The following is a 136,397-nucleotide window of genomic DNA, read 5'->3' as shown; positions in this document are numbered from 1 at the left end:
CCTACCTCTCGGGCAGGAAGCTCCCGGGCCAGTCCTGGGTGGCCAGGCCTCCAGGGAAGCCAGGCTGGTCGTTTGCGTGGCCAGTGAACCCGGCGGGTGGCCCCGGTGGGGGTGGGATCGGACTACCTTCAGGAGGCCTGGGGAGGGGCGGCCACCTGCACACACAGCCCCGTGGCCCCCCAGCCTCGGGCGGAGGGCGGGCCGGCAGAGGGGCGGAGCGGAGGGCGGGCCCCTCCCCTGACACTCTATCCCTCCCCCGGCTGTTTGCTCCAGGCGGCTGGCTCCTGGGACTGCCCTCACCTGCCTGGACCAGAAGGCCGGGCCAGCAGGGGCCTGACACAGGGGGCGGGTCTGCGGCGGGCCAGGGTGGGCTGAGTCCCTGTGGGTACAGGCTTCCCGTCGGGCTGATGGAGTTCTCCGAGGAGACAGAGGGGGCATAGCGTGACATGGAGGGTGGATTAAATGCCCCTTAAAAGGGGTAAATCTATCATCGGGTCCCCACCCCCAAAAGTCCACTGGAAACGTTCCTGTGTTTGTTTGCTGGAGGAGGGGAGGAGGGACCAGGGTGAGTGAGAAAGGCGGGCTGGGCCTGCGGGGTCAGCCCTGGGCCGGGGTCGGAGGGGGGTGCCCACCCGCCTGGCCTCAGAGGGGGCGGCGGGGGCGCCTTGGCAGGCATCAGCACGGGTGCCTGCCTGCACAGTCTGTTCTTGGTGACGCCCAGCCTCCCCCAGGCCCTGGGTCAAGGGGTCAGGCTCCTTCCAGAGGCGGGAGTCGTTGGGGGACGTGACCGGGGTCCCCCAGGGGTATGGGGGGCCCGGGGAGAGGCCGCCAGCCCCTGCACCTGCATGTGTCCACCCACACGGTCGCCCCAGGGAGCCCCTAGACACTCCCTGAGGTCCTGGTCCTAACGCAGGGAAAGCCCTGGACCACCCCTCCCCCAGGCCCCCTGCAGGCCGCCTCGTCCTGCATCCCGAATGTCACCTCCTCTCCCGTCACCTCCTTCAATTCCACAGGCGTCAGGATCCCTGTGCCCTGCCCAGCCCATGCCCGGGCCGTGGGGAGCCAGCGCCCTGCCCGTGGGCTCCCACACCGCTGCGGCCTGTGGCTTCTCCCGCCGCCGCGAGCTCCCGCGGGCCCCCAGCCCCACCGGCCCCCGGCGCAGTGGCCGCACGTTATAAGCCTGGGCGCCCGCCCGTCCTGCGGCTTCCTGATCAGGTCACCCCAGCAGCCGCCTCGGCCCTGCCTCCTGCCGGGACCCCAGCCTCCTCAGAGACCCCTTCACCTCGCCGCCTCTGCTTTCTTGTCTGCAGAGGTGAGTCTGGGCTCTGCCAGCCCTTCCCCGGGGTGCTGTGTGCAGACTGTAGTCCCTGCCCCACCCAATCCCTCCTTGAGCCCCAGACCGCAGACCCCAGACCGCAGAGCAGGGCCATGTGCCCGGCGCGGCAGCCGGGGGCCCTGGGGGCCCCCGGGGGGGGGAGGTCAGGCGTGGCTTCTCCAGTTTAGAGGGAAGGGCCAGCTATGCCAAGCCCGCGCATGACTGGCGAAGGGTCCCGGCTCTAGGGAGGCGAGGGCTTCAGCACCCTGGTCCTGGGGAGGGCCAGGGTGAGGCCGACCCTTCGGCCACCATGGGACCCTCCAGCCAAAGGAGGCCCTACTGCTGTCGCAGCCACGCTTCCCCGGGAGAGGTGGCCGGTCCGGCTGGGCCTGCTCGCCCGCCCGGGGCTGGACACTGACCGAGTCCGTCTCGGGACAAACCTGCCCGTCCAGAAGCCGAGGCCCCTGACTGCAGGTCACCTGACAGGTGACGGGGCCCCAGGCGGCTCCTGGCCAGGCTGCAGGAGGCTGGGATGCCGCGGCCCGTCACAGACCTCAGCGCCCTCGTCCTGACGCCTGTCCCTCACCTCAGTGACCTGATGCCCGGGGCTCTTGGCCTGCGTAGGGCACCAAACCGTCCTCCAGGCGTCCCTACCGAGCCAGCCCCTTTCTAGGCCAGCCTGCCGCCTGGGGACATCTCTGGGGGCACGCGGTGGGCAGACTCTCCCCTACCACTCTCCTTGCATGCAGGCCCTTCCCCTGCTGAGAGCCACCCACCCTGGGCTGGCCTGCCAGGGTCCTTTGACACTCCCCGGGCCCTTGCTGACGGTGCCCACGGGCGGCAAACAGACTCACCCCTGGGCTGTGGCTGCTGCCCGCAGAATGCCCGCTGACTCAGCCAACACCTGCACGGCCTGGGCCGGGAGCCTGGTCAGGCCCCCCAGAATGCCTCTGCAGCCCGTGGGGGATGAGTCCCAGCCTGGCCGCCCACCAGCCTGGGGACCCCGAGCCTCTCCTCCACTCCCTCTGGGCCTCAGCGGGGCGGGGGCTGAGGGTCCTTCCAGTTCTAGTTTGGGGGCAGTTTTGGAAGCGTGGCCTCCCCCTGTCCAAGGTGCCAGCTCCTTGCCTGGGCGGGACCCTGGGCCTGAAGCCGGGGGTGCAGGGCACCCGTCAGAGGCAGGCCCGGGACCTGCGGGCCCCTCCCTGCGTCTGTGGCCTCGGCTGACTGTGGCCTCTCCCGGCCCTGGTTTCCGCGGGTGATGGATGGCCGTGTGCGGCAGGGCAGCCCTGGTCAGCGCGGGACTCGGGAGGCTCTGCCGGCTCCTCCCAAAGGCGGCCTCGGCTGCCGCCGCCGGGGGCTGGGCGTGGGGTCCCGCCAGCGAGTGCACGTGGGTGGCCTTCTGCTGCCCGGTCACCAAGCCAACCAGGCCTGCCCCGCGGCCACCCACACGGGGCCGTCTCCTTGCATCCCGTGCTCTTTCCTGCCCGTGCCCAGGCCTGCTGCCCCGGTCCCCGGGAGAGCCTGTGCCTGCCGGGGGCCTGTCCGTACCTGCCCGTTACCCAAGAGCAGACCGGCAGCCCTGGCTGCCTGCCTGGGGGCACTCTTCCCGGTGGCGCTGGGGCAGGGGTGCTGACCTGGGCCTGGCCTGAGGCCCTTTTTGGTCACCTGGTGGCACCCGGGGGCCTGGCAGGGGGCATGGCCTCAGGGGTGGGGACGGGCTGGGGATGGAGCCGCTGTGGAGCTCAGAATCTCAGGGTGTGGGCATTTCTCTCCAGGGGTGTGCAGGGCCCAGCCTGGACACATCTGTCTCCTGGGTGTGCAGGCGCACACACTCACACGTGCACACACGCGCACACGCGCGCACACACACACACACACAGCTCACCTCCCTGGTAACGCCCTCGGCCGTCAGGCCGGGCCCCTGAAGCAGGTCTGATGAAGGCCTCCAGGCCCGAGGGGGTGGCTGAGCTGTCCGGCACCACCGCCAGACCTCCAGGCCTCTGCCGTGCCTTCTCCCGGCGGCCTGGGTCAGTCCGATACGCCTGCTGCTGGGAAAGCGCTGGCCTTGCCCCAGACCCAGGAGACGCCTCCCTGCCACCCGCCCCAGCCACCCTGCCAGGCCGGCCCTACCTGCCCGGGTAGCCCAGCTACGCCCTCCGCTGTGCCCTGCCCAGGGTTGGGACCAGCCATCCTTCCTACCCACCCACCACCTGCCTATCACGTCTCCGACCCCAGGGCGTGGTCCTGCTGGACCAGGGAGCGCTGTGGCTCTGGGTCCTGCATCTGCCCGGCCCGTCTGTGTGGCCGGGGGTCTGAGGTCCACTTCACGTGTGGTGAGGGTTGAGTGGGGTGACGTGGCGTCTGCCACACCCGGAGCACCCCGACCCAGCCCTCCTCCCTTCACGCTGTTCCATCTTCCTGTCTTTGTCCCTTCTGCCCTCAACTGCCCCACATCAGGGAGCCGCGCCTTCCAGGGCTCCGGCACCTCCCACGTCTCGCAGTCCATGCGGAATGTACCATCCTGATGTCCCTGGTCCCCACAGGAGGCCGGGCCTGCCCCCTGCTCTGCATCTGTGACTGTGAGAGCCGATGGCACAGTCACTGTCCACGTCACTCAGCCAGCTCTGAGCTCATGGATCCGGCCATCACCCTTGTCCCCTGCCCAGCGCCCCCTCCTGATTTCCAGTTTCGCTCCAAGGTGCTAAACAAAACAGCCAACACCAGCTTATCCAGCTGAGCCCGCGGCCGCTGCCTCACTCCGCGGGTTGCCTGTCGTAATTGGTTCAGGTGGATCCAGGGCTCTGTCAAACCCCGGACAAGCTGCTTGGATGGATAACCTAGGGCAGCCGCCCTCCTGGCCTCTCTTGACTGCCAAGGGACCCACTCGGCCTTGACTCTGAGCCAGAGCTACAGGCCTGTGTCCACTTAGGAAAAGGCGGCGAGCAGGAGGGGAACGTGGGCTTCTCTGCTTGCAACTCAGCAGCAGGAATGTCCACCCCACACTGCGTGTCCATTCCACACCACACTGCGTGTCCACCCCACACTACATGTCCATCCCACACCACACCGCGTGTCCACCCCACACTGCATGTCCATCCCACACCATACCGCGTGTCCAGCCCACACTGCATTAGTCCAAGGGCATGGCCTTGAACAAGGGCACTTCCTGCGCCTGTCGGTGTTGCAGGGGCTGGCACATCGGCCCCACGTGCGTTATTCACATTCGGCCATAAATTGCTGGGAGTTGTAATTACAGTTTGATCGCTGGGTAAAGCACCATATGCAGCCTTTCCATCCAAAGGAATAACAATTTCCACGAAGCCGACAGCCCTGCCTGCGGAAACCGTGGCTTTATGGATCTCTTTATTGGAGCATGTATCTCTCCTCCTGAATTATAGCAGCTGCGAGCAGAGCACCGCGGAAAGCAAGGGCCAAGCGCCTTCTCACGAGCCACTCATCTTGATTTACAAGGCAGAGCAGAGCAGCGAGGTGGTGGCTTCAGCGACAGAAGTCTTTGCTCTCGATAGCCACCAGACAGCTTCGGGCAGCTGTACGTACCACTCCGGACAGTGCTAGGGACCCTGCTTTCAGTCATACATCAGCCGTCCCCCCACATTCCAGGCGGGCAGCCGTGGGACAGCACAGATAACAGGGGCTCAAGTGTATTTGTATCCTGGGGCCAGTCCCCTGGGGGTCTGAGCAACTCGCCCCGTCCTGCTGAGCCTCCATTTCCTCCACTGTCCACCTGCCTCTTAACAGCAGTCACGAGGGCTCGGTCGGACGGTGGGGGCGCCGCCAGGGCCTGGTGCGCAGGACGCCTCCGCGCGAGGCTGCACCAGAGCTCTGCACGCAGAGCAGGGACATCCGCCTGCATGTCGATGAGGATGGCCTGTCCCTTAGAAAGGGGACCAAGGAGTGTCAGCAAGGGGCTGGGGCCGGGTAAACAGTGTGGAAAAGTCAAAGTTGCTAAGTCACGTCCAACTCTGCGACCCCATGGACTGTAGCCCGCCAGGCTCCTCTTTCCATGGAATTCTCCAGGCAAGAATCCTGGAGTGGGTAGCTCTTCCCTTCTCCAGGGGATCTTCCCAACCCAGCGATCAAACTCAGGTCTCCTGCACTGCAGGCAGATTCTTGACCAGCTGAGCTACCAGGGAAGACAGTGTGGCCCATCCAAGGAGTACCAGTGAGGGGCCTGGGGCAGGGTGACTAGCGTGGCCTCAGGGCCCTCCGCTTGCTTCAAACCCCAGCCCTGCCGCTTGGTGGCAGCGTGCCCCTGTTTCAACTGCCGTGTAGGTGAGAGCAGTGACCTTGTGGGGTGGGCGGGAGGATAACGTGTTAACAGGATTGAAGGGTGAGCCCAGGGCTCACCGACAGGCAGCATGAGCCAGACCTCTCGTACATTTAGGGGCCGAGTCAGAAAACCAAAGCTGCAAATCTGGAGTTAGCCCCAGGCTGGAGCCTGACCCAAGGTTCAGGTTCCCGGCTGGTTGAGCGGGAAAAGCGTGTTTCCAGACTCGTCTGATGCTTAGATAACAAGCGCGCTGATTACAGGCTGATACAGATCGAGGCGGCTCTGTGCGCCCAGCCAGGCGCGAGTTCTCCAGGAGTACCACCCCCCCATCATTCCCAGGTCCTGCCGCCCTCCCCAACATATCTCCTCTACTCCAGTATCTGTGTCCCCACACCTGCTGTGACCTGGGTCGCCCCTCGGGTCTGCACACACAGGTGGGCAGGCCTTTCCCTTCTCTGGTTTGTCAGCTGGTTTCTGGCCTTTAAAGCGTCTGTGCAGGCCCCCCAAGTGCACACGCCAGGTGGGGTCTTCTCAGGAGAAAGGCCGGGGCTGAGCGCGAGCAGCAGGGAGGCGGGACCCGGGGCCCCCAGCCAGATGTGGCCGCCGAAGAGCCCTGTGTCTCCCGGCGTGGATCTGCTTGTTTTCCCGGGTGGGGGCCTGGCTCCCAGGTGCCTCAAGCTCCCCACACAGGGGCATCTGCACCCGCTCCGGAAGTCTGGTGGACCCTCGTATGACTGCCTGGCTCTCCTGACACGGGTCACCGGGTCACCCCGCAGCTGCTGGGTGCCTGCGGGCTTACCCGACGGTCCTGAGGGGCCGTGACAGTGCGTCCCCGGGGTCCCTGGCATCTGCTGAGGGACGAGCCTTTGAACACGGCTGTCCCCTGTCCCGTGCTCAGCAACCTCACTGAATCCTTCTCAGGTTAGACCAGCAGCGTGGTCTCGACACTACCGGTCCTCGGCAGCCCCTCACGTCCCAGTCTGCGCTTCTGCCTCCCGGCCGTTCTCACAAGCACCCGCGCCTGTGGGGGGATACTCCTCTACCCCTCGCCTTTAAGCACACAGCTCTGGAGGCTAGCGTGCCAGCCCACCGCGAGGATGCGAGCGGCATCTGGGCAACGGAAGACTCAGAAAAGCCACAGGAAGAGAAGCAGGATGAGGAAGGGGCAGAGTCAGCTCCTGGAGCCATCTCACCATGTAAACCTCAGATCGAGCTTTTGCCAAATAGGTTTTCCTCGCCCTGGCCGTTCACTGCAGTAAACATATGCTGTGTGCCTGACATTTCTCAGCATTGTTAAGAATGGTAAGGTATTTGGGGATATGCATTTATTTTTAATAATAAAAAAAAAATTCCCCCCAACATTTAAGGGCCTTGACTCATTCCGTCAATTCTCACACAGGTACAGCTGTCTGGACCTGGGGAGGACTCACAACGTTCTCAGGACACGTTTCCTGTCCTCCCTCCACAGGGGACGTCAGCCTCCAAACCAAGATCAGCCTGAGGAGTTTGTGCTTCTTCTAGCTTCAAGGGCCACAGCCAGAGAGCTCCTCCTCCTAACTCAAGGAGGACCTTCAGATCCTTGCGTCCCTCGGGACGGCGGGGTGGCCGCTGCAGGCTCACCACACCTGGCACGTCTGGATCACCTCCCTCAGGGCCTTCACCACCTCCATGTTCCTGTCCTTCACGGCCAGGGCGAGGAGAACGGCTCTGTTTCCAGCTTCTTGAGACACAAATGCCACCAGGTTCCTTGCAAAGACATGGACGAGAGGCTGATAAAGGGCAAGAGGAGAAAACCGCTTTAACGGAAAGAAACCTTTTTCTTAATGCCTTCTCCCAGTACCTCTCAGGAGCCCAGGCCAGCTTCCCACTCCATTAAATCATCACCTGGCCAGTGGGGAGCGACAGTGATTCAGATTTAACAAGACCCTCTGGACACTCAGTCATAAACACACTGCTTGGGAGCATCATTAGACGTGTTTCCTTAGTGCTTTCCGGCTCCTGCCTCTCCTGGTTATCTCTACTCTGGGAAGGGCCGTGAGAGTCCACAGAGGGAAAGCCTGTCAGACCTCACAGATGATCTTTCCAGAACGGGGCAGGACAGGCACTCATAACCATAAGGCACTATGATGGGGTCACACTGTGGCACAGGCTTGCATTACAAAATCAATGCCTCTGCGTGTCTGTCTGATAAAATGCTGATGAGCTGCACGTAGCAGGTGGACACCCTCCAATTATCTGGGAGGCCCGGAACAATGCTGCCTTGGGCCATGGTGGGGGGGTGGGAGGGGACAGGAGGTGTGCTTGCCTACCAGATGCTCCACATCCTGACAAAGTACGGACTGGGAGCCCTTCCCAACCACATTACCTCATCCTTCCCAAGGAGGACTTTAGTGGTCAGCACAGGCTTGCCGATGTCACTAGTCACACTGCTGGGTTCCAGGGAGACCAGGGTACCCATCTTCCCCAACTGGGTCACCACTACCAGGATGTGACTGCTGAAGGCTGTGCAGACCACCTGAGTGGGGACTCCACACACCACTGCAGTCTTCTGTTTGGATGTCACCAATGGTTTACCTTCCATAGCTGAGTCTGCTCAAAGGCACCTTTCATTTATGTTAAGAAAAAACGAAAATAAGTAAATCGATCAATGGCAGACAGCCTGGGAGCTCCAGAATAAACACTATTTGGCATTAAAAGAGAAACACAAGTTGACCCATTCAAAAGCCTGTGTCTGTTCGCCCACACAGGCTTTATTCGCCCGGAACTTTCTGGATTCACTCAGACACACAGAGGTACACAGGCTGAATGTCAAAGTACGCTTCTGCCTGTGGAGGCAGACGAGGGCTCGTCTTCCCCGCCCGGGGGCCCCACCCCACCCCGAGGGCCCTCCCTGAGTCCCGGCGGCCCGCCCTCGCAGGGGGAGTAGGCGCCGCAAGTTCGGAAACCCGGCAGAGCGGCAGGCCGGGCCTCCGCCGCCCCTCCGGCCCGCCCACTAATCGTTTTCTGCGTTTGGGGAAGCCGTCAGTCCCACAGAAGCAGCAGCACCCCGACTAAAGTGCGGGGAAGAGGACGGCGGGGGCCTGCCGGCGCCCGCGGGGGCGCCCAGCCTCTCCGCCCGGCGCCAGCCCCGCGGAACACCCACCTAGCCCGCCACCCGCCATGCCGCCCGCGCTCACCGCGCCGCGCCCGGAAGTGACGCATGCAGGCGCCGCGGCCCCGCCCTGCGAGCGCCGAGCCCTCCCGCTCGCTCCGCGCACTCCAGCTCGCTCCGCGCCCCCGCCGGAAGTGCAGCCTGAGGGGCTTCCGGTTCCAGCGGCAGTCTAGGGCCTCTGCCCTGTGGGTTCCGTGCTTCCGGGCAGGGAGGGTTGGGCGCCATGTTTGCGTAAAGAGGCTGCAGCACCACCCCGTGGGCCTCTGGCCCTTGGTCCTCAGGCGAGGGGCGTCTGACTTCTCCAGAAGGGCGTCCTCGCGCCCTCCTGAGGGAGACCCTGCAGCTCTGTGGTTGAGGAAGCTCAGAAACGGGGTTTCTGGCCCCTTGGCCATAGGCTCCAGTACCCTCAAGGAAGCACGGGTTGCTGAGAGAAAAGCAGGGCCGGCCGCCACTTTAAGCGCCGAAAACATTCCAGTCAGGACCGTTGTCTAAGGGCGCAAGAGACCTCAGTGTGGGACCCTCCGGGTTCATCCCAAATGCCTGTTGACTGGAAAAAAACACACGACCTAAAAGTCGGAGAAAACTTGTCCAAAAGTTGGACAAAACTGAGGACTTAAGCCCAGGACGCAGCATCTCAGATAACTGACGGACTGGCCCGAAGAGGTACGGGAGGAGCCAGGGTTTGCAGGGGTTTTTACAACAAAGATCGGGTAGTCCGAAAGTCAGCACAGTGCGTAATAAAGGAAAACCGGGTATCTAGGAATTCAGCGCTTTCCTACGTTCCTTTGATGTGCATGTTAGCTTCCTGGGGCCAGCGCGGTTTCTCACCCTCAGGGTGCACCGTCGGGCAGCTGTGATGTGATGGCTTGTAGGTTGCAACATCCTTTGCTTACTGGTACATCAGGTGACATTTTTCATTTAGAACAACAGGAACCAGTGGGGATTTACAGCCAAGGTTCTGGATAGGGTCAGTGGGTGGAAAATTACTAAGAGGAAAGGGGGTTGAGGGGTTTCTAGGTAGGAAAACCTAGCAGAATTCCTGCTGGAGGCAGGCCAGGGTGGCCTCAGACCACCTGGGGGACGGTGGGGGATGAGAAACTGGTTGGACATTGGCTGTTACCAGACATGCAGGATTCGGGGAGCAGTTCTTACTAAGACTGGAAAATGTAGAGACATAACAGAAGTCCCAAAGTGAGTGCCTAGCTGGGAAAGAGTTAAGAGGGACTTCCCTGGTGGTGCAGTGGATAAGACGGTGCTCCCAGGGCAGGGTTCCATTCCTCGCCAGGGGACTAGAGCCCACATGCTGCAGCTAAGCCCAAGTGCTGCAAGGAAGACCCAGCGCAGCCAAAATTAAATAAATAAAATATGGAATAGAATTTTTAAAAAAATAGTTCAGGGAGTACAGTCTGGTCTAGGAGAGAATCTTTGTCAGTATGCTCTGCCTGGTAGTAACAAAAGTCTTTTAAAAAAAATAATCTTTTGGGGGCTTTCCGGGGGCCTCAGTGGTAAAGAATCTGCCTGACAGTGCAGGAGACAGGTTCAATTCGTGGTCTGGAAAGAGTCCACCTCCTGAGGGGCAGCTCCGCCTGTGCACAACTTCTTAGCCTGGGCTCTGAAACCCACAAGGAGAGAAGCCGCCACAATGAGACTCAGCCCAGCACCACAGCTAGAGCGTATCCTCCGCTCGCCGCAGCTAGCGAGAAGCCTTCGCAGCGACGAAGACCCACACAGCAAAACACACATCTTTGAAAGTCACTGAGTCTTCAGAAAACCTCTTCTGGCTGTACCACATGGCATGTGGGATCTTAGTTCCCTGACCAGGGATGGAACCCACGTCACCTGCATTGGAAGTGCGGAGTCTTAACCACTGGAGCTCTAGGGAACTCCCTGAGGCCTTTGCACTCCTTTAGGTGGTACCAGGAGCCTCTGCCCTCAAAAGCCCTTCTGGGCTAGCCTTCCGCGGCCAAGGGGATGACAACAGCTGACATTTATTTGGCACTTGGTGTGTGCCAGAGTTGTGCAAAGTGCTTTCCTGTAGTAACGTATTTAATCTTAACCCCACTAAGTGGACACATTATCGTCCCTGTTGTATAGACAGTATGTTCAGAACTTGCCCAAGGTCACAAAGCTGATAAGGGTGGGATCTGGGCTTCCGAACTTTACCCTTGATTACTGGTCTCACGATGCACACGCCCAGGTGAAGGGCAAGAGCAGGGGCAGTGCTGTCCTGCAGCAGGATAATTTCTGGTCCCCCCAGGGGTCTGAGAGCAACCCCACCACCACCACTGCGCACATCTCTCTGAGCTGAAGTGGTGTTGGCAGAGGAGGGGTCATGTGCTGTCCCTGCAGTAATCAGAGCCTTGAGCCTCTCCGTGAAGAGACGAACACCCCCTCAGAAGCCTTTCCGGCTTCCTGACAGGCCTGTGGAGGCAGATTCCCCGGCCTGGTCTGTCCACATCACTTAACCCTTTAGGAAGCCCTGTTGTCATGTCCAACTCTCTGCTAGTCCATGGACTGTAGCCCACTAGACTTCTCAGTCCATGGGATTTCCCAGGCAAGAATACTGCTGTGAGTTGTCATTTCCTCCTCCAGGGGATCTTCCTGACCCAGAGATTGAAACTGTGTCTTCTACTTTAGCAGGCAGATTCTTTACCACTGAACCACCTAGGAAATGTTGGCACCCTCCTATCCTTAACTGCTTTTTCTCAGGGTTTAAGAACTCCGTGCACAATCCGGGTTATGTCAGATGAAGCATGCTCCTTGCACAGTGATTTCTGGCGGCATGAAAGAAAAAGGAATGTCTGCAAAACGTGATCAAGATAGACATAAAAGTCAAGAGAAACCTTGTATTTTGAGTTTTTTTGCAGCCAGTTCACCGAGGGGAAGATAAGGAGTTTCGTGGTTCTGATATTCAAAAGAAGCAGCATACAGTTTCTCAGGAGGATCTAGGTTTTCGTGACTCTAAACTTAAACACCCGTCCATCCACACATGCCTCAAAAGCCAATTGCCAATGTATTGCCGTGTGAAACCTGTAAAAGTAGGTTCATTTACTTTTATTTACCAATTCATGCATTCTCTCTCTGTAGGCAAATAGGTACAAGAAATCTGACCTCTCCCGAAGAAACCCCACCCAAAACAAAACAAAACCCCCCAAGTCGGGAATAAGCTTATCTCTTTTATTAAAGAGATGCTGAAGAACAAAGTAGATAGTTTTTTAAAGATTCTTTTTGATGACCGTTTTTTAAGTCTCTGTTGAATTTGTTGTTATATTGCTTCTGTTTTATGTCTTGGGTTTTTGGCTGTGAGGCTTGTGGGACCTTAGCTTCCTGACCAGGGATGGAACCCACAGCCCCTGTGTTGGAAGGTGAACTCTGTTTTTCACTGGACTGCCAGGGAAGTCCCCAAACTGGATAATGTTTTTATGATGGGGTTCTTTGGTTTAGATCTTTGGTAAAGACTGAGTATGAAGGACACAGGAGGTGAGATGCAGTCCCAGACTGAGGTGATGGCCGTCGGGGCTTGGGGGCTTCCTGGTGGGCTGAGTGGGGGTGTGAGCAGAATTTACAATATTGGAGCACGTCATCACCGCCTGCCCCCGACTACTTGAGTGCAAGATGAGACTCGAACTGGAAAGAAAGATCCCTTAAGTGAATTCACTAAAAAGGGGAGTGACATAGTAATGATGTCAATGGTGGGGCAAAAGAATTTGAGAATTTATCTTGAAAAAAAAAAGGAGGGGGAGTATTTTGAATTTGTCTTGTATTCAAGGGAATGTAGGTTCTTAATGCAATGATAAGTTGTAGAACCAATGAAGAATTAATCAGGTGTTGTTTTGGCAGGTCATAATTTTTCCAACAAAGTGTATGTTAGCTCTCCACGTTCTCCTTCACATCGTGTATGATTTTCTCAGCTCTGTCATGAAAAGGGTCAGTTGTGCTGAGATGTATAAGCTCACCATCCATTTCCCCAGGAGCCTCTCCTAGCCCCTTGCTGTTCACGTCGCTCACAGTGGGAGCCCCAGCATGACACCAGCTTTGTCAGTTTCCTGGTCCTCAGTTGCACAGTCAGGCCCTCCCACACTTGCCAATGGCTTTGGGCCAGGTATGAACATCCCTCAGCAATTTTTTTATGGACTTTCTGAAATTTTGCATGTTTTGCAGGATTTACAATCTGACTTGATCTGCACCGCACTTCCACAGCCTCACAACATGATTCCCAGGGCGTTCAGTGTTGGGGGGGTGTGTGTGTGAGAGAGACAGAGAAAGAGGCGGAGAGAAGTAGATTCTGGAGCTACACAGTGAGGGACGCCTGAGCGGAGCCCAATTATGCAAATAGTCAATTCATTCATGAAACTCCTTGTGTTATGACAATGTCTGTTTTTCTCTGCAGCCTCCTGACTGCAGGCCCCCAGGCGGCCAAAACCTGGACCAGCAGGACTTCGGGTATCACAGTCTTGGAGCATGTAAGGCATTGCCAGGGTTTGCCTCCGTCTTGCAGAGGCAACATCCCTCTAAATTTTTATGAGACACAGCAGTTAGTGGAACCACTTTACTTATTTATTTGGCTGCACCTCCTGGCTTTCGGGATCTCACTTCCCTGACCAGCAGTTGAACATGGGCCGCAGCAGTGAAAACACAGTCCTAACCACTGGACCACCAGGGAAGTCCCAGAACCACTTTATTTGTATAAATGATGCTTGCTCTCACTTCTCTTGGCCAGTCTGGGTCGCAGCCATTGGAGATTACATTTGTAATGCAGGCCTGAGACAGCCATCAGATACAGATATTTTATTACATTTAGATCATAGATAGCTTCGAGTGAGTGAGAAAGCTGCATCCATTCAGATTTTTTCAAGTGTAGGTGGCAGACACAGATGTGAAACCATCTTCTGCCCAAAAGGAGAACAGACGGGTTTGTACAGAGAAGACCAGAGCTCTGACATCTCCCTCTGCCTCTCAGCTCTGCAGGTGCATGGGCTGTCCCGGTGCTGTGGTGAAACCACCAGCCTCCACACCTCAGCAGCTTCCCTTTCCTTGGGTCCCCAGTGCAACTCCCATGACTGAATCTCCTTAGACCATCCTGGGTCACGTGCCTGTTCTTGACTCAGTCACTGTTTTTACAAAAAGTTAATGTCAGGAATTCCCTGGCTGTCCAGTGATTAGGACTCGGAGCTTTCACTGCTGTGGGTTCAGTCCCTGGTCGCGGAACTAAGATCCTGCGAGCCTTGTGGCTCGGTCATAAAAAGAAAAGAAACAATTAACACAAAAGCGTTAACCCATGTATCTAGGACTTTAAAAAATACTTCTAAATAATATATGTCAAAGAAGAGGTTGCAAGTGGGAATGACAGAATATTTAGGACTTCCTACTGGAAACCACTCATTCACTTTCCGCTTCTATGGTTCAGCCTGTCCTGGGCATTTCCTGCAGGTGGGCTGACACTCTGCGGCCTCTCGTGTCCGACCTCCGTCCCTCAGCCTTTGAGACCCAGCTGTGCTCTGCCTCTGTCAGTGCTTTATCCCTCTTGGAGAAACCCGTTCTTGCTCGTTCAACAATTGGCGGGATTAAATGACATACCACTTGCAGAAGGGCCTCCTTTAGGGCCTGGCCCACACGAGGCTCTTACAGAGTCCCCTTCCCCTCACGAGTCATGGAGTTTCCCTGGCAGTGCCCTGCGCACAGGCCCTCGTGTGGTCCGTGACGCCAGCCTCTCCATGCGCCAAGCTTTGGCAGCAGCAGAAAGACCAGGAGAGGCTCAGTCCCTGACTCCCCTCGATGCCGGGTCTGGTATCAGAGTGGCGTCCTAGGGACCGTTGGGGCCGTGAGGGCCTGATGCCACGGCCCCCTCTCCGGAGAAAGGCTGTGATGACGCAGAGGCCGCGCCTTGCTGAAACAGGACGTGCGTTCAGAAGCGGGCATGAGAGCTGTGGGGGCCGAGAGGGCAGCGTGGCGACCAGGGTCAGCCTCAGGGTATCTGCAGACCTCTGTGCACTCGGCAGCCCCGCGGCCAAGGAGGCGGCGCCTTCGTGCCTGCGGACCCCGGCTGTCACCCCAGCCTGCCGCTGCTCTTTGTCTGCCCTTGGCAGGCTGCAGCCTGGTCTCAAGGCGTGGCTGCGAGCCCGGCAGTCACCTGTGTGGTGTGGAGTGCCCCTGCTCGGCGGTTCCAGAGAGCCGTGCGTAAGGAGCAGCACGGAAACGAAGCAGTTCCAGCCAGCCGGCTCTGTGACCCAGAAGCGACCCTTTCGCTGCACCCAGTTGCCTGGGGAAAGACGGTGACCGTTGTCTTTTTACGAACTAGGCTTGTCTACGTTGAGGGAGGGAACAGGATGTAAGATTAAAGGCGGCCCATGAGAGTCACGCGCGTTTCATCACAGAGACGAACCCCGGGGCGCCTGAGATTCTAACTTCTCCTGAGGGAAGCAAACACCGTTAAGACCGGGCCCAGTTTATGAGGGTCCCGGGCATGTTTCTCTTGAAATGGCGTAAATCCGCTTCCCAGAGAGCATGCAAAGACCCATTTCCGAGACGCCTGCCACCCTGGCCAGGCGTGGAAGCAGCGCTTTCCCGTGGAGGCTGGTGCTGTCTCTCCGGCCAGGTGCCCTCTCCACGGCCCAGCGGTGCCCCCAGCTGTGGAGCTTTATGTCAGCAGGAGTATTTTTATTTAACGTCACATGGTAAACACAAAGAAAATTCTCTGTTTTCTGACCTAATTTCAGCAGGGCATAGAATTAAGTTTAGCTTGTCACCTTGTTTTCTGCCGAACTTGGTCAGGTTTCAGTATTTTTGTTCTTGAAGCGAAGCTTCCTGCCCTCATTAAAGATATTGAAGACTTCCTTGTACTCATATCTTGCACTATTTGTTCAGTTCTTTAATAAATGAAACCCTAATCCAAGTGCAATTTCTGAAAGCCTTTCTTTCAATATTTTAAGAAGTTATTTCCCCTGATGAGAAGCCGTCTTGTTGCCCCGTGTTGAGCTGAACGACAGAGCCTGCCAGGCTGGTTATCGGTCGTCCTCCCCTCTCTTACGGGGAGAGGACAGAAAGCCAGCATACGGCTTTGATAAAGGTCGGCCAAGTTGGGTTGTATTCTAGTTGGTGTGTGAGACAGGGGTCCAGGGTAGTGGGTGGGAGTGGGGAGGGGGTAGGATGAAGCGGAAGGATGAAGCCCTGCCCCTGGGCCCCGGCACTAACTTCTGATGACCATGGAACGCCCTTCCGTGCTCTGGGCCTCAGTTTCCTCATCTGTAAAATGGGCAAACTGACTGGGTGGCCTCCAGGTGCCTCTGATCCATCCTCTGAGCTCCAGGCCTGTGATGGGGACAGGGCCGGGCAGGGGTGGGGGAACCTGGTGTAGGTCTCGTCCAAGCAGGGAGGGCGTGGGGCTCTCTGGGGAGGCCAGAGGCAGGCTTGCCTTTCTGAAGGCCCGTTCCGCATCTGCACACTGGGCTGGGGGCCTGTACCCCGCAGAGGGTCTGGGAAGGCAGCCTGGGCACAACACGTGGACTGTCTGACCACCGGAAATGTCGGGCCTTCCGTTGGAGGTGGTGAGCACTCTCCCTCCGGAGGTGTTGAGGCTGGGCGGTCACTGGGGTTGTGCCAGGGTGTCTGCGCTGACGGGACTGGACTCAGAAAGAGTTTGAAGGCTTTTCCGAATCCAACGTCTGCGGTTCTGTGAGTCAGGGTGGGCTGATGACCACAAGAGATGTGGCTACTAGAGCGTCTCCAGCAAGACAGACAGCTGACCTCCGCAGGGACCCGCTGTGCCACGTGCTGGCGGGAACGCGGAGCAGCTGGGGCGCCCTGCACTGCTGCTGGGGGTGCTGACAGGGCGGGCACCTTGAAAGCGGTGTGGCTCTTCTCACGGCGGCGAAGACGCACCTGCCACGCAACTGCCTACACGTTGATGTTTACCCGGGCGACACGAACGTCATTTCATACCAACACCTGCACACAGGCGTTCTCAGGGACCAGAAACTGAATTCCAGCAGGTGGACAGATGACAAGCTGTGTCCATCTGCGGACGGAGCACTGCTCTCTGATGGGAAGGAGGGAGTTATCGGGGCTTTTGATGGCGGGGATGGATCCCAAGAACAGAACCAGGAAGGAAGCCCAGCAGGGAAGGCAGTGTGCTCTGAGTCAACTCGGGTGATATTCTGGAAAAGGCAGGATCCTGTGTGGGTCCGCGGTTGCCGGGCGGGAGTGAGGGGCAGGTTCGGATGCCGACGGGGGACGCCGGGGGCTGACGGATCTGCCGTGTCCTGAGTGTGCTGGTGACTGAGCACTCGTCTACACTCTGGGAACTGTGTGTTGGGAGTGAATCCTAAGCTTTGTAAATTAAAGAAGGGCAAGGAAATGATTCAGGCGAAGAGCAGACAGAAGCAGTAGGAAACTCCCACCCCCGCCCAAGGCAGTCACTGCCTTTAAACGGGGGCCCGTCACACCCATCGGGATGGCTGGTGTATACACAGATGTGGAGAGACCAAGCGTCGGCCGGGGTGTGGGGGAACTGGGCGCTGTTCGTGGGGGGCTGTAAATGCTGCGGTCGCTGTGCAAAACCATGTGGCGGTTCCTCAAAACATTGAATTATGATGTGATCAAACTGTTCCACTTCTTTTTGCCCAGAAGAACTGAAAGCAGGGCCCTGAAGCGATATGTCAACATGCACACCCGCGTTCACCGCGGTACGTTCCCTGTAGCCAGAAGGTGGAAGCGACCCAAGTGTCCATGGACAGGCAAACAGATGAACACCATGTGGTCCGTCCCTACCGTGGGAAATCATCCAGCCTTCAAATCCGTGCATCCACCTGTGTGTCCATCCATCACACATACATACATAGTACATACTCAGTACATTCATCCCTGCATTCTCTCCATGTGTCCATCTCTCCATCCATCCAGGCGTGAAATGTTTGCTTGCTCACTCAGCCAGTGGGCACCCTCTGCAGGGAGCTGGTCTCAGGGCCCCCCAGATGCCCACCACCTCACTGCAGATAAGAGACCAATGATGAGCAAACAGCTGCAGGTCAAGGCAGCGTCAGGTAAAAGCAGAAGCCCCACCCCAACAAAGGCAGCTGGCGAGACGTTCAAAGGAGGCTGAAAGCGCAGTGGGAACACTCCTCTAGGAAAACAACTCTGAAACAGAAGGAGACGGACCTATATGCAACGAGATCCTGAGACACAGGGTCCGCTGTCTGTTGAAAGCCTTTTCCTTCACGACGCTGGCCTTCTGGGGTGGTGGGGGTAAAGAATTAGGTGGGACTTTCAGTTTCCACGGCCACGCGTTTCTGTACCGTTTGAATCTGTAGCATGTTTCAGAAGAGAAGTTCAAAGGGGAGAGAAGGAGATGTACTCCTGGCTATCAGCGGGTGTTGTACCGGGCAGACGCACCCAGAGCCCCAGGTGCACCCAGGCTGGGGTCTGAGTAGGATCTGGGAGGGAGGAGCCGGGCAGGGAGTCCCTGCGTTACCAGCGAACACCCCTGGGGGGCAGCAGAGGCCACAGAACTGTCTCAGCATGTGGAGCAGGGACCGGCCAACCCCAGTGTGGGCAGAGGCCCTGTCTGCCTCCTCCCCTCAGGCCCTTCCACCTCATCAGCCGTCCTGCGTCTTCCCAGAGGCCAGAGGCCAGTTCTGCTCTCTGCCTTGCTGTCTCTCCTGCACCCACCCTTCCTCCCACTCCAGCCCACCCTCCCCCTCTCTGCCTCTCTCCCCATCCAGAGAGCCACTTGATGACAGAGCTCTTTGTCCCTCAGAGGTGTCAGCAGCTGCCATTTACGTCACCTGCTGAGCCTGTCCTGAGGCCTGGACCCTGTTGCAGGGCCAGCAGGAAGCTCAGGTCCAGCACTGGCCCTGGGAGACCATGGGGTGAGCCCCGTGTGGGCATTGCCCTGGGCCCCAGGAAGCACCACTGGATGAGACCGTCGCGGCTGTGCTGAAACAGCGTGGGTCCCCGCTGGCCTCTGGGCCCCACTTTCGCTAAGATTGGCCTCAGGTTTAGCTTTGCACTTCCTGGTGCCGCTGAGAGAAGGGGAAAAGGTCAGGCATCCAGGTGCCTCCCCCTCTGTCCGCGGTCAGAGGCGTGGGCTGCGCAGACTCCGTGGGGAGGACTGTCCTCTCCAGACTTTTTGCAGGGGCCACGGGGTCCGAGCTGCACCTTGCTGGGATGTGGCCTCGAAGTGTCACTCAGACAGGACTGGACGGCTGGGGAACGGAGAACAAGGACCAGCCTCCCCCGGGGCTCAGCCTTGGGGCCCTGGGGGCCGTGACTTTCCCTGAATAAACAGCAGGACTCTTAGAGCTGGTTTTCATTCTTTTAAAAAATTAAGGCTAGGAGAAGGCAATGGCACCCCACTCCAGTACACTTGCCTGGAAAATCCCATGGACAGAGGAGCCTGGTAGGCTGCAGTCCATCGGGTCGCCAAAAAAAAAAAATTAAGGCTTGATGTCCATGCGGGGGATGCCCTTGGCGTGCCATCCTGAGCTCTGACAAACACATGTCGCCCTGTAACCATGACCACGTGCCCCACCCCCAGCTCCCCCGGCCCCCCGGCCCCCATGACCCCTGGGCTCGTCTCTGTCCCCGCAGTTTCGCCTTTTCCGAGACATCACCTGGAGGAGGAAACGGCAACCCACTCCAGTGTTCCTGCCTGGAGAATCCCATGGACAGAGGCGCCTGGCGGGCTACAGCCCACGAGGTTGCAGAGTCAGACTCAGCTGAGCGACTGAACAATGAAGCAGCCACCGGAGCAGAACCACGCGGCACGTGCTGGCAGGGCTGCTGGGGACGGTGAGCCGTGCGGACACGCGTGGGTAAGCGCTTGCACCTGTGTGCCCCTGCGTGCGTGCAGCTGTGTCTCTGGTCCCTCCTGGGGTGTTGGCGGCCCCGCCCGCCCTCTGCCCCCTGCCCAGCTCACCGCCTCTGCAGGGGTGAGCCCCTGAAGGGACACTTAGTCCTCCTTCCCCTTGTATTCAGGCTCCTCGCCGCCCGCCCCCCACAGGGGCCTGGCCGCTCCCGGCCGCGGCAGGCACTTCTGTAGAGACGCATGGGTGACCCTGGGAAAGGAGGCCGTGGGGGACCCCGTGGGCGCGGCTCCCGGAGGGGCCTCATGCTCCTGCGGCCCGTGTCTGTCCTCGTCTCGCCAGCGGGGGCAAGCGGGCCGTGCCGCGCCTCCGTCCTGGCGCTTGGCACATGGCTGTCGGGCCAACCCTCCAGCACGACCGGTCAGACTTCCCGTGTGCGGGGGCACGCGGTGGGGGCTTCACATCCGCCCAGGTACAGCTCTGCTGGGCCCTCTGGCAGTCAGTCAGCCGCCGCCCGCGAGTCCCCTGCTGCCCCCGCCACGCACTCTGGGGGGTGAACACTGGTCCTGAGCACCGCTGCCCGAGCCCTTCCCCCCCCAAACGAGCGAGGAGGCGGCCATGTCCTGCGGGGAACAGCAGGCTTCACCCAGCGTGGCTGGAGACAGGAACCTTCTCTGCAGACTGCCGTGGTTGTCTACACATGGGCCTTGCGTGGCCTCGGGCCTGTCGAGGGGCTTCTTCACCCGCCGTGTATCTGGGGGAGACCCCAGCACCCCTGCATGGGGCTGGGGGCTGGAGACTCACTCTGGGGCTCGGCCTGGTACAGCAGAGGTGCCCGGGGTCTGGATGCAGCGTGCACCGTGGCGCTGTGGGGTGTGGGGTGAGGGCTGGGGTGGAGCTGCCCCCTGCCCGCCTCCCCGACACCGCACTCGGCTCCACCAGCGGGAGGTGCCTTCTCCTGCACCCGAAGGCCTCCCAGCTCCCGCCTGTCCCCCGCCGCCGTGCGTCTGCTGTCCCTCGGCAGCCCCCAGGGCTGTGGTCCCCGAGAGCCTGCACTCCGGGAGCAGAGCGGCCTGAAGCCAGAGAAGTGAACACGGGGGATTTGGCTTAAACTCATTACACCCCACGACCCCGCCTGCCCATGATCCCAGCCTGCACGCCCAGCCTTGTAATCTCGTCCGGCCTGGGGATAATTTGTTTAGCTGTGCTGATCAGTTGAAGGTTGATTCAATTGCACTGGTGTTATTTATTTGTGCCCGGATTTGCTAAGTGTCATTGGAGGTGCATGAGGTCTTCATCACGGTGGCGAGGTGGCTTCGTCAGGGTGACGGCCCCTCCTGCCCACCTCCCCACCCCCTCCCCTGATCCGAGCACCAGGGGCTCTTCCTGCCCAGGGCGGGCGTGGCTGCCTTGGGGGGCTGATGCCCAGGTGCTGCCTGGCTTGTGGGGCGGATGCTCTGCGGGGTCCAGACTGGGGTTCTGATTCTTGCTCTCTTGCAAGAACCACCTGCAGTTCCGCTTATGAAAACGCCAGTTCTGAGTGAGTTCGGGCGACCTGCTCGCCTGCACTTCGCCCCCAAGTGTGTGTGTGTGTGCTCAGTCCTGTCTGTCTCTTCGCGACCCCAAGGGCTGTAGCCCACCAGGCTCCTCTGTCCACGCATTTCCCAGCAAGAAGACTGGAGGGGGCTGCCATGTCCTTCTCCAGGGGATCTTCCCGACCCAGGGATCCAACCCGGGTCTGCCACATCGCCTGCATTGCAGGAGGATGGTTTACCACCCAGCCACCTGGAGAGCCTCTGAGGGGCCCGCTATCCCCTTTTAGCCGCCCCCCCGCCTTGCATAAGGACCCCAGGAGAACCCTAAAGGCACCCCCTCCCAGCCTTGGATTCCCGCTCCTCACACGGGGGGCACCCACTTTCCCTCTTGCTGCACCCCGCCCCGGGGTGGGCTGCACAGTCCGTGCGCCCCCGTGGCTGTGCCCGTGGACACCGAGGTCACAGGGAGGGCAGGTGGGGCCAGCGGCTGGCACGCTGCCCAGAGCTGGGCTCACTCCCTGGGCAGCTGGGGATGACGGATGGCCCTGCGGTGCCTGCCCAGGGCGAGCAGCACTGGCAGCTCGCTGCGTTCCTGGCCCAGGGTCAGACGCCCGGCCGGCTCCTCCTGCCCCTCCTGTGTCCTCCCAGCCCACCTCACCGTGACTCGCATGGGGTGCGGTCAGGCGGGCGGGGGGCCCCTCCCCCGTGATGGTGCACGGGGTCACCCCAGGGCTGCCCATCCCGGCCGGCAGGCTCTCCGGCCCAGAGCAGGTGCAGCGAGGACAACAGGAGCGTTCTGGGTGGAGCGGAGGGCCCGGGGCAGGGGCCGTAGCGACCACAGCCGGGGAGATGGGCACGGGGTGGGGGTGCCCCCAGAGACTGCCTGGAGGGCTGCCCATCATTCCCGTCTCTGCTGCAGAAGCCAGGGCAGGGCGGGGTGGGGAGGGGCGTGGGGGCAAAGATCCCTCCCACGTTCCCCACCCAGGAGGCACCCAGGACCAGCTTGGCCTTCCATCCCTTCTGGGGAGGAAGCAGGGCGGAGCCGAGTTGCCCCCTAGGCAGCGCTGCCTCAGCCAATAGGCTCTGTTCTAAGAGCTCGGAGGGTCTCAGAGACTCAGGCTGACCCCTCAGCTGAACCTGGAGGAATCTCAGGCTCAGAGAGGGAAGGCGGCGCCTGCAAAGTCACACGGCACACCGGGGGCCCCGCAGGGACCCCTGTAAGGGGCATGAGGAAGACGCTGGCAATGACCCAGAAGCCAAGCCCTCCATCCACAGACATCGATTTTTCCAGGCCCAGAGAGGTTAGGTGACTTGTTCAAGGGTGCACAGCTGCCCCACTGAAGAGCTGATGGCAGACCTGTCTGCTTCTGCCCCCATCCTCAGACCTCCCTGTGCAAGACAGGCGTCAGGGCGGCCCTGGGAAGGACTCGGGGATACCCCCGGAAGCCCACCCCTGGAGGAGAGCCTGAGAAGTGTGGCCGTCGGGAGGTGCACCCAGCATGGGCGTCGGGGGTGAGGCAGGGGAGGGGCGGCCGTCGAGGGCCGGGCATCATGCAGGCCCCCTGGGGGCGGCTGTGGCCCCCTCTGCTGCAGGGCCCCGGGCAAAGCCGTGGGGCACCCCTCAGAGCCAGCGCCCTCCTGCAGGCGAGGGGGCGTGTCGTCAGGCGCTGGGGAACCTCTGTGTCCTGGACCGTCCCCTCCTGACACTGGGGTCTCGTGGTCCTCACATCACAGATGGAGAAACAGGCTCAGAGAGTCCTGGCCGGCTCAGAGCCCAGAGGCCCACAGCAGGAGGCCCTCCTTCCTTCTCCCCAGCTGGGCGCCCTCATTGAGCTCCTGTGCGGCCGTGCATCACCACCATCATTGCCTCGAAGACCTCATGTGAGCCCCGAGGGAAGCGTGTTTCTGACTCACCGGAATGCCCCCGATGTCCCCGTGCTCTGGGCACAGTGAGAGGGTCAGTCACATCTGGGTCAGTATCTGGACTGTCTGTCCTACTGCGTGTTCCAGTTACCCGTGCTGTGTAGCAAACCATGTAACAACACTTACCGTCACTTGAGACTCTGGGGGTGAAGAATCTGGGCTGGGCTCAGCTGGGTGGTGGTTCTGCTCTACGTGATGCTGCCCAGGGTCCACCTGGGGCACTCAGCCCGGGAGGGGCTGGTCTGGTGGGTCCCAGACAGAGTCACTCACGCCTGGCACTGTGACAGGGATGGCTGGACGGCTGGGCTCAGCTGGGATTGTCCACTGGGGTTCCCCCCTGTGGCCTCTCCAGAGGAGCTGGACTTCACATGTGACAGCCCAGGGCCCCCCGAGCCGGTGTCCTGGAGGCAGTAGTTTGCCAATGTCTTTGGGCTGGACCAGAAGCCAGCAGCACGGCGCCATCGCCTGTTCTCTCTCTGTTGATTGTGGCAAAACACTCAAAATGCAGTGGGGCTTCCCAGGTGGCCCTAGTGGTGAAGAACCCGCCTGCCAGTACAGGAGACACAAGGGACGCGGGTTCTGTTCCCTGTTCGGGAAGATCCCTTGGAGGAGGTCATGGCAACCCACCCCAGTGTTCTCGCCTAGAGAATCCCTTGGACAGAGGAGCCTGGTGAGCTACAGTCCATGGGATCGCAAGAGTCAGACACGTCTGAAGTGACTTAGCACTCACACACATAGAACACCGTAGTTATTACACCATTTTAACCATTTGTAAACGTCAATTCAGCAACACTGAAGGTACTTACAACGTTGTGTAACCATCACCACCCGTACTTGAAACATTTTCATCGCTTGGAACAACAATTCCATCCCCGTTAAATACTGACTCCCCCTCATCCTCCCCCAGGCCCTGGTTCTCAGCCTCTACTGTCTGTCTCTATGAATTTGACTCCAGCGGGGGACCCCTCTAAATGGAATCACACAGTCTTTGTCCTCTTGTTACTGGCTAACTTCACCGAGCATATCGTCTTCCAGGTTCATACATCTTGTAGCAGGTGTCAGTATCTCCTTCCTCTTTTAAAGTCGAATCGTATCCCATTGTGTGGATGGACCACATTTTATTATCCATTCATCCACGGATGGTCACTGGAGGTTGTTCCACGTTTTGGCTTCAGTGAATAATGGTGCTGTGATCGTAGGTGTACAAGTATCTGAGTCCCCAGGCTGTTTTGTTTTTTTGGGGGAGGGTGCCGTGCCATGCGGCCCGCAAGATTTAGTTCCTCAGCTGGGGATTGAAGGTGCGCCCTCAGCAGTGAAAGAACAGTGTGGGAACCATAGGGATGCCAGGGACCCCTGCATGCTCTTTTTAAAAAATGTTAATGAATTGATTTCACGTTGGCTGTGCTGCGTCTTACCGCTGCAGGGCTTTCTCTGGTTGTGACCGGCAGGGGCTGCTCTCTGGCTGTGGTGTCCAGGCCCCCCACTGCCGTGGCTTCTTTTCTGCAGAGCACGGGTCCAGGGCACACAGGCTTCAGCACCTGTGGCTTTCGGGCTTAGCTGCCCCGAGGCACGTGGAATCTTCCTGGGCCAGGGATTGAACCTGTGTCCTGTGCAGGGCAGGTGGATTCTTATCCACTGACCACCAGGGAAGTCCCCCCATATACCCTCGATAAGCACCACGGAACCCGCAGAGTCTGGGAGGGCGTGCGGGCTCCGTGTCGGCAGGAGGGCAAGGCTCGCAGGGTCCTTGGTGCCCCCGGCCGTGCTCGCAGAGAGGGGCCCCCTGGGTGCTTTGGGTCACGTGGTGTCAGGAGGCAGCAGCAGGGACGGTCAGAGTGGAGGAAAGGGAGCGGGGGGCCCGGGGCCTGGGGTCTGGGAGGGCGGGTGGGAGGCAGAGGTGGCCTGAGAGGTGAGGGCTACGGCTGAGGCCTCTGGGGAGGGTGGGCCCATGGTCACAGGTCACAGAGGGTCTGGGTGTGAGGCTGGGCTCCGCCCCCCAGGAGCTTTGTGACCTGAGTCTCAAACGTCCTCCTGAGAAGATGGGGGTTGGGGGGGAAAGCACTGCCACCCTCGAAGGACGTGGGGAGAGTTCAGTGGGGCCTCTTGCCCGGCTCCCAGCCGCCCAGGTGACGAGAGGGCTGTAGACGCAGGTCCCAGGGTTGTGCCCCCCAGGGTCAGAGTCAGGAGCGCTGGGGGTGGGGGCTTCCCAGAGCACCAGGCGGAGCCGGGCTGCTGGCTCCCTGCGGTGTAGCAGCGCCTGCCCGCCTGACCGGCGCCCCCAGGGCCGCCCTCTGGAGGCTGCGGCGCTGGGTGGCTGCCTTCCTGGGCCCCTACCCTCGGAAGGCTGGGCCAGCTTCCTTACTGGGACGGGGCCGCTGGGGCGAGCCTTTCAGGGGCTTCTCAGGGCAAACTCGGGAACGTGGACCTTCACCCCTGCAGCATTCCAGCGGTCAGATGTGTCCCGGGCCTGGCCCAGACCCAGGGGAGGGCAACAGCCTGCCTCTGGGGGCGAGGAGACCCCACAGCTGCGGGGGGCCGGCCCGGGGCCCTTGACTGCGGGGTACAGGGGCCCGAGGCAGCAGCACCAGGAGCGTCCAGCAGGCACCCAGCGTGTGCTTGTCACAGACGTGTGTGCGATGAATAGGCCGACTGGGCGGGCCCTGCCGGCCGGCAGTGGGCGCCGGGGAGGGTGTGAGGCTGAGGGGGGCACCTTGCCAGGGTCGCGCCCGCCAACGCCTCCCCTCGCCCTCCCCGCGGGCCTCCCCCCTCCCCACCTCCCCCCCAGCCAGCCTCTCCTTGCACATCAGCCAAATTCCAATTCCCCCAAGGCTGCCTCATCAAATATTCCTTCTTTCTCATCACCATAATTTTTCATTTGTAGGTTAAGCTGCACCTGGGTTCTCAGAAACCCACTCGCTGCCCTGCAACGTGCCAACTTCTCAGACGTCTCCTCCTCCTCCTCCTCCGCGTCTTTCCTTCTGGAGGAGGAGCCGGGCCGTGGAGGGCGGGGGGCCCCGGGGCGATCTGTAGGACTTTGCCTGGAAACGGTGGACCTTGGGCCCTGCTGTCAGCTGGGAAGGAGCCCTTCCTGATCCGTCTGCCCATCCTTCCCAGGCACCGTGGACTAGACGGGTTAGTCAGGCTTGACCGTTTTTCCAGCACCTTCCACGCGCCGGGCACTCTTTACTGGACCCGCTGAGATTATCTTGTGAACACTGAACGCCACATGCCCTGGTGGTCCCCCTCTCGTCCCCGCAGAGCCGAGGCTCGGGAAGGCTGCGGCCAGCCCAGCTCACCTGGACGGTAGCGAGCAGAGCTGGGGTTGGAGCCCAGGCCTCTGGGGTCTCAGTTTGGTCAGGAGGAGGCACGTGGTTAGGACACCAGGGCAGGGGCCGGCACAGGCGCGGCGGGAGGCGGGGGGCGCGGGGCGGGGTGGCTGGACATGCTGTGGGCCAGAGCACAGGCCGGGGCTGGGCCGTCCTGGGCAGCCTGTCCGAGCCCCGAGCCCCGAGCCCCGGTCTGGCGGTGGGGGCGGCTCTGCTCGCTGGCACTGTCTCGGGGGAATCTCTGTCGGCCCTCTGCTGGGGGGCGAAGGCAGAGCCCCGCCCGCAGCTCCTCATCCAGGATGCCCGCCCCCGAGCAGGCCCGAGTCCTGGGGGGTGGACGCAGAGACACGGACGTGCCTCTGTCCCTCGACAGGAAGCAGCTCCCGCTTCCCGCACACCCTGAGGGGCTGGGTGGTGTGTTTTTAGCCCATTACACGGATTATTATTCCATTAGTGAAGTCACACAGTGGGGACTGCAGGACTCATCTCCAAAAGGCCTTGAGAGCATTGATCACTAAAAATTAATTAAAGCATTCTAATCTTTAAGTGCCTCTAGGCTGCAATATTCCCTTCCTGTGTCAGCTGAGAGAAACACAGCCCTGGTTACGGGAAGCTCCTGGCGGCCGGGTGGGGGGTGGGAACCGTGCAAAGGCAGCCGGGCAGAAACCAGACGCTGAGATGGGGGAGCAGGGGGCGGCCGTCCCCCTGCCGCCTGTGCGGGGGTGGGGCCGCCTCCTGGGCTGAGGTCCCCGGCCCTCCTGGGAGGAGGCCACTTGCCGACCTTGAGGGCGTCCCTCTGCTTCCAGTGAGTCCCCGGGGGGATGTGAGGAGGAGCAGGCATGACTCTCAATGATCCCCCACCCCAAGCCCCGCGTTCTCATCGGTTTCTCAGTCTCCGAGACCCTTTCCCACCCTGACTCCCCAGATCCGAGAGAAGCTTCCAGCACTCTGTGGCCTTGCCAGGCTGACTCTCGGGTGTAAACGTCACACCAGCCAGAAGGTTGAACTAATAATGAAGGTTCTCCAGGTTCATTATGTTCCCGGCTTTCTCTCCCCGCGGGAGCCCTGGACGTCAGATGAGACGGTTTGGGAAGCAGAGCGGCCTGGCCGAGGGCTGTCCTCGGGGTGGGCCGCGGCGGGTTCAGCGGGCATCAGATGCAAAGGGCAGGTGTGCTGGGGGGACCCGGGCACCTTCGGCCTGGGCACCGTGTGCCCAGTGTGTGGATGTGTGTGCGCACGGCGTGTGTGGCCTCCACAGCCCCGACTTCAGAAAGCCAGGGCTGTCCAGGCTCCCAGGGCCTCGGGGGTGCCCAGGGACGGGCATGCCTGGCCGCATGTCCAGGACGCGAGGGTAAATCCAGCTTCCTCGTTAACTTACCGGGGGTGGTCATGCCTGGTCTTGGGACTGCTGGGAGGACGTCGATGAGGCGGGGGTTTGCCGGCCCCCGGGTCGCAGGGCACGGTCCTGGTTAACGCTGACTTAGCAGAGTGTGGGCGTCAGGGCCCCCTCAGCCAGGCCTCCGGCTGGTCCAGCAGCTGGGCTAGTGGCAGGGCTGGAGCGGACGTCTGGTGAGCAGGAGGCCAGGGCTGAGGGTCTCCCGCGGGAGGCAGAGCGGGCGGTGCTGGCTCAGGGCTGCAGAGGGGGCTCTGAGGAGGGCAGCGCCGCTCTGGCGGTCACTGGGGGCCGCTTGTGTCTGGCTAGTGGGCGAGCGGGTAGGAATCCGGGGAGTCGCGATCGGGAAGGAGGCTGGGGACGATGCTGGAAAGGCCACGACACCAGAGCCCAGTCAGGAGCTGGGGACCAGGGCCTCGGGTAACGTGCCTCAGCGCTGCGTTGGAGGGAGTCATCCAGCCTCCAGTCCTGGCCTGGCCTCCAGGAGCTGGGCGGCCTCGGGCCAGCCAGTCTCTGAAGGCAGTGTCCTTGCAGGCGCGCTCTGAACTCTGCACTGCTCCGGGGTCAGCAGTTCCGGGGGTCGAGCCCCAGCCCGGCCGCCTGGCCCAGCGGGAGCACAGTGCGTCCGGGTCCTTCGTGTCTCTGTTTTTTAGAGAGAGCTTGAAAGTGAAAGAGTTAGCTGCTCAGCTGTGTCCGACTCTTTAGACTATAGCCTGCCAGGCTCCTCTGTTCTTGGGATTCTCCATGCAAGAATAATGGAGTAGGCAGCCTTTCCCTCCTCCAGGGGATCTTCCCGGCCCAGGGATCAAACCCAGGTCTCCTGCTTTGCAGGCAGATTCTTTACCATCTGAGCCACCAGGGAAGTCCAAAACGAGAGTTTATTTTTATTTATTTATTTGGCTGCACTGAGTCTTGATTATGTGCGGCATGCAAACCCTTTAGTTGCGGAACGTGGGATCTAGTCCCCCGCTGAGGGGTCGAACCCGAGCCGCCTGCATTGGAAGCGTGGCGCCTTAGCCACTGGATCACCAGGGGAGTCTTGGGATAGTTAGTGTCTGACCATTGACCCGCTTAAGGAGTGAGGCTTCTTCCAGGGCGAGGGAGTGTGGGTGGGCAGGGCTGTCTTCAAGGAGCTTGCCTCTTCGCTGCAGGAACGGACACTCAACAAGCAGCCCCAGTCTCAGGCGCTCAGGGCTGTGATGGGGAGAGAGGCCCCCCAGACAGGGGGCGGGGTTCTCAGGCAAAGTTCTGTGAGGGGCTCTCCCAGCGTCTCACAGTGAAGGTGGGCAGAGCCCTGGGGGGAGGGGCCAGCACTCACGTAGGCCTGGGAGCGGGTGCGCTCAGAGCGGGAGCCGATGGTGCCGGTGAGCGTGATGCTGCTGAACCCTAGCGTGAGGATGCTGGCGGCGATGGTGACCAGCGTAGCAGGGACAGGAAGCGGCCTGATGACGGAGGCGGAGATGGAGGCCCCTGGTGATGCTCCCGGTGGAGCCGGTGATGCTGACGGTGACATTCATGGCGACGATGACTCAACCGTCGCAGAGCCTCCTCCACCCCGGCCAGGGGTCCGGCTCAGCTGACAGGACTGGAACAGGAGTGCTGGCTCGTCGGGAACCGGCTGACTTTTCTTAGGTCTGAGCTTTGCTCTCTGAGCCCCCTGCCTTTCCCGCGGCCCCATGCGGACTGCAGGCCCTGGGATCCTCCCGTCTGCCTCCACACAGGGCTTTGGTCTGTGCCGTGTCCCATCCAGGGGAAGGACCATCCAGGCTTTGGTGCCCCTTGGCCGCATCCCAGGTCCTCCGCAGACGGCCTCTCCCAGTCTGGATGGCTGGGGGAGCTGAGGTTCCATCTTGGAAGGGCTGGCCACCTCTCGCTGAGTAGCCCTTATTGTGAGGTGACAGCTGGCAGCTGCCGGACCACTGTCTCCAAGGCTGGAGGCTGTCTTATCAGGCAGGACTGACCCCCCTCCCCCCAGCTCCCCCCAACCCTCCTCCTGGACCAGCCGCATCTTCCTTAAGAGCAAGTGATTGTGATTTGAAACTAAGCTCACTTCGGAGGTTCTAGAAATCCAGAGAACCTCCCTCCAGGCGGTCCCTGCAGGGACGGCAGGCAGCCACGGCGCGGTTTTGTTAGAAGTGAACCAATCTGTGAGCATCTGCCCCTAGCTGGCCCCCAGCCCGAGCGGACACCGATCGCAGAGACTGAGGAGCGGGCTGACAGCACGGGACAAAGCCGCCTCCTCGGGGCTGCGGCCCGCGCTCCTCCTGCTGCCTGGCCTTCTCCAGGCCCTCCAGACGTGTCCCTGTCCTGCCCTGGCCCCCTCCCTCACATCCTGCCGGGCACTCAGCGGGTACCAGCGGGTCTCCAACCTCTCCAGCTTCTGAGCCCAGATGCTCAGCGGGGGCCCAGCCCCCTCCCCACCCCTGAGTTCCAGCCGCGCGAGCTCCCCTCAGTCCTGCTCACACTCCAAACAATCTTATCTCCACAGTCCCCGGACATCTGCTGTCTCTGGGCTTGAGCCCCGAGCCTCGAGGTTCCCGGAGGGGCAGAGGGAGGATGCCCCCCAACCCCGAACAGGCGGGGAGGCGTCGTCCCAGGGCGTGGAGCCAGCTCTCGGCAAGGGGGGAGGTTGGGAGGACCAGGCCTGTGAGCGAGAGCATTCTCTTGGTTCTCTGGATGCCCAGCAGGCATTTCTAGGGCCAGGGCGGGCAGTGATGTCCTTGGGTCCTGCCGGGGTGTGGGGGCGAGAGGACCCGTGTGGGGGACACTAAGGGGGTTGCTGGTCCTGGTGATGGCAGAGAGGCAGGGAGCTGGGGAGGGGGCCGGGGGTAGCCAGGGCCTGCGGTGTCCGAGGGGCTTAGGTGGCATCCGACCTGGGCGTGGGCTGCCGCTCTGGCGCCACGTGGGGAGACCGAGGCCCTTCTGCTGTGTCCTGCCCGCTTCCCAGGACACAGACGGGGAGCAGCCAGCAAGAGGGGCCACACAGGGTCCTGGCCCCCCGAGCCCTGCATGTGCGTCCCCAGAGGCGGGGTGGAGGGGCCGCAGCCTGCAGGGTGTCGTGACCGGGGCGAACGGCCTTGAGAGAGGATGGTGAAGAGCCGCCCGCGTGACCGCGGCAGCAGCCGCGTGGACGCCGGCCCTCCCCGAGGACGTGCCCGCGCAACCCGCGACAGTCACGAGCTTGGCAAGCGGCTCCCAGCTTTTAATTTGTGGGGAAGCGACCTTTTATATTTCAGATCACATGAAGTTAATTTGCACTCCAAGTTCAAGAGAGCTTCTGAGAAGGTACAAATGTGATTTCTTAACAGCTGTTCCTGTAGGACTCAACATGACAGAGATGATGAGAAGTGAGGATTCATCTTTAGAGACAGAAAGAGACACTCCCTCCCCAGGCCGGCCCCGGAGGGCGGCCACCAGGAGTGAGAAGCCCGTGGGAGTGTGGGAGCCGACTGCTGACCTCGCGTCATGCCCCGACCCGCAGCTGTCCTGCTGCTGCTTGAACCACCGGCGACGGGGAGCTCGCTGTCCCTAGGGCCGCCGCGTCTGACGCCGCCCAGCTTGGCTGTGGGAAGGTCTTGCAAGTGTTAGGTCAAACCTGCTTCTGCTGATGGTGCTCTGCCCTCTGAAGATGCACAGATAACCTCCCTTCCTCCTCCTCCTGCCCTTCTGGTGTCTGAAGGTGGTCAGCTCATCCTGCCCTTCTGCTGACCACCTCCGATTCCTTAACGGCGTGTCCTCAGCTGGCATCCGGGTCTGCCCACCTTGTCCCTGAGGATGTTCCGATCCACCCAAGTCCCTACAATCAGGCGCTCAGAACCAAACAGAACATGCTTTTTTTTTTTTTTTCTGCCAAAGTCCCTGTCACCTTCCTGCCTCGGGACACCACACCTCCAGCCGGACGGCTGAGGGTCACACTGGGCATGACCTTCAAGGCGCTGCTGGCCCGCCCGGTCAGCATCCAGGGAGAAGCTGCGCGGGGCAATTCCACGCCAGTCACCGTGGGCGGTCAGGCAGGGAGGCAGCCACAGGGGCGGCGGGTCTAGTCTGAGGGCCGAGCTGACGCTGATGAGGGCTGTGGCCTTAGGGTGAACCTGGCCATCACGCTGTCATCCCTGCTGTCCCCCGAGGCCCACCTGGGCCCTGATGACTGGCCCCGGGCTGGTCACCTGACTTAAGCCAGACCAATCAGACTGGGAGTCGGGATAGTGGGTCAGTCCCTGCAGAAGCCATGGGGAAGCTCTGTTCCCACGGGGTCTGGGGCATCTGATGTCTGTCTGCAGAGATGGGCTGGGGGGTGGGGGGCCACGTGGACAGAGGAGTAAAAGGGGACACAGATGCAGAGAGGTGGGCACACGTGTCACCTGCCTCCCCCATCCACGTAGACCCAGAAGGTCCCGAGGGAAGGGCTGGTGCTGGGTATCCAGCCCCAGGACTCAGCTCCAGTTCTGACCTGAGCCCCTCCTGGAGGCAGGATTCTCCGACGTCCTCTGCCTCGTGGGAAGGCACCAGCCTCTCAGGCCCACCCTCTTTGCTGCCGGGCGGTTGGGGGGGGCGGGGGCGGGCCAGCAGGCCGTTGCCCGAGGTCCCTGGTGGCTGCGCGGTTTTGCTCCTTTTGTGATTTGCTCCTGCCACCCTTGGGGACAGTTCCTGGCTTCTGGGTCTGTACCTGCCCAGGTGTGGAGCCCGCTGCCAGTCAGGGCCGGCTGAGGCCTGGAATCGGGGAGAGTGTCCAGGCTGAGCAGATGCTTCTCTGCTTGGCCGAGAGTGGTTGAGACCAGCCTGGGCTCAGTCTTGCCTGGGCCCTGCTTGAGCCGGAGCCTCTGGTCTCCCGCTGCAGAACGGGGGACGGTTATGTCCCCCACCTCCTCCCAGGCCAGCTGTGACGGCTCTAGGTAGGACGCTGGCATGGAGCCTGTCCTGGGGAAGGCTGCCTGCAAGGTGGCGCCTTGGGGTGCGGGGCACAGGGGTGCTGGCTGAGGGCCTCCGGATGGGCCTCCCCACTCCCAGCCGCTGCCTGCCCGCCCCCACCCCCCAGCCTCGTCCTCAGCGTGTGTTAGAGTGGAATTGTGTCCCCTCCAAACTCGTGGAGTCTGGAGTCCTAGCAGCTCAGGCTGCAACTGTAGTGGAGATGGGTCTTTAAAGGGTGAACTGAGGTAAAATGCGGTCACGTGTGTGGCTCCTAATCCAGTCTGACAGGTGTCCTAATAAGGAGATTAGGACACAGAGGCACAGAGGGACGACCACGTGGGGCCTGGGAGAAGACGGCCATCTGCACACCCAGCAGAGAGGCCTGGGGAGGCGCGCGCCCAGCCCACGCCCAGCTCTGCGGCTCCCAGAGCTGACGGGAAATAGGCGTCTGCCGCTTCCCCCGCCCGGGCGGACGTCTGTCTGCAGCTGCGCTGGCCCCTGAGGCCGTCAGAGGCCTGTCCAGGTGGAAGGAGGGGTCACAGCTGACCCCACCCCTTGATGGGGGAAGGTTCTGGAAGAGCAGGTGGCCCTGGAATGTCATTCATTGGTGGGGAAGTCCATGTGCTCCAGTGACGCTCGAGGGCAGTCCAGGATGGGGTTCAGGCAGGAAGCGCCGGAGGGGCGGGCCGTGAGGGGGCCGACCACATAGACGCGGCAAGGCAGCTGCGTGGAGCAGGGCGTGGGGGGGCGAACAGTGATGGTTAAGGAGTGGCCCAGCCAGGGCCCAGCGTGCAGCCCCTGGGAGCACAGCCCTGCGGCCTGGGAGGCAGGAGGTGCCCCAAGACAGCCGGGAGACCCAGGACGGCCCAGCATCCCGGCCCCACCCCCGGCCCTTCTGTCCCCCACCCACCCCCCTAGGTCTGCGGGCATCACGGTTTGTGGGCCGCGCTGGGCCGCGTCTCAGTGGGTTTTATTCCTCTCATTATTCTGTTTAACAGGCTGTTACAGCCTCTCAGACAGCGTGGGGAGGTGTCGTCATGGGAGAGGCTGGAAGACAGTGACTTCGGCCAAGGCAGGGCTCCAAGGAGGTCCGGGGTGGGCGGGGTCTCCTCCAGGGCCCACCCGAGCGCAGGTGGGCTTGACCAGCCTGAGCCAAGCCTGGCCTCAGGACTGCAAAACCAAGACTTCTCCCCTCATTTCTCTGTTCCCTCTTCTCCCCGGCCCCCTTGGGTCACCTCATTTCATTCATTCGTTCACTCACTCATCCATGAAAAGTCCCACTGGTGCCAGCAGACACAGAAATGAATGGGTCTCCAGCCACCCCTAGACACAGCACAGCGCCTACCCTGAAGGCCCACTCTTGTTTCCTATCTTTCATCCTCAGAATCGCTTCCTTTTCAGGGAGTCCAGCTGTTCCGATGGTTAAACACAAAATTAGCCTGTGACCCCGCAATTCCACTCCTTGGTATTCGCCCACGAGAAAGGGAAGCATGTTCCCAGGAAAATCGGCACAAAATGTTCACAGAGCATATTAACAACAGCCAAAAGGTGAAAAGAACCCCAGTGTCCATCAGCTGATGAACAGATGATGAGATGTGGTCTATTCACACGGGGGAATATTATTATTCATGAGGGGGAATATTATTCAGCAAAAAAAAAAAAAAGGACAGGCTTCTCATATGTGCTTCTGCCTGGGTGAATCTGAAAACAGGATGCTCAGTGAAAAACACTTGTCACACCAAAGCCCCAGAGTGTGTGATTCCATTTACGTGAAACCTGGTCAGCAGGGCTGGGAAAAGGGGACTGGGGGCTGAGGGGTGCAGTGTTGTTTTCTGGGGTGAAGACAATGTTCTAAAATTGACCTTTCGTGGTGGGTGCAGACTTCTGTGCAGGTACTGAAACCTCCAGCTCATGCCTCCGAGCGGGTGATCTGCCTGTGAGTCTTGTCTCAGCAACGCTGTGGAGCATCACCGTGCGTCTCTTCACAGGGGTGTCCAGGGGGCTCACGGTTTTCTGTGAAATAGTTAAAATAGTGCCTGACATATGCTAAATGCTCAATAAATGTGAGCTATTTAAAAATCATACACCCCTTTTAAGGTCTTGAAGTTGCGTGTCCCCCCAAAAGCCTGCTCGGCCTGGATAGGCCTGCGCCAGCCCCCCACGTCCATGACACTCACCCCTTGATTTTTTTTTTTCTCTTTTGATTGATTTATTTTTGACGGCGCTGGGTCTTCGGGGCTGTGTAAGGGTTTTCTCTGGCTGCGGGGCGTGGGTTTGTCACTGCAGTGGCTGGCTTCTGGTTGCGGACCGCGGGCTCCAGGGCGAGTGGGCTTCAGGAGTCACGGCGCACGGGCTTAGCTGCTCCGTGGCTTGTGGAATCTCCCCAGACCAGGGCTTGAACTCGTGTCCCTGTGCTGGCAGGTGGGTCCTTATCCAGTGTATGCCACTAGGGGGGGTCCCCTTGTATTTCTTTTAACATCCAGGCCTCACAGCCAGCTCCTCGGTCTGTGGTTTCAGCATCACCTTGCAGGGGCCCGGCGTGGCCTCCTCCCACCCTCCCCAGCGCCCCACAGCACCCACACTCTCGGGCCACGTGGCCTGTGTGGGGTTGGCCCCTCCCTGCTCTCACCCACTCACTGGCCTCAGACCCCAGTGCCCCTGATCTTCTCACGTGGATGCGGCCAGCAGCCGGCCCCAAACGCACGCACGCGCTTTGGGCTCTCCCCAGGTCGTGCCTGGTCCCCGAGAGGTCGTTTGGGCAGACAGGTGCCCGCGACACTGGCGCTGTGTCCCGCTTCTGGGACCCCGGCTGGAGGCAGCCTCCAGGAAGCTCGTGGATTTCTGACCCAGAGGACAGGCTGGCAAATCCATGGGGGTGAACATTTGCAGATATCATTAAACTGACAGAATGGCTAATAATTTAGATGATATTAAAACCATCCAACTTTGTCTGAGTAAATTAGAAGAATAAAATGAGATTTATTAAGGGCAAAGCCAGAGCACTCCAGCAAGAGAAAGAGTCAGAAATAGAAAAGGCAGGGTTTGGAGCAGTGTTACATGAAGGACCAGGGGGTGGTGTCTGATGAGAAATGACAAGTTAATCACAGTAATGAGCCCCTGACCCTCCCCCGTCTCCCCGGGGGCCCAGAGCTGCCGGGCTTTGGCTGAGTCCCCCGCCCAGCTCTGAGGGCAGAGGGGGCAGCATCTGGGCCTAGTCTGGCAGCTACCCTGGGCCCAGCCCTGGAGCTGGAGCCTCTCCCAGAACTCCTGTTCCCAGGAGAGGCCAGAGACCCAGCCAGATGAGCAGCCCCTTGGGGCGTTGCATTTATTGAGCACCTACTGTGTGCCAGGCAGGGCTGAAAGACTCTAGAAATACAGTGTTGAGCGCTCAGTTGTGCTGGGCGCCTTCCAGACAGGGTTCAGTACGTGCTGCAACAATCCTCTAAGTCAGGTGTGGTCCCTCCTACTTTATGGGTGAAGAGCCAGGCTCAGGATCAGCAACTTGCCCAAGGTCACACAGCCAGCAGGGGGCAGAGCCTGGATTCTGGATGCCACGGTCCTCCCAGCTGTCTCACAAGCGTGTGGAACACCTACTGCACACGATTGGAGGGTGTGGGGTGGGCCCGGCTCCCTCCCCCAGGTGGTGTGGCCCAGGGGCAGAGAAGCGTGGGCCAAAGAGAGACCCTGGCCAGACGGCCATGTGGGGGTCCCCCATGGCGGGGAGGTTTTGGGGGGCTCTCTCATGGGAGAGGGCAGGGCTGGGGAGAAGTCTTGAGAAGCTCCACCTTCTGCTGGGCAGGTCGGTGATGGCCTGGGGCCCAGAGCCAAGGGGAGGGAGGGCATCTACATAGAGAAGGTGGTCGACCAGCTCTCCCGCGTGCCATGTTCCTGCTCAGATGGGGCATGCCTGCCCACTCACCCCCCGTCTCAGGATGAGGGCCTCTGGGAGGACAGGGGAGCCTGCTGTGAGTGGGCAGCAGGCCAGCTGAACCGCCTGAGTTCTGAGCAAGCTCACCGGGCAGCTCAGGGGGCCCCAGGCTGAGTCTCCCCAGCGTGGTGGTGGCCCACCCTGGGTCCCAGGGCACAGCCCTGTTCTGCAGGCCTGGTCCCAGCACACAGACGTGGCTCCGGGCTTCCTCACGGACACTGTGTGCCGGGCTGTCCTGATTGATTGATTGGTCATCCAGAGCCAGCTGGGCACGTGCGGCCAGCCTGGACACCCCAAGGTGAGGGACGGGGAGCCTAGACCCCTCACACACCCCTGGGCCTTCCACAGGCCTGGCCCTGCAATGAGTGTGGCCCACCGCCAGCTGGGGGAGAGGCTGGGCCCGCAGCGACGTTATGCCCGTGTGCGTTTGTGGAAAGGGAGGCTCAGACCAGGGTAGGGAGCTGTGTGTGTGCCGAGGACGCCAGGGGAAGTGGCGGCCCCGTGGGTGGGGCCCGGCGGTGCGCTGGTTGGTTTTCTCTGCACACTTCACAAGGCCCCGTCAGACTGGCTGAGGCTGGCCCGGAGAGCGGAGAGGCAGTGCTGCTGCTGAGGGAGAGCAGAGACCCCCCAGCACCCCAGGATTCGCCCAGCCTCCCAGGGTGGGCATCTGTGTGGGAACAGGCCTGGGCTTCCCCTGGGAGCCACAGGGAACAGCCGTCTGGGGCCCGGCTGTCCGAGGCCAAGGAGCCGGGGTGGGGTCTGCCGGCCGAGGCTCCGGGAGGGGCGGGGTGGGGACGGGCCGTGGCGCAGAGCTGCCCGAGGCGCTCTAATGATGCCTCGTGTCAGAGCCGGGCCTCGGCGCTCAGCGTCCTTGGCAGCCCCACGCCAATTAAGGGTGAGCTGAGTGTATCGTTAGTTCTCAGGTCGTCAGGATTCCAATTAGGGGCGTCTTAGATCCGCTCAGGCGGTTCTGCCACTCGTGCGGGCTGGAGAAGCTGGGCTGGGTGAGGGGGTGCTCCTGCACGCTGACAAGCTGCAACGGGGCTTTGCCCGGCAGGCGGCTGGCTTAGGTTAAATCGGCACAGAGAGGCCTGAGTGCCAGGGCCTTGGTTTCCTGACCGGTCAGTGTGAGTGTCCTTCTCATGGAGGCGGGGAGTGGGCCAGACAGATTGGATGTCCACTGGGAGACAGTTCAAATGTCACATTCCCAGCAGACCTTGCCCTGAGGCCATCTGGTCTACCCCTTCACTGACAACAGGAGAAACGGCTGCTAGAGGTGGACCTGATCCAGACTCCGAGGCGGCTGCACCCCCCTCCATCATCCCAGCCGAGTCGCCATGCGTTGGGCCCCTCTTATGATGACGAGACCACTCCTGCTCCCATCAGGGCCTATCTCCTGTGTCCACCGAGGTTCTTCTTGTTTCTTTGCTGCACCGCCTTCACTGCGGCATGTTGGATCGAGTTCCCTGACCAGGAACTGAACCCCAGCCTCCTGCGCTGGAAGCACCAAGTCTTAGCCACTGGACCACCAGGGAAGTCCCTCCACTGGGGTTCTTCATTTGGAAGGAGGGGATTTCAGCTCGAATGGCCAGAGCAGCCTTGTGAAGGCCACGTACCCATCTGGAGGAAGAGCTTCCCAGGCAGAAGAAATCGCGAGTGCAAAGGCCCCGGGGTGGATCAGAAACACAGCCCGTGTGCCCACTGGACCACGAGGAGCCCCCTGGCCAAGGGGGAAGGGACGTGAGAGGCTGTGGGTGAGGGGGGCTGAGCGGCTGGGGGGGCGGGGTTGGACGAGATCTGTGCTGTTGGTGGGAGGGATGTGAGGAGCTTCTGTGAGGAGCTAAGCCGGGGGGTGTGATCTGTGCTCTGAAGGATGGAGCTGCCTCCTTGCTGGGGAGCGAAAGTGGGGAACACCTGGGGATTCTGGGTGTGGCGTCTGGCTGGAGGTGGGGGGATGGGGCTCTTGAACTTGCTCCTGGCCTCAGCAGGGGTAGTGCTGGGAAGTGGATATGATCAAAAGTTTTGGCCTGAGCCCCTCCAGAGAATGAGGTGTCTGTTTGGACATGTCCCGTTTGAGCAGGTGGCTTCCCTGGAGGCTCAGAGGCTAAAGCGTCTGCTTGCAACGCGGGACACCCGGGTTCCATCCCTGGGTCGGGAAGCTCCCCTGGAGAAGGGAATGGCAACCCACTCCAGTACTCTTGCCTGGAAAGTCCCAGGGACAGAGGAGCCTGGTGGGCTACAGTCCACGGGGTCGCAAAGAGTAGGACACGACTGAGCGCCTTCACTTCACTTCACTTAGGGCAAGGGCTGGGAGAGGCTGGGCTGGAGCTGAGGGGCAGCGGAGCCCCGCCCGCGAGCAGGAGATCCAGCCCGGGGGGCGGGGGCAGTGGTGGGCCCTGAGTTTGGACCCAGGCTCTGTTCCCCCTGTGCCCTGAATGGGCCTCATGGGGGCCCCATGTTCTCCTGGAGCCTCAGTTTTCTCATCTGTGAAATGGGCACACTCTGCAGGCCACCTCGGCCTGCCCACTGGATGTCCCCCTCTCGTTGGGTGTGGCTCCCTCGCTGGTCAGCTCCTCCCGCCTGTGGGTGGCTTCCGCAGGGCAGGTGCCAGAGACCCTTCTTTGCTGGGCATGTGGGTGCTGCCCCAGTTCCCCCTCCTCCTGCTGTTTCTGTCTCCCCAGTTCAGACGAGCCTGGTGGAAGGGCTTCAGAGCCCACGCTGATATCCGACCTCCGGGGTCACTCCCCTGGGACCACCTCTTGTTTGACTTGCTCTGGTTGAGGACGTGTCTCAGGGCCTGTGACCTGTGACTCCTCTCCCGGGTCCCACCCTCACCAGACCTTGGGCGGCTTGAGGTTGCTGCTACTCTGCTGCTTCCAGGGTCAGGAGGGTCTCGATTAAGCAGGGGTGTTGCTGGCCCTGGGGAGGCCAGGTAGTGAGCGTGATGGAAAACCAGGTCGGGTACAGATGGTCCTGGAGGGGGGACGGGGGCCTGGTCCGAGGTGAGAAGCCCTCTCCTCACTATGGGGCTGGAGCAGAGATGGAGTACCACTGACCTGGGAGTGGAGGTCAGGCCGCTCTCGGAACGATTAGGAACATTCTCCGCTGGCCGAGAGGCACGGGCGCCTCTGAACCAGCACCCGGGCCGAGCAGCCATGACGTTCCGATACACGCCCTTTTCTCGGACCTTTCTTCGCTCGGCTCGGTCCCACCGTGTCTCCGTGTATTTACTACGCGTGCTTACATCCGTGCAGCCCACAGGGTCAGTGTTTGAACCTGATATAAATAGTACCCGGAGTCCCTGACACTCAGCATCGGTCTTCCGCTCTGTCTGACCCTCCCGAGGCTCGTCTGAGTCAGTCCACGGCTGGTTCACGATTGCCTGTTTATGTTAGCTGTGGTCCAGGGCTCCTGTGTGAACGTCATTCACTCATGCCCCTCTGCGCACACACGGTGCTCTTGCCATGTTTTCCTGTCGCACCTGTCGCACGCCGGTCCCGCACACGCCAGCGCGGAGCTCAGCCGTGTGGCCAGGAGTTCAGCGGCTGGGGCCTGGGCAGGCGCGAGCAGCTCCAGCAGGGTCCCGGACGGCTCCTGAGATGCCGGCACCCTCTGCCCTGCCCTCGCTGGGAGAGTCTCCCGTGCTCCAGAGCCTCACCAACGCTCCCGTCTGCAGAACCTGAATTTCTGCCCACCTGGTGGTTCTGAAGTGGGGTCTCGCTGAGGCTTCATCCTGCGTGTCCTGGTGATGGTGGTGCCCGTGGGAGAGCCGGCCACCTGACTCCCTCTCCTGGGGCCCCTGCTCCCGCCCCCGCCAGCTCCCCGGTTGTCCTTCTCTCTTCACTGTTGTGCAGGAGTGCAGGGGTCCTCCGTGTAGCCTGGGTGTTAATCCCCCGCTGGTGACGCGGGCTGTAAACGTCGCCTCTGCGTCTGGTGGCCTTACTGCTGTGTTAATGGCGTGCTCTGTCACACGGAGTTTTCTCATTCTGCTCTGGGTGGATTCATCCGTCTTTCCCTTGGTGATTGGTGCCTTTTGCTTGTTTAAGGAACCTTTCTCCGCCCAAGGATGGTAAAAGAACGTTAGCCCTGCACACTCGGGTCTGTGACCTTCGGGGACGCACCTCACGCTGACATGAGGCGGGGCCGCACCGGGCGGTGTCCACCCAGGGGACCGACTCCCCAGGTCCCCGCACTGCTCGACCATCTGCCCCTCTGCCCCGTGTGATGACCCCTCCTTGTGATCCACGGGCTGGTCTGTGTTCCTGGAAGCCCCGAGGGAGGGAACAGTGGATGGGAGACAGGGAAGGAGGGCTTAGGGAGCAAGGAGGCCGCCTGCGATGGAGGCAGCTGGGACGGACGCTGTGGGAGGTGGGGGGTTCCTGGGGGGGGGCTCTGGGGAGGCCGGACAGTTACGTGGGACCAGACGCCACAGGGCCTAGGGTGGCTTGGCAGCCCTGTGAGGACGGGGCCGCTCCCGAAGGTCGGGGGCAATGTCTGGGGGCAGCTGGCCTTGAGGGCAGATGCCCCCGCCCACCCACACCCACACCCACACCCACACCCCCACACATGGAAGAACTCAGGCCCTGGTCTGCGGGGGAGGAGGAGGCGGCCCACGTTCCCGCTGCAGGGAGCAGCGCCTCAAGGCCGACCTTCAGCTGAGTTACAGACGCTCGTAAATCTCCTTTGCTCACACCTCAGCTTGGGGCCAGCGTCTGCATCTCATCCCCTCTCCCGGGGGCCACGTGCTCTCCCAGAGCCTGGGATTAAGTACCGAGAAAGATGGGGGACCCCTGGACCAGCTGGAGGGGGTGGGGCCCCAGACTGCCTGTCTCCCCGCTGCAGTCCTGGGCTTGAAGTTGGATCTGGAGCCGGAGAGCTTTGGCTGAGAGCTGGGGAGCAGGCAGGGGAGATGATGGGACCCCAGGTCTCGGACTCTGGGCTAAGCTGTGGCTGGGGAGAGGCAAACGGCAGCCCCAGCGCCCAGCGGCTGGCGGAGACCAGGCGGGCACAGAGCGCAGAGGGCCCCCTGTGCGGCCCTCAAGGCCACCTCCAGGCCCTGGTTCCTCCCGCCCATCGCCAGGGAGATTAGGTGTGAGGCGGCCCGACTGCCCTCTGAGGCCGCTGAGCCCCTGGCATTAGGCGTCTCCTTCTGACCTTGAGAGGATTTGGCGCGGCGTCTGGGCTGGCCAGGTGGGAGAGGGTGGGCCAGCGCTGGGTCAGCCCCCGAGTCACTGCTCCACACGCCCTTTGAGCACAGGCCCCAGACAAGGGCTTCCTCTGAAAAGTGCAGTAGTTAAACAGATAATCACAATCAGCCGCCAAGATTTAAACTGGAGAGGTTTTACATTCAAATCTGATTTCTAGCTTTTTTTTTAGGAAACATAAACTGAAGGCCAGGTAACTCTGGGCTCTGCTGGGGCTTCGCTCAGACCCTCCAGGTCCCAGCCCCCTCGAGGGAGAAACCGCCAAAGCCCCGCCCCCCTGCCCCCAGACCCCGGCCCTGCTCACTCGTCCCGCCCCCCACCCTGGGCCATGGCCCTGCTCACTCGTTCCGCCCCCCACCCTGGGCCATGGCCCTGCCTCTCCCGCAGTTCCTTCTGCTTCCAGGCGGGCTGCTGCCCCAGGGCCTTTGCACTTGCCGCTGCTCCTACCTTCCTCTCCACCTGCTCACACCCGCCTCACTGGGGTCTTCACTGTCACGTCATCCCCTTCCCCTCTATCTGGGATTGCTGTCCCCCACTCCTGTCTCCCTCCCCTCTGCTCCTTCACCCGCTGATACGTGGGGTTGAGGGCTGACTGGTGGCTTCTCCGCGGGGTCTGGGCTTTCTTGCAGTGCGGGTGCCGGGCAGCATCTGGAGAGAGTGCCTGGGGCAAGCGGTGTCCTGCTCATGGCCTAGCCCAGGATACGTGCATATGGGCTTCTCCTCTGCACATTTTGGGCTGGTGGAGTCATGGGTCCCTGTCCAGACCCAAGAGGAGGGAGCTCAGAGTCCTGACCACCACCTAGGACCAGGCCCATGGCCAGTTTCAGTAAATGCAGTCAAGCGCGTCTTAGACCCGTGGTGCTCAGTGACATGTTGACCTGCCTGCTGGGGCCCCTCAGGCCAGAGCTCCCTCTTGCTGTGACCTGCCAGATGCCTGAGCTACCGTGCCCAACTTTAGGGACCCCCCCCAGTCCTTCCCCACTTCTCAGGCCTTCCGCATGCCAGGTCCTTCCTGTCGTCTCTTTGCAGTCAGCCCCCCAGCTTTCCCACTTCTCAGCACCCCCTTTGTTTTTGAGTTTCTTGTTTGTTTGTTTACATGTGGGTATCCAAATGTTCCAATATCATTGGGTGAAATGATTGTCCTTTCTCTTCTAAGTTGCTTTTGTCAAAAATTAGTTGTTTATGTCTGTTTCTGGATTCTATTCTGTGTCTGTTTGTCCACATTATACCAATACCTCACTGTCTTAATCACTGTAGTTTTATAATCCGTCTTGAAATCAGGTCATGTTAGTGCTCCAACTTTGTGCTTTTTCAATCACTTTGCCTCTTCTAGGTCTTTTGCATTCCACATGAATCTTACAAGTAGCCTGTCAATTTCTGAAGACAAAACCAAACCAGACCCGGTGCGGACTTGGGCCTGTGGTCGCTGGCAGTGGTTAAGGCTCATGCTGCCTCCCCCCTGCAGGCCGACCCGGAGCTCCTCCTGCCTCCCCTGGTGTGGTCCCTCCGCACTGCGTCCACTCCCTGGACCTACTTGCTCACGTTTCTTGACCCCCACACAGAGACCCCAGCCCTCTTACATCACCCGTGGTGTTTCCTGGTGGGGGAATCATCACATTCTCCACCATCCACAGAGTCTATTGGAGCTGAGTACATGGAAGAGTTTTTCCTAAGGTTTTGATATTTCCAGACAAGTTCATTACATTATGTACTAAAATTATTAGGATGCTAGTGGGGTGAGTGCCTAATGCTGTGAGTTCCCGTCCACCTACTCATCCGTCTGCCCACCCATTTTTCACCTCCATTGATCCATCCCCCATCTTTTATCTACTTATGTATTCATCCACTTATTTTTCATCCTTTACTCATATATCCTTCCCACCCATCTTTGCATCTGTCCGTCTACCCCCCCATTCTTCATCTGTTCACCCATCCTCCTTCCCATCCATCCATCCATGCATCCACACCCCATCTTTGTCTGTTTACATATTCATCCACTCTTATTTATCCTTAACCCATCCATCCTCCCCACCCATCCTCCCATGCATCCATCCTCCCACCCACCCCTCACCCACATCCTTCCCTCTCCCACCCACCTTCACGTTCCCCCAGCCCTCCCTTCCTGATCACACACTCTGCTGGACACTGAGGCTCAGACCTAGTGTCCAGGACCTAAGTTTCTCTCTCTTTAAACAAGCAGGTTGAGTGAACTGATTTTCCCAGGCCCTCCACACTCTATTTTTCTTTGATTCCTATATAAGCATAGCCAAAACTGGAAGCTGAAAGGTTTGCATTATTCCCACAAGAAGGGTGAGGAGCTGGGCCAAGTGAGGGAGGGGGTTTCATGCCCACTGTCTCAGGGACAGTCACAGATGGCCGCTTGCCCCGTTTGAGCCGAGACCCCAGGAACACAGGTCGCCATCCCAGGGCAGGCACGGTGGGTGTGCCTCAGACGGCCGCTCTTGGCTGCAGGTGGCATTACCTGGGCATCCAGGGGTGCCCCACACTGTCCGGTGGGAGCCTCCAGGTGCCCCGAGGAGGCAGTGGCTGAGCACAGAGGACCCGAGAGGCATGCAGAGGGGGCTGCTCGAGCCTGAGGGGCAGGGCAGGGGTCTGGGGAAGCCTCAGGTTTATATTTTTAAATAATTTTATGTGTGTATTTGTGGCTGTGCTGGGACTTCACTGCCGTGCATGGGCTTTCTCTAGTTGTGGCAAGCAGGGGCTACATTCTAGAGGCGGTGTGAGGGCTGCTCATTGCAGTGCTCCTCTTGCTGCCAAGGAGGGGCTCTGGGGCACATAGGCTCAGTACTTGTGGCCTGTGGGCTCAGTAGTTGCAGGTCCCGGGCCCTAGAGCGCAGGCTCAGTACTTGTGGCCTGTGGGCTCAGTTGCTCCACTGCACGTGAGATCCTCCTGGACCAGGGATCAAACCTGTGTCTCCTGCACTAGCAGGTGGATCCTTTACCACTGAGCAACGAAGCCTCCGGTTTATTTCACCCCGGGGTGGAGGTCAAGGCCCGTGGGCCTAAAGCTTCGGAGCTGACGTCATCAGTGACCGGAAGCCCTGTTCGGCCACCGTGCCCTCTGCCTCTGCCCGTGCACGCCCAGGGCTGTTTGCACCGAACCAGGTCTCCCTGGCCAGGTGGGGGGAGGGCTCCCAGTTGGAGGAAACGCTAGGGCCGGGGGCCGGGGGGAGGTAGCTGACCCCCGTCCCGTCCACCGTGGCTCCACCTGCCCCCCAGCAGCCTGGGCCCACTTGTGACACCATACACTCTGGAGTTAATAACAGAGGCTTTTTATCTTTTCCGCAGTTTTCTTGTTGCTCTGTGGCCTCTGCCCGTTGAATTGGGGCCCCGGCTGCCTCAGGGGGGAGGCAGACACAACCAAGAACAAGGAAATCAATTGACTTTCTGGATGAATTTTTAAAAACGCACAGCAGAGGCAATATTCTGAAAGCGCAGAGGATTTCTTTTGCAAGAGCAGGGCTTTTCGAGAAAGGAAGCGTTTTTGAGTGAGAACACAGACTTTATTGCATAAGCCACAGATGGGGGAAACTGTGTGAGGGCTTTTTCCTGCTGAAGGGGGCAATAACTGGACAGGGGAAGGCAGAGAAGGGAGACCCGAGCCCCCCTCCCGGCCCCTGCCTGGGTGAAGCCGCGTGGAGGCGGCTGGTGGGAAATTGGGCGAGTCTGGGGACTCTCAGGGCGTGAGGCCTGTGCTTGCTTGCGCCTTCATGGGGAAGCTCCTGCCTGACACCGTCACCGGGGGCTCCTGGGCTGGGGGAGGTCCCGTCCACTACTTGGGCAAAGATGTGTATTGTTATTGCTGTCATTATTTTTGGTTCACAAAACAAATGTGTTGTGTATTTGCTATCTCTTGCTGCATAACAAATCTGCCCCAGATTTAGTGAAGGACAAGGACACATGTCGCCTCCATAATTTCAGGAGTGAGTCATCTGGGGGTCACTCAGCTGGGTGGGTCCAGCTCAGGGCCTCTCCCGGGGCTGCATCTGGAGGCTTGACCGGGGCGGGAGCGCCCGTCCATGTGGCTTAGGGTTGGTGCTGGCTGGTGGCTGGGGCTCCGGGTCCCCCACGCGGCCCCTGCGCTGGCTGTTCTGTGTCCTCACGGGCCAGCGGCTTGCCTCCTAAAGCCAGTGACCCGGGAGGGTGAGGAGGGAAGTCTAACACCTCCTGGTCCATTCAGCGCAGGAAGAGACAGCAGCGGGCGTGGGTACTGGGAGGGGAGCGTCCTCCGAGGCTGCGGCGAGCTAAGGCCTCCTGGATTCCAAAGCGCTCCGCACACACGCACAGTAGCTCGTAGCCCCTCCCTGAGATGTTCCGGTTTTCCTGCGAAGGGACTGGGGTGGGGGGCGGCCTTGAGAGTCGATCTGGTCTTACTGGGCCCCGAGCTGGGTCTCCAGAGTTCATGGGGCCAAGGAAGCCATCTTGGAGGAGCGGTCCAACCCCAGCCCCGAAGAGCAAGGCCGCAGGTCGGAAGGAGGGGTCGGGTGTGGGTCAGCGAGGAGCAGAGAGGGCAGAGCACTGAGAAGGGGCAGGGCCATGCAGAGGGTCTGGGACGTCCGGCGGAGCTGTCGGCAAGCAGGAGCCTCGGGCCCCCGCGCCCCCGCCTCGGCATCCTCAGGCCCAGCCCAGGGCCTGGCCCCAGACGGTCCGTGGGTTCGGGGGCCCCCCAGGTTTTGGGTAGGCAGCTCCTGTGGGGGAGGCCTGGAGGCAGGGAGGCCCGGTGGAGGCTGAGAAGCCCGCTGGCCTGGCGGGTAACCCTGGTGCTGGGCCTGCCTCGCCGTGGCCACCTGTGTGATTCGGGGTCCCCTCCGCTCCTGAGCCATCCGTGAACCACAGTAGACGCCATCTGGAGGTCTGACCAGCCTGGGGGATCCGTGTTCCAGTCTGACCTTGGGGCCGAGGCAGGGCCTGTGAGGCGAGGGGCTTGGTGGCCGCGAGGAGCCTGTGCTCAGCGCCCCGGGCCCCCCGGCGTGCCAGGCTCCTTGTTCCCGGGCAGGGCTCCTCTCCCAAGGCCACCTCCTGCTGCTCCGCGGACTCTGCCAGCCTCTGCTTCCCAGCTTTCCCGGGACTCCTCACTCCCAAACGCTGCGTCCACAGGGCTCGCTCTTGCTCTCCCGAGCAGCAGAGCCTCGCCTGGGGCCAGACCCCCGGCCACAAGACGGGCGCCACCACTCAGCGGCGGGGGCACCCCCCTGGGCCAGCGCTGCACCCCCACCCCAGCTGCTAGCAGGGGCCAGATGCCACCTTGGCTGAGATTCTGAGGCCAGAGAGCTGAGCTGGCAGCCGGTCACCCCGACCCCTCCTCCCTCCCCCTCGCCCCACCCCACCCTGGACTCACCCCCGCCCCCCCCCGGGAAATGGAAATGCGAGACGCTTCAAGCCTCACTCTCCTCACCGTTAACATGGGCACAACCCAGTAACTGTTGATCTAGTCCACTTATTTTACAGTCTGTGCCTTTTCTGTCACGTTTGAGAAATCTCTGCCAAACCCAAGGTCCCTACGATTTTCCCCCATGAAAAGGCAGACGGCAGACCTGGAGGAAATGCTTGTGTTCAGAATGTCTCAAGATCTTTCATAACCCAGTGACAGGAAGACTCTGAGCCCACATTTTGTTTTTTTTTGGCCATGCTGGGTCTTGTCTGCTGCGCGTGGACTTTCTTTAGCTGTGGCAAGCGGGGGCTGCTCCCCAGTTGCAGAGCGGGGGTTGCTCCTTGCAGTGAATTCTCTCATTGCGGAGTGCAGGCTCTAGGGCGCGCGGGCTCGGTAGTCGTGGCGCGTGGGCTTAGTTGCCTCGTGGCAGGTGGGATCTTCCTGGACCAGATGTCAAACCCGTGTGCCCTGCATTGGCAGGTGGATTCTTAAGCACTGGGCCCCGTGGGAAGCCTGAGCTCACTTTTTAATCGCAGCACGCCAGGCCTCCCGGTCCTTCACCATCTCCCGCAGTTTGCTCCAACTCATGTCTGTCGAGTCGGTGATGCCATCCAACCTTCTCATCTTCTGCCACTCTCTTCTCCTTCTGCCTTCAGTCTTTCCCAGCATCAGGGTCTTTTCCAATGAGTCAGCTCTTTGCATCATGTGGCCAAAGTATTGGAGCTTCAGCTTCAGCATCAGTCCTTCCAATGGGTATTCAGGGTTCATTTCCTTTAAGATTGACTGGTTTAATCGCCTTGCTGTGCGAGGGACTCTCAAGATTCCTCTCCAACACCACAGTTCGAAGGCATCAATTCTTCAGCACTCAGCTTTCTTTAGGGTCCAGCTCTCACATCCATACATGACTACTGGAAAAACCATAGGTTTGACTGTGTGAACCTTTCTCAGCAAAGTGATGTCTCTGCTTTTTAATGTGCTGTCTAGGTTGTCATAGCTTTCCTTCCAAGGAGCAAGCGTCTCTCAATTTCATGGCTGCAGTCACCATCTGCAGTGATTTTGGTGGTTAGGAAAATGCAAATGAGAACCACAGTGCAATACTTTCTCATGCCTCCTAGAAAGGCAAAGTGGAAAAGACCGACCGCGGCAGGCGCGGGTGAGGACACGGTGCAGCGGACGTGGGGTGGGCGGCACTTTGGGAAGTCTGGCGGTTTCTTAAGAAGTTCAATGCACACCTGCTCTAAAGACCCAGCTGCTCCGCTCCTAGGTTCTCACACACGCCGTCCCAGAAAGGCAGTGCAGGGATGCTCCCAGCAGCTCCTGTGACCGGCAGACCGAGTGCCCCTCCCTGGGCTGTTGGGAGGATCGACTCTGCTGCTGGACGCTGTTACCTGGGGAGCTGCCCAGGTGGTGCTAGTGGTGAAGAACCCGCCTGCCAATGCAGGGGACGTAACAGACACGAGTTCGATCCCTGGGTCGGGACGATCCCCTGGAGAAGGACACAGTGACCCTCTCCAGTACTCTTGCCTGGAGAATCCCATGCACAGAGGGGCCTGGCGGGCTGCAGTCCCTGGGGTCAGAGGGTCAGACAGGACTGAGCGCACACGCTGACTTGGGCCTGCACCTGGGAAGCCCTGAATCTGTCTCCTTGTTTTGTCTTCATCTCGTCCGACTGAGAGAGCAGGTGGGGAAGCTGAGCCCTGGAGAGGGCGGGGTGTTGGCTGGGATCAGCCGAAGGCCAACGCCAACGCCAGAGCCGGCAGCCAGGCCTCTTACTGTGGCCAGTGGACGCCCGGCTCCCCTTCTGCCTCCGTCTTGGTGGGGCCTCCATGTCATGGGCACACGAGTGTCTCCAAGCTTCCTCTCGGCTGGACGGCAGCAGCCCGGCCCATGCAGACAGAGCAAGGACCCATCCCTGACCCGCCCAGCTAATAAGCTCCCCATTAAGCCCTAATGGGCAGCACCCGCCCGAGAGCCCTTGCCGATCCGGGCTAAATTAATCCAAAAAGAGCCTCATCTGATGTGAGGCCAGCTCTTCCGGGCAGCCTTGACAGGTGCAGAGGAGAGGGAAGCGGACGGAGGCAGAGCTGTGAGCGTCAGCTTTGAAAATCAGTCCTCAGTCCCGAGTGGGGACAGGAGGGAGGAGAGGCAGCCCAGAGCCGCTGGGCCTGGGGTGAGGGCGGGACACGGGGCCGAGCCGGGCGCTGGGCGCAGCTTGGAGCCCCCGAGCCCCGTCCGGCTCCCATCCGGAGGTTCTGTCTCCCTGTCACGGAGCGCCCCGGACTCGGGGCTGAAGTGCAGTCGTTTCTTCTGCTTAGTCAGGGCCCCGTGCAGGCTGCATGCTGGGCTCTGCTGCCCGAGACGCTGGGGGGGCAGCACCCACCCCCCGGAGGAAGGGACCTCGCTTGAGAAGGTGCCGTGGGGGGCGGTCTGCGGGCAGGACAGGGTGTCTGTGCCCCCAGGACGGACCTGGGGGCCATCGCGTTGCTGTTTGTGACCGGCGTCACTCCCTCAGGCTGCCCGTGGGGGCCGTCCAGACACCACCCCTCAGCAGGGGAGCCGAGGGGCTGCCAGGGCCGTGGGCGGGAAGGAAGGGAGGTGACTGTCCTCAGAGTGCACCTGCGTGGACCCCCACGCTGCAGACTCACCCCGCCCAGAGCCCCCAGGATGCCAGCTCTGCCAACGTCCTGCCCGTGGCCTCTGAGGGCGAATCGGGTTGAGAACCCGGCTTCAGCTCTCCACGCCTGCAAAGGCCAGGGGCTTGCTGACCTGGAGAGCCTGAGGAAGGGGGCCCAGCAGCCCAGGGGGCCTGGGCTGGAGGGGGCTCTGCTCAGCTGACCGAGGAGAACCTTTACCTCTAAGGTCTGACTGCCCTTGCGTTAACAGGCCCTCCGCCGCCCCCATTCACCTGGTCCTCGAGTTGGGGGCCTGGGCTGGGCGATGCCGGGAAGCAGAGCAACATGCCCAAGCACTTGTGCTCCCAGCTCCGAGTCACGAGTGTCGTGTGCTATCCCCACACCTGCCCTGGGGCCTCCCCAAAACATCAGGGCCCCCAGGACCCGGCTTCTCCCCGAGGCTCGGCGCGGGCAGCGGACGGGCCCATCACAGACACCTCCCGGCCGTGCAGCTGGCCCGCACCGGTCGCCCGGCTGTCACCAGCCTCAGAGGGACAGGTCCTGGCTTGGTTGGGGCTAGAGCTGCCAGCAGGGGGCTCCTTGGCCGTCGGGGCGGGGGACGCACAGCCTGGCAAAGTGTGGGCTCTGCAGGCGTGCGGACTGGCTGCAGTCCTGAGTACCCGGGGAGAGCGGGGCAGGCCGGGCAGGGCCTGGGGCATCTGATGGCCACGACCCCACCCTAGCCTCCACCCGGAGGTCACCCCAGGACTGGAGCCCTGCTGTGGGGGCACCTCCCCTGGGCCCCAGGCACGTGGCGGCTCCCCTTTCCCCTACCTCCCTCCCCTACAGGGAGGGCCTGCCACCACAAGGCCCCGGGGAGTAAGATGACGACAGCCACCCACAAGTTCCGGGGGAGCCCCAAGTGATGCGTGTTGGTGGGGACCCCAGACTCCCTCCTGGGGAGAAGAGGAGCCCAGGGTCCCTCAGCCGAGCCCCTCTGTACCAGGCCGACATGGGCCCATCAAAGTCTCCAAGTTAACAAGTTCAGGCCTGATGATTATTAACTAGATTCACAAAGTTGATGAAAAAAATCAGGATATAAATAAATATTCCTGGAGATATTCCACCCCCTGCAGGCATGAACTTTGAATAATTGGAGAGAATTATGCTGAGGACTAATCAGAACTTTTTTTTTTCTTTTGCTAATTACCTCTGGGTTTCATCAGTGTCAGAGTCTAATCAACTCCAGACATCTTAATCGACCCTTGGGAAACGTTAGGGCGGGGAGGGCTTGGTGTCACAGGGAGGGGGAAGGGGCGCTGGGCGTGCGGGGGTCCTGGCTGCAGAGCTGCCCGGCCAGGCGGGGGGCGGGGCGGGAGTGCGGGCGGCTCCCTGCGTTTCTGGGTCAGGTGCACGCCGCCCAGCATGGGGGCCGCCCCGGGGGGCCCCCAGTCCTGGGGGGAGGTGGGTGGGTCATGGTGAGGCCTGGGGGCAGCTCAGGATTCTGGCCGTCTCTGGCTGGAAGGAAGATTTGCTCCCCTTGACCCTCCAAAAGAAGACCATTTGCGTCTGTTGAAAAATTGCTCCAGCACCTGGGAGCAGAGGCCTGGGCCCCCAGTGGCTGACGGCCTGATCACAGTTCTCATCCTGAACGCAGGGACTCCGGAGCTGTGGCAGCCGGGCCTGCGCGGCCGCTCAGCCCCTGAGGGGACGCCCACCCCTCAGCCTCTCAGCCCCGGAGCAGGGCGCCCACCCCACCCCCAGCCTCTCTCTGTCGCTGGGGCTGCTTCTGGCCCCTTCCTCCTCACGTCCTCGCTCCCCAAACCCAGGAGCCTTTAACCAGTTTCAGAGGGAAAACTCATCCAAATGGAAATTCAGCTCAACATGGGGACCTTCTCCAGGGTCCTGTCTGGAGAGTCCCGTGGACAGAGGAGCCTGGCGGGTCACACAGAGTCGGGCACGCCATGCTGGGCATGGCACAGCACGTCCTCAGGAAACCAGAGCCCCCCCGAAACCCCCAGGCACGCACGCCCCCTTCCTGCTCCCTCCCTTGCCAGGCTCCTGGGAGACGCCCCCATCAGGTCAGGTCAGGTCAGGTCAGGTCAGGTCGGGGTCTTTAGGCCCATGCTGCTGCAGGGAGCAGGCTGGATGGACCGCCCCCGCCCGTCCCTGCAGCCAAAGCCCGCAGACCCCACAGGCCAGCAGGGGGATGGCCCCTCGGAGCTGGGTCCCTGGAGATGACCGCCATGGGAGTCCCCGACCCCGCAAGGGCCCTGGACTCAGGGTCCTGCACCCTCAGCAGGGGGCCGTCGTAGACCCAGCACGACTGAGGCGGGGTGTCTGTCGGCCCCTCTCCTCTTCGGGACCCGCGAGGGTCATGGCTCCCCCAGCAGGCAGGTGCTGGCCGTGGTGATGGGTGGACATTTTGTCCTGTTCTCACAGCCCCGGAACGGCTGGCTTTGCCCGCATTTCCTGAAGGTGCCCCGGGCTGTGGCTCCAGGGAAGCCCACCCCTCACCCCGTGTCGGCCTGGACCCGGCCCCTGATCCCGACCGTCCCTCTGGCAGCTGACAGGGGGCAATGAGGGTGGGAGCCGACCCGGGAGCATCACAGCTGGGGCCACTCCCTCCCCTGCAGGCCCAGGGGCACGGCCTCTCCCGGCTCTGACCCGGGGGCTCCGAAGCGGGCTCGCTCCTTTTCCTCCCGAACTTTCCTAAATGGGGGCTGGGGGCTGGGGCACAGGGGCTTTGTAGGGAAAGCACCCTGGGGGCCCTGGCTTTGCAGATGGGCACGCGGGGAGGATGCGCTGAGTGGTGTCTGGGAGGCCCCGGGGTGGGGGGAGGACGGCGGTACCCGGGGGCGCCGGGAGGGCAGGGTCCCGGGGGTGGGGTCTGAGCCGGGTCCTCGGTCTCCACCTCTGGCTCGCTCCTGGCCTCTCCAGGCCTGGCCGCCGCCTCCTGTCTTCCCGTCTCTCCCACCGACCTCGCAGGGCTCCCAGCTGTGCCGGTGGCCCAGGGCCCCTGTGGGCACAGGGCGGGGCTGGCTGGGCCCCCCCACTGCCTGTCCCTCCTGGTGCTGCCCAAGCAGCTGCCCCCGCAGCCCCTCCCCACCCCCGTCAGGAGGCTGGTGGTCCGACCGCTGCCTCCCTCTCCTGGGGTCCCGAGGATTAGACACACACAGACACCCCTGAGTCTGAGCCCTGGCCACCCCCATCCTTCCTGCCTCCCTGCCTCCTCAGCCAGACCTTGCAAGTTGATCATTTCCTTTTCTTTCTTCCTTTTTAAAAAATATTTATTTATCTGGCTGCGCCTGGTCTTAGCTGACCTTCCTGGCGCCACGCGGGATCTCTTGTGGCTGCGCCTGGCCCTCTTGTGTGGCCCTCGGGCTCGGGAGCACGGGGGCTCGGTAGTTGCGGCAGCTGAGAACTCAGTTGCTCCGTGGCAGGTGGGATCTTACTTCCCCGACCAGGATCGAACCCGCGTCGCTGGCGTTGCAAGGTGGGGTCTTAACCACCGCACCCCCAGGGAGGTTCCCACACGGGATCTTTGATCTTTGTCGGCATCTTCGGTTGTGCTGCATGCTCTTCACTTGGGCCTGTGGGCTCTAGTTCCCTGACCTGGGATCAGATCCGGGCCCCTGCTTTGGGAACGAAGAGTCTTAGCCTCTGAGCCACCAGGGAAGTCCCTCAAGTGGATTATTTCTGATCCTGCCAAAGACAGGGTAGATGACCACTGACCTGAGAGATTCCTTTCTTGTCTTTAGACAAGTCAGGGGTTGGCACCCCAGTGACATGGGAGAGGGGCCCAAGGAAAGCCGCCTGGTGGACAGGGCACCAGACGCTCCAGGGCTAGTCGTGGACGAACAGGGGACCCCGCCCTGGCTCTGGCACTACGCACAGCCCACTCTGCACGTCCAGGAGGGACGTGTGTGCTGGGGAACTCTCCCCGGGGGAGTGGTTGACACAGGATTCAAACCCAGATTGGATCCCCAGCCCACACTCCCGGGGAGGGGCAGAGGCGGGCTGGGGGGTGTTCTGTGGCCCGGCTGCTCGGCCGGAGGTGGTGGGAGACAGAACGGCCTCCCCGACTCCTCCACGGGGGAGCCTGGATCTGGGGGTCTGGGCACTGATTGGTCCCCACGCCCCCGTCCGGATCCTGGATTCCTGTGTGGCTCTGGGACCAGCCTGCTGTCTCTGGGCCTGTTTCCCGTCTCCCATCCAGACTGGGTTCCACGCGCCCCAGGCCCAGACACCGTGTAACGGGTTGGGCAGGGCCACCAGAGGCTGACCCCGCCCTCACAGGGACCCTGGCTCCCGCTGGGCCCACAGCAGGCCTGGCCTCCCTGTCCAAGCAGGACCATCCATCACGGCTCCGTGATGGATTGTCTGTCCCTCCTCCTGCCGCCGTGCCTGCTATTTCGGCTGCAGAATAATGTTTATCACTTCACACTACATGACACCCTCCCTCCCCTCCTTCCTTCCCTGCAGCCGCCAGCAGATATCGGAAGATTTTCTTGGGCTATTTTCATGATTTTAATTTTCCATCCCCCTTCTCCTCTCTTCCCCCTTATTACATTTTGGGCTCTTTTTGGGCTTCTGGAATGAGCCTACATTTTCCTGGTGATATTTTTTAATAAAAACCATCATTTATGATTATTTTTCTTCCCCACGAACTGTCAGCCTCCTCCCTGGATTTCCTAACAACACGGCATCCTGCCTTCTCAGTCACCACGCAGATGGGTGTGCGCACCCGCCCTGACAGGTCCGGGGTTTGCTCCAGAGGCCCCCCCCTTGGCCTGGGGGCCCTCCCGTCCCCCTGCCCTGCCCCACCTCAACCCAGCCCTGGTCTCCCGAGTCTTATCGTTTCCTGAAGTGAGTATCACCCGCAGCTTTCTCAGACCCGACTGTCAGGAGGGACTGAGGTCAGAGAGGAGGTGGGGCTGCCTCCCGGCTCCTGACAGCTCAGGACGACCAAGGACACTGGTCCTCCACTGAGATTCCCATCTGACCGCAGGCTGTGCCTGGTGAGACGCGGGCTGGTCCGTGACACCCTCCAGCACGGCCTGGGACGGGGCCCTTCCTCTGAGACTCGGTTTCTCCCCTTTAACATACAGAGACATTCATTCAACAGCTACAAATTGAAGGCCTACTGTGTGCGGGAAGAACCACGTGCCTGTCCTGGCGTAGGAACCAGCCCAGATGGCATCTTCCTGGTGGCCAGACCCCACACCCACAGAATCGCGGAACAGAGCCCTGGGCCGTCCCAGGTTTCGCCGTGTGACCTCTGGCAAGGTGTTGCCGCTCTCTGGGCCGCCCTCGCTTTCCTTCCCTGGACTCCCTCCGCCCCTGACGTGGATTCTGACCTCATCAGCCCCCAGGGGGTCCTGTTTCCAGCAGCTGCAGCCTCCTCCCAGCTCCTCCTGGCTGCTGGCCAGTTACCCAGACCAGCCAGACCAGCCTGAGGCTCCCGGCTGCTCTGCCCTCACCAGCTGTGCCCAGGAGCCCACGTCCATGGCAGGGAGTGGCCACATGGCCCTCCCATCCTGGCCAGGCCCTCGCTAGCCCTGGCTCCTTGGTGACCTTTGCAGAGGGGCTCTGTTGGGTCCTGTGGCAGATGGGCTCAAAGCCCAGGACCGCTGTCTCGGTTCTGGGCAAGTGAGTGGTGGGTTCTTCCTCCCAGCCCTGTGTCTCCCTTATCAGTGGTAGAGATGTTTTATGAATATTCATGGGACTCATGAATATTCACGCTGGTAATGCCGCGCTCCCCCACACCCCTCGCCCTTGGGCCCCTCCACAGCTTTCCAGGCTCCTGCACCCTCTCCTCCCCTCAACCTCTGCCTGCGGGCGGCCTCACCTTCATAGCAGGGAGGCCTGGACCCCTCGTCCTGGAAACCTGGGTGGGGAAGAGCCCTGACCTGGCGCCCAGGGGTCCACACTCCCGCCTCCACTCTGACCCCACTCCCCACAAAAGGGCTGGACTCCCCAGGCCTCAGTTTCCATTCTGACCTCCAGGGGCCCTGAGGGTCGGCTGGGCTGAGGGCACCAGAACAAACATGCCGTCTCTGGTTCCACTCTCCGGGCGAGCGCTCCATTGTGTGGGGACAAAGCTGGGGGCTCGGGTTCTCCGGGGCCAAGCCAGGGGGCCTCAGGTTACCCAGGCAGTAACCAGAGCGGCCTGGGGTCCGGTGTTGTGGGCCCACGGCCAGAGCCTGCTCACCTAGCTGTCCCTCGGGACGGGCGAGGCACAGGTGGGCGCTCACTTTCTGGGGTTGAGGGGGCTGGCTGACGGGACAGCAAGTTCTGGAGGGTGAAGAGCTGCTGAGGCAACTCCGATCCTCCAGCCGAGTTCAGTCCCCAGGTCCACGGGCGGATCCGAGAGTTTACCCCCTAGATGAGGTCTACCTCGGAAGCTTCACTGTCCCAGTGCCATCCAGACACGGAGGGAAACAGGGCAAGAGTGTTAGAGATACCGCTGAGAACTCGGCTCTGGAAGCCGGGGGCGGGGCGGGCAGGGGCAGGGTGAGCCCGGACCCCCCCGACCCGGCTCTCTGGCTGGGGGACTGGCCGCAGGGAGTCGGGCTCCCGGGTCGCCGCGTGCCCTCGGGCAGCAGCACCCCAGGGTCCGTCTCCGCCTCTCCCTCTGCGTTCAAGGCCAAGCTGCCCTTGCCCGCTGTGGGACAGCCCCACTCTGAGGGCATTTGGCCATTTGTCCCAGCAGGACCCACCGTGGGGAGCCATGACACGCATGACCCACCACAGAGCCGAACTCCTCGGGCTTCCGAGAGGCCAAATGCTGCCTCAATGCCCTGCCCACGGCCCCAGGGTGCTCAGGGCGAGCTGCCCGCCCACACCAGCCCTCCAGGGGCTCCTCTCTGGGTAGTGTCACGCGTGCCGACCCTAATCCTAACCCTGACCCGTCTCGCCGAGGCTCCCTCTTTGCCGGTCTGACTCTCGCTGGGCTGCAGGGCCTGGGCATCTGAGGTTCCCAGCCCTGTCTCCTGCTGATGGGCCTGCCCCCCAGACAAGAGGTAAGCCTCAGCCTGCAGGCCGTTTCCAGGGGTGAGGGGTCTCCAGCAGGAGCAGAAGAGCAGCCAGAAATGTCAAGAAGAATAAACCCTGACCAGCACTTCTGGAGAATTCCAAGACCCTAGGCCCCCTCGGTCTGTTGGTCACCAACCAGACTCCATGGATGGCGGCCTCCTTTGCACTTGAGCGAGCTGAAGGCTCTGGGGACCCTGTGCTCTCAGCGCACAGTGACCACTGTCCTGGGGCCCTGCCTGCTCCCTGCGGCAGCGTGGAGGCGGAGGCCCGGGGCCGTAGTGTGCCCGCCCAAGGTCACACCGAACGCACGTGGGGCCAAGTGGACGATGGGCACTGGGCGCTGGCCCCGGGGGTCTCGCTCAGGCCGGCCCGCGTGAGCACCGCGGCTGAGACCGAGCCCACTTCATGCTGTTTGCCTGAATTTGTCTGACTCTGTCTTCCCACGGGAGCCACCCCGCCACCGCGACATCTGTGGGGACGCGGCCGAGGAATGCCTAATGAGGGCCCGTGTGGCCGCGCCGCGGAGCGCAGGCCGCACAGATGGCCCATCATCGCCCGTTTTTATTAATCACTGCCTCCGCGTGATACGATTGGCTCACGTGCCCCGGGCTCCTTGGACGCGCCATGGGCCCAGCTATTCTGGAAGAAGAAACGGGCCTTCATTTGCATCAATGCCGTTGCCTCCCTGCTTGCTTTGAGCCCCAGACACCGCTGGCTCCGCTCAGCCCCTGGGGTGCTGGGCTGGGCGAGGAGCAGTGGGCCTGCAGCTGCCACCCGCCCAAGGGGTTGGGGGCATCTGGGGGGGCTTGGAGGGGTCTGTGCAGGGCAGGCCCAGAGGGCCTGGGGGACCCCAGCATGGGGTGTGGGCGGGCAAGGAGACGCCAGGACCCCAGGGGCCCAGCCCAGGGCTGAGGCCTCCTGGAAGGCCCTCCCTGCTGGCCTCAAGCCTGCAGGCCCGACGGGGCTTGGAAGGAGAGTGTCTTTCATCCCCACCCTCAGACGTGGGCACCTGGCCTTGTGAGGGCCTTGGGACCCGCGGACCCCTGGCACCGTGAGAAGCCGCGGGTGTTTGAATGCAGCTCCACAGCCTCCCTCCCGTGTGCAGAGGCTCCAGACCCCAGCTGGGGGCTCCCTCAGGCTCGGGGGGTCCCACAGCCCAGCACGGCCTCTGGCTGGCAGGGGTGTCGGCTAAGACCCCCGTCCCTGGGCCTCACAGACTCGCCTGCGAGGCGGGGGCACGTCCTCCTGGAGGGCGGGCAGCGGAGGGCGGCCTGTGGCTCTGCTGACGCTGCCGGCCCACCTCCGCCCTGGGCAGGTCCCTCGTTGCCCGCAGCCTCCGCGAGCAGCGATCGTGTCCTGCGGGACCCCCAAGAGAAAGGAAAGAAAGTGCACTGGGGCAGGGACCCCCCATGCCAGACAGTCCTGCGAGGGGCTGCTGACGCTGGACAACAACCGCGGCCCCAGGCTCCGTGGGTCATCTCCCCGTGGCCAGGACACCGCGTCCCCTCGGGCTTGTGTGCGGCCTATTAGCCCGGGAGACAATGGAACGTGAAGCACAAGGTGTCCCGTCAATGAAAAGATGCCGCAGAGGCTTTTTGTATCTTGTTTCTGTCGCGCCGGGCCAGAGCCTTATCTGCTGCCCCCTTGACAGTCACTCATAAAGCTGGGTCCCTGCCCCGCTGGCGTCCATCCCAGCCTGTCCAGGGTTGCTCCCCGTAAACCCGCAGAGCCCAGACCCTCGAGAGGTCAGCCCCAGGGGGCACTGGTGGCTGCAGTCAGGAGAGCTGGGGCCGCCTTTGCAGAGATGTGGGGGAGGCGAGGATGTTGGGGTGCAGGTCAAGTCAGAGGGGGCAGGCAGGGCTGGGCCACAGGCTGAGCAGAGGCCAGGAGGACTTGGATGTGGGCCCACCACAGGCTGCCCCGAGATGGCTCGAGGGGCAGGACGGGGTGCTCAGCCCTTGTCAAGACAGAGCCGGGTGGGACTGTAGGTAAATAGAAAGCCAGCAGCTGCCAGGGCTGTGTGGTAGTGAGCTCCCCGACACCGGGGGAAATCAAGCACATCCTGGGTCAGGAAGCTTGAGTGGGAGAAGAAAGGCCAGTATCACCAGGGTGGGGGGTGTCCTTATCAAAAGTAATTGAGGGGAGCCGTGTCCTGGAAAGAAGCAGGGGAGGAACTATCTCCCACACCAGTCAGCGCCTTGATGGTGGCCCAGGGGCTGGGCAGCCTGGTGGGCTCCTGGGGGCAGTTGTGGACTCCAGCTGTGGACTCACCCCACAGAGTCATCGCCACTGACCCAGAGGCAAGGGCAGAGGAGGGCGGCTGTGAGGGGCCCTGGACACTCGCTGGCACGCCTATGACCCGCGGAGCAGGCCAGAGGGAGGGCGGCTGGCCAGGAGGAGGCCCTGGCCTCCTTCCCGGGGAAACGCGATCGATCGCTCCTGCGGCAGAGCGCCTCCTGCCCGAGCCTCCCGCTTGGGCCTGGACTGCCGTCCCCGCGGGGCTCGGAGTGCAGCCTGGCCGTGCGGGGCCTCTGGGGGAGGAGGGCAGCCGACACCGCAGAGGGGACGGGTCGGTCGTGCGTGGATACTGTGGGGGGCAGGGTGGGCTCTGTGCCCTGGGCCCTCCTGCCTCCCCCTCCCCTGGGGTCCCACCCCCCAGCCCCAGCCCACCAGGTCAGTTCAAAGCCCTTGAGGGGCACGGGGCTCGGGGGCCCCCTCAACGTGCTCCGTATCCAGAAGCCAGGGCCTCCAGACCAGGTGGCCAGCAGTCACGGGCACCAAACCCGCCCAGGACACCCAGCCGGGCTTGAAGGACAGAGGGCCGGACAGGCCAGCCAGGGTGTGGGAGGGCAGGCCGGGCAGAGGCACTGGTGAGGCCAGGCCTTGAGGGGAGGGGGACCAGCACGCGCTCCCCCCCCCCACCCCGGGCCCGCCCTCCCGGGATTCTGAGCACGTATGCCCCCGGGCTGGGCCGCAGCAGGTCCCTGGGGAGAAGGGTGAGGAGGGGTCCCCGCCAGGCGGGCTGCAGGACTGCGTGCTGATGGCTTGCCTGCAGCTCAGCCCTGAAGCACTGCCTGCGTGCGACCGGGTCAGGCTGGTCCTGACCCCGGGGGTCACGTGGGAAGAGGGGGCGGGCCGGCGCTGCGGCCTCTTCTGTCACGTGTTTGGAGGCCACAGGCCCACGTCTGCCTGTGGCCTCTGAGCGCCTTGTCTCGGGGTCTCCGGGGGGAGCCGGGGGGACCCCACGGGGCGTGAGGCAGAAAGCCTCTACCAGTCTTGACACCCTGGGTCTCTCCTTCCAGGAAGGAAATCCTGGTGGCTGATACCATTTTTAAGAAATCAGATACCTCTCAATCCACTTCGACGCTTCTGCATGTCACCTTTGCTATTTTCTGGCCGAGTCCTTCAACAAGCAGGATGAACCTGGGAGGGTCAAGTGGCCGGGGCTGGCGCTGTGGTCCCGGCCTCTCATGATGCGGGAGGGGGTGCGGGGCCCTTGGGGACAGTGAGGGGTGGTTCTCCCAGCCCCACCTCTGAGGCCCCGGGAAAGGTGGCCCCTTAGTTCCCGGCTCCTGGGCCTGACACAGGTGTGGGGCCTGCTCTGCCCGTCTGTCCTTCTGTCCCTCCTGCCGGCATCCAGGCTGCAAACGTCGGTTGGTCATGGATGGTGGCCCCGTGCTGGGTCTGGCAGGGACACAGACCTGACATCTCAGTGTCTCTGAGGGCAGGCTGCCTTGGAGGGGCCCGAGCCCCACTGTCTCTCCTGCACCCCCACACATCACAATCCACATCCCTAACCGTCAAGAGGGATGATTCTGGGGGGAAAGAAACCACCATCGTTCTGCCAGCTCTTTCTTCTAAGCACATGTACATTGTTGCTTTGCAAAACTGGATTGAATTTATTACTATGCGATTTATAATCTGTTGATTTCTCCACCTAACAGCACGTCATGTGATTTAGCCCAGACTCAAGACACCAGCAAAGACATGTGTTTCTGCAACCTCTGGCTTCCGAGGGGGTGGCATCACCCTCCTTTCCTCTGATCGGCGTGCATCTGGAAGACGGCCCTGAGGATCAGGTGGGGAACGCAGGTGCAAGCAGTGGTCACACAGGTGAGCAGGTGAGAGGCCAGAGCGGAGGCAGTGGGGGGGCAGCGTGGGTGTACGACTCAGCACCGCTCCGCAAAACACAGCAAGCCACGGACACGCACGCCTTGTGCAGAGCGGAAGGGACCAGACACAGACAGGACACTCTCTGTGACCCCATGGACCACAGCACGCGGTCCTTCACTGCAGCAGGGCCTCCCTGTCCTTCACCAGCTCCTGGAGCTTGCTCAAACTCATGTCCACAGAGTCAGTGACGCCATCCAACCATCTCATCCTCTGTCCTCCCCTTGTCCTCCCGCCCTCAATCTTTCCAGCATCAGGGTCTTTTCCAGAGAGTCAGCTCTTGGCGTCAGCTGGCCAGAAGTATTGGAGCTTCAGCTTCAGCATTAGTCCTTCCAATGAGTATTCAGGGTTGATTTCCTTTAGGATCGACTGGTTTGATGTCTGGGACACAGTGGGAAAAGTCAGAACCAGGGTGGTGTGTGTATGGGGGGTGCTGGGCATGTGGGAACTTTTTTAGTGGATGTTCTGTCTCTCAGCAGGGCTTTGGGCTGCAGAGAGTGCCCACAAGAGCATTCATGGTCCCTCGATAGGTCTCCATTTCATTGTGTATCAGTTTTCCTCCAAAGAATTCAAAACTCCGTAACAAACATCGAACTCTAGTTGGTGCTGCGTGCGCTGCCTATCTCGGGGTGCCCCGTGCTGGCATCTGCAACCGATCTGGGGAGGTGGGTGACAAAGCAAGTGGCCCGGACGCCGGCTGCGGGCGTCTGGGCGTCACGTAACGCTGTTTCAGCTTTTCTGTATGTCTGAAAACTTTCAAGGTTCCGTGTGGAAAACAATGAGAGTCTGGGCGCTGTAGACAAGCCGCTGATCACTGACCGCGTGTGTGACCTTGGATGAGTCCCCCGGACTCCTGGTGCCTCGGCGTCGCCGTGGCCTGAAGGAATTAGCGAACATCAAGAGCTTACACGCGGTAGGTGCGGGCATACCCAGGTGCTTAGAACGTGTGCGCTTGGTCAGCTGCGTTTCTTTCTTGGTCATGTTGGGTTGCTGGTGGCTGCAGGGGCTTGGGGAGCCTGAGGGACAGCCGAGGCTTTGCACTGAGTTCAAGTGTGTGTGCACGCTCAGCGGCTCAGTCGTGCCTGACTCTTTGTGAGCCCATGGACTGTGAGCCCGCCAGGCTCCTCTGTCCATGGGATTCTCCAGGCAAGAAGACTGGAGTGAGTTGCCATTTCCTCTTCCAGGGGATCTTCCCAACCCAGGGATCAAACCCACATCTCCTGCCTCTCCTGCATTGACAGGCAGAGTCTGTACTCCTGGGCCAACAGGGAAGCCTTGAGTTCCAGAGTAAGGAGCCCCAAAGAGCCAAAACGGTCTTGCAAAAGAGGGACAAAGGCTCACAGGTCCTGCTCTCAAGCCTCACATGGTGATCGGACAGAGTGGTCTGGCAGAAGGATAGAGACACGCCCACCGGTGGGGTAGAGGTGGGGGTGTGGAAATAAATCCTTTCTTGATGGCGACTCTATTTTTGACAAGCGGGTCAAGGCGATTCAGTGAAAAAAGAACAGACTTTGCAACAAATGGTGCTGGGACAACAGCACATGCAAGAGGATGAAACTGGAGCCCTATTTCACACCGTCTGAAAAATAACCCGGCGGATCAAAGAGCTGAAACTGTAAAACTCTTAGAAGAAAATACAGGGGTAAATCTTCACCTTAGGCAAAGGCTTCTCAGACACATCAAAAGCATGAGCAACAAAAAGAAAAAATTAGACTTCATCAAAATTAAAACCTTTTGTGCTGCCAACAATTCCAACAAGAAAGTGAAGAAAACAACCCATAGAAAGGGAGAAAATATTTTGCAAATTATAAATCTAATTAGGAACTTGTGTCTAGACTATGGAAACAGCTCTTGAAAGTGTAAGTCACTCAGTCGTGTCCGACTCTTTGCGACCCCTTGGTCTGTAGCCCACCAGGCTCCTCTGTCCATGGGATTCTCCAGGCAAGAATCCTGGAGTAAGAAGCCTTTCCCTTCTCCAGGGGATCTTCCCAACCCAGGGGTTTAATCCAGGTCTCCTGCTTAACTGTTACAACTCAATAATAAAAAGATAAATAGCCCAGTGGCCATGTGTAAGGATACAAGGGCCAAGAAGTTTATGAAAAGATGCTCAACGTCATTAGCCATTGGGAAATGCAAATCAAAACCACAGGGAGATACCCTTTCACACCCACCAGGTTGGCTGGAATCAAAGAAATAAAAACAAGTGTCGGTGAGGGTGCAGAGAAATGGAAACACACACACACGCTGCTGGTGGGACACAGTTTGGGAATTCTTCAAAACGCTAAATGTGGCCAGCAATTCTCCTGCCTGGTGTATCTCCAAGAGAAATGAAAACGCATGTTCACATGAAAACTATATCAATGTTCACAGCAGCGTATCTGTAATATCCCTAAAGTGGAAACAGCTCATGTCCAGCGCCTGACGAATGGATAATAAACGGTGGTCCAACTCTACAGTGGAGCAGTATCGGGCAATCAGGATGAAGCAGTGATACATGGTACAACATGTGCGGACCTCGGGCTTCCCTACTGGCTCAGTCAGTACAGAATCAGCCTGCAACGCAAGAGGCCCAGGTTCAATTCCTGGGTCGGGAAGATCCCCTAGAGAAGGAAATGGCAACCCACTCCAGGATTCTTGCCTGGAGAACCCCATGGACAGAGGAGCCTGGTGGGCTACAGTCCATGGGGTCGCAGAGTCAGACATGACTTAGCGACTAAACCACCTTGAATCTCAGAAACAGATCAGAAAGTGAACGCAGCCGGTCACAGAGGACCACTGAGCAGGTAATTGCTTTGATTTGAAACATCCAGAATCGTCAAAACTCAGAGACAGAAAGCAGGTTGGCGACAAGGTCCTCCTGTCACCGACCTGCTGAGTGTTTCGTGGCAGGCTGGACGGGAAGGGGGTTTGGGGGAGAATGGGTGCATGTGTACGTACGGCTGAGCCTTTGCTGGAACCCAGAAACTGTCACAGGCTAATTCAATGTTATAGTTTATAGTTGTAATTTAAGCAGTTAATTAGCTATATACTCCAGTGAAAAATAAAAAGTTAAAAGACCGAGGGGGGGGGGGTAAAAAAGTGCTCAAAAAGTTAGATGGTTGCACAACTCTGTGAATATACTAAAAACCATTGACTAGCACACTTGAAACAGTGAACTGAGTAGTTATATAAATTAACCCTCAATGAGGCTGCTAAAATCAGAGAGAGCCTAGGGTTCCAGTTCTGCCTTGGCTCTCCAGGGCAAGTCTCTGTTCTTCCGCGAAGCTCAGTCTGATCTGTTAAACGGGACTGGGAAGAGTCGCCTTCCCAGGATATTGCAGGGACGAGATGACAGATATGAAACCATCTTTCATTTTAACTTCTGTATTTAAATTTATTACAAAAGAAATGTATGCGCATTGTACAAAATTCAAACAGCAGATGTGGGTACACAGTGGAAAGCCTCATTTTCTGGTGCGCTGGAAATTTCAATATCTTGATTGGGGTGGTGACACAGATGTATACATTTGTCGAAACTCGTGGGACAGTATACTCTTAAGAAGGGTGAAATTCACTGTCAACAAGTAATAGGTGAAAAATATCTTTAAGTAAAACAGTTTCCTCCCCTCCTTCCCTGTCTCCTGGCGCTCCAGTTTTGCCAGTTTTGCACACACAGGCAAATAAAATGTTACTGTGTTATATCCTTCTTGTAGGAGTCAATAAAAAGTCCTACACACACAGTTCCACTCCTCGTTTTGTTCCCCTAAAGGCCGCTCTGGGAGATGGACTCAGATTAGGGCGTGCCTCCCCAGCTGTGCATGCACCTGTGTGGACGCGTCCCTGCGCTCCGCCGTCGGCCGGCATTTCAGACGCTTCCAGTCTGCTGCTGTCACAGAGCGTGCGCCGGTGAATGACCTTGCGTGCAGTAATACATCATTTTTCACATTTGTGAGCACTCTCTGGAGGACAGATTCCTAGAAGTAGATGCTGGGCCAGAGGGTGTAAGTGTTTGGAACTTGGACCTTGTTTCAGAGGATCTAAAGTGCCTGCTTCCCACATCATTGCAACACAGTGCGTCATTAAACCTTACTCTTTGCCCACTGGATGAATAAATCATCTCTCAGAGTAGTTTTAATTCGCCTTTCTGTTGTTACGAGTGAGACAGGGCCCTTTTTGTATATATAAGCATTATTTTTATTTCCTTTTCTGTTCATAATCTCTGCCCATTTTTTCCTGCTTTGGGGGTCTTTTTATTATTGATTTGTAAGAGCTTTTTACATGTGGAGGAATAGGCTCTTTGCTTGGATATAAGATGGCCACATTGCTTTTTGTACGGCTCTTGGTTTTTTGGTGTTTGTTGTCATCGCTATGAGGTTCTGGGCACAGGAAGGGACAGTCTCCACCTCCCTCTAGGTACCGTCTTCCAGGATGGGCTTGGGGAGGGCTCTTTTCCACATCCACCCCCGCCACGGTGTCCCTCTCTTCCTTCCCCTACACCCTCAATGGTCTGACTGACGTGCCTGGGTCAGTTCCTCCCGGCCAGGCCATCCTTAGAGGAGAGAGGAGCCACAATAGGGTGCAGACACGTGAGAGCCCTCCTCTGTCGGGAAACCACACCTGGTCACCCCTCCTGTGCTGGTTGGGCGTTCAGAGGTGAGTCAGACCGTCCTTCTTTGCAGAGTTCACAGTCTGGTGCAGAATCCAGTGTGGTGAGTACTTGGGCAGGGGATCTCAGAGAGGCACAGAGGCGGCCTCTAGCAGCTGGGGAAGGTGGGGGTCCCAGAACCCCGGCCCAAGGCCCCTCACTGCCTAGCTTGCCTCTCCCCAGGGCACTGGGGTGAGTCTGGATTTAGTGGTTGGTTTGCGGGGGTGAAAACCAGGATCTGCTGACCCAGTTCCTGGAGAGTTCAACCCCGGCCTCCCTGTGAAGTGGGAGACGTTGACAGTGCTCATTTCTAGGTGGCCGTGAGCATGAACTGAATTGATGCAAGCCGCAACCACATGCTTGATGCATGGAGGTCAGTTTAATCATTGCATTTGGGCGAGCGAGCCTGCCCGTGTTAGGTGTGGACTGGGGTGCGTTTGACCTGGGGGTGTTTGTAGCTGGCTGCAGGCTGTACCACAAACAACTCAAGCTGGGCATCTGTGAGGATGGGAAGAGTATCCCGTGTTCCCGCCCAGATAACGCCTGGCGGGGAGATGGGCTGGTGGGTACCACTGGGTCTGTGTGTAGACACGCAGTGTGTGGGCGGAGTGTGTGTCTACAAGGCAGGCTGCGTGGGGGTTTTCAGGAGGAGATGAGTGTCTGAGAGGAAAGCGGGAGAGCAAGCGAGCGAGATCTCACAGCAGTGAGGCCAGTGAGAGAGCCCTTGGGCTTTATTTAGCCCAGAGAAAGAGGGGCCCCTCCTGCCTCCTCCCTCCAGGGCTGTGCTGGGGTCTCCTGTTCTCAGCGTGAGGGGTGTCTGGCCTTTCCAGGGGGCAGCAGCTAGGCTCTGCTTTCAGAGCAAACAAGGGCATATTTCAGCATCTCAAGATGCTAGAGTGTGAAAGTATCCAGCAGGCGCGCTCCCTCAGGCAGAAGAGCCGCTCCTGGCAACCAGGTCACGGCGGACTTGCAAGGCCCTGGCCAATTATGGGGAAGTGGGAACCGGGGGCTGCAGCGGGCCTGGGCTAACAAGCGCCTCCATTAGGGACCTTGGACAAGAGAGACTCCCAAGGCCAGCCTCTGCCCCCACCTCCCGGTCCAGGGGGTCTGAGTGCCCCTCAAGGACAGGACAGCTTGAAGACAGTGGCTCCGACCTTGACCGTCATCCTCCGGGTCCCAGGGTCCACGGGAAAGGCGGTGGGCTCTCCTCCACTCTGGCCCCCTTTGGGGTCTCGGCTCTGCCTCAGGGACATCCAGTCTGGAGGAGACGCGAGTGCGGTTGGGAGGAGCTGGAGGGCGGCAGCTGGCGCCGCAGGCTGGACCCGACCCGACCCGACCCAGAACCCCGCGCGCCCTTCCTGGGCCCGGCCGGCCTTTGGCGGCGTGGCTCGCAGCCTCACCCGCCACTGTCACGCCGGTCCCGGTGCCTCCTCCAGAGGGGCGCCCCTCACCCTCCATCAGACCCCTCCTCTTTGCGTGCGCGCCCCCTGGCGCGCAGGTCGACCTCGCTGCCTTTGTCTCCCCTCCCAGTCCGGGGCAGCACGCGGGGCAGGGGCGCCGCGCAGGCGGCGGCGTCCGGAGGGTCGCGCCCCAAGCCCGAGCCCGGCCGGGTCTCTGCTCCGCGGCTCGGACTCAACGGCTCGGGGCGCGGCGCGCACGCCGTGCCGCGCGGGTGCGCCCTTGAGCCTGGTTTGCAGTTCTCGCCCAACGCGCAAGCCGCAGGCTGGGCAGCGGCCGTGGGGAGTGGGAGCCGCCCGGCGAGGCGGGGTGGACGCCGTGCGCGGCGCGGGGCCACCGAGAGGCTGCGGATGTAGAACCCAGCCTATAGGCCGGCCGAGCGGTTGCCGCCCCCCGGGGAATCGGGAGGCGAACGAAGAGAAAGGGATCCGTGGGAGGAAAATCCTCTAAACCGAACCTTCCGGGAATCGAAGGAGCCTGGCTGGTCCCACATCCCTCCCCGGCCCTGCCCACCACCCCCCCCCCCCGCCAAAAGTGGGGAGGGCGGCGCTGAGCCCCGGGAGGGTTAGTGGGGGTCAGCGATCTAGGGGAGAGCAAGTCCCTCGGGGGCGACCACCCTCTCGCCCCCACCCCCACCAAGTGCAGCGCCCTCCCCATCTCGGGAACGCGCGCCCCAGTGGGCAGAGCAATTGCATTCGCGGACGCGCGCGCCCACACAGGGTCTGACTTCGGGTCAACTTTCACGCGGTTCCCGGCGTGTGTGCTCACGGCAGTGCCCGCACGCGCGCTCTCGTTTCCGCCCAGGTGCCCACCTCCCATCGCCACCCGGCGTCCGGACTCCTAGACCTTCGGGGGCCTCTATTCTAACGGTGCCCTGGGGCGAGGGCAGGGGCGCGCAGGGCGAGCCAGAAGGAGGGAGGCGAAGACGCCTCGGGGTTGCCCACGCCGCCCCGCAGCCTGCTCGACTCCCCGCCCGCGTCACCCTTCGGACACCCCCCGTCCATCGACGTGCTGGAGCTACACCGCCGCCCGCCCCTCCGGCCGCCCCCGCCCGCGTCCCCCGCCCCTCCTCCAGCCCTCCCCGCTCCGGCTCCTACACGAAATCTTCGATCACGCTCAGAAAGAATGTGCTACAACCTCGGCGCGGCCGCGGCCGCCACCACCGCGCCCGCGCCGGAGCCGGAGGAGCCGGAGCCCGAGCCGCCGCTGCCCCGCCTGTCCGGCCGGCCCCGGGCTCGCCGCGCGCTGTCTCCGCCGTCGCCGCCCCGCGCTCGCCCAGCGCTTGACGCAGTGAGCGCCGCAGCCCGGCTCCCGCCGGCTCCGCTCCGCTCCCCGTCGCAGGCCGAGCCCAGCCCGGCGGGCTCCGGGAGGGGCAGGCAGGGCGCTAGGGGGAGGAGAGCTGTCTGGAGCCAGCGAGGCCGGCGGAGGAAGAGCTGGAGGAAGGAGGGGAAGCCGCCGCCGCCGCCGCCGCCGCCGCGCTCCGGGGACCTGGGCGCGCGCGTTGCGCTCTCCTGTGACGGTGCCTCCAGCCCCGGGCCCACAACCGAGAGCAGGTAGGAAGGGGATGGTGGGGGCGGGGGCTGCGCGGGGCTGCGGTTCGGGGGTCCTTTCTCCCGCGGCTGCAGGGCCAGCAGCTCCCCGCCCCTGGGGGAGGCGGGGAAGAGGCTCTCCCGGGCGGCAGTGGGGGCGTGCGCGGGGTCTCCAGAGGCTCTCGCCGCCCGGGCCGCCCCAGTCCCGGCGCCCTGCCCTGAGCGTCGTCGCCGGGGCCGAGTCTCCCGCCAGTGGGGCTTGGTTATGGAGCGTTGTTTCCGCCGGTCCTCGCCGCCTTGCTCTCGGGTGCCGAGGCGGTCGCACCCGAAGTTAGCAGTCGCCGGGCCCCGGCCGGACAAACTTCCCTCCCCGACGCCGCGACCCGAAGGCCCGGGACTCCGGACCCCTCGGGCTAGGAGGCGCCGCGGGGACCCGAAACTTTTCCTGAGCATTGTAAGCAGGAAGGGAGGGATAGGCAGGGATGGGGTAACAGGGTGGTCTTGCTTGCGAGGGAGCAGTGGTATCCGCGGCGCCCCAAGTTCATGCGGAGACCGCCCCCCATCAGGAACCGTCAGGAACCCCATCTAGTAGTCGAGGGCGGGCAGAGAGCGGACTGAGGGTGCCCAGCCCTCTCACGGCCGGCGTGGGGGGAGCCTTGCTCGGAGCGGGCGTTACAGGACCCCCACCCCCACCTCACCCCACCGGGTCTCCTGGCTCCGCCGGCCGCAGCCGCTCTCCCGCGAGGGACCCAGCTCCAGGCGATTCCCAGGCGCCTCTGCCCCAGCCTCTCCGCCCGGAAGCCGGGGCCGGGGTGTGGCGGGACCCCAGCGCGCGCTCTCAGCGAGCTCACCCCGCCGCTGTTGCCTCCACGCCCCCTGCTCGGCCCTCCTTCTTGACTCTCTGGTCTCTGGGTGTCGCCCCCAACTTTCTTCCCAAACTGCACCGTGTGGCCTGTGGCCGCCCAGACCGGCGCGATGCTAGCACCATCCTCAACGGAGCCCTCCCCGCTGGCGGGGCGTGCGGTCCCCGGGCCCGACTGTCGCCGCCGAGCGGGAATTCCCTCCCGACCCACTGACGCGGGCCCATCCCCCCGCCCCATCTGAGCGGCGGGGGGCGTGCGGTGGTCGCGGCGAGCCGCCGGCTGGACTGTGCAGAGTAAAGGGGACCCGCGAAGCTTCCGAGAGGGTTTTGGGGTGTAGCCACAGCCTCGCGTGCGGGGAAGAGGCGACGCCCCGGTGGGCCCCCCTGCAGCGTCGCCTGCACGCACCCCCAAGGCCCAGGAGGGTTCTGTCCTCCCCCCCACTCCACCCACCCCAACACTCAGGTCCCAGCTTGAGTGGATTTGGGGGACGGAGGACACGGGGTACTTGCTTTTTCTCCCCGTCTGCCGCATCCAGCCCCCAGGCAGCCTGGGGGTCTTTGTCCCCAGGGCGGGCCTCGGGCCCCGCCCCCTCCGTCAACTCGGGGACCCCGACGCCCTCCAGCGCTTCTGCGCCGCGCTCCAGCGGTCTCCCAGCCTCGGTGAGCGAGGAGCCGCATCCGTGTCCACCCCTCACCCGCTCTGGGGCTGGGGGTGGGTCAGGGGGCGTGGAGCGCGGTGTGGGGTCGTTGACAGAAGTCCTCGCCTCGGAGCCGGCGCCTCTGGAACAGAATTAATGACTTACACGCAGGCGGCCATCGGCGCGACCACGGGGGAGGGGCGACCGAGCTGACGCTAGCGGAGAGGTCGTAGCCCTAAGGGGCGGCCTCCGCCGGGGCGGGGGGAGGTGAGGGCGTCAGTGGCCAGGACCTCAAGCTTCCTTTCAGGTCCCACCTGCAATCCCCTGCGCCCGCAACTCTGGGGTTCGCTCTCTGCGCAGCTGGCTCGGGGCGGGGACCTCCCCCTGTGCCGAGCCTGGACCCTCCCGGCCCTTCCGCAGAGCCCTGACCCTGGGCGGAATAGACTCGCCTGGCAGTGGGGCAGGGCTGGGGCGGGTGCTCTGGCTTCGGCTTGCTCGCCTAAGAAATGGGCTCATAGCCCCCAGGCCTGGGGAGCAGCAGGAGGCTGCTCTGTAGCTCTGACCGGCCCTAGCTCGGTCCCTGGCGCCCTGGGGCGGCCCCTCCCGAGCCAACCCCGCCCTTCCTGAGCCACAGCTGGTTGCTGGGGTGGGGGGACCGGCCGGAAACAGGCATCGGTCACCTCCGGGCAGGGGCTGGCCTGGGGAAGGACACGCTGGAGCCCCGCTCCCATGCATTCACTGCCCAGGACTGGTGAGGCCAGAGGCCGGGAGGCTGATTTCTCAGACCTTCCAGGAGTGACCGGTGTCCCCGGGGAGGCTCTCCCCAGCCCCAGCTGCAGCTGGAGTGGGGGCGGCTCTGAGGCAGGAGGGGAGCCCTCTCCCCAGCCGGCCTGCTCTCTTGTTCCCCAGCTCTGGCTGAGCACATCTGAGGCTTGCTGTGTCTACGGGGAGAGCCCGGAGCCTGGCCTTGGCCTGGGGCCTGCGGGGCGAGGGTCCAGGCAGGGGCAGCCGAAGGAGAAGGGATGCAGCTCAGATGCCCCCGCGGCCCAGCAGCCTCCTTCCCTGGGCCTCACCCTGATCCTCCGGGCTGTGACAGGTCTCTGGACACAGCGCTCCCCAGGGCTCAGTCCCCACCACCGGCCATGCTGGCTTCGCTCTAGCAGCCCCTCTCTAGCCTGGCAGAGCCCGGCCGTGCAGGCAGGAGGGGCCCGCAAAGCACTGCCTCCCTAAGTGCCCACTGGCAGGGGAGGCAGCTTGGCGCCCACTCCGCAGGTCCTGGCTGACCTTCTGCGCCCCAGCGGCGCTGGGGGAGGGGGTCTGTCAGCCCCTATCGGAGTCGCCTGTGCCGTGGGCGTTCATTCACATCCCCTCTCCGGTCCGCACACACTATAGGATTTATCTTGATTTGCTGCCTTTGAATTGAGTCAACTCTTTTGTATGCTCGGTGAATTGCCCAGCTGCTGGCGGGGAGCGGAGAGCGTGCCGGGGGTACTGAGGCCGGGAATCAGAGGCGGGCGGGGGACAGGAAGCGGGGAGGGGGCTGCGGGCGCCTGCGGGGACGGGCCGGGCGGCGTGGGGACAGAGCCGGCCGGGCTGCGGGATGGGCAGCCCCCCGGGCAGTCGAGAGCACCGCCGAGGCCTGCCTGGCCACAACGAGGAGTCCCCGAGGGGCCAGGAGGCTCAGTCCTGGGGGCAAAGCTGCCCCTCGGGTTCTGCTTCGGACCGGCTGTGTGGCGGGGGGCATGCCCCCGGGCCTCTCTGGGCCCTTTCCTTGCCTGTAACTTGCGAAAAGGGGGCTTCTGCACGCGCAGGTGTCAGCGGTCAAACTAAGAGGAGAGCTTGCTCAGAGACCCCGCCACCCCGAGTCTCCCCCCCACCCCGAATCTCCCCAGAGGCTGGGGGAGTGAGGGAAGGAAGGGGACCGGGTCTGGGAGACGGTGCCGGCCCTCCCCGCCCCTCCCCCAGCTCTCTGCCCCCGGACCCCTGCCTTCTCCCAGGTGGGCCGGATCGACGGGCCGACCCGAGTCCTGAGAACGCCCGGGCTTTGCTTAAAAGGGAGGGGGTCGTGGGCAGCCCTTCCCAGCCACAGCTGCTGCGCGCTCCGTCACCGGAGGGCGGACGTGGGTGGGAGGCCGGCCAGGGGCCGAGAGGAAACCCTCCTGCGCTTTCTAGTACCTCCCCCTCCCGCTCCCTCCCCCGCGCCCCCACCCCCGGCTCGGCGGCGGGAGGGAACGAGCTAGGCAGCGAGGAGGCCGGGCGGGCGGGGAGAAGGGTGGGCGCGAGACTCTCGGAGGAAGAGGGGGCGGGGGCGCGCAGAGGCGGGGTGGGGGGCGCAGAGGCGGCGCGCGGGCTCCGGCGCCCCTGCCCGCGCGCGAGGGGCGGGGCGGCGCGCGGATCGATGGGCGAAGCTGGGGAGGAATTTCAATCCCCGGAGCGAAGTTAGAGCTTGAAGGACGGCGGCGGCGGCGGGCACAGCCCCGGAACGGCGGCCGGGCGAGCAGGTAAGCGCGGAGCCGGCGCATCCCGAGTCCGCGCGGGGCCGGGGCCGAGCCTGGGGGCGCGGCAGTCCGGCCGCTCGCGGGGGTGGCGCGGCGGGCCCCGCGCCCCCGCACCCCGCGCCCCCGGCCCCTCGTGCGCCCCGGCCCCGCGCGCCCTCCGAGCGGAGCGGGCAAAGTTGGAAGAACTTGGCGGCGGCGGCGGAGCGGGCGCTCGGCTCAGCGGGGCAGAGGGGGTCCTGGTCGGGGCTCCGCGGCCGCCCCCGGAGCGCCCCTGCCCCGCGCGCCCCGACCCCAGCACCCCTCTCCCCTCGTCGCCCCTCATCCCACCCCCGCTCAGAGCGGCTGCTTCCCGTGGTCGACCCAACGCGGCCCTTGCCCTTCCCCGGAATCTCCTCGGCCCGGGGTCCCTGAGCCCCGTCGGTGCGGGCGGGTATCACCCTTCTCGGTCTGCTCGCGCTCCCGACGTTTGGCGCCCCCCAGCCCGGCACCCCGGCACCGTCCAGCCATGCCCTGGGGAGGGGCGGCAGTCCGCGGAAGGGGAGCCAAACCCTCGGCGTGGGGGCGGGGGCCTTGGCTCAGAACCTGGTGGAAGTTCTCCACCCCTCCCCCCATCTTGGACATGTTCTCTTCGTCATCCTTCGGGGGAGGGGTGCTGAGCCTTCTTGCCCTAGCGTGCCTCTAAGACAGGGGTCCCCTTCCATTCTGTAGAAGCTGCAGGTCACCTGCTTGCTGCTCACGGGGGGCTCCCTGCAGGGGTTCCCCGTCCAAAACAGACCGGCAGCCTCGGGCATCAAAACCGGGCTCTTCCCGACAAGAGCTGTGTGACCTTGGGGCAGGTAAGCCTCTCAGAGCCTCAGTTCCCAAATCTGTGAAATGGGGCACAAGGCTAGCCTGTGCTCCATGGAAGGAACACCCCAGGGAAGGGTCAGCACTGGCAGGGCCCCTGGAGGCCTCTCCTCCAGGCTCGGGAGCCTCCAGCCAGGCTTGCAGCCCCAGCGGAGCCTCAGGTGTGAGCCATCCTCTCCTGGCCCTGTGTGTGCCTTGCGGAGTGCTTGCTTGGGTGCAGCTGCGTCTGCCTGGCTCCCTCGCTGTTGGGCTGGGGGCTGGCAGGAAGGCGTTAACAAGATCTAAGGTCTCGTGGGCCCTGCGGGGCAGGGGCGTTCAAGGCTGGGGAGTGAGGGGGAATACCGGGGAATAGGAAGGTGGGCTCCTCTCCGGCAGCCGTCTCCAGTGGGGCCCCAGCCCCAGAGGAAAGGAGCACGTTGGCCCGTGTTGCCTTGCAGCCGCGAGTACTGCCCTGCTTCCTGCCCGACCAGCCCCCTGGCCTCCTGTGCCCTGGGTCCTTGCAGCTGCCACCTTTTAGCTGAGCCAGCCCTGGGGGACGCTGTCCCAAACCCCACCCCAGGTTTGCATCCCGCTTCATCAGAAAGGGAGACACCCCGAAATGGAGGCACGGATGCCGGGTGGCTGTGTGTCAGAGGGGAAGGCCCCTTGCTCTCTGGGTTCAGGGGTGGCGTCAGTGCCTCACTTTCCTGGGGTCGTGGAGGGCTGCCCCCTCCCCCAGCCCCGCAGGCTCTCCGGGTCTGGAAGGTTGGGAGGCACGCAGTCAGATCCTCTCGGACCCCCTCCCGCAGGCTGGCCGCCCGGGTCTCACTCCGGGTGACGTGGCAGCTGGGAGCTGGCGGTCCTGATGGAGGCGGGGTGGGTGTCTTACCCGGCCTGGCAGACGTGAGGGGGTTGGCACGGGGTGTGGCGGTCACCCATACCTGGGCCTGGGGACAAGAAGGACCGAGGTCCCCTCCCCACTGCCCCCCCAATTCCCTCTGGAAAGCTCAGAGGTTGTTCACAGTGCCTTTGGAAGCTAGCACCCCCCCACCCAAGCTGGGGAGAGGCTGTTGCTCCCCTAATTCCCTACCCCCCAAAAAAACAGGTGATGGGGTCCTCAGGAGAGACGGGGACCCAGCAGCCCCTGTCTTAGACCCTGGGAGTTTGAATCTAAAAGTCTCCTTGTCAGCGTCATCTGCTCCAGGAGAGGAAAAATTAGTGGGGTCTAAATTATGGCAGGGTCTCAGCACGGCAACAGGGGAGTGTCTGCCCAAGTCCCACATCTGTGTGTGTCTCTTAGGCACACACGCACGCATGCACACACATGACACACTTCCCAGGTCCCAAGTCTATGTGTGTCTCTAAGACAGACACACACACACACCCCGGGTCCCACTGAAACCAGCTATAGGTTTCAGTGGGGTTTTCTAGGCACTCAGATCGCCTGGGTCAGAGCCCCACCCCTGAGAGGCCCAGGCTGTGAGCCCAGAACCCTCTTTCTGAGGGTGTTCAACAGCAGAAGAAATTTACGAGCAGAGGTGCTGGGACCGGGGTGTCCATATATCTCTGCAGGAAACAGACAGCCCTGGGCGGGTGGTGGAGAATACAGGCCGAGTGGGGGTGCGGTGGGCGCCTTGGGTGAAAGAAGCTAGTGAGTGACAGGCAGGAGATGGATCTCAGGGCCGGGGGACGGGGCCGTAAATCTCCAGGCGTGAACCTGGAGCAGATGGTGGCATTGCCGGGGACACTGGATACATTTGTCATCTCTCCAGCACCCCCGTCCCCCCCACACCACCCTTCCCTCTTTGTCTCCCGACATGGATTCTGATTTCTTCCCGCAGAAGCTCGGGCGTCACCTGGCCCCGGGCAGGTCTTGGGGGGTGGGGGAGCAGGCTGATGGTGGAGCCCACGCAGGGGCTGGTCCCCAGATACATGAAGGACTTTGGTATCAGCTGTCCCAGCACCCACTGCACAGATGCGGAGACTGAGGCCGGAGTGGGGCAGGGTGCGGTCTGGGGACGCACGCTGAGTGGGCTGGCTGGTGGCGGGGCTGCCGCGTCCCTGCTGTGTGGGTTCGGGTCTGGTCGCCGGAGCAGGGCAGGCGGTCTCAGCGGCTGGGGGCACCTGCTCCCTGGCCGTCCCCACCCCCGCCGGGTACCCTGTGTCTGCGTGCACCCACGCGGTGAGCGGGAGGGGGTGGCGGGTGTGGACACGGCTGCTCCGTCTGGCCCCAGCGCCCGTCACTCACCCTCCCCGCGTGTGTCCGGTTGATTCCCGGCTTTGCCGAGCTCTCCCCGGAGGAGAGGGCGTGGAGAGACCTGGGGGCTCAGCAGCCACGTGGGGGCAGGAGCCGTGGCTTCTGGCCCTCTGAGCTGGAGGGTCCTGATGGTTATTCCCAGGCGGGTTGAGGGTCCACGCGTGTTCTGCCGGAGCCCGAGCGTGTTGAGGCCCCGGCGACTGGGGGGCTTGTGTCCCGGGTGGGGAGACAGCTGGTACATGGCACACAGACGCGGCACCCAGGCCTTCCAGGTGATGGGGCCCCCAGGAGACATGGGACCCAGCAGCCCCTGTCTTAGACCCTGGGAGTTTGAACCAAAAGTCTCCTTGTCAGCATCATCTGCTCCAGGAGAGGAAAAATTAGTGGGGTCTAAATTACGGCAGGATGTCAGCACGGCAACAGGGGAGTGTCTGCCCAAGTCCCACATCTGTGTGTCTCTTAGGCACACACTCACGCACGCACACACACTACACACTTCTCAGGTCCCAAGTCTATGTGTGTCTCTAAGACACACACACACACCCCCCAGCCCGGGTCCCGCATCTGTGTGTGTGTCTCTGAGATACAGAAGCACACACACACCCCAGGTCCCACATCAGCCCATCTGGCCCCGCCTTTCAGAAGGGTCCAGTATCGCCCACGGTCACACGCAAGCCCGCTGCCAGGCCAAGGCTGGGGTCCTGCTGGGAGCCGGGTCTGGGTCGGCCTCGGAGTTGCAAAAGGAGCTGGAATAGAGGCTGAGGGCGGCGGGGACACCAGGAGGGCCGGACAGCCTCCCTGGGGCCCCCTTGGGGTCAGCAGGGGCTGTGCCTTGCCTCTCTGCTCTGCCCCAGGGGCTGGGGCGGCGCTGTGGGGAAACTGAGTCACGGGCCACCTACACTCGGGCTTTTCGTGACAGCTGTCCCCACACCCAGCGCCAGGGCTCCTGGAGGTTCCATGCTGGGTGACCCTGAGCCTCTGCCTCAGCCCCGCTGGGCCCTCCCTTCCAGGCCTGACGGGGAGCCTCAGTCCCTGGGAACCTGTGGCCCCCAGGAGGGAGGCCCACTCCTCCTTGGGGGCTGCTGTGCCCCAGGCCTGGGGGCTCCCGGAGGAAGAGTTCGGTGGGCCCTTCAGCATTTAGATTCACTGGACGTGAGCTTGGGCAAACTCTGGGAGACGGTGAGGGACGGGCAGGCCTGGCGTGCTGCGGTCCAGGGGGTCATGGAGTTGGACGTGACCGAGCCACCAACAGCAGCGTAAGCCTCTGGGTGGTCCGGCAGGAGGAGGCTGCCTGAGGGCGGGGCGCAGGGGTGCGGAGGGCAGGGGTCGCCTGGCATCCAGCCCCTCCTGGCCGGCAGCGCAGGGCCTCTGACTCAAGCCCTCCATTAACAGATGGGGAGACTGAGGCCCTGATGTTGCAGCGCCAGCAAGCCAAGCCAAGCCCTCCAGGCTCAGCCCCACCCCGCCCTGGAGAGAGCAGAGGGTCTTTTCAGACCGCGTTGCCTAGCAGCCGGGCCTCAGCTGCACCCCTGCTGCCTCGGGGCCCACGTTGGCCCCCCTGTTTAACAGCGCCACCCCCAAGCACAACTCTGCTGTCCGTCCCCCCACCCCCCCCACCGGCTGTGCTGAGCGCTGACCCCAGCCTGGAGATGTGGACGGTGTGATGAACGCCAGGTCTGCCCCCTGGAGTGGCCGGCATGCCCCCTCCCCTGCCGCGGGAAGCCTGGGGTCCCGTCGGAGTCCTCCCGTGGGCTGGAACCCCAGGCTCCCTCGTGTTTGCCGACAGATCCTGGTTTATTTTCGGCAGGACCAGCTCTCCCTCCGCGGCTCACAGACCAGGAGCCTCCCCGCACGTGGGGATGGGGCCGGGCCGGGCTGGCCTTGGGGGGCTGAGAGCCCAGTGTGGGAGGGGCTTTCTAGATCTTTCCTGCACACAGCAGGTGCCGCAGAGACATGGCTTGTGACCGCGCAGTGAGGAGGTGCCCCCGCCACTGGCTGTCAGCAGAGAGCGTGGAGGACTTCCGGGAGGAGCAACGTGCGCCCTGCCCCCTGAACGCCCCCGCAGGCTCCCAGGCGGCCCTGGAGTCCTGTGGGCCGGGGGCTCCCGGTGCTTCTAGAGCCTGCTTCCTGCCCCCTCCCCTGCCACCCCCCATCTCCACGGAGGGGTCGTCTTTACCTCTGGTCGCCCTGTGGAAGTTTCCGGAAGGGCCCAGCAGCTGGTCAGGGGTGACCCAGTGTCTGCTCTGGCCACGCAAGCTGGGAACAGGCTGCCTCTCTGCCTCGCTGCTTCCATCTGTCGAATGGGTTGAGAGCTTGGCCCTCCCCACGTGCTGGGCTGGGGGCAGGGCCCAGGGGCCGGGTCACAGTCTCCGGTCACCCCTCTGAGCCTGTTTTTTGATCGGCAGGGGCAGGGCTGAGGTCGATGGCCAGCCTGATGGTGAGTCTGAACGGGTGACCCGAGTTCTGTGGAAGACAGAGCTGCCCCTGGCGCTCCTGCGGGCCCTGCTCAGCCCCGAGCCCCGCCTCCCCGGAGGCCCAGCCTGGCTCCGTGTCCCCTCGTGCTGTGCTGTGGAAATGGGGGGCTGGGAGAAGGGCTGCCCACGCAGGGGCCTGAGCTGGCGTCAGGCTTGGCGCGCTGGAAGGGCCGGGCCAGAGGTGCAGGGTCAGTGGGGACAGGGCCCCCCGCGCCGGCTGAGAGGGCCGGGGCTTCTGGGGAAGACGTGGATCTCGTTCTGTTTGCCTTGGGACGCTCTTGGGGACTTTGAGACGGTGAGGGGCGCAGTTGGCTTCCGTATCTAGAGGTCCCTGTGGCTGGAGGGGAGGAGGGGTGTCCGCCCATGTCTGGTGAGATGGGGCTGCCCGTCGGGGCTGACGGCGCCGGTGAGGGAGAGCCCGGAGCATGTTTTGACGTTGCTTTAAAGATTGGAGCCGCGCTCCTGTAGAGAACTGTTCTGTAAAGCTACCCCACATTCCCATCTGTGTCCATTACCGAGTGAGGAGTGTGTGTGTGTGTAGAGGATAAGATGGTATAAAGCGAATCCTGCTCTCCTCCGACACCCAGCACCAGCTCAGCGCTGTGTCTCTAAGGGGAGCGGGGCCGCCCCCCGCCGGAGGATGCAGGGTGGCGTGAGAGCCGGTGACTGGCGCCCAGCGCGGTGCTCGGTGGGAGTGTGCGGGCCCTTGCTCAGCCGGCGGCAGGTGCTTCCTTTCGAGACACACGTCTCAAGTGTGGGTGTGTGTGTGCTCACACGCGTGTGCTGGTGCATGCCTCCCGGGAGCTGGAGCAGACAGCAGGCACGGCCCCGTGACCGACGCTGCCTGGCGGACAGTGCGTTCCCGTCTCGGGCTCCTGTCTGAGGGTTGAGGTTCTGCAGGACCAGTTTCCTGTCTGTCTGCTTTTGTGGGGCCTCCAGCAGAGTGGACTGCGGTTGCAGAGGGCAGAGCGTGCAGAGCCCCCAGGGGCCCCTGGTGGCGCCCTCGCGGGCGGGGAGCTGGCCGGCGCCGGGTCCTGGGGGACAGGCTGGGGCAGGGAGGAGGCTCCGGCCTCCAAGGGGTCTGCCGTCTGACGGACATCGGGCTTATTTTGGCCTCACCATCGGGGTGTCCCCAGAGAGCAGGAGCATGCCAGGTCTGGAGGATGGGAGTCTCAGGAGATAGCTTTTTAGAAAAACCGCTTCGCAGAAACCCAGGGGTGCCCCCGGCCTCGTCCACACACGTCAGGGCCGAGATGTCCCAGCTGGGCAGCTGCCCCGAGAGCTCTGAGGATGCGTGGCCTTGATCCACACGCCCTGACAGGCACACGCGCGTGCACGCACACGCATGTGTGACCGCGGGGTTCAGTGTACATGCAGCCCCCTCTGGAGGCACAGGAGCGGCCTCTGACACGCCCGTGCACACGCAGAGCGCACGTCACACACGGCAGGCTCTCGTCTGTCGGTGAGCGTCCAGACACCAGGCCCAGGTGTCCCCGCCCCTCCACGCTGTCCTCTGCCCTGCACGCCCGCGTGTCCACTCACGCCCTGAGCCCGCGTGCCCCGGCCGGCACCGTGTCCCGCATGTTCCCTGCACACGGAGGCACAGGGCGGCCGTGATGCTGTTTCTCTCTGGGGTCTGGGGTTGGGAGGCGTGCTCCTGGGGGCCGTGTGAGTGGCTGGACATCCTTCCCAGAGCCCAGCCCCGCATCCCTTCCAGCTGGCTCGGGGGGCCTGCTCCGTCGCGAGCTCACCCTCGCTGTGCCAGCCCTGCACAGAGCTGGGTGGGGCCCGGGGGCCCAGGTAATGCTCTGCCTGTCCCTGGGGGTCCTTGGGAAGCCAAGCGCCTGGGGGAGCGGGTAAGGTGGGTGGTGGTGGCCATCGGGGAGGGCAGGTCTGCAGGCCGTGCAGGGCTGTCTGGTCGGTGTAGGTGGTGGAAGGCCGCCGCCCTGGCCGGGACTGGGCCCACACCCCGCTGCGGGACACCTGGGTTGTCTGGTGCTTCCCTCGGCGGAAGGTGACGGACCGCGGGGACGCCTGGCTCCTCAATGACATCCGTGCCTCCCGGAGCCGCACGGCCAGAGGGCAGTGGGAGCCAAATTCAGGTCCTTTCGGTCAGAACCCCTTCCATTTCCCTCTGCCCCCTTCCCCTTTGGGGGAAGATGTCTTGAAATTCTAAACTCCAGTAGAAAAGCCCCATCTCTGGGGGCTGGGCGATGGGGCTGTGGGTCCTGGGCAGGAAGGGTGAAGCCAGGTGACGTTCCACACCCAGAGCTCTAGGGCCGTTCCAGCACCCTCTTCCGAAAGGGGAAGCAGGGGCTGGGGGTGCAGGGCCTGGCCCCTGGGCGCGTGGCCTGCTTGCGGCTGTCTGAGCTCACAGGGAAGATGCCCAAGCCTTGCAGAGCTCAACCCTTCCACAGACTGGCCTCCTGGCTCCTGTCTCACCTGCCACCATCCTGGCCTCTGAGACTCCTTGACGCGCAGGGCTCAGCGTGCACCTGGGCATGGTGGTCCAGACCCTGCCGGCCCCGCGCCCGCTGTGGGCGACCAGCGCACCGGGGAGCCTCTTGCGGCTGAGAGGGAGGGGGCTGGGCCCGGCTCGTGTCACGGGCTCCAGAGCCCAGACCCGCCTGTCTCTGGCACCCCTTGCCCCACCCCGCCCCAGCAGCCCCTCTGCCCATTTTATGCTGGGAGAGCTGAGTCTCAGGGCAGGAGGCAGAGCCGGGAGCTGGGCCCTCAGCGGCAGGGGAGCAGGGGTTGCCCCCAGCAGGTGCCGAGGCGGGAGCCCCCTGGCCGGCTGCAGGCGAGTGGCCCGCAGGTTCCAGGCTGCCCGGGCTCGCCACGTCCCGTCCCGTCCCGTCCCGTCCCGTCCCGCTCGGGGTTCTGTGTGTGCGGGGCGCTCCTGTTTGAGTGAAATCTCGGACGGGCACAGAGGCTGACGGCCTTGGGGGCCGCTCGGTCATCCTGCAGGGGACTCTGGCCTTTAGAATAAAGCTGGTCTCCTGTGAGGCTGGCGTCCCGTGGAGGCTGGGGTGTGTGTCTGATCTCGCCAGCCTGCCTGTTTGTCCCCGCTCCCCGCTTTCTGGAGGCTCCTGACAGTGTGACCATGCTTCTGTGCCCTTGGGACAGGACTGCACAGTGGCGTCCGCACGTTGACAGAGGTGCTCGGCCTCCGCCGCGGGCGAGTCTCAGACCCTCCCCGTCACCCTGGAGGGCTCCCTGCCTCCTGGCCAGTTGGGTGGTCTCCACTCCCGCAGGCTCAGATCGCCACCTGTCTCTGTAGGCTTCTTGTCAGGCTCCGCAGGAGGGTTGCAGCCCCTCACGTCCCTGCAACACCTGGCAATGTTGGTCTTTTTTATTACAGATGCGCCGGGCAGGGGTCGGGGGCTGTGGTTTGAATTAGCATTTTCCTAGTGACCAGTGAAGTTGGACATTTCCTCGTGTGTTTATTGGCGCTCATATTTTGTTTCTGATAAGATGTCTAAATCTTTTGCGCATTTTAATGTGTTTATTTGTCTTACTGAGTTTCAGCATTATTCAAAATTGTTGTGAGAGTTCTTTATAACGTTCTGAATACGAGTCCTTTATCTGAAGTATGATTTGCAAATATCTTATCCTGCCTGGTCTGTATCTTGTCTTTAATATTTTTCATGGTGTCTTTTGGAGCACAGAAGTTTTTATGTGTGATGAAGTTTGCTTTATCAATTTTTCTCTTTTATGAATCCTGTTATTAGTGTTACACGTGAGAATTCTGTGCCTCATCCAAGGTCACAGATATTTCTTCTGTGTTTTCTCCTAGGAGTTTACATTCTAATTTTAGCTCTTGGATTTAGGTTTATTGACCATTTTAAGTTAATGTTTGTGAATGCTGTATATGGCTCTTCATTCATTTTTTTTTTGGGGTACATGGGTATCTAATTGCCCCAGCATCATTTTTAAAATAAAAATATTTTTAACTGAAAGATGATTGCCTTACGGGATTGAGTTGGTATCTGCCAGACCTCAGCGTGACTCAGCTGTAGGTGCACGTGTGTCCCCATCCGGAGCCTCCCTCCCACCGCCAGCTTTGAGAGCCCTGCTTTCGGCTCCCGCTGGCTGGCCGTTCGCCTTTGTGGCCGTGCTCCCCTCTGCGCCCTCCGCCCTCTGCCTCCTCCCCGCCGTGTCCCCAGGTCTCTTCTCTCCTGTGTGTCCGTGACCGCCCTGCACATGACGGCCTCGGTGCCCTCGTCTGAGTCCAGCCGTCTTTCCTGTTGAGTTTTCCTGGGACCGTGGGTGGAGGGTTTGCTTCTGGACCCTCAGTCCTCCCTCACGGGTGCGTGTCTGATCCTCTGCCAGCACCACACTCGCTTGGTCACTGTAGGTTTGGGGCCCATTTGGAAAGTGGGTAGTGTAAGTCCTCTAAATTTTTTTCTGTTCAAAATATTTTCTGCTATTCTTAGTCCTTTACATTTCTGTGCAAATTTTAAGATCACCTTGTTAATTAAAGAAGTGCTTGCTGGCATTTTGATGGGCTTCTGTCTAATGCATAGATCAACTTGGAAATATTAAGTCTTCCTGTCCATGAACATGGACTGTGTGTCTCCGCGAATTAGACCTTTATTTTCTCTGAGCAATTTTTTGGGGTCATTTTCAGTGTGCAAGTCTTGCAAATTAAATTTCTGTTGTTAAATTTATTCCTAAGTGTTTTTTGATGCTATTGTGAATGGAATTATTTTCTTAATTTCATTTTCAGATTGTTTGTTGCTAGTACGTAGGAGTAAAGCTGAGTTTTGTATGTTGATATTTTATCCTATGACCTTGCTGAATTTAATTATTGGCTCGTTCCACTAGACTTTTGTGGATTCCTTAGGATTTTCTGCATGTCCTCTGCAAATAAGGGGAGTCTTACATCTTCTTTTTCAAACAGGCTATCTTTCATTAGGATTATTTTTCTTGCCTTATTGCGCTGACCAGAACCTCCAGAGTAATGCTGAACGGCACTGGTGCGTCATGCCTGATCGCAGGGGAAAGCATTCAGCCTCTCACCATGAAGTATGTCAGCTGTGACTTTCCTGGATGGTCTTTATCAGGTTGAGAAGTTCCCCCGTAGCCCTGGTGTTTGAGTGTCTCCATGGTGAATGTGTGTTGGATTTGGTTATATGCATCTACTAAAATGGTCATTTGGCTTTTGTCCTTTCACTAGTATGACTTTAGTTGATTTTCAGAGGTTAAACCAGCCTAGCATTGCCGGGGTAAATGCCACCTCTACAATCCTTTTTCTTTATTGCTGGGTTTGGTTTGCTACTGTTTTAGGAAGAATTTTTGCACCAGTGTTCATGTGATGTGTGGGTCTGTTATTTCCTTATGATGTCTTTGTCTGGTTTTGGTAGCAGGGAAAATACTGGTCTCATAGAATGAGTGAGGAAGTTTTTCTTTCTCTCTTTTTTCTGAGTTTGTCTAGATTCAGTATGATTTTTAAAAAATATTTGACAGAATTTGCAATTTAAGCCACCTGGGCTTGGACTTTTCTTTGTGGGAGTGTTTTAAATTAGTCATTCATTTTTGGATAAATGATTATAAGTTGATTCAGGCTTCCTATTTTTGAATCAGTTTTGTTAATTTGTGTCTTTCTGTGAATTTGCCCACTCATCTTCTAAGTTGTGTAGTTTGTTGGTGTAAAGTTGTTCACAATATTACTTTTATTACTTTTACATTCCCCTTGATATCTGTAGGGTTGGTAGTGATGTTTTCTTTTTAATAATAACTGATTTTGGTAATTTCTGTTTTTTTTTTTTTTCTTGGTCAGTCTGGCAAAAGGTTTTGTCAATTTTGTTAATCTTTTCAAATGGATGATTTTTGGTTTTTGTTGATTTATTTTTCTATTTTTTCATCAGCCTTAGTTCTGATTTATTATTTCCTTTATTCTACTTGCTTTGGCTTTTTCTAGTTTCTTAAGGTAGATGCTTTGGTTGTTGAGATTTTTCTTCTGTTCTGATGCACATTGAAAGCTATAAATTTCCATCTAAACCCTGCTTTAACTGCATCTCATAGACTTCGATATGTTCTGTTTTCATTTAATTAAAGACGTTATCTAATGTTCTTTGTGATTTCTTTGACTCATGGCTATTTTTAAAATTGTTGTTTACTTTCCAAATATTTGAGGATTTCTCAGATTTATTTCTTTTGTTGATTTTTAATTCTATTCCATTGTGGTTGGTGAACATACTTTCTATGGTTACATTCATTTTAAATTTACGGAAGTTTGTCTTTTGGCCTAAAATATTGTCCATCCTGAAGAGTGTACCTCATGTGTTTGAAAAGAACGTGCATTCTGCAGGGCAGGATGTTCTGCAAATGTCAGTTAGGTCAGGTTGGTGATGGTGTTGTTCAGATTGTATCTTTGCTGATTTCTTCTGTCTAGTTTTCTCAGTTATTGAAAGTGGAATATTAGAATCTTCAACTATTATTGGTGTTATTATCTGTTTGATATTGTCTGCTATTGGTATTATTATCTGTTTCTCCTTTCAATTTTGATAATTTTTGCTTACTGTATTTTGGAGCTCTTATGGGCATATTCGTTTATATTTGTCATCTCTTTCTGAGGTATCAACCTGAATATGATTATGAAATGTGTCTCTTTGCCTTTAGTATGTTTCTTGAAGTCTCTTTTGCCTGGTGTTAACTTACCTATTCTGGCTTTTATGTGGTTCCTGTTTTCATGTATTTTTCTGTCCTTTTACTTTCATCACAGTTGTATATTTGAACCTAAAGTGTAAAATTTTGGGGCAACATATATTTGGATCTTGCTCTTTTAATCCAGTCTGACAACTTCTGCCTTTTAATTGAGCCATTTAGTCTGCTCACATGGAATGCAGTTTTTGATTTGACATGGTTGCCGTTTTCTGCATTATTTTCTGCACGTCTTGTCTTTCTCCTGGTCTGTTTCTCTTTTGATGTCAGGTACATGCTTGCAGTGTGCTGTTCTAGTTCCTTTTTAGTTTTTTAAGCTTTACTTCTTTGCATTGTGTTCTTAGTAGTTGCTCGGGGGATTACAATATGCATCTTAACACAAATGATTTCAGATTAACACTGATTTTTGTCGTTGTTCAGTCATCTCCCACAGCTTGCTCAAACTCAGGTCCATCGAGTTGGTGATGCCGTCCAACCATCTCGTCCTCTGTCATCCCTTCTCCTCCTGCCCTCAATCTTTCCCAGCATCAGGGTCTTTTCCAGTGAGTCAGTTCTTCGCATCAAGTGGCCGAAGTATCGAAGTTTCAGCTTCAGCATCAGTCCTTCCAATGGATATGCAGGACTCATTTCCTTTAGGATGGACTGGTTGGATCTCCTTGCAGTCCAAGGGCCTCTTGAGTCTTCTCCAACACCACAGTTCAAGAGCATCAATTCTTGGGCGCTTAGCCTTTTTATGGTCCAACTCTCACATCCAAACATGACTACTAGAAAAGACCATAGTTTTGACTAGACAGACCTTTGTTGGCAAAGTGATGCCTCTGCTTTTTAATACACGGTCTAGATTTGTCATAGCTGTTAATACAGACTTAACTGTGGTAAAGTGCGGAAGCTTTACTCCAGTATAGCTCCATTTCCCCTCCCTCTTTTGTGCTAAATTGTCTTATAAAGTACATCAGTATATGCTAGTCATAACAGCAGTGTAGTGTTATAATTGATGCTGTATGTACTCTTACATTTTTAAAAGAAGTTAAGGGAATGGAAGAGAAGACAATGCATTTATAGTCTTTTATGTTCGTCTGGCACTCATCTCTCTCTGTGGATTTGAATTACCCTGGACGTGACTGCCTTTCAGCCCGAAGTTCTTAGTAAATTTCTTCTGAATCAGGGGCTACTGGCACCAAATTCTCTCGGCCTTTGTCTACGCGTGTCTTTAGTTTGCCTTCATCTCTGAGGACAGTTTCATGGGGTATGGAATTCTCGGTCGACATTCTTTCAGCAAGCTGAGCATGCCTTTCCAGTGCCTTCTCCCCTCCACAGTCTTGGATGGGAAGTCGGCCGCTGACCGTGTCGCTTTTCTCCATCATCTGTGTCTCTCAGCTCTTCGATTATGATGTATGTAGGTGTGGGTTTCTTGTTTTCATCCTTGTTGGGGTTTGTTGATCTTGCATCTGCTAGATGAATGTTTTTCATCAAATTTGGGGAGTTTTTAGCTCTTATTTCTTGAAATATTTTCTTACCCCTTTCTCTTCTCTTCTCCTAGGACTTCTGTCACATATATGTTGGTACCAAGCCCTTGATGTTGTCGCCCACAGATGTCTCAGGCTCACTTTATTTTCCTTATCTATTTCCTAAAAAAAGATTTGTTTATTTGGATGCACCAATAAATATTTATTTATTTAAACATGAGATCTTAGTTGCAACATGCGAGATCTTTATTGCGGCACGTGGGAACTTTAGTTGCGGCACATGGGATCTTGTTCCCTGACCAAGGATCAGACCCGGGTCTCCTGCATTGAGAGTGCAGAGTCTTAGCCCCTGGGCCACCAGGGAAGTCCTCCTCTACTTTTTCTCTCTGTTCTTTAGATTGGATACTTTATTTTGATCTATCTTCAGGTTCACTGATTCTTTCTTCTGCCATCTCAGATTGACTGTTGAGCCCTTCATGAGTTTTTCACTTCAGTTATTACACTTTTGAATTCCAAAATTCTGCTGAATAATTCCTCTCTCTTCATTTAGGTTCTCTGTTTTTTGAGTCCATGTCATAATATTTTCCTTTCATCTTTAAACATGATTGTCTTTTGCCCTTTTTAAAAACAGATTTATGATTGCTGCTTTGAAGTCTTTGCTGTACACCACAACGTCTTGTGACGTTGTGACAGTTTTTATTGACTGCCTTTTATTTGAGTGTGAGTTACCTTTTCCTGCTCCTTGGCATATCTTGTAATTTTGTGTTGAAAATGGGCATTTTGGACAACATCCTGTAGCACCTCTGGATTCTGATTCCCACCCCCCCACCCCCATTTGCTAGGTTTTTTAATTTGTTTATTTTATTTGTTTATTGGGTAATTTGCCTGGACTAAAACTTTGAAATCCATGTCCACTGATGTGTGATGATTGATGTCTTTGCTTAGTCTGTCTTAAAAAACAAACTCCTGGTTTTCTTTTAAATTTCGGCTTCCTAGGGATCCTCTCGGTGTCTGCTTAGCTTAGTGGCCAGTCAGTGATCGGTCAGAGGTTGTGTCAGGCTTTTGCTGTCTGCTGATGGATCCACACGTGGGTTTAGGGGCACCTTCAAGGACCAGGCGGCTTCGAGTCTGTTCTGCCTTGTACTCTCTGCCAGACTCTCTTGCGTCCCCTCTGCGTGTGTCCCCAGGCTCTTGGTGGGCCAGGGACGTGTGAGTTTCTTGGGCTCCGTCTGCTGTCCCCCAGGCGTGCTGCCCATCAGTCGGGTTTATATGGAGAGTTTATCGAGCACGTCTACAGCGGTCACATCTCGTGTCTTTCTCGGCCAGATTTCCAGCCAGTCCCCTGGCCTGTGGCCGCCCCAGCCAGGATCGCAGCCTCAGCCTGGTGGCACAGTTGGCTTTCCTCACTCACTCGCCACTGAGGTTGCTGCTCACTATTGACATCCCTGCTGCTGAGCCCGAGTCTTGTGCCTTCTGCTCTAAATCAAATCAGCCTCTGGCAGTGACGCTTCTGGTTTCCGTGGCCTGCACACTGCTGTCCTGTTCGGGCGATGTCCCAGCCGAGCCTGGAGTGGGGAGATGGAAGCAGTTCCAGGTAAGAATATCACAGATTTTCCCTGACTTACTCAACGTTTTAATCGTGTTTCCTGGATAAATGCCTTTTGGTCAATTTTGAGGATACTGAAATGGTTATTTTTGATCATTTTTTACTATTTTTACAGTTTGGGGGAAAGGATTTGGCAACCCTCTCCCTCCAGTGTGCTGGAAGACCCATCTTGTGGTGCCACCTTCTAAAAACACAACTTTAAAAAACAGGCAGCTCCGTGAATTGCTGCAAAGGGAAATTCGTTTCAGAACCAACTAGTTCAAGAAATAAGACATGACTTGCCTCCCAGGTTGTCTTCGTGTTCTCATGTGATTGTTACCCCCTCTTTTCTCCTTAAAGAGAAACACTTTTCTGATTTTTAATCCTATAGTTTTTCCTGTTTTTATGGTTTATATGAGTGTGTGTGTGTCAGTGTGTGAGAGTCACTCAGTCATGTCTGACTCTTTGCGACCCCGTGGACTGTATCTCGCCTGGCTCCTCTGTCCATGGGATTCTCCAGGCAAGAATACTGGAGTGGGTTGCCATGCCCTCCTCCGGGGGATCTTCCCAACCCAGGGATTGAAGTCAGGTCTGCATTACGGGTGGATTCTTCACCATCTGAGCCATGAGCTACACAATATGTATTCTTCTGAGGCCAGCTTTTTTTACTCAGCACATTTTTGTGAGATCCGTAATGTCGGTGTTGTACATGTCATCTATGTTGCCTGGTATTCCTTTTCCTTTGGTCTTTCCTACTGCTGACGGACGTTTGGGTTTTTCCCAGTCTCCAGCGACTGTGGCTAGTACTGTCATGAGCATTCTTTCACTTGCCTTTTGGTGGGCATGTGCACCGTTTCTGTTGGACAGAAACTTAGCAGTGGGGTTATACATGGTGTGTGCTCAGTTTGAGTAGATGTTGCCAGTTTTCAGAAGTGCTTGTTGGAGTTCCTGCTCTCCTGAGGCCTCCCCACCTGTCAGCCCCAGTTCAGTCCTGGTTGTTCTGCATCCTTGTTAACACTGGATACTGTCCTTTTCATTTTACCCCTACTAAAAGATGAGCACCTTTTCCTGTGTTTATTGACCAAATATTGTTCAAAACTTTTACCCATTTCTTTCTGTTGAGATTCCTGCCTTCATCTTATACACCTGTAGGAATTCTTTATACTCTTTTCCAATCTTGATTATGTAGGTTTTAAGTATCTCCCCCTACCCTATGTCTTGACATTTCCCTCTCCCATTCATGTCTTTTAATGAGTAGTTCTTCATTTTGATGTAGTCCACGTTTTCCTTCAGAGTTGGTGCTTTTTGTTAGCTTAAAGCAAAATCTTTTTTCACTTCAAGTTTCTGAAGAGGTTCCTCTAGATGGTTTATTGTTTTGCATTTGACCTTGAGACTTTCAGTCCATCTGGAATTAATTTTTATTCTATGGTGTGAGGTAGGGATTCAGCTTCATTTCTTTTCACATAAATCCAGTTGATCTTACACCTTTTATTAAAAACACCACCCATTTTCAATGCATTATTTCATCCATTTTAACATTTTTATTTTGCGATCTGTTGTAGATCCCATGCATTCATGATAAATAATTCAGAGAGATCCCTGGTACCTTTTATCCATTTCTCCCCAGGAGTAACATCTTGCAAAACTATATGGCAACTGGGATGTTGACAGTGATACAGTCCAGATACAGAACATTTCCATCAATCCAGAAATCCTTATCGCTTTTTTATAGCCACATAGCCACATTCAGCTCCCTCCCCCAAACCTCATCTGTGACCCCTGGAAAACACTAATCTGTTCTCCATTTCTATGAGTTTTGTCTTTTCAAGTATACTGTATGCATGCAATCACATGGTATGTAACTTTTGGGGCTTGGATTTGTTTTCACTTGGCAAAATTTCCTGGAGGTTCATCCAAGTTTTGTTTTTCAAAAGCCCGTTGTTTTTTGTAGCTGAGTAATGACATTGTTTCTTAGCCTGGTCTGTCTACAGGGCACCCTGTGTGTGTTCATCATGCACGCGAACGTGCTTGCCAGTGTGTGAGCACAGTTTCAAGGCTGTCCATGGCCTTGGTCTCTGTTCCGTTGATATGATGTGTCTGGGGTCTGACGGTACAAATGGGCAAGCAAGGGAATCATAGGATCAAGGGACGCATGGGGAAGAAGCCCAGTTCCCAGCGTGGACCCCACAGGTGTGGGCTGCTAAGGGATCACACATGTGTTTCTGGGTGTTTGGCATAATGTGGGGGTTTCAGATGGTCCTGCTTGCCTGGGTCTGCTGAGGGCTCCTCTGGGTAGGTTTAGTCCACCTCAGCTGGAACCCTTGGGAAGCTGTGGAATCGGTGGCGAGGGCAGAACGTGTCTTGTCGCTTTATTTTCCCTCATTTTGGCGCACCCTCCCACCACGTTGTCCGTTTACCGCCGCGTGTCTCGGTGTGGCCCAGAGTGAAGCCTCCGCAGTCGTGTGTCTGTCGCAGATGGGGGTCTGAGCTTCTTGACCAAGTTCACATGGCCCCTGAAGCAGGGCCAGTGCTGGGGGCTTCTTGGGTCCCTTGGCTTTTGGTTGTCTCCAAGATCCCTCGAGTGGAGATGGGAGCCCTTCCCCAAGCTGACAGGGAGCAGAGCCAATGCCAGTGACAGAATGGGGACTCCTGGAGCTGTTTGCGTAGCTAGCATCCTGGAGAGGACACTGGGTCAGTATTCAGGGACTGGGCTCTAGCCCTGGCCCAGGACTGTCTGACTTACTCTTCATAAGTGGATGGATAGATGGCTGAGGTGGTGGGTTTGTAGATAGATATGAATGGATGATGAATAAAATGGATGGAGGATAATTGGAAGGGTGGATGGATGACAAGATGGATGGATGGATGGATGGATGATGCATGGATGAGTGGATGGATGGTGGATGAACAAACTGGATGGATGATGGATGGATGGATGAGTGGATGGATGGTGGATGAACAAACTGGATGGATGATGAGATGGATGATGGATGGATGGATGGATGAACTGGATGGATGATGGATGAATAAAGTGGATGGTGAGATGCATGGTGGATGAGTGGACAGATGTGTGAGGAATGAAGGAAGGAAGGATGGATGATTGATGAACAGGTGAATGGATGGCTGAAAGATGAGTGAGTAGAGGATGGATGCATTGCTGATGGTGGGTGAATGGATGACGGGTAGAGGCACCTACAGGGACTAAAGACAGTGTCAGCATGGACAGAGGTTTGGAAGACATGGGAATGCAGACGGCCCCTGGCTCAGAGACAAATGGCCCCAGAGGGCAGGTGGAGGTCCTGAGGGCCAGGGAGGTGGCTGGGGCGAGCTCACAGAGGTGGGTACTTACAGAGCTGAGGCTTGAGCCCCAACCTGCAGAGGCCACTTTCAGGCCTCCTGCCAGCCCGTCCCCCTAGCGAGGCAGGGGCTGACCGAGGAGTCCGGCCACCTCACACAGAGGCTAGCAGTGGTCCTGGCTGACAGGGGTCAGCTGGAGCCCTCCTGGATACACCTGGGGTGTGCCGGGGGTCTGGGGTCTCCACCCACGCTGCCCCTTGAATGGCCCTGCAGGTCCTCCGCCCTTCCCCCGAGGTGGGTGAGACCTCGAGGCTGCTGCTGGGGGACTCGCGGCCCCTCCGCCAGTCTCCCCTCTGTGAGGTGGGGCAGGGGCAGGGTTCCCCACGTGAAGTCTGCGCTGGGCTGAGGCCCCGCTGCCCAGCCTTGTCCGCGCCACCTCAGCGCCCCTCGGGCTGGCCGCTGGGGTGGTTTTCCGTGGACCCCAGGGGGGCAGTGAGCGCCAGGGTGCTGTGGAGTCCCCGTGGGCGCTGGCCTCCCTGAGCAGCTGTCTTGGCCCCACACCCAGGATGCCACTCGGCTGCGTCTGGAGGCTGGGCCAGGGAGCCCGGGAAATGTTTAACTTTGAAAAATGGACCTTCACAGCTCATTAGGCGTCCATCGCGTGGCCGGGTGCCTCAGGCGGCTGGGGAGGAGGAGGACGCCGTGGCGTGAAATCACCGGGGTAGTTAAAGGCCGCTCTGCATCCCTGACCAGCCTCTAGCTGCCCAGCCCAGCAGTGCCTGGCCGGCCAGGCGTTCAGGATGACCGTGTGACTGGCAGGGTGGCGTCCAGGCTGTGTGTGCAGCGACCCGATCCCGGCCAGACCCTCCTGGCGGCTTCTGTCTCCTGGCAGCCACTTCTGACGCGGGGTCTCAGTTTCTCCCCCTGCCCGTGACCGGTGGGCTGAGCGGAAGGCAGGGTGGCTGGGAGGTTAGGAGCCACCATGGGGCCTGGGGGAGGGGCTGCTGGCACCCACGTCCCCCGACTCCCGCCCGGGCGCTGCAGCCAACCCCACCCCCCAGGGCTGCTCACTGAGGCCGGGACGGCTCCGTCCGGCCTGCCTGCCTGCGGCTGGGCCGTCAGAGGCTGCGGGCCAGGCCGGGCTGCTCGGTTTGTGGGGCAGAGGCCCCCTCCTGCCTGGGGGAGGGGCTTGTCTCTCCTCGGCCTGGCCGGGCGGACCTGAGGCCAGCAGGGGCGGCCAGGAGGTGTCCATGCCGTCAGCAGAGGCTGGGCTGCCGCGCGATGCTCTCGGTGTGGAGACCTGCTCTCCTGCACCCCACTGTCTGCGGGAGATGTGGGGTCATAGATGGGAGGCACCAGGTTGGACTGCAGCTGGGGGGGCTGGCGGGGGAGAGGCAGGGCTGGGACCTCCCCGCACAACCTCCCGGACTGCCCGAGGGCTCTGTGACCTTGGACGAGCTCCTCCTGTCTCTGGGCCTTGTTTCTAGTCGGGAGTTGAGGGAAGCTTCCCGAATCCCCACCTTGAGAGTTGAATGAAAGGAGACAGTAAAAGAAGGTGCCTGCTTCCCCCCGACCACGTGCTGGGCCGTGGGGGTCAGGGATCAAGGTCCAGGGGAGGCCCAGTTGGGCCGCCCGTGCCCCTGGATAGGCACATGCCATGCACAGCCTGTATCTACCCCGAATGCAGTCCCACCTCTAGGTTAGAACACGCAGGTGTGTGTGCAAGCGTGCACACACGTGTGGGCATGGCGTGGGCACACCTGCAGACCTGTCTGTGTGCCCAGCTTCTGCGGAACCTCAGGGGTGCCCAGGGCCCCACCTGAACACGCTGCCTGCCCTGGCTCGTCCCCATGGCAACCCCAGGAATGGAGCAGGTGTCTGGGAGACCTGGATCGGTGCTGACAGGTGGGTGCATGTGGTGGGGTCCCCAGGGGCGGCTAGAGAGCCAAGAGCATCAGAGCCCCGGGATAGGGGCTCCCGGAAGATGGGGCAGTGCTCCCCTCTGCCCAGGAAATGCCCCCCAGAGCAGGAGCAGGTGGGGGCTCCCGGAAGATGGGGAAGTGCTTCCTCTGCCCAGGAAACACACCCCCAGAGCAGGAGCAGGTGGGAAGCTTCCGGAAGTCCCCATCTGGCTGTGATTCACGCAGGATGTGCCAGGGCCTTCACCGCTGAACAGCGCCCCGCCCCCACGGGTGCCCGACGCAGCGGGGAGTCCTCTGGAAGTGCTGGGCTCCTGGACTTGCTCCTGCCTTCTGAGAGGGAAACCGAGGCTGTGGACAGCCTCAGCCACGGCCTGCCCACCTCTCTGGGCAGATGTGGCCCCGCCACCCTCTATCTGGAAGGAGTCGGCCAGGGCAGGTGGCTTCCCTGCGTCCTGTGCTGTGTGGCCGGTCACCCGAGCGCGGCCTTTGCTGCAAGACCAGGCAGGCCCAGTCCCGATCCTCCCGTCTGCCCGCCCGTGAAGTCATCTGCTCAGCTGGCAGCGTTCCCATGGCAACAGCAGTGACGTCACAAAGGGCCTGGGAGGATGGGGGGGTGAGGACAGAGAAGGGGACTTCTGGCTTCTCAGTCACCCACAGGCATTGCTGCGGGGATGAAAGGGGGCCGGAGTGTCCCCCACCGCCTAGAGAAAGGAAACCCCTCCCTCAAGGGGGTGACCCCCCAACCCGCTGCCCAGGTGTGGAGATTCTAGCAGGAGTGAGGGCAGAGACACAGGCTCAGAAGGCATCACGGTCGCCGCGTCTGGGCGGCCGGGCTCTTCCGGACTGGCCCTGAGGTCCTCCAGCCGCACACCTCGCCTGGGGCCTGCCTGGGTTCCTGAGACCACAGGCAGCTGACCCTGCATGGTGGGGGTGGGAACCAGACTAGAGTTTCTGGGTCTCATAGGAACTAGCCTGAGATGCACTGCAGAAGAAAACAAACGCTTCCTGTGAAAGGGCGGTGGGCGCCCTGGGAGGCCCTGTCCTGACCACCCAGCTGCCCATCAACGCGGGGCGAGGCTGCTGCCCGCTGCCTGGCCGCAGGTGTGGGGGCATCCCTCCTGCGGGGGCCAGACGCAGCCTCCTGTTCCACCTGGGGCCGTTGGGGGCCCCTCGCCCGCCTTCCTGCCTCTGTGCCCGTCGCCGCTCACGTGGCATCATGAACGACGCAGGGCACGCCGCTGCTGAGCTCTGCAGTCCTGCGCTCACTCGGTGCTGGAGGAGGAACCGGCCCTCCGACCTGGAACCTGCTCCACCCCCAGCCCGGCCAGGACTGTGACGCCTGCCTCCCCTCGTGACGTCCACTCAATGCTCCTGCTGGCCCGGATGCTGGACACCTTCGTCCCCTCAACACCTGAGAACCAGCCTCAGTCCAGAGTGACGGGGACCCAACTCCCAGTGCCAGCCTGCGCCCTCCCCCTTGCACCAGCCGTGGGGCCAGGCAGGTGGAGGCAGGAGCCCACCGGAGGCAGAGGAGTGGGCACAGCCCCGCCCCGCCCGCACTCTGAAAGCCTGGCTGGTTGAAGGCGTCCCTGACTCCTGTTCACTGGTTCAAGGTTCACTCAGCGAGCCTCGTGGGCCCCCCGGCCCCGCGCCAGGCCTGGGGGTGGGAGGCCAGTCCTTGTCCTTGTCGGTGAGCCCCTGTGGAGCGCGTCTGCGTGCTTGGCCTGAGCTGGTGTAGCCGCCAGGAAGCGACGCGGGCCCTTCCCATGTGGAGTTGACGTCAGTGGGGGTGGCGTGCAGACGCAGAAGTGAGCGCGGTGCTGGAGGACAGGGCCCAGCGGACGTGGCCTGGGGCGGTCCGCCGGCTCCCTCCATGTCGGCAGGCTGGGGAGGCTTTCTGGAGGAGGCGGCGTTGAGCGCTGGTCCAGGCCAGGGCCCAAGTCCCCCCACCATCTGCCTTGAGATCTGGGAGAAGCCCCTACCCTTTCTGGCTGGGGCTTCCCGGCAGGCGTGTGGACGTCCGGGGAGATGGGGTGTCAGAGGGTTTGCTGTGAGTGGGGCGGGGTCAGAGGACGGGGTGCTGGTGGTCCTGGGGAGGAGGAGCCCCCACCCTCTGGCAGAAGAGATGCCGCTCAGGCCCCGGAGGGAGTGGCCGGCAGGGTCTCCTGCCCGTGTCCACTCATAGAGGCGCAGATGAGAGCCTGGGGCTTCGGCCCGGCGAGGATGACAGCCCCTTCTGCCCATCCGCCCCGCTGAGGATGTCTGGGTGGTGGGGGGGGTGCACAGACCAGGAGGCTGTCCCTGGCCTCGGCGAGCCCCCGCTGCCTGTCTCTGCTGGCGCTGAACGTCGGGTCCATGGCCCACGCAGAGGCGAGGCTCTGGCGGGAGTGTTTGGGGTCAGGTTCCTGTCCAACTCCTGCTCACTGGCCGTGGGGCCCCGAGACTATGGTCTCATCTGTCAGAAGAGCTCCCAGCGGGAGGAGGACAGCTCACCGTGGGCACATTTATTTCCTCTTTGATTTCCAGCCCTTTCAAGAATCTGCCCGCCCCCCACCATATTCTTCTGGGAATGTGTCTTTTTTCTGCTTTTATCAGTGTTGCCGTCGTGAACGGGGAAGGTGTGTGTCATCGTCGGCAGATGGGCCTGAGCAGGTGTCGGCCGGGCTGGAGCGCACGGGCCTCCCTGCCGGGGCCCTCGGGGAGGGCGGCACCTGTCCCAGGCTGCCCGGCAGCGGGGATAAAGGGGAATCCTGGCAGGCTGCGCTCAGCCTCGGTGCTCACCTGCCGCCTGGGTCCCCAACCGGGGCCACCTGCCCGGGTCGAGTGAAGAGAGAATGGCCTGGAACACAGCACCCGTGGGTGCTTGCTGTGCCAGCTCAGAGCTCAGCTGGCCGGGTGGACTGGGGGCTGGGGTCCTGGACCGCCTTGAGGAAGGAGCCAGTCACTGGACCGATGGTGGAGGGTGTGGGGGTCCTGCCGCTTTTCTGGCCCGTTTCTAAGGAGGGTTTTCTGGAGCCCCCAGGACAGTGACAGGCTCTTCTGGGGATCTCACTTCTGTCTAGATGTATGTTTTTAACTTTGCATCTACAGTGGAACAGCTTACCGCGTTTAGCCAGCGAGAGTCCGAGGGTACCTCAGCCATCACTTCAGGCAGACAGGCACATTTGAAGCCTCATTCTCATATTTCTAATAAGCACTTATCAAATTTACAGCTCTTGCATAGGACTCATCAGGCTCCTGCCTCCCCGGCGTTCCCGCCTCCCCTTCGCTGCGGTTGTCTCCTGCTTCGCACCCTCCGAGCTGGCTCTGCCTTTGCTCAGCAGATTAGCACGTCAGCTCCTGTCGGCCGAGGGGTGACGGGGCTGCAGCCGCAGAAGGTGGGGTGAGGGCCCCAGGCACGTTAGCATCAGCCCTGAGTTCTCCCAACATCGAAGCATCAGGCCATCCTGGATTGCAAAATGTTAATTAGCACCAGCACTTTTTTTTTTTTTTTTGGCCTGGCATTTTAATATATGTAATAAGTATTATTTCCCAATTATTTTTTTTATTTCCAAAGAGAACTATTTCTTCTCTAAAGCAAATTAGGAAAATGCTCAAAGGGGAAATGAACTGTGGTCCCACCTGGAGAATGGCCTTCTAGGCTCTTCTTCATTTGAGGATGACGGTTTGTTACAGTGTTGGTATCAATCACCCTTAAAAAAAAACCACACAACAAACTGAATCATAACTTACCTACAGAGACGCACACAGACCCCAAGGTACTGTTTACTGAATTTTTCATCAAGTGTAACCAGCACCTCCGTCAAGAGGCAGAACCCACCAGCTCCTGGAAGTCACCTCTTGGCCTTTTGGGGTCATGTACCGCCCATGGGTGACCACAGTTTTGGCTTCTAGCGGCATCGTTTTGACGGACTTTGCTGCTGGCTCAGTGGTAAAGAACCCGCCTGCCGATGCAGGAGAGGTGGATTTGACCCCTGGGACAGAAAGATCCCCCAGAGCAGGAAGTGGCAACACACTCCAGTATTCTTGCCTGGGAAGTCCATGGATAGCAGGGCCTGGCACGCCTCAGTCCATGGGGTCACAGAGTCAGACACGACTTGGTGACTCAACAACAAGCACAGGTTTGTCTTCTCACGTTGTGTGAACGGAATCACAGATCACACGCTCTTCATGTCTGGCTGCTTTTGTTGCACGCTTCACTCGTGAGAATCACGTTCCTCTGTTGGACGTGATGGCCCCTCCATCTTCATTGCTGTGTAATATTCCCAGGTGTGCAGACGTCCCCATCTGTCGGTCCCTTCTGGCACTGAGGAGCTGTTTCCAGCGTGGGCTGCTCTGAATGGTGTTGCTAAGAACACCCTTGCACGTGTGGTTTGCGGGTGTATGTTCATGTTTCTGTCCATCTGGGAGTGAACTGCTGGCTCTGATCATTCACAGATCTTGAGCGGTTTCCAAGCTGCAAAATTTTCATCAGCATTATTAAAATGATGGTGCAGTATTTAGAGAGGGTGTCCTGTAACAGATTCACAGTCCTTCTCCTCATAGCGAACACTTAGGTGATTTCCAGTTTTTTTCTCTTCTATATTAAGAGGCAGTGGAAGTCTCTGGCCCAGCTCCTCTCTGGGATTATTTCTTTATGATAGGTTCTTGGGAGGAAGACAGTTGGCCCAAGGGCTGAACTTTCCTCCCCCACTCCCGGGACTTTTTCAAATTGTCAGATGGGCTTTCCAGGTGGCTCATTGGTAAAGGGCTTCCCTGGAGCTCAGATGGTAAAGAATCTGCCTGCAGTGTAGGAGACCCAGGTTTGATCCCTGGGTTGGGAAGATCCCCAGGAGAAGGGAATGGCAACCCACTCCAGTATTCTTGCCTGGAGAATCCCATGGATGGAGGAAGCTGGTGGACTACAGTCCATGGGGTCACAGAGTTGGATACAACTGAGTGACTGCCTTGGTAAAAGAGTCTGCCTGCCAATGCAGGAGATGGCGGTCCGATCCCTGGGTCAGGAAGATCCCCTTGAGGAGGTCACGGCAACCCACTCCAGTGTGCTTGCGTGGAGAATCCCATGGACAGAGTAGCCTGGCGAGCTACAGTGCATGGGGTTGCAGAGTCGGACAGTCCTGAGTAACTGAGTGTGCACACATACTTGCAGTGAGTAGTATGTACAGAAGAGTGCTGAAATCATGTATGAACGTGGAAAGGATGATCATCGTGTGGACACTGCACAGCCACAGTCAAGGTTGAGAGACTTCGATGGAACTTCGGGGTGGGGTCTCTGGGCTCAGAATGTACCGGCGTGCGTCAGTCTCCTCCTCGGCGTGGGGGTGAAACGGCCCCCGGAGCAGAGGATGTCTTCCTGTCTCACCACGTCCCCAACACAACACTCCTGAGACTTCTGAAGCTTTTCTGTCTCCATAAATAATGAAGTTGAGCATCTTTTATGGTTTGATGTTCTGGAGCCATTTGGATGTCCTCATTTGGGAAATGCCTTTTCAAGACCTCTCTCCATTTTCTGTATTGCTGAGGTGCCTGTATTTTCCCCTTGAATCTGTAGGAGTTGTCCATGGATTCGGGATGGACAACTCGGAGTAGATTGTTGTCCTTGTTGTTCAGTTGCTAAGTCGTGTGTGACTCTTTGCGACCCCGTGGACTGCAGCCCACCAGGCTTCCCTGTCCTTCACTATCTCCCGGAGTTTGCTCAGGTTCATGTCCATTGAGTGGGTGATGCCCCCACCATGTCATTGTTAGAGTAGATAGAAGGCTGTGTTCGAATATCTGTGGCTTGTGTTTTTATTATGTTATTTTTCAAGAGCAAGAATTCTTCACTTTTTAAATTTCTTCTTGTGGTGAAAACTGTTTTAAGATTTGTTCTTATAGCAACTTTCAAGTATGCATTATGCATGTGTGCAATCAGCTGCAGCTCTGTGACTTCATGGACTGTAGCCCACCAGGCTCCTCTGTCCATGGGGCTTCCCAGGCAAGAATACTGGAGTGGGTTGCCATGCCCTCCTCCAGGGGATCTTCCTGACCCAGGGGTCGAACCCACATCTGCATTGGCGGGTAGATTCTTTACCACTGAGACACCAGGGAAGCCCCGGGAATTCTTCACTTTTATGGAGTAGAGTTGATCATGTTCTTGTGTGGGTCCAAGGGAAGGAGACCTTCCTTGCTTCCGGGTTGTCCATGTATTTTTCTGCTATCTCCTTAGGTATATGGTTCTTTTCTCATTGAGGTCTGTAATCAGCCTGGAATTGATCTTTCATGCGGTGTGAGGTAGGGGTCTGGTTTCGTTTTCCTCCCGGATGTCTGACTTCCTGAGTTACTGGCCTCCTTGATCATCACAGGGGCTGGGTCCCAGCTTGGTGGGGAGCCTCCGGTTTGATCCGTGGGCTTGTTTTCTGATCTCGTACCGCGAGCAACTGCTTCAGCGCCTTTGGTTGTGTAATAAACGATCTGATGAGTAATCCCCCCCCCCCCCGCCACTCCACCTTGTTCTTATTTAGGACCATTCTAGGCCCTTGGCTCTTCCCTATAAATTTCAGAGTCAGCTCGTCAGGTTCCACAGAAAGAAAAAATTTCCAGGATTTTGATTGTGATTGCATAGAATCTGTGGATCAATTTGCAGTGTTGAATTTTAATAAGCGTTCATGTTCTGCTTACTACAGATGTATAGAGATTCACTTGACGTTTGAATATGGATTTTATATCTAGTGCTCTTAAGTTCCGTCATCCATCACTGCATTTATACATTCTTTGGGACTTTTTTTTTATGTAACACCTGTGAATAACTAGAGTTGTTTCTCCCTTTCTGAGTCATATCATTTTAATTTCTTTTTCTGGCCTTATTGCAATGGCTGAGCCCACTAGTGCAGTTTTGAGTAGAAGTGGTGGTAGCAGGCATCCATGTGCTGTCCTTGGTCTCAAAGGGAAAGTTTTAGCTTCCCCATTAAGCCTCTTGTCTGCTATAAGCTGTGCACACTTTAGAAGCTTTTTATCTGTATTGCCAAATGACTTTCCAAAAAAATTGTGCCAGTTTCGCCATAACCTTCGCAGCACTTATCTTTAGTTGCCTTTTTTTTTGGTGGTGGTTTTTAGATCACTGTTTATTTGATGAGCCTATATGGTGTCTCAGTGTAATTTAAAAATTTGCATTTCCCTAATTATGCAAGAAGTTGAACACTGTCTCATATATTTGTTAACCAACTGTGTTTTCTCCTTTGTGTCTGTTTCTCCCGTTTGTTTATACGTTGTTAGTGGTTCCCTAATCAATTTGAATTCTTTACATAATGAAGTTATCATTTCTGTCACACTTGCTATAAATAGTTTTCCCTGTATGTTGTACATCTTATTTTTTTTTTTAATGTTCTTTTACCTTATTTTTATATGGTCAGATCTGTCTCTCTCTTGTACAATTTATCCTATCCCTCCAGAGCTTGGAAAGCCTGTCTCCCTCCTGAGGACTGCTAAGTATTGAATTCTGTTTTCATCCAGTTTTTTTTTTTTTATGGTGTAATATTTCATATTTAACTGTTTACTCCATCTGGAATTTGTGGGGCTGTGGGGTGTGAAGTGAGGAGTTAATTGCCGCTCGCAGTTAAAGGGGGAAGGGGCCTCATTTGCACTTCCAAGCCTGGGGCCCTGGCTTCCCTTCTGCGGGGCTGAGTGGGAAGAGATTAAAGGGAGGGGGGGAGGTGGTGTGTCTGCAGCCAGCCTGGGAGCTGTAATTACCTCGTCCCTTGCTGCCGCTGCCTGACTTTAAGTCAGAAGCAAAGAGCTGTCAGGCCGGCTGAGGAGCGTCCAGGGTGATCACAGGCCGCTCTCTCCTGCGTCTGGGACTGAGTCTCCCGTCTGCAGAGGGGTGGCACTGATGACCCCTGTCCTGCAGAAAGCGGGGTGGGGGGAGGGGTGGGGAGGGGGCCAGGCCGGCCAGGCACAGGTCCCGGCTCCATGTGTGGAGTGACTCCTCTGAGCCTCGGTTTCGCTGGAGACCAGGGTGATAAGACTGAGGTGCCCGCCTGGTGGGGCGGGGTGGGGGCTGCCTGGTCGTGTCTCCGCTGTCGTGGTCACTATTCAGGGGTCCCAGCTCTGATGGGCCGGGGACATCCCATCCCCTTCGTCAGCGCCCCAGACTGAGCTGGGTGTCTGCTTCCCGACCCAGGGAGCGGGCCTGGGGAACACTGCCGGCAGGGTTCCGCTGCCCCTCGGCCTGTCCTCCTTGCAGGCCTCAGGTGCCACTGGGACCCCTCCCGCCCCGCTCCCTCCTGACTTCCCTCCACTGGAAACCAGACACTCCACACCGCGGGCCCGACAGAGCAGGGAGAAGCCACCTGGTTCCCTTCACGAGTCCCCAGCCTGGGATGAGCCCAGGGACCCTGCCCTGAAGGGCCGTATCAGGAGCCTTGAGGCAGGGCGAGGGGGAGTCTGCCGTCTGTCCAGTTCTGCGGGCAGTGGAGGGAGGTGGGGGTGCTGAGGAAGGGAGCGCTCCCCGGAGCCCCCCAGAGGCAGGAGGGAGCTGAGACCGTGTGGGGCACCCCTGCTCTCTGGACGCCCCAGGAGGGCACTGCCTACAGCAGATACCAGGGAGGGGCCTGGGCGCTCAGTCCCCGCCCTCCCCCGCCAGTCCCATCCCCCAGCCCACGAGTCCCCTCTGAGTGGGGGGTCCCCGCCCTCTCTGTGGGGTCGGCACCAGGGTGGGGCCTGGGCTGGCAGCGTCCCACGGCTGAGTCTGCTGCGTGCCAGGCCCGGCGAGGCGGAGAGGGTGGCTGGCTGGTGCGGGGCAGTGGGGTCAGGTTGGGGCGGAGGCCTTTGTGAGGGGGAGCGCGCACGCCGGGGGCGGAGAGGCCGTGGAGCGTCAGAGTGAGGAGCCGAGCCTGAGCTCGGCGGGTCGGGGGTGCACCCTGGGTCCCACTTCACAGGCGGGGTCTGGCTCCGGACCCGTGAGGCAGGCCCAGGTGGAGCGGGACGTTTCCTGCCGCCCGGAGTCCCCGCGCCCCCGCCCCGTGGGGGGTGCGGGGCGGAGGAGAGGGCCTGGGGGGGGTGGGGGCGCGGCGCAGCTGCGGAGGCGGGCTGCTGGCATCAGCAGGGGCCCCTCCTCCCCTCCCCAACAATCATGGTAGAAAATATGCAAATGGTATAATTACTGGTATTTGTTTTGCTGATATAAGTGCTTGAAATGCAAATGTCAAGTTTGGGCCTTTCCTTTGTCCCACCCTCACCCGGACTGACGTCTTCGGGGGGACGCGTTGCTCCCTCCAAGGAGGAGGGTTGGGGACCCCCACCCCCACCCCCACCGCCCACCTCTGCTGCCGGAGGGGCATCCGGACGCGGTGGGCTGCTGAGCCCCTTCCCGACCGTGTCCACGGCGCTGCTCAGAAGGGAGGCCTCGGGTATCCCCACCGTGTGGCCTGAGGCCTGTCGGTCGGCCCCCAGCCCCAGGTCACCTGTCCCAGGGGTGGGCCATAGCCGCGAGGCCCCCGGGGCAGCTGAGGGAGGTTTGGGGCCCGCGCTCCCACCTGAGAAGCCCGGCACAGGTCAGTCTCGGTAAATAGGAGACTCAGAGTCCCCGGGAGGCCTTTGGGGTCCCTGGTGAACCCCCAGCATCATGTGTGTGTGCCCGCCTGCCCGGGAGGGGCGGGGATTGTCACCGTCAACCCCTCCAACTCAGGGGGCCTCTGGGGCTTCTGGGGCCGAGCCCTGTGGGTTCAGACCGGCCTGGGCGGTGGCCAGCGAGGGGTGGTCACCGTCATCCCCGTAGTTTGGAGGGGGAGCTGAGGCTTGCCGAGGTCACACGGGTCGGACGCCGGGCTCCCTCTCTAACCGCCTCCGACCCCCAGGTCTCCCGCCCAGGCCACGCCCCTCCCCGGGTCTCCCGCCCAGGCCACGCCCCCCGAGCCCGCACCCTCAGCCACTGGCCTCACCCGGGCTCCTCCCGCCTCGCTCCCGCGAGGCCAGCATCTCTGGTCTGTTCAGGCCTGTGATTTCCGGTAGCAGCACAAGCGCTGTCTTAATACTGGGGTAGGCTCAGCCCCAGAGAGGCTCCCGCTGGGCCCCAGGGTGGTGCTCCGGGCCGCTGGGAAAGGCTGAGTGGGGTCAGAGGCAGGCGGGGTGGTCCACCTCCCCTGGGGTCCGCGTGGTGGGATGCTGGCTGGGGCTGAGTTTCAGTAAAGCGGAGTGAGTGGGTACACACAGGCCCGGAGGGTGTGCCTGCGCGTGCACCCGTGTGATCCGTGGGTCTGCAAGCGATGCCGGCGGGGCAGTGTGAGCGCAGGACTGGGCGCTGGCCTGCTCCTCCTCCGCCTGCGAGCCGGCCCACTCGGCCCCGGCGCCACCCGGCGCCGCCCAGGCAGCAGGGTGCGGGTCCCCGGCCTTCCAAGTCTGCAGTCAGGACTGGGTATAGAGCAGGCAGTCAGCACGCGCGCCTTCCCGTTTCTCCTCTGGGGCCTGGTGGGCGAGGCAGCCCTTCTGCCTGCTCTGGGCAGCTGGAAGGCCGACCTGGCGTAGTCAGGGTCCCCAGGACCTGGGAGAGGAGAGCGGAGGCCGCCCTGGGTGGGCAGAGGCTGTGGGTGGGAGCAGCTTTGGCCTCCCGCCCCTGGTCCCCCAGCTTCCGGCTAGGCCAGGAAGTCTCTTGGGAGCTTCTGAGCCCCCGCGTTTTATTTTTATTCCAATTACCTTTTCCTAGGCAGGTTTGGCCTCATTAGCATATTCAAATGAATCCATTATTATTTCAATTAGCTGTTAAGTAATTAAGTCTAATTGATGAGCATTCCCCCCACTTCCCCACATATTTTTTGGTTATTTACATCCGCTTCTAACCAACAATTTTAGGTAATTACACGCCACTCACTCATTTATTTGCACACACTCTAGCACCACAGGCGCCCTCCCCCCAGCCCCGGAGCCTGGGGGCTTCCAGTGGGGGTGGGGGCTTCAGGCTGACAGCCTGGGGACCCCCTCAGGCCCTCCTGAGCGTCGCTGCCAGGCTTCCAGGGGCTAAAGGTGTCCCAGCGCCCCCCTTACTCCCAGAAACCACTTGTCCCAAAGACAGCACCTCCTCTGGGCAGGCCCCTAGCCCCCCAACCAGCTGGGATACACAGGCCTGCAGTCAGAAAGGCCGAGAGCGAGGGACCCGACTTCTCACTGTGCCTCTGCTGTGTCCCCCCTCCCTGCAAGAGGCGCCCCCTGCCTCAGTTTCCCTGCCTGCAAAGAGGGATCCAGTGACTGCGGAGTGAGGGCTCACGAGGCTGGGAGGGCACTCAGGGTCTGCTGCGGTCGGTCCAGGCAAGTGATGGATGACGGGTCACAGCTGGTGGGCGGGTGCGGGGGCTCCGGCTGTAAACTTCCTAAGCATCGGCCAGAGCCTGGCGTGGGTCTGGGGGCCCCTGCACAGCATCTGGGCCACCACACGGTGGAGCGGGCCAGAGCCCCAGCAGCGACCACAGGCCCAGCCAGCCTGAACTCTGAGGTTCTGTCATCTCTGTTTCTGCGTTGGCCCTGCCCTCTGCCCTCCTCGAGTACCGGAAGCCCCGGCCTTTCTCTTCTGTGACCCATGTGCAGGCGCGCCCAGGGCGGAGGCTTCTGTGTGCCTGGCCGGCGGGGTCTTCCAAATGCCCCCACGTCCTCCTTACCTCCACTCGCTCTATCTCCACACAGCAGGAGCTGCCGGAGACCCTGTGTCCTGCCTGGACCCCCATCTCCCTGCGTGTCCTGGAATGAGGAGGTGATGCCCGCGACCCCCATGGGGAGGAATCCACCCGCCTGGGCTCTGCAGACGGGTCAGCTCACCGGCGGGCCCTGAGCTGAAGGTAAGGGCCACCTCGCCTCATGGGCCGTCTGGACAAGGCGGGCAGGGCAAGTCCTACGACCTGGAGGCAGGGCTGCTGGGTCATGGGCGGGCCTGCAGGCCTCCGTGAGACCCGCTGTCCAACAGAAACAGACGGCCTTCAGCGTCCAACTCTCATGCAGCGGCGATGCCCACCTCAGGGAGGAGAGATGGCCAAGGCTTCAGGGCCCCCTTGGGCCCGACAGGAGGAGCTCAAGGCTTTAGGAGACCTGGGAATGGTCTCAGTTGGGGCGGCTGTGCTCCGGCCTGTCGGCGTCCTCCCCGATGGGGCACCAGTGCTGTGTGGGTTAAAGGAGGTTTCGTCTTCTCCGCTTTGTGGGAACAGATGCAGCGTCGGGTTGCAGCGTACACCGCCGTGCCCACCGTGAGGCCTGTGCGTGTTGACATGCCTCGTGTCTGCTTGCAGACAGGCTCTTTATCCTGAAGACGGACGCTGGACTGAACGCCCCAGTGAGTGAGGGGGTCGGAGCTGCCCTGCAGCGGCCGGGGGTTCGGTGACCAGCGGTGCCGTGTCTGCTGGCGCCTCGCTCCAGCTGGAGAGTGGCCGGACGGGCTGTCTCCCGTCAGCCCAGAAGTCGCGGACGCCCCCTCTTCGGTTGGTGTCTCGGTTTCCTGGGCCACGGGCACTTCCCAGGCCTCTGACTCGGCAGCTCTGACTGGGCTCCTGGGCCTGTGCTGTGGGGTATCTGGGCTGACAGCTGGGCCGTCGTCTCACTGAACCAGCAAGGGTGCTGTTGGTCAGCCACGCGGTGCGCTGAGCACTGACCGCGGACTTCAGGTTTGGGGTGTCTCGTAGACTGCTGCCTGCTGTAGAGAGAATTCTGTAAGCTGAGTTTAAAGTGACCGTGACCTTACGCTCTGCTGACGAGGCACTGGGGAGTTCGCGAGGCTTCCTCCTCCATCACACACTCCCCAGGCTTCTCTGTGGCTTTAGACGGAGGCCTCTGGGGGGTGGCTCTGGAGGGGCGCAGACAATGGGGACAACCCACCGCCGTAACCGAGGCAGCGGGGGTCTGGGCAGGCCTGGCCTGGGTGGGGATCAGCGCGCAGGCGCGGGGGCTGGGCCTGGTGGGCAGGGCGGGGCAGAGAGCTGGGCTGGGACCGGATCGTGGGGTTCAGCCACCTGGCCACTGCTCCGTCCCTCATTCTTCAGACGCCCATCGAGAGCCTGCTGTTGGCCAGAGCCTGGTCATGGTGGCGGGTGGCGACCCTGCCCCCAGTCCAGGGGGTGGTGAGTGTGAGGACGTGCAGGTGGTGCTGGGCAAGGCCTCGCTGCTTTAGCTGATATCGCCACGGAGGTCGGGTGGGAGGAATGGGCTCTGACCGTCACAGCCACCAGCTGCGTGTGACAGTGGTCAGCACCTGCTCCTCAGGTCCCATCTGAAACGGGATGGGGTCCCCAAGAGCCCTTTGCATCGACTTGTTGAGAAGTCGAGAAGACAGGACCATCTGGGGAGGGGTCCGCTCTGACCACCTAGGAGCCTAAGACCCGCTGTGGGCGTCCAGACTGACACACGGCACTGGCGCTGTCCACACAGGTGGTGGAGCGTGGAATCTTCGGGCCCGGCGGGGTGCACTCGGGGTGCTGACCCCAGGCCACCGGCACGGCACCGGGGGGTGCCCGTCAGCCAGGGTTTGGCCGAGGCTCCGGTGTCGGCTCAGTCCTTCCTCACCCTGAGCCTCTGCCCTTGGTGGTGCCGTCTCCCCAAGGTCCCTGAGTCTCTGGCGCGATCTTGGTGTCGGGCAAAACCCACTCTGCCGAGTTGTGGATGTAAAACGCTGGAAAGGTCGCTCACCTCCTCTGATGTCCCATTTTAAAATAAATTCATTGGAGTATATTTGATTTACAATGTATTAGTTTCTGCTGAACAGGAAAGTGATTCAATTACATGTGTGTGTGCCCGCGCGCGCTTTCCCGCTGGGGTTCATCACAGGATATTGAATACACTTGCCTGTGCTGTACGGTAGGACCTTGCTGCCTGTCCATCCTGTGTGTCCTAGTTTGCGTCTGCTAACCGCAAGCTCCCAATCCTTCCCCACCCCCACTCCTTGGCTGCACGAGTCTGCCCTCCATCTGAGTCTGTTTCATAGGTGAATTGATCTGTGGCACATTTTAGATGCCATATACATGGCCTCATACGGCAACTGTCCTCTTTCTGACTTACTTCACTTTTATGACCTCCCGTTTCTTAAACCTGTGAAGTGGCGATAATATCCTTCTCCTCCCACATAAGGAGAGCCTCAGTGGGGACATGTCAACTGCCCCACGTCCGGCAGGCGCTCAGGAAACAGAGGTGGGCACCCCCTCCCCTCCCGGCCCCCAGCCCACCCCAAGCATGAAACAGGAGCGTCGCTGGTCCATCACGTTCCATGAACCTAGCTCTTCCCTGCCCCGCAGGCGCCTGCCCTTCCCAGCTCAAGGCAGGCTGTTCGGGTTTGGGCTCGCCCGAGCTGGTCTGGGCCTCCCCCTGGCTCTGGCCCTGAGCCCTCCGCTCGCCCAGGCTGCGTGTTCCAATGAGCCTGGCGGGAGGCAGACCTGAATGAGTGTCTGTGGGATGAATGGATGGGTGTTTCCCAGCCCTGCCCCACCTGGGAAGGCAGGTGGCAAAGCAGATGGCGGGCCCCTGCGGGCCTGGCAGAGGAGCCGGCGCCCTGCCCTCATCTGCTCCTGGAATCTGGGGGTTGGGCGGTTGTTCCCAGATCCCTTCCAGAGAGAACATTTTGTCATTTAGTGACTTGAACTTTCTCAGTCTATTCTTGCCTCCTTCCTCCTCCGTTTCCTGGTCCAAAGGCCTTGTCCCTAGAAGTTGCTTTTATTGAAGCAGTGACTAAGAGTCCAGGAGGGACCTTCTGAGCGCTCTGATGACCCCAGGTGACCCGTGGGGCAGGGCCCGCTCTGGGCTGGCCCCGTGTTCAGCACCAAGGACAGAGCCTCCGTGGGCCCCTCTGGGCTGCAGCGGGCGGTCTGGGAGCCGGCAGAGCTGGAGCCTGGTGCCCCCCTGTAAGACCCTTCCCCTCTCCAGGCCTCGGTTTTCTTGAGAAATGGGGGTGATGCTCTCCCCAGCAGAGCCAGCATGACATAGGGGTGACTTGCCACCCAGCAACTGTCAGGACGCGCCCCCCTCCTACATGTCCCTGCCCCGCCCCCAGCCAGGCCCCCCCCCGCCCCCGCCCCGCACCTCTCCAAGGAGCAGCTATTTATCTGCCAGAAGGTGACAGGCGGCAGTGGCTGGGGTTGGAGCTGCTGTCCAGAGATCAGTTGGCGGCTGCAGAGCAAACAGCCCGAGCTAATTAGCAAAAGGTCACGCCCGCTCCTGGAGGCCCCGCTTTTGAAGTCAGAGCCTCACACAGACAGGCTGGAAGGAGCTGAGGCTTTGAGTTAGTGGCTTGGTTACCAGAATGGCTTCAAAACCCTGCCCACAGCTCATCACTTGACCACCCAGCCCACAGCGCTGAGCTTCACCTTTTAGAAATTCCCGGTGCTGGGGGTCCAGACACCCACTCCCGGCCCAGGCTGGACAAGCAACGGAGACCAGTCCCCAGTGTGCGTCCAGGGCTGGCCTCAAACCCTGCACCCCCTGGGCATCCAGCCCAGAGCCCAGGGGTGGACCATCCAGAGACCATCCGCAGCAGTCACCCACGTACCGCCCCCCACCCCCGCCTTCCCGCTGACTGCATGCTTACTGTTTTTCCTCTTAAGTAAATTTACTTTTTAAAAACTTAAATACATTTATTTAAAAGGGAAGTTTTATGGCACTACTACAAATGGAAAACAAGCCTTCTTTTCCATAAATAGAATTGATAATCATAAAAATAAATTCACTGGAAACAAAACAATGTTATTAAATTCTAGTTGGATGCTGGGGCTCAGGGGAGGCTCAGAGCCCAAGGCCTTCTATCGCTTTATTAAAAAGGGAAAACAGCAAGTGTGCAGAGGTGTTCAAGACGTGCTAGCCCTGACCTGAGACTTTCTCTTGATGTAATCAGAAGCGCTGAAAAGAATTAAACTGAGAGTAACTTTCTAATGAAATTGTTCAGCAGTATTTTATGCTGTGTCAGCTTGGGATTGAATTTGGCTGCACAAGACAGAAGCCTGACACTTGTGTGGCTGAACCCCATGAAGGCGTTCCTTTTTCTCTCGCGTAACGAGTGCGGGTCGTGCAGAGTCTAAGGAGACTCAGCAGGTCAGGTTTCTTGTAGCTTCCCCCTTGGCCAGTCCCAGCATTTGTCCTCATGGCCTCCCAAGGGATGCTGTGCCTCCAGTCATCATGTCTGCATCTCAGGTGGGAAAAGCAGGAGAGGTGAAGGGAAGGGAGCATGCTGGCCAAGTCTGTTCCTTGTTGCGGGGCAACAACTTGAGCCCATTCTCTTTGCCCGCTGTGGTCCACGATCGCCTGCCTCTGTGGTGTTTGCAAGGCCACGTGCGGCACTTGTGAGCTGAGTCACGGAGGGCATCCTTCCCCTGCTCCGCCCACGCCTGGCCCTGCCGCTCACAGGGGGCTCAGTTTAAGGATGGTTCCCCCCCCCCCCCAGTACAGTTTCCCCTCGCCCAGGGCACCCTTGCCACCTGCAGCGGTGTCCAGGTTCAAGGGCCCAGTCAGCCTGTACAGCGCTGCCAGGGGGGCGGGGCCTGGGTCCCCACCCCCTCCTGCCTCTGGCAAAGCCCCCTTTGGCTTTTGTGTCCCTCCAGCCCGGGGCTGGCCCAGGCCACCGGGGGCCACGTCTCTGCTCCCACACCTTACTCTTTCTTTTCCTCCTGGGAAGCGCCCCTTGTGGCTTCTGAGCTGAACCAGCAGAAGGAGGGTCGGGCTCAGGCGGAGCTGGCCCCGGGGACTCCTTCTCCTGCAGGTCAGGGCTCCGGGGGTCCTGCCTGCTGCTCCTGTGTCCACCCTGCCCCAGGCTTGGTCCTTCGGCCTGAGCTCCTTCTCACCCCTCCCTCTTAGACCCGACCTCTGCCCCGGACCCCTCTCCTTGGTACCAGTGTGGGGACCCACCCCAGGCCCCAGGTTTGAATATGGGTCGCAGTGCTGGGCAGCCATGCAATCAAGGGTGAGTCGCTTAACCTCTCTGCTCTTCATCCATAGGACAGGGTGATGGCGGCTGCTTGGGGTTCTTTGAAGTGAATGAGGCCCCGAGGGGCACCCACCTGTGCCTCCCCGTCCTCCCCTCCCCGGGGATGTCCGCATTCTGTACATGTGGGCACACACCATTCTGTGCGGATATGTCCCCCTGATGTGGGGCCTGCGGCCCGCCCTCCCCACCCACCCCCCCCGCCCCCCGGTGACTCAGCGCCTCCCTCCCCAGCTCCGCCTGCTGAGCTGGGACTCCAGCAGCTGCCGTGGACCCAGGGCTAGGGCTGCAGGAGGGCAGGGTCCAGGGACGGAGGCTGCTGCCCAGGCTGGGGTGACGGCAGCTGTGGGGGTGATGGGAGAGGAGGGGAGTCGGGAAGGAGTGGGGTTTGGGGCCGGGGGAGCTTGGGCAGGGCAGCCAGTGCGGAAACCAGCAGGCAGAGTTTTCTCGTGGGGATTTGACAGGGAGGGACGTGGCCCAGAGCTCAGGAGATGTGTCTCTACCAGTCGGATGTGTGGGCAAGAGGACAGGACGGGGGGATGCGTTCGCTGAGCGCTGACTGTGTGCCGGTCCTCTCTGCACCTGAGGTCAGTTCCCACGGCCCCCGAGTGACCACCCCTGGGAAAGGCGTGTGGAGAGTGGTTGACAGTCCTGAAAATATGGCGGTTCAAATGAGGTAGAAGTTTGTTTATTGTTCCAACCCAGAGGTCCGTGGCCCAGGGCTGGTTGGGCAGCTCTATAACCTGTGGCTTCTGTCTCTGGAACCAGAGTGGCTGCTCCAGTTCCCACCATCCCATCTGCATCCCGAGTGGGCAAGGTGCATGCCCATTCCTTGTAAGGGAGTGATTCAGCAGCGGTGCACTTCAGCCCCACTCACAGCCTACTGGCTAGACCTTAGGCCACGCCTAGCTGCAAGGGAGACTGGCAACCACAGTCTTTACTGGATCCAGTAGCAAAGGAAGAGAAAGATAGAAACTGGTGACCACAGAGAGCGTGGTCACACACTCCTCCTGGCCGTCCTGTGGCCTGTGGGGAGAAGTGGGTGCAGGGGCACCCTCAGCCGGCCTGGCTGGTGAGCGGGGCAGGGGCCGGCATGTGACGGATTCACCCCAGGGCCGCACTGGTCTGGGCAGGAAGCTTGCCGTTACTGAAAGTTACGGGTCAAGAGGAGGTCTTGTACATTTTAAATACGGTGGCCAAGGGTGGCACCCCTGCCACCCTACCGAGAGGGTGACTCTGTGATGTAGCGTCCAGTCGAGAGACGCTTCTGAGAGTAAAAAGACGATATTAATAATTACACGGAAACGGGGGGAAACCTGGGTGTGTGGTCACCCTGTGTAGAGACAGATCAACTTGCCCGTTTCCTGTGCAGGGACAGTGAGGCCCCAGCCCTGGTTGGTGGCAGAGGGTCTCGGCCACGCCCCCGTTTCAGCCCCGCCCCAGGACATCAGCCTCTCTAAGCCTGGGTTTCAGCGCTGCAGGGGTGGGGTGTCCCCGAGGCAGGAGAAGCAGGGAGCGTGCAGTTCTGAGTTTCGGGCTCCCGGAGCTGTCCAGCGTCCTGACCAGCTGAGCGTCGGCGCGGGGTGCGGCTCCGACTGCACTGAGCGGCCGTCACTCGCTGCCCCGGCCCCCATGACCCAGTAAGCCAGGGGACGTTGGTCTGACCTCTCCTGTGCCCTTTTGTCTCGCTCTGGACTCGCTGGAGCGTGACACACACACAGGAAAGCTCCATAAACTTTCACGAACGAGGCACACTCGTGTCCCCAGGACCCAGATCAAGGGCATCACTGCCCTCTGAGGCTCGCCTCACGTCCCTTCCAGTCACCACCCCGAGGGCGGCCACTCGCCGTCTGCGTTCGTAATTCGGGGAATGGCTCCCTGCACAGCCGCGTGTGGGGACACGCGTCACGCCGTCGGGTGATCGGGGCCTGCGTGCCCTGGCGCCGTGTTCTCGTCGCTGGGCCCCGGGCGGCGTCCAGTCAGTGCTGCTGTGAGCGTCTGCGTCCCTCTGTACCTGCGGGTGCGCGTTTTTTCGGGGCTCATCTGCGTCTTGTCTGTCCGTTTCCAGAGCCACGCCCTCCCTCTTTCCGTGACTGTTGCAGCTTCCTCTCTGCTCCCTGCACCCACTGTTCCCAGCAGTAGTTCCTTCTCCATCTGCAGCCAGAGCGGTCCTGCCTCCTCCCTTCTGACCCTTCCTTGGCTCCCCAGTGCCCCGGTCTGATCACAGCTCCCAGCAGGTCTGTCCCAATGGGTCCTCTCACCGTACGCCACCCCCTTCCCGGTTCCAGCCTCCCGGCCCCCGCATGTCCTCACAGGCCCTGCCCCTCTCTCCCTTCCACCCACCCAGGGCTCTGCAGGGGCAGACTGTCTCCTCAACCTCTGAGGCCCCTGGCCAAGACCTGGACCCGGGACTGACCCTCCGCAGTGGGCTCCCCACAGCGCTCAGTCCCGTCTTGCTCAGGCCGGTCAGAGTTCTGTCTTCCCCACCTCGGTCTGCATCCCAGTTGGCCCAGCATCTGGCCCGTGGTGGGGCGGGGGGCTCACTCGCCCTTTGTCTGGAGGTGGGTGGGCAGGGTGGGAGCGACGGGCCCCATCGAGGGGCAGGGGCCGAATTGGCTGGGCGGCTGCGCATGCCAAGTGCAGCAGAGCCCGGAGCCCTGCCGTCAACCTGAAAACGGAAGGCACCGCAGGGCCCCGAGGATGCTTCTTAAATGGGGGAGGCGATAAGCAGTGAGATGGGGATGGAGCAGACCCCGGGGTCAGGCGGCACCTGCACCCTCGCCCCAGAGGCCTGCTCGCCCCGCGCCGGCTCCGGCTCCTCCTTCCCAGCACCGCTGCTCCGGCCTGGAGCTGCCAGGAGAGGTCACTTGTCTCCTTCCTGGTTCCCCTTGTCACGAGGAAGCCCTCACTGGGACGTGGCCTGGGACCACCACCCACCCTCTGCTGGGAGCAGAAGGTGGGGACCAGCCAGGGTTCCAAGTCTCCAGCCTGTACCCACTTTAATTCCTCCAGCTCCCCTCGAGGCCCGCCCAGCCTCGGGAGAGGGGCAGCCAGCCAGACCCCCGACCAGCCTCAGGTGCAGAGAGTGCCCTGAGGTCATGGGCGGGGGCGGGCTGGGCAGCCACGCGCTGTGACCCCGCCGGGCCCGTGGGGCCGCTGGGGACCAGACCGCCCTCTGCCTGGCCTCATGAGCTAGCAGTGTGCCCAGCGTGGATCCGGAGACCCCTGCAGCCCCGCCTGCTGCAGCATCGCGGGCCCTGAGACCGCCTCTCCCTTCCTGGGCTGGGTCCGCCCCCCCGCGGGCCCACTCCCCATCTCAGTACTTGGGCCTCCCTCTCTCAGAACCAGCTGTCGGGATTTCTGTGTGTTTAGTGAACTGGGGCATCCTTGCATTATTATCTGAAGGACGGACGACTGGATGCTGACACTTGGCTTGGACTTGGGCCCCGCGCGCCCAGACGGTCCAGTGGGCAGCCCACACCGTCCACCGGGTCCAGCTCCCAGCCCGGCCGCCTGCTCTTGTGGTGCTTCAGTTTCCTCTTCTCAGAATGAGGCCCGTCATTGCGCTGCTGCGCTTAAGAGCGCTTACATGAACGGGTGTCAGCGCTTGTGATGCCAGACGCCGGGAGCAGTGAGGTGCGGGCCTGTAACTGGTTCTCCCAGCCCTGGGGGGCAGCTGCTGGCTTTCTGACACGGAAGCAGTGACGCAGAGATTCCACGGCTTGCCCAGGGCCCTTGTCTGGCGAGCGGCAGCTTGTTTGCAGAGCCCGAGGGCTCAGCCCTCCTGCTCACCCCATTCGGCCAGGAGGTGCAGGCAGAAGGGAACCAGCTCCACGACTGACCCCTCTCTCGACTTCGGCCTGGACTCCCGGCCCTGGGGCTGTGACAGGGCCTGACGTTCGGGGTGCGGGCCCAGAGGAGCCCCCAGGAGAGGGTCAGGACGGCCAGGCCCTTTTCCTGCTTCTGCCGTGACCTTGCTGTGACCTTGCCGCGTGACCCGGGGAGAATTCCTCGCCCTCTCTGAGCCTCAGAGAGCAGAGGCCAGAGCGGGGAGGCTCTCTCGGAGAGAATCCTCAGGCTGGCTGGGAGGGCACCTCGCTGGACGGCTCACCCGTGCAGACTGCCTGGCGCGTAGTAGGGGCTTCGCTCTGTCGACCGGGCGGGAGAGGCTGCGGTGTCAGTGCCATCGCCGTGAGGCGAGTACGCGGCCTCTCCCGGGAGCCGCCGCCGGGAGCGTTACGCACCTGTCCGTGCGGTCGAGTGTAACCAGCACACGTTAACCAGCGCCTGGTGAGGCCGGGCCTGGCCGGAGAGACCCCGGGTGGACGCGGGCCTCCGAGAGGCGCGTGCCCCTGCGTCCTCAGGCAGCAGGGTGGCTCCGTCCGCCGGGGGTCGTGACGCCTGTGACGCCGGCAGCCCCGGATGGACGGCGGGGAGGTTCGGGCTCCAGCCAGCCCTGCGGCCTCGCCTCCCCGTGGTCCTGAGCCCCGACACTGGGCTGGGGGAGCCCTTGCGTCACGCATCGACGGCGTGGCATCAGGACTGACGGCGACGTCAGGCGTCGACGGCCTCGCCTGAACTCCAGGGATCAAGCTCAGGGCTGGTGCATCACCCTTGACTCAACGACCGTGAAGCCGACAGCCTTGTCCTGACTTGAGACTGGCCTGGTCCTTGGGGCCTGGAAACAACGTGCGGACCAGAGCGAGCCCCCGTGAAGCCAGGAGGCCCTCGGAACAAATACAGACCCCGGGGCCTCGCGCGACTTCCTGAGTGGGGACCAGAGCCCGGCCCTGGGGCGGGGGTGGTGGTCTGCGTGGTTGAAGCTCACGAGTGGCTCCGCCGGGTTTCCTGGTCTGGAGACCGTCGCTCCAGCCGCCCCCTCCAGCCCGAGTGCCCGCGCCGACGCCCGCCTGTCCGAGCACTCCTCAGGTGACGGGGAGCTCAGTCTCACACAGCGGTCCATTCCTTTTCAAAACACTTTAAAATCTGTTGTAAAATATTTAAGCTGTCTCAAATATTTAAGAAATCTCTAATAAATATTTCACTAATTATAAAATATTTAACGCCACCCGAGGTATGAAGAATGATAGTGTGAGTGCCTGAAAGGGCTCCTCTCCAGCGTGAAAGTAACCCGGTCCCCTGCCGCGTCCGGGGACACCCTGGAGGGGACAGAGGGCATTCCGGTGCCCCGCCACCCCCACCCCCGAGGCCACAGCCCCCGTGCAGCCCTCTCGGACCCTGCCCCCGTCCGGCTTTCCTCCTGAGGCTCTGGTGGTGGTAGAACACGCAGAACGTGAAGTCACCGTCGCAGAGTGCAGGCCGGGGGCCCTGAGCATGTTCGTGCCGCGCGCTGTCACCCCACAGACACCCGCCGTCACCCCTGGGACCCATCCTGCCCGCCTCCATCTGAAGCTAAGTCCTTCTCCACGTTCTGTGCTGACATCCTCCTGCAGGCTTTTGCTTGCGCTCTTTATGAGCCCCTCGTGACACACGGGGAGTTTTGGAGCCTCAGGTCTGCATCCCCCGTTGTGGGCGACTGCGCCCCACCTCTGGGGCTTGTGTGAGTGGCGTCCTGCGTGTGTGCGGCTGGGCGTGGGCGTGCAGAGCACCGAGTGATGGGATCGGGGTGTGAGGTCAGCTTAGGGATGAGCCATCCTGTGGTCTGCGTCGTTCTCGCAGACTCTGACCTGAGCACAGCTGCTGTGCCCTGCGCCTGTGAGGTACTGAGTGAGTGCCTTGTGCTCAGTAAGTACTGAGTGAGCCAGCGAGCAACTGCGGAAGAGGTCTGTCCCCGCGACGGAGCGGGGAGTCTCCAAGGCTGCCCGCCAGGGTGTCCCCTCCACCTCAGTGGCCGAGGCGTGCAGCCGTGGTCTTCCTCCCTGGAGCAGTGGGGATGACGGAGACAAGGCCTTTTAACCTGGTGGGGGGATCTCCTTAGGCTCAAGGCCAGGTAACGGGCTGAGTCTTCCCTATGCCTCTTGCGACCTTCCAGCAGTGACCAAAGGCCTCAGGGCGGCCGTGGGCTGCCCTGGCTCCTCCTGGCGGGAGGCTCTGGCCGTGTCCGCGTGCCCTGCCTCTAGCCCCTGGACTTGAGAGGGCCATGGGTGACCTCTCCCCCTGTCCGTGGGGTCTGCGCTCAGTCCTCCCCACGCTTGGCCGTCGGCAGGAAGCAGCACCCCTCTGCCCGGTCCTCCTCTGGACCATGAGCTGGGGGGGCGGGGCAGACTCAGGTGCCAAGCGCCCTGGCCTCCGCCATCTGCACGCCCAGCCCCACGCGGAGGGACAGGCTCACCTCTGGGCACAAGCGTGGGTGGGAACGGGAGACCCCGCGCCTGCCCGAGCATCTCCGTGAGCAGCGGTGTCTCCCAGTCCCGGTCTTGCCCCTGCAGCTGTAGGGATGTTTGCTGTGTTAGGGGTTGACGTTTTCATAGATTGCCGAGGACTGACAGAGCCGGCCGGGGGCAGAGGGGCAGCTCTGTCTGCCGCGGACCCTCACACCAGACGCCACCCCCCTCGATCCCTAGCTTCTCCACACTTGCCAGGAGCCGCTGTCAGCTGGCGGCTCTTCCCAGACCGGACGCATCCCTGGCGGCCTGGCTGAGGGCCGTGCCCAGGAAGGACACGGCTTCCTTCCATGGGTGCTGTCGCCAGAGTGGAGTCGGGCCCCCTGCTTCAAGGGGTGCGGAGAGACCCCCTGGGGCTGGGGGGCGGTCAGCTCCCAGGGCAGGGAGGTCTAGGGACACCGTCTGCTGTAAGGGCCGCGCCTCGCCTCCCCCATGAATCGCGATTTCCCCTCAGTCACGGGGCGGGCTGAGAGGGCTTGTGCCTTCCTCTTGCTGGTGTCTCTGGGCCCATGTGACATCCATCTGTCCTCACGGATGGCGCAGAGGCCCGCTAGGGTGTGACCCTGACCTCACCGAGGGGCTGGGTCTCCCTCCCAGGCCCCTGCGCAGCCCTCCCCGCACCGCCCTGGGCCCCTGGAGGCCAGGGCAGGACTTCCCCGAGCGAGGCGCCAGTCCTGAAGTTTCTCAGCTGAGGTCTCCCTGCTGCTCACCTGCGCTGAGCAGACCTGACTCCTGCAAACCCGGAATGCACAGAAGACAGGTCAGGTGACGCTTCCCGTGACGAGACGGCCGTGCACCCTGCAAACGGGCCTGTGGGACTTCTCTGCGCGGCTCTCCGGGGCGGCTGGGCTCACAGAACCAGGAGGCTGGAGTGAGATGGGCCCCAGACCGCAAACTGTGAAGATGGCCCCGGAGAGAAGCCCCACAGGGATGTCACCCATGAACAGTAGATCAATAATCCTCGGTAAGTCACAGGCAAATTCAATTCCACAGAATATCAGGCAGAGACTCTGCCATGATTATGTAGGATTTATTGAAAGAATTCAAAGATGGCTTAATAGTAGAGAGAGCTATGAATGTGATACATAGTGCTAGCAGGTAAGTCATAATGCCGTGGGAATGAATGACAAGAGGCCTGTGATGAAACCCAGCACCAGTGTTTTAAAGTAACCGCTGAAAACGGAGCCAGAGGGGGAACTTCTTGCCACAGTGAAGCGTCTGCGTCTCAGTTCCACAGCCAGTGTCATCCAGGTGACCGAGACTCGAGTCCAACTCAGAAACTTCTATTAAAAAATATCCAGCAGTGTGCCCTTTATCATTGTCCAGATATTCTTGATGTAGCAATAAGACATGAAACAGAATTAAATGGGATACGAGAAAGAATTGGAATTATTTGCAGACAATGTTATTTGAGAGCTTAGAAACCCAAGAGAACCAAGTGAAAAAATATGAGAACTTGGCGGAGGTGCTGGGCTGAGCAGAACGCAGACGTACACGGATCAATAATTTTCTTCTGTACCAGCGGCACCTGGTTGGGTAACATAATGAAGTAAACAGTTCCCAGTCACAGTGGCAACAAAGAAACCCTCCCCGAATCCCTAGGAACGCATTTACAAGAAAAAAGTAGGATTATTAGGAAGAACTCTAAAGTTTTCCTGAGAGATGCCGGGGGAAACAGCAGTAGTGTCGTGAGCCACGCTGGAACACCGTCAACCTGGAGGCTCTGCCAGAGTCAATTTACGGGTTCGTGCAGCCCCGTCCGGACCTTGGTGGCGTGTTCTGAAGGGTGGGATGAGATGGTTCTAAAAGGTTTACCTCGAAGAGTGTGCACAGGATTCTCCCCCTGCACGCGGAAGCTGCTGACAGGTGCAGTGATTTATGTTGTTTTTGGCTGAGCCTGGCTGATGCGTGCCGTGTTGTGTGGGTCTTTGCCGCAGAGCAGCGATTCACATACACGAGTGTGTGCGTCTGTGTCTTCCCTTCCGCCGTGGTTTATCACACAGTGTGGGCGCGCCCCAGCTGGCACAGGAGGACCTTGCATTTGCCCGTCCTGTGGATCGGTGCCCGGCCCGAGGCTGCCCGCGAGGAGCTGGCCACGCAGCAGGGGCTGGGCACACGAGCCCACGGAGCTCCATCTGCCGCGCGTGTTGCCGCGTGAACCGTCACCACCACCCCGCCCCGCCCGTGGAAAACTGTCCGCCCGCGAAGCCGGTCGCTGGGCCACAGCGCGTGGACCGCCGCGCGCTGCGTGTGGCTTGCGTCCGCTCCCCCGACTCCTGCTCCAGGCCGCCCGCCAGCCCGCCTCGGCAGCCGCTCGCCTGTCTGTCCGCTGAGCCTGTTTCACGAACGCTCAGCGGCGTCTCGGGCTCGCGGGCACAGGTGAGGGCTGTCACGCGGCGTTCGTCCTTCCGTCGGGCGCCGCCCGTGTCGCTGCAGACGGCGCTCCCTCCGCCTCCTGTGGTTGAGCAGGACTGCGTTGTGCATGTGTACTCCGTCTTTATCCTCTCCTCTCTGACGGGCGTTTAGGCTGTCCCCACGTCTTGCCTGTTGTGAACACTGGTGCAGTGAACACTGGGGTCTCTGTCTGAACTAGTTTTTCTCTGCATACACCCCCAGGAGCGGGATCGCACGGTAGTTCCGGGTTTCGTTTTTTGAAGAACCTCCAGACTGTTCTCCATAGTGAATGCACCCCGTTTGCATCCTCACCAACCGTGTAGGAGGGTTCCCTTCCCTCCACACCTGTCACTTGTAGACTTTGATGATGGCCGTTCTGACCAGTGGAGAAAGTGATTTAAACAGTGTGTGCACGTGTGGGAACAGGAGTCCCCAGAGGCCACCTCAGAGAGTGACCTCGGGACAGCTCACTGCGCAAATGGGGGTAATCTGCAAATGAAAGGGGCCCCACAAGAACTCCTCCGGGAGAGAGGAGAGTGGGGGGCGTCCCGGGGCGAGTGGCATGTCCTCTGGTGATGGGGGCTCCCATGGGCTCAGAGCATTGCCTGCTCTGTGCCGGGCAGACACAGGGACCTGGCCCTGCTGGCCACGGGCTTTCTGCCTGGGATCTGACAGGTGGGGAGACGGGGGATCTGGTCCTGGTGGTGTGGGGTCATGGTGGGGCAAGCCCCAGCAACTTTTTGGGCATTACCCAGGGGAGACCCCAGCCCCAGCCCGGAGTCTGAATGGAGGACGCTTGGCTGCGGAGGGTTGGGGTGGGCGGAGGGGTGTTCCAGGCAGAGGAGACAGTGTCTTGGGGAAAGTGTGAGATGAATTGGTCACCGCCTCATAGGTCAACAGGAAGGGTGCGGGGGGTGGGCAGGGCCTGATCGGCTGTGGGGGAGGGGGACGGGCTTGAGCAGCCCCCCGGGATGGGGGCTGAGTCCTGACGCCCCCACTGTGCCTGCAGTGGGGGAAGGGCGGGTGAGGTTTGACCCTTCTGTGTGCCCGAGTCCTTCTCTGCTGCAGGCAAGTTGCATGGATGGATGCAGAGGTAGGGATGCTCAGACAGGTGGGTGTCTGGTCCCAGGAGGGCCCGCGGTCCCCACGGGCGGAGCAGCCCAGCAAGAACCATGCCGTGTCTGTGGTGATGCACGCACGCACGTGAGCACAGGTGTCTGTGGTCACACACGCATGTGAGCCGAGTGTGTCTGATGATGCACGCACGTGAGCCGATGACGCATGCACATGACCACTAGTGGGGACACGCACATGAGCATCTGTCGTGACACGCACATGAACGTGTGACGCACGCATGTGAGCCGAGTGTGTCTGTGGTGACGCACGAGTGTGTGCACTGGCCCAGGCCTGGCTGTGGGTGGCGTCCCCTCTGGAAGCTGCGGCCATGGGTGCAATGAGACCAGGCAGCTTCCAGGTTTGTTTTCTAAGCTCAGACCCGGCGGGGCCGGTGGCCGCTCGGAGTGGGGCTGGAGCACGGGCCTGATGTGTCTGGGGGGTTTCTTGGCGTGTGCGGGGCAGCTGATGGCGGGAGCCTCCTGGAAGGACGCGGCCTCTGGGGACTCGGTGGCGCAGGTTGCAGGGAAACGCGTCCTCAGACGCCCGTCCGCCGGCTCCCTGGGAGCAGCCTGGGTTGCCGGGCGGTGTGAACAGCTCTTGCGATTCCCACATGGACCCCCCGCTGCCGAGCGCCGTGCGGACCTGTGCTGGCTGCCGAGACTAGCCTGGGCTCTGCAGACGCGTCCTGATTGTGACGCTGCACATGCTCTTAGACCGACTTTATTTCCCATACTAATTTAGCATTTGAGGGCTAATTGTTCATTTATAACCTCTGCTCCAAAACCGTGCCCCAAATCTTTAAAACAATTAATCGTGGCCAGGAAGGATGCTCTGATGAATAATCACAGCCCAGCAAAGTGAGGCAGGGCCCGCGTGTGCAGAGGTGTGACTGCGTGAACAGGGTCCTGGGGCCGCGGAGCACAGGGGGCCCTGGGCCCTCCCCACGGCTTGAGTGGCAGCCCTGCCCCCTGCCAGGCTGGGCTCAGGGCTCAGGGCATTGGAAGGGCCCTGGTTCAGGGTCCACCAGCAGGAGCAGAAGAGACGATCTCAGCGTCCAGGCTCGGACCGGCCAGCCCTCAGAACGAGAGATTCGGGTCCGACTGAAGACAGAACTTCCTGGCGCCAGGGCCCTGGGGCTGTGAGCGGAACAGGGCCTGGCGGGCACCCCCACCCTTCCCTGGAGAGGGTCTTGCGTCAGCCCCCCCTCCGGAGGCCATCCAGCTACCATCGCCTACGTCCTGCCAGCACCAAGCAGGAAACCATTGCAAAGTGATTTCTCCCTCCAACGATGCCGTACATCATGTTTTTTAATTTAAAAAGATGCCCAGTGGAAGCATAACAGACCATGAAATGTTTGGGTCCCTAATTAACTCCTGAGCCTCCTGAGTGGGGGCCTGGCGGGGCGGGGGGTGATGGAGCGGGTGAGGGGGGAGTGGGCAGGACTCCAGCCCCCAGCCTCCTGCTCAGGCACCTCCCCCGTCCCCTGGAGCCGCCGCCCTCCCTGGGCCCCGGGGACCCTCACACAGCGGCGGAGCGCGCTGTGCTCCTGCCCCCGCTCTGGGAGGGCCCGCGCCCCTGCGCCGACGCCTTTCCTGCCCTGAGCCCGCGCCCCTGCGTCCAGTTGTGTGACGCTGACACCTGCCTCCCCGCAGACGGGAGAAGCAGGCTGCTACACAGTAGGCACTTGACGCGTGCAGGGTCCTGGAGGAAGGAAGAGGGCACGCCTGCACATGTGCTGGGCGCCAAGCCTCCGAGTGGGCAGGGTGAGGCCTGAGGGCGCCTGGCCCGCACCGGCTCCATCCCTGAGGATGGAGGGCAGGGGTGAGCCCGTCCCCCCGGAGGACGAGGCCGCGGGCAGCCGAGGTCAGGGGCTCACGGACCCAACCCGTGGCCAGCTCCTGAGGCGCCAGCCCCGCTGAGTCAGCGCCGCTGGGCCACCCGCGCCAGTCTCCGTGGGCACCCAGGGGGGCAGGGGGCGGGCGGCTCGCTGACACGCTGCCCAGGGCTCCTCCCTGTCTGCAGGCGGGCAGCTGCAGGGAGACCAGGGCGCAGAGAGCACCCCACGCCGCACCCCACGCGGGACGCCTCCGGTCACACACAGAGGAGCCAGCAGGCTCAGCGAGGCCGGGTGACCGCCCAGGGTCACAGCCGGAGCGCGGCGCGGCCAGCGTGCCAGTCCCAGCCTGGGAACCTGTGGTCGCTGCTGGCTCGGCGCCCTTTCTCGCGGGCAGGCCCCATGGCTGGTCTGGGTCACGCTGTCTGCCTTGTGCCCCCCACGACCCGTCTCTCTGCGGCAGCGCCAGGCTGCGGAGACCAGCAGACGTCAGCTGTAAACGTGATCTGTCGGCAGAGCCCGGGCACGGCAGGTGGCCGTGGGTACGTGACTCCCGCGCCTGGGCCTCAGCCTGCGCGGCCCTCCGGAGGCGTCAAGTCCTCGCCTCTCGGGCGGCGGGCTCCTTGGCCAGCCCGGCCCTTGTCCGCGCCCCGTGTCTTATAAACAGGTGCTTCTGTCCCCGCACAGCGCCCGTGATTATGCAAATCCAGTCATAAGAAGTTTAAAAGCCTGGAACCGCCACATTTCTTCACTTCATTAGCAGCGACCCAGGCTGTAGTGCTGACGTGAAGGAGCAAACGCAATGCCGGGCTCGGCTCAGCGACCCCGCCGGGCCTCCTCGGGGACGGGGCTCTGGGGGGCCTGCTGTCCCTTCTCCCCTGGGCCCGGAGGGCGTGGTGGCCGTGCCGTCCCCTCACCTGCAGGACCGTGGTGAGGCCTGCGGGCCCGACGGCCGTGACGGTGACTCGTGCCGGGGGCTGTGTCCTCCTGGGCACAGGACGGGCACGTCACACACGCGCTCCTGGCCGTGCCGGGACTCAGGCCAGGGTGGCCCTCGGGCGTAGGGGCAGCTCCCGCTGGCCCCGTGAACAGAGCAGCTTGTGCTGTGAGCTGGGCGCCCCTCCCCCATGTCTCAGATGAGGAAACAGCGCACCTGCCCGGCCAGGCGCCCCCCACGCGCTGGGCACAGCGCTGGGCCTGGCGCATCATGGCGGGGTCTGGATGCTTCCCTCTGGAGTTCACATCCCGGCCAGGGAGGACATTCATCTAAAAAATGAATCAAGAGGACAAGGAGCCCGTCAGGAGACAGTGGCGGGCAGAGAGGAAGGGGTGACGGACAGTCAGGAGCTGGTTCAGAGGGGAGGCCGCTGGCCTGGGGTTCCCCCGCCCCGAGAGGAGGGGCCTCTTCTGATGAGCAGCAGGACACGCCCTCTGGCGGAGCGGTTGTGCTGGGGCAGCTGGAGGGCAGAGGTGCTGGGCAGGCCCTGGCAGGTCCGTGTGGGGGGCCTGGGTCTTGCTCCCCTTGCAGCCTGGGGAAGGGTGGCTGTCCTTCGGGGTGGGGACGGCGGGGTCCCGTGAGGCTCTCCCGGTCCCTGGGCTGTTGGGAGGTGGAGTGTGGGTGCCAGCAGACCGGAAGGGGCAGTGGGCTTCATCGCCACAAGGGAAGGGGCTGGCTTGGCCTGGGGGGTGCACAGTGGGCGTGGCGGGAAGCGGGGATTGCGGCTGGGAGTGGTGTGGGCACTGCAGTCGTGGGCCTGGGCGCATGCGGCCCGGAGGGGGGACCTGAGGACAGAACTTGGTTCCTGCACAAGGAGCGCGGGCCAGGATGTGCCCCATCGGGAGTCTGAGCTTGAAGGGAAGCAGCTGTGTCTGAGTCTGGGGCCCAGGGCAGGGAGGGCAGCAGGTCAAGTACACGGAGGAGCACTGTGACTGCTGGGGGGGAGAGAGCACCAGGGGGGCTGGGGGACAGTGAGGGGTCAGGGCGGGGGGCGGGGCCACCGGGGCTGCCTCCTGCAAGGACAGGGAGGCGCCCCTCTGAGCAGCAGGTGGCCTGGGAGGCGGAGGCCGGACGCTGCCTGGAGGGTCGGGGAGGCATGGAACCGCTGACAGCCCTGGGAAGGAAGGCAGGGGAGGGGGTGCGGCCTGAGGCTGTCCAGTCCTGCTGTCTCCCTGAGGAAGGTTCTAGAACGTGTCCAACAGCATCACTGCCCAGCCGCGTTGCTAGCACCCCGCCCCACCTGAGACCGTGGCCATCTTGTCGGGCGAGGCGCGGGTAGCCCTCTGCCCTGGTGCGGTCGGCGGGCGCTGCGAGGGGCCGGGGTGGGAGGTGGGCCCACGTCAGAGGTGCAGGGGACATGGGGACCCCGGAGAGGCCGAGGGCCGGCCGGGCAGGGTGAGGCCCCTGCTCCACCCGGGCCGGGTCCTGAGTCAAGGGTGCAGGGCGGGACAGGTCTCTTGGACCCTTGGGCCCGGGGTATGCGCAGAGACATGGGGCGCCCAGGGGGCAGGGGGTGAGTGGGCGGGGGGCTTGGTGGAACTTTCTGAACCTTCCCAGGTGGACGACCAGCTGCTTCCCGAGGTGCCCCGTCCGCGGGGCTCCCAGGCCCTGGGGGTGGGGTCCGCCCTCCCCCGCCTGCTGAGGTTCAGGATGACGATGCACACGGTGCCCAAGGGGCCCCCCGGGGACGAGGCACCGCTGTCCGCTGCTCACAGGCGACCTTGGCCGCAGCCCTCTGCCCCCGCCCCCTGCCCATGTGCGCGGGCAGCGCTCTGGGGTCCCTCGGAGGCCGCAGTCACGGGGCAGAGGCAGCGCTTGCATGCGGCGGGGGCACGGCCTGCAGATGCCGCCCACACTGTCACCGAGGCACCGCCTCCCCAGCCTGGCTCCCGCTCAGCCGAGGCTCTGGGGGCGGGGGGCTCGGGGGCTCAGGGTGGCTGGACCAGTCACGCCTCCTTGTCACACCTGCCCGCGTGATGGGCGGCCTCCGGGCAGGGGTGCCCGCGGGGCGAGCCTGGTCCCCAGCACAGTTCTTAGACTCTCACAGCCAGGGCAGGAGGCGGTGCGCCCGCCCGGCTGGATCCCAGCTGCCGGCACGCCCTCGGGTGCTGGGGTGAGGCTGCGTCCACCTCCAGGCACGCAGGTCCCAGCGTGTGTGTGCGTGCACACACACACGGCCACCGCACGCCCAGGTGTGCCGAGCATGGGGGTGGCACAGGCTGGGCAGCCCTGAGATAAGGGTTCTTTAGGCCTGTAATCCTCCTTAACTTGACTTTGGGTTATTTTGAGCAAGAGATTAAAAGTGATTATGATCAGGCCGCACCTCCTAGCTGGGCCCGGGGAGCCTGGCGCTCCCGCCCACACCTGCTGCCTGGGCACAGACCCTGCTGCCCGGCCCACTCTGGGCCTCTGGCCACCAGTGCAGCCCCCATCTCAGCATCGGGACGATGGGGCAGGTGCGCGGGGGTGGGTTCCAGGTGGCGGCGACGGCCCCGGGATGCCCCACGGGGTATAGATTTCACATCACGGGACGACCACACGGGGACCTGGGGCTGCTCCCTGAGGGAGGGGGACCCAGCCACCCCCAGGCCGCCCCTCTCCCAGATGCTTCTGGTTGGGCCCAGAGAGGCCCCGAGCTTTCCTGGGGGTCGCATGGCAGCACTGGGCCATGCCAGGACCTTCTCCCGTCCCCACCCCTGCTGACCCTTCCCCTCGCTTTAAATCAGAAAGGCTCTTCTGCAGGAGCAAGCTCAGAACTGTTCTTGATGAAGTTTCTGAAGGGAGAGAAACCATTATTTTTTTCTCCTGATTTAAACCCGCCTCAGTGCGGACTAGTTGCAAACGTCAATATCAGTGAAATACAGTCAGCTGGCTGCCTGCCAGGCCACAGAGCGGTTACATAGGCCGCTGTAAATCCAAACAGTAACAAGCAAACACACCCCCATCCTTCGGTCCTGAGGGAGAAATACGAGGGGCAGAGGGGAGTCCCGGGGAGCAGGACCAACCCAGCGGCCGTCCGGCCACATCTCCCCGCACACGCGGGCTCCGTGGGGTGGGGGTGAGCGTGCGGTTGGGAGGGCCTGCTCTAGAGAAGCTCAGGGGTTGGGGGAGCAGACAGCAAGGTGTTCACAGCCGAGACCCAGGGCTGGGGGGGCGGTCAGGCGGGAGGCATCAGGGCCACAGCGGTGTCTTCAGCTGAGCCGGGGGGCACTCTCCTCCCAGTTCTTACTACCGGGACCCGACTCGGTGGTGACAGCCTCGGGGTCCGCGGTTTGTTGGAGGAAGCAGGCCCAGAGTGCAGCGTCCGCACCTCCCCTGACAGGAGCTCAGGACCCAGGGCGGGGCTCAGAGCCACCCTCCCTGGCACCTGTCACCCCCGTCACTCCTGGCTGAGTGACGGCAGCCTCGCTCCTGGCGTGCCCACCTGTCCAGCTTGGCGCTGGATTCCCACGTGTCAAGGCGTCTGCAGAGGAAGAGGCGGCGGACGCCTGCCCCGGGTCAGGGAACAGCCCCGCTGAGCCCCCCGGGGCCCCTTCCTCATCACTGACACCCTGGACGCGCCTCCACGTCCCGTGGGCTGGGTGCAGGCCTGCACCGGACCTGCGCCCATGGGGAGGCCTGCTGACCCGTCCCCCCTTTCGTCTCCCGCAGGACCGGCTGGACCGATGGGGAAGCAGGCCGTGGCCCCGGCCGGACACGGGTGGACCGAGCGAGGCGGCCGGCCGTGAGGGAGGCGCTCCCCTCGCAGTGCGGGCCATGCGCCCGGGACGCCGCTGAGCAGGCGGGCGCCCTCCCCTCCCGCGCACCCCGCGCCCCGGGCAGGCTGAGCGGGCGGCCCCCGCGGGCGGGTCCCGATGGCCGCGTGCGGGCGGGGGGCTCCGTGGCTGTGGGCCTGCGTGGCGGCCGCCCTGCTACAGGCGGGCGGGCTGGCACACGGCGACTGCTGGCTCATCGAGGGCGACAAGGGCTTCGTGTGGCTGGCCATCTGCAGCCAGAACCAGCCGCCCTACGAGGCCATCCCGCAGCAGATCAACAGCACCATCGTGGACCTGCGGCTCAACGAGAACCGCATCCGCAGCGTGCAGTACGCGGCGCTCAGCCGCTTCGGCAACCTCACGTACCTCAACCTCACCAAGAACGAGATCGGCTACATCGAGGACGGCGCCTTCTCGGGCCAGTTCAACCTGCAGGTGCTGCAGCTCGGCTACAACCGGCTGCGCAACCTGACGGAGGGCGTGCTGCGCGGCCTGGGCAAGCTGGAGTACCTGTACCTGCAGGCCAACCTCATCGAGGCGGTGGCGCCCGGCGCCTTCTGGGAGTGCCCCAACATCGTCAACGTGGACCTGTCCATGAACCGCATCCAGCGCCTGCACAGCGCCACCTTCGCGGGGCTGGCGCGGCTCTCCGTGTGCGAGCTCTACAGCAACCCCTTCTACTGCTCCTGCGAGCTGCTGGGCTTCCTGCGCTGGCTGGCGGCCTTCGCCAACGCCACGCAGGCCCACGACCGCGTGCAGTGCGAGTCCCCGCCCCTCTACTCCGGCTACTTCCTGCTGGGCCAGGGCCGCCACGGCCAGCGCAGCATCCTGGGCAAGCTGCAGTCCGTGTGCACCGACAGCCCGTACGCGGCGGAGACGCTCCCCGTGCCCGGCCGCCCCCCGCCCGGCCGCTCCCCCCCACCGCCCCCAGCGCCGCCCGCGGAGCCCAGCGAGGCCCCCTGCGCCGACGACGAGTGCTTCTCCGGCGACGGCACCACGCCGCTGGTGGCCCTGCCCACGCTGGGCCCGCAGGCCGAGGCCCGCCCGCTCATCAAGGTCAAGCAGCTGACCCAGAACTCGGCCACCATCACGGTGCAGCTGCCCAGCCCGTTCACCCGCATGTACACGCTGGAGCACTTCAACAACAGCAAGTCGTCCACCGTGTCCAGGCTGACGCGGGCCCGGGAGGAGATCCGCCTGACCAACCTGCACGCACTCACCAACTACACCTACTGCGTGGTGTCCAGCAGCTCGGGTCTGCACCACAACCACACCTGCCTCACCATCTGCCTGCCGCAGCCGCCCAGCCCGCCGGGGCCCGTGCCCAGCCCCTCCACAGCCACCCACTACATCATGACCGTCCTGGGCTGCCTCTTCGGCATGGTGCTGGTGCTGGGCGCCGTTTACTACTGCCTGCGGCGGCGAAGGCGGCGGGAGGGCAAGCAGAAGCAGGCGGCCGCAGCGGCCGGGAGCCTCAAGAAGACCATCATCGAGCTCAAGTACGGGCCCGAGCTGGAGGCGCCCGGCCTGGCGCCGCTGTCCCAGGGCCCGCTGCTGGGCCCCGAGGCGGTGACGCGCATCCCGTACCTGCCCGCTGGCCCCGGCGAGGTGGAGCAGTACCAGCTGGCGGAGGGCGGCGGGACACCCAAGGGTAGCAAGGGCGGCTACATGGAGGTGCGCGCAGCAGAGCAGGTGGAGCGCAGGGACGGGGACCCAGGCCGGTCGGGCCCCGACAGCCAGAGCTCGGTGGCCGAGATCTCCACCATCGCCAAGGAGGTGGACAAGGTCAACCAGATCATCAACAACTGCATCGATGCCCTCAAGGCCGAGTCCACCTCCTTCCAGGGCAGCAAGCCGGGGGCCGTGTCCACGGCCGAGCCGCTGGCCGGCAAGCGTGGCTTCCTGGTGCCCACCTACCAGGACGCCTGCGGCCTGCAGCGGCACCACAGCCTGGAGGCCGCCCCCGGGGCCCCACGGGCCAGCTCCTCCTCCAGTGGCTCCGCCCGCAGCCCGCGGCCCTACCGCGCCGAGCCCACCGCGCTGCACGAGGCCAAGTACATCGAGAAGGGCTCGCCCGCGGCCGAGGCCATCCTCACCGTGACGCCTGCAGCCGCTGTGCTGCGGGCCGAGCCCGAGAAGGGCCGGCAGTACGGGGAGCACCGGCACTCGTACCCCGGGCCCCACCCCGCCGAGCCCCCCGCGCCGCCCGCGCCCCCTGAGAGCCTGGGCTGCCGCAAGGCCTCCATCCTGGAGCCGCTGACGCGGCCGCGGCCCCGCGACCTGGCCTACGCGCCGCTGTCGCCGCAGTACCACCACCTGAGCTACGCCTCCAGCCCCGAGTATGCCTGCCGCGCCTCCCGCAGCCTCTGGGGCCGCTTCAGACTGAGCCGGCGGCGGCACCGGGACGCCGGGGAGTGCGTGGCGGCCGGCCACGCGCTGCGGAGGAAGGTGCAGTTCGCCAAGGACGAGGACCTGCACGACATCCTGGACTACTGGAAGGGCGTGTCGGCGCAGCACAAGTCCTGAGCCGGCCCGCGCGGGCGCGCCCGGGCCGCAGAGCGCACGAGGCCACCGCAGCATCCGTAACCCAGAGACTCACGGCGCACGCGCGCACGCACAGAGACCGCAACTGCTGAAGCCCCGGGCTTTGGGGCCAAGTGGGGAGGGGCGCCGGCAGGCCGAACGGGAGGGGCGCGTGGCTGAGCGCGTGCACCTGCCCTGAGACGTTTCCACCGGTGGGAGGGGCCCGTCCACACACACACACACACACACGCGCGCGTGCGCACACACTGTGCACACACACAAGGGACTTCCGAAAACTGTGTCTTAGGGATGGGGGGCGGGGGGGATTTTTTTCATTATCTTTTGATTCTTCTCTGCCTTCTTTCTCTCTCCCTCTCTTTTTTTTTAAAGTTCTCTTTAAAAGACGTAAAACGCTGGACGTGGAGGGGTATGGCCGCCTGGCCCTGCGTGACTCCTCTGTCCGTGGCTTTCTGCGGACTCTATTTAGTCCGTCTCTTTTGTCGCCGCCACCGGCCGGGGCGCCGGGGCGCCGGGGCAGAGCGAACGCAGGCGGCCTCCGGCATGGTCCCGGAGCCCCGCGGGACTCGGGGGCAGGAGGGCTGTGCCTGCAGATGGCGGGGGTGGCGGGGGCCGGCAGTGTGCGTTCCAGCCCTGCCCCCACTATACACTGTCCTCCTGTTGTATAGAGAAATATTTCTATATTTGCAATGTTTGCTGTAAAATGAGAAAGAAAAAAAAAAGACTATGTCTACTAAAAAAAATAATTCTGCAAAGGAAAAAAATTCCAACACTTGTTTGCAGTGGTTTTTCCTCTGGGACTTGGGGCAAGGTGTGCAGTGTGAGTGACCTCTGTTTAGGGGCAGATGAGGCCCTTGGGAGACGGGGCAGCCAGCCCTGGTCTGGGGCGTGGCTTTGAGAGGCGGTGTGGACGAGGCAGAAAGGGTTGAGGGCGCCCGGCACGGGTGGGTAGGTGTGTGTCCGACCCTGCATGTGGCTGGCAGGGTTCGGTGGGAGTGGGGTGAGCTGAAGAGGGCTGGGGCCCCTCCGAAGCCGCTGGACACACAGCTGCAGGGCTGGAGCCCCGAGATCTGGCTGCTGCAGGCCCCTGGAGCCCCTAGCCCCGAGCTGGCCCCTTGGCCCTGCAGCCCCAAAGACCCGCCTCGGCCCCGAATCTGGCAGGAGAGGTGTGAGTGTGTTTATGAACACCAGACTCTAAAGCCTCCACGGAAGCCTGGACCCCAACCTCCAGCTGGCACCAGGTCCGTCCAGGTGGCCGGCTGCCTGCTGCCAAGGTCACAGGTGCCCCGGGAGCCAGAGCAAGGCTTGGAGGATGAGACGCCATCTGGGAGCCTTGTGCACCGCTGGCCGCGTGGGGGGCCCTGCGCCCACCCCATCCTCGGCCCACGGTGGGGGTGGAGCCCCCAGGGACAGCGGACCCCGCTGCGGGATGCGTCAAGCCTTCCAACCTCGCTCTGCCTGCAGGGGCCCGGGCCTCGCCCTCTTCCTAGGCCCGCCCCGCCCCCGCCACCCAGGGCGGACCCACTCGCTCTGCTTCTGACAAAGACGCCTCAAGCACAGAGGCGGTGGGAGCCTCGGAGACACCAGGCGAGGAGGGGAAAGGCAGGGCGGAGTGGCGGGGCTGGGAGCAGTCTGGGTCAGCCGCGCTCCTTGCACGCCCCGAGGACAGGCCGCTCAGTCCCCTCCTCCGTGACTGCCTCACTCAGGGCACCCTGCAGGGCCCAACGCTGGGACAGGGCTGGTCTGTCCGTCCTGGCCTCTGCACCCAGGTGACCCCACAAGGTCCTGCACGCGGGGCCTCCTAACCGCCCCCTTGACAAGCCCCCCCAGACTGACCCCCCTCTGAGGACGCCGCCCCACGCTGCTTGAGTAGACAGCCCTGGGCTCCCTGGCTCTGGGCAGCTCCTCGCCCTGTCATGGGGCCTGGAGGACAAAGCAAAGAACCCAGAGACGTGAGTGGGCTGGAGACCACGAGGCTGTGCCCAGAGAGGCTGGGCAGGGAGGGAGGCAGGCCCCCGGCTGGCGGTGTGGGGGGGACCTCGCCCAAGGTCACATAGTGAGGGGTCCCCATCCTGGTCAGATGCAGGGCTAGGCCTCTCAGCCTGCCATTCCCTGCTGCTGCGGAGGGCATCAGACAACAGCGGTCGCCAGGGAGCTGCCTGCCCTGGGGAGAGGGCAGCTGACCGCACGGGCCAGGCTGGGGGGGGGACACGTCGGCCCCGGGAGCACCCCCCCGAGCAGGGATCCCTGGGAAGGGGCGAGGACCTGGAGACAGACACGGGGGGGGGGGGTGCATCCCGAACAGGACGCCTGTCTCAGAGCGCAGCCCTCCTGCGAATGTCGCGGGCTGGACAGATGTGGCTCCAGCTGCCCGGCCCTGGGCCAGTCCCAGGACACAGAACTGTGCCTCACTGTGCCCCTACTCGAAGGCGGTCACACGCGACACACGCACTTACTGGGCGTCGCCTGTGGGCTCTGTGCCGAGCCCTATGAGAGTCCTGCAGGGGTCTGACCCTGCATCCCCACTGCCCCCCCAGGGAAGCTCACCGAAAGCTGGCAGGTGACCGGCTCTGGGTGGCACAGGGTCCAGGGCCCAGGGGAGGGGGAACACTCTTGTCTGGGTAGAGTCTGGAAGGCTTCCTGGAAGAGGTAGTGTCTGGAAAAAGGAGGCCATGCTGAGGAACAAGGGTGGAGGCTACAGGGTGGACAGAGGTCAGCAGCCTGCAGGCTCGGGGCACAGAGCGAGGGTCCGCCCGAGGGGGTCCTACCCTGGTCGGGCTGGCGCCGGGTGCCCGAGGGCAGTTGGCCTGTGAGACGGGGCCGTGCTGCTTGTGACCAGAGACCCAGAAAGCCTGCGCTCCCGGCGTGTGGGGGGCTGCCCCGCCCCTCCTCACCGCACTCACCCCCGGTGCCTTAGATGCAGAGGATACGACCGTCGCCTGCCGGCCTGACCACGCCCTGTAACCAGCCACCACCACACACACGGCTGCTCAGCGACGGGCTGATGTGGGTCAGCCTGGCCCCGTGACTGGGGATGCTGGTGGGGATGATGGGGGGTTCCAGGGGGACTGAGCTCTGCTCCGCACGGCTCTCATCCTCCACAAGCCAGCCCCGGCGACGGCCAAGACAGCAAGCCTCCAGCTCGCAGAGTAAGTCACGTGGCCAGACTCAGAGTCAAGGTGCAGACAGGCAGCCCGTCCACAGGGGCAGAGCGCCGGGAGAACCAGAACCATCTGAGAACAGAGGCCAAGCCCAGCGTGCCCTCCCTCCAGGGGCCACAGCACAGAGAGCGGAAAGCCCAAGACCACGGTCCTGGCTCATTCCATGTGCAGTTACAAAGCCCCGACTCTGTGCCAGACATCCCAGAGACACCCACACACCTGTCCCCCCACCAATACCAGTCACCGTCCCAGCAGGGAAGAGGTGATGTCCCATCGGAACAATGTAAGGGGGTCTGCCTGAAAGGGCCACGTCCAGAGAGTGTGGAGGGGCCCAGGGGACAGTGACAGCCGGCTGGCCGCAGGGCTCGGCCCTCGGGGCGTGGGGAGAAGCCGGTGGAGAGGTTGTGCAAAGGAGCCACTAGGGCCCTGAAGGGGGGCTGGCAGTGGGGGACCGCCAGCCCGAGGACCGCCCCCCACCCCCACCCGATGTCCCTGCACCCATCTCCTGGGGGCTGAATGGCTAGGGAAGCAGGAGGCGGAGAGCCCGGCGGCGGAGTTCCTGTCAGGACGTGGGGGAGGGGCCGCGGGCAGACGCGGGTGCTGACCTGATGCCCGGAGGGCGCTGACCAGGCGCGGGGCAGGGCTGGCACGTCCCTCGAGGAGAGCAGGAGGCCCTCAGGGAGGCTGGTCTTCAGATCCTGACAGACAAACGGGTCAGCACGCTGGACGGGGTGCGAACAGGGCAGGGCCTGCCTCCCAGAAGGACCCCCGGGGACCAAGGCCGCCCCCCATGCCCAAGGAGCAGGAAGGTGCCCCTGGAGGTCAGCTGGGGCCTGGGGCGGGGCGGTGCTGGGCCCGCTTTGCAAGCGTAAAGGAATTAAGAGTTAGGCTCTGGGTCGTGGGGGCATGGAGGAATTTTATAGAATAATAACTTGTATTGATTTTCGCCTTATCTCAGAGCAGCCCTTTTATTACAGGAACTTTAGAAAACAGCTAAACATAGAGAAGAAAACACAAGTCGCTGCCTGTGCCACCACGACGTAACGATGTAACCGGATCGCCCAGCCCCTCTCCGGAGGTGCCCCTCCCCGCACTGACGGCGTGGAGGGTGCAGGGAGACAGGAGAGCGGCAGGATGCTGGCGAGATCTGGGAGCGAAGACGGCACGGCTGGTGCTTGAGAGAGGGAGGAAGGGCCAGAATGTGAGCGAGAAGGGCTGAGGTTTACCGGCCCGAGTGGCCGTCGGTAAAAAGTCTACCCATATCAGGGGATTCCCGGTGGCTCAGTGGTGAAGGACCTGCCTGCCAGCTGGGAGACACAGGTCCCATCTCTGCTCCAGAGGACCCCACAGGCCCCAGAGCAGCGAAGCCTGTGGGCCACAACCACTGGAGGCCGTGCTCTGCAACAGGAGAAGCCCGCACCACATCACTGCAGAGCGGACCCCACTCTCTGCAACTGGAGGAAAGCCCGCGGGCAGCAACACGGACTCAGCATGGCCAAAAAAAGCCCACAAACAAACACCGGCGAGAGTGTGGGGGACAGGAACCCGCTCCCACACGGTGGTGGGAAGGTAAGCTGGTGCAGCCGCTGTGCGGAACAGGATGGAGGCTGCTCAGAAAACTACAGACGGAGACCACACGGCCCAGCGGTCCCACTCCCGGGCACAGACCCAGACAGAACTGTGACTCGAAAAGATATACACGTGCACCCCTGTGCTCACAGCAGCAGGGTTTACACCAACCAAGACATGGAAACGACGTGAATGTCCGCTCACAGATGAATGCATAAAGAAGATGTAGCATACGGATGCAAAGGAGTGTTACTCAGCCACAAAAAGGAGTGAGAACGCCATTGTGCAGCAACATGAATGGGCTTGGACTGTCACACTAAGCCCGTCAGAAAGACAAACACCGTATGACATCACATCCATGTGGAATCTAAAATACAACACAGATGAACGTAATCTATGAAACAAGGACTCAGAGAGAACAGGCTGCCGAGGGGGAGGGGAGCGGGGAGGCTGGGGTGAGCGGATGCAAACCATCCCGTAGAGAATGGATGAACAAGGCCCTACCGTACGGCACGGGACCTGTATTCAACGTCCCATGACAGACCATAGTAGAAAAAACATGGAAAAGAGTGTATGTGTAACTGGGTCACTTTCTGTATGGGAGAGACTAACCACACTGTAAAACAATGATACTTCAATAAAAACGTATGTAAAGGACGGACGAGGTTGGCTGCTTGACGGAAAGCGCGGTCTGGGCGAGCACCACGGACGGTTCACCCCCGTGGAGAGCGGACCTACAGGGACCTGAGGCTGGGGCCGCCGGGGCCAGGAGGGGCCTCCTCCGCCCACGGCAGACTCCGCGTCTTTTCCCATCCACTGCACTGCCTTCCTGTCCTACTGCCTGGGAGACGTTCAGGGTTTTCTTTCATGTGAAACAATCATACAGCCACACGGGAGTCACAGAAACAGCATACGTCACCCGCCCACGCCCGCGGCACCGCTTCACACGCCTGAACTGCGCTCAGTCGCTCAGTCGTGTCTGATTCTTTGTGACCCCATGGATTGTGGCCCAGCAAGCCCTCTGTCCATGGGGATTCTCCAGGCCTAGAATACTGGAGTGGGTAGCCTGTCCCTTCTCTGAGGGCCCTTCCCAGCCTTGGAATTGGACCAGGGTCTCCTGCACTGAGGTGGGTTCTTCCCCAGCTGAGCCACAGGGAAGCCCCATATCCCGGGGGTGCGGCACCGAACCCAGGAGGGCATCTGTCCACCAGTGTGGCCGTGTGAACTGCACTACAGGTCACGTTGACACGCCACCGCGCTCACCGAGGCCCACCAGCTGTCACGAGCACCGCGTGTGCGAGGTCTCTGCAGATACACCCTGTGTGCACAGACCTGCGGAACCACCACCCTGACCAAGACACACAGCCAGCCCGCCAGCAGGAAGACCACCGAGCGTCGCCCCGCACGGCCACCCCCACTTCCAGGACCGCCCCTGTCCTTCTGAGAACCTTGTGTAAATGAAGTCACCTACTCTGCAACCTTCTGATACTGGCTTTTTTTCCACTCAGCATAATTTCCTTGAGATCCATCCAAGTCGTTACTGTATCAACTGTCTGCCACCCACCTGTTGAAGGACATCTGGGTTGTTTCCAGCTTGGGGTTTTTACAAATGAAGCTGCTATGAAAATCCTCACACAGGCTTTTCATGTGAACTTAAGTTTTCATTTCTCTGGGATAAATGCTCAGGAGTGCAATTGCTGGACTGGATGGTAAGTATGAGGTTAGGGCTGCATTTTCAGAGCTCCTGTACCTCTTCACATTCCCACCAGCAATGGACGCGAGGTCCAGCGGCTCCACACCCTCACCAGTGTTTGGTGTTGCTGCTGTTTTGAATTCTGGTGTTGGGATGGTGTGTACTGATACTTCTCCACTGTCTAATGTTCAGCCTCTTTTCCCGTGCTGACCTGCCATCAGCCTCTCTTCTCTGAGAGTCCTCATCTTCCATCTGTGTTCTGAACACTTCATTTTTACCACCAAGTTTTAAGAGTTCTTCACATTTTCTAGATACAAGACCTTTGTCAGATGTCTGGTTTACAAACATCAAACCTTTTTTTCTAGTCTGTAGCCAGCACAAAGACATAAGTAAAATGAAGAAACAGAAAAACACGTTCCAAATGAAACAAGATAAAACCTCAGAAAAAGACCTTAACGAAGCAGAGAGAAATTATTTACCTAAAAAAGAGTTCAAAGTAAGAGTCACAGAGATGCTCACTAAGCTCAGGAGAGGAATGGATGAACAAAGTGAAAATTTCAGCGGAGAGAGAGGACATAAAAGAAAATACCAAAGAGAGGTCACAGAACCGAAGCAATAATTAAACTGGAAGAGCAGAGAGGTGCAACAACAGACTAGACAAAGCAGAAGGAAGGATCAATGAACCTGAAGACAGAGCAATGAGAAAACGCCGCCAGAGCAGCAAAGAGGGAAACAGAACATGGGGTCCCTGGTGGTCCCCGCGCTCCCAGGCAGCGGGCTGTATGCGATCCCTGGTCAGGGAACTGGACCCCACATGCTGCAACTGAAAGGTCCTGCCTGCTGCAACTGAGACCCAGAACAGCCAAGTAAATGAATATTTTTAACAAGAATAAAAAGAGTGAAGACAGCTTAAGGGACTAATGGGAACCATCAAGCAGACCAGCATCCGATTCCTGGGGTCCCAGAAGGGAGAGGGAGACAGAGAGGCAGAAAACCTACTT

The 136,397-nt window shown here is 60.9% G+C and overlaps 4 protein-coding genes and 1 long non-coding RNA gene across 14 annotated transcripts in view; 2 read left to right on the top strand and 3 right to left on the bottom strand.

Annotated features, from left to right (window-relative positions):
* The window catches only part of TMEM184A (transmembrane protein 184A), a 10,516-nt gene extending 7,121 nt beyond the window's left edge, over positions 1-3,395 (bottom strand). Inside the window, exon 1 of one of the 3 annotated variants that reach the window (XM_043455477.1) lies at positions 3,201-3,395. The gene's annotated coding sequence lies outside the window, so the exon portion shown is untranslated. Of the gene's footprint in view, positions 1-5; positions 255-3,200 lie in introns of those variants that run through there. The other 2 variants (XM_043455482.1, XM_043455476.1) reach the window with 2 other exon arrangements.
* A 3,521-nt stretch (positions 3,396-6,916) lies between these two features.
* Positions 6,917-8,901, bottom strand: PSMG3 (proteasome assembly chaperone 3). Of its 2 annotated transcripts, none has more exons than XM_043455487.1 (3): positions 8,783-8,901; positions 7,972-8,209; positions 6,917-7,375 (listed from the first exon to the last, which is right to left on the bottom strand). In XM_043455487.1, exons 2-3 carry the CDS (start codon positions 8,185-8,187, stop codon positions 7,223-7,225), a joined length of 369 nt encoding a protein of 122 aa, XP_043311422.1. In that variant the 5' UTR covers positions 8,188-8,209; positions 8,783-8,901; the 3' UTR covers positions 6,917-7,222. The 2 variants fall into 2 exon arrangements, with proteins under 2 accessions (XP_043311422.1, XP_043311421.1); XM_043455486.1 differs by having other exon boundaries at positions 8,749-8,860.
* Positions 8,902-8,932: 31 nt separating this feature from the next.
* LOC122433049 lies at positions 8,933-15,646 on the top strand. Of its 2 annotated transcripts, none has more exons than XR_006267012.1 (3): positions 8,933-9,420; positions 13,148-13,220; positions 14,165-15,646. It is a non-coding gene; the product is annotated as an uncharacterized LOC122433049 (long non-coding RNA). The 2 variants fall into 2 exon arrangements; XR_006267013.1 differs by lacking the exon at positions 8,933-9,420 and adding an exon at positions 11,628-11,795.
* A 52,551-nt stretch (positions 15,647-68,197) lies between these two features.
* LOC122432902 (collagen alpha-1(I) chain-like) lies at positions 68,198-75,971 on the bottom strand. Its single transcript, XM_043455200.1, has 11 exons — positions 75,668-75,971; positions 75,276-75,499; positions 74,197-74,366; positions 72,382-73,104; positions 71,550-71,689; positions 71,335-71,399; positions 70,883-71,037; positions 69,910-70,238; positions 69,295-69,743; positions 68,527-69,181; positions 68,198-68,451 (listed from the first exon to the last, which is right to left on the bottom strand). Exons 1-11 carry the CDS (start codon positions 75,969-75,971, stop codon positions 68,198-68,200), a joined length of 3,468 nt encoding a protein of 1,155 aa, XP_043311135.1.
* ELFN1 (extracellular leucine rich repeat and fibronectin type III domain containing 1) lies at positions 68,506-129,849 on the top strand. 6 transcript variants are annotated; one of them, XM_043456532.1, is made up of 4 exons: positions 72,539-72,597; positions 73,303-73,430; positions 104,733-104,884; positions 126,329-129,849. In XM_043456532.1, exon 4 carries the CDS (start codon positions 126,532-126,534, stop codon positions 128,956-128,958), a length of 2,427 nt encoding a protein of 808 aa, XP_043312467.1. In that variant the 5' UTR covers positions 72,539-72,597; positions 73,303-73,430; positions 104,733-104,884; positions 126,329-126,531; the 3' UTR covers positions 128,959-129,849. The 6 variants fall into 6 exon arrangements, with proteins under 6 accessions (XP_043312466.1, XP_043312469.1, XP_043312465.1 ...); XM_043456531.1 differs by lacking the exons at positions 72,539-72,597; positions 73,303-73,430 and adding an exon at positions 68,506-68,620; XM_043456534.1 differs by lacking the exons at positions 72,539-72,597; positions 73,303-73,430 and adding an exon at positions 68,515-68,620 and having other exon boundaries at positions 104,736-104,884.
* The last annotated feature ends 6,548 nt before the right edge of the window (positions 129,850-136,397 follow it).

This window comes from Cervus canadensis, chromosome 32 (assembly GCF_019320065.1).
Source record: "Cervus canadensis isolate Bull #8, Minnesota chromosome 32, ASM1932006v1, whole genome shotgun sequence".
Taxonomy (NCBI): Eukaryota; Metazoa; Chordata; class Mammalia; order Artiodactyla; family Cervidae; genus Cervus; species Cervus canadensis.
The sequence above is the reverse complement of the archived record's forward strand: the minus strand, read 5'-3'. Positions and strand labels throughout refer to the sequence as shown.

Excerpts from the sequence above, each read along its gene's own strand:
- PSMG3 (XM_043455487.1), bottom strand. The coding sequence starts at position 8,187 with ATGGAAGGTAAACCATTGGTGACATCCAAACAGAAGACTGCAGTGGTG. Across the intron at positions 7,376-7,971 it reads TCCTCCTTGGGAAGGATGAG|CCTCTCGTCCATGTCTTTGC; the intron begins GTAATGTGGTTG and ends GCCCTTTATCAG.
- LOC122432902 (XM_043455200.1), bottom strand. The coding sequence starts at position 75,971 with ATGTCTCCTGGGGGCCCCATCACCTGGAAGGCCTGGGTGCCGCGTCTG. Across the intron at positions 71,690-72,381 it reads CGCCCCCTCTTCCTCCGAGA|CCCGGCCGGCTCTGTCCCCA; the intron begins GTCTCGCGCCCA and ends CCCATCCCGCAG. Across the intron at positions 69,744-69,909 it reads GCTGGGACCTGAGTGTTGGG|TCCAGCCGGCGGCTCGCCGC; the intron begins GTGGGTGGAGTG and ends TACTCTGCACAG.
- ELFN1 (XM_043456531.1), top strand. The coding sequence starts at position 126,532 with ATGGCCGCGTGCGGGCGGGGGGCTCCGTGGCTGTGGGCCTGCGTGGCG.